This window comes from Bos javanicus, chromosome 3, assembly GCF_032452875.1.
Source record: "Bos javanicus breed banteng chromosome 3, ARS-OSU_banteng_1.0, whole genome shotgun sequence".
Classification (NCBI taxonomy): Eukaryota; Metazoa; Chordata; class Mammalia; order Artiodactyla; family Bovidae; genus Bos; species Bos javanicus.
The window spans coordinates 24288551-24430436 of NC_083870.1; the positions used below are offsets into that span (position 1 = coordinate 24288551).

General features: G+C 41.1%; 1 protein-coding gene across 4 annotated transcripts; it reads left to right on the top strand.

Annotated features, from left to right (window-relative positions):
- The first annotated feature begins 18438 nt into the window (after nt 1-18438).
- On the top strand, nt 18439-120831 carry WARS2 (tryptophanyl tRNA synthetase 2, mitochondrial). 4 transcript variants are annotated; one of them, XR_009734978.1, is made up of 8 exons: nt 18439-18561; nt 63169-63426; nt 92582-92662; nt 96497-96582; nt 110535-110653; nt 112821-119179; nt 120230-120344; nt 120502-120831. XR_009734978.1 is itself a non-coding variant. In XM_061409596.1 (6 exons), the coding sequence occupies exons 1-6, from the start codon at nt 18472-18474 to the stop codon at nt 113267-113269; spliced, it is 1083 nt and encodes a 360-aa protein (XP_061265580.1). In that variant the 5' UTR covers nt 18439-18471; the 3' UTR covers nt 113270-120831. The 4 variants fall into 4 exon arrangements, 1 of the variants encoding a protein (XP_061265580.1); XR_009734975.1 differs by having other exon boundaries at nt 112821-120344; XR_009734979.1 differs by lacking the exon at nt 18439-18561 and adding an exon at nt 18926-18948 and having other exon boundaries at nt 112821-120344.
- Nucleotides 120832-141886: the final 21055 nt, after the last annotated feature.

Here is a 141886-nt window from a genome sequence, read left to right on the forward strand (position 1 = left end):
TATGTATCCAAGAGTGTATTAGTCAGCTAGGGCTGCCATTAAAAAATACTACTGACTAGGTAGCTTAAACAACAGAAATTAATTTTTTCACAGTTGTGGGGGCTGGAAATCCAAGCTTGAGGTGTTGGTGAGTTTGATTTCTTCTGAGGCCTCTCCTTGGCTTGCAGACGGCCACCTTCTTGCCGCGTGCTCACACGGTCTTCCCTCTTTCTGTCTGTTGTCTGTGTCCTAGGATCTCCTTACATGGATACCAGTTGCACTGGATTAGGGTCTACCTTGTTGTTGTTCAGTTGCTAAGTTGTGTCCAGCTCTCTGTGATCCCAGGGACTGTAGCCCACCAGGCTCCTCTCTCCATGGGATTCTCCAGGCAAGAATGCTGGAGTGGGTTGCCATTTCCTTCTCCAGGGGATCTTCCCAACCCAGGGATCAAACCCATGTCTCCTGCGTCTCCTGCATTGCAAGCGGATTCTTTACCACTGAACCACCTGGGAAGCCCAGGTAGCACCTATATAACCTAACCTCATTTGCCTTAATTATTTCTTTAAAGATCTTATTTGCAAACACAGTCAAATTCTGAAGTACTGGGGGTAAGAATTCAAATATATGAATCCAGAAAGGGACAGTTTCTGGCCCCAAATCAATGCTCAGTCAGTTCAGTTCAGTCACTCAGTCATGTCTGACTCTTTGCGACCCCATGAATCGCAGCATGCCAGGCCTCCCTGTCCATCACCAACTCCCGGAGTTCACTGAGACTCACATCCATCGAGTCAGTGATGCCATCCAGCCATCTCATCCTCTGTCATCCCCTTCTCCTCCTGCCCCCAATCCCTCCCAGCATCAGAGTTTTTTCCAATGAGTCAACATGGAGTCACATGAGGTGGCCAAAGTACTGGAGTTTCAGCTTTAGTATCATTCCTTCCAAAGAAATCCCAGGGCTGATCTCCTGCAGAATGGACTGGTTGGATCTCCTTGCAGTCCAAGGGACTCTAAAGAGTCTTCTCCAACACCACAGTTCAAAAGCATCAATTCTTCGGCGCTCAGCCTTCTTCACAGTCCAACTCTCACACCCATACATGACCACTGGAAAAACCATAGCCTTGACTAGACAGACCTTTGTTGGCAAAGTAATGTCTCTGCTTTTGAATATGCTATCTAGGTTGGTCATAACTTTCCTTCCAAGGAGTAAGCGTCTTTTAATTTCATGGCTGCAGTCACCATCTGCAGTGATTTTGGAGCCAAAAAAAATAGTCTGACACTGTTTCCCTATCTATTTCACATGAAGTGATAGGACGGGATGCCATGATCACTTTCTGAATGTTGATCTTTAAGCCAACTTTGTCACTCTCCTCTTTTACCTTCATCAAGAGGCTTTTTAGTTCCTCTTCACTTTCTGCCATAAGTGGTGTTATCTACATATCTGAGGTTATTGATATTTCTTCCAGCAATCTTGATTCCAGCTTGTGCTTCTTCCAGTCCAGCGTTTCTCGTGATGTACTCTGCATAGAAGTTAAATAAGCAGGGTGACAATATACAGCCTTGACGTACTCCTTTTCCTATTTGGAACCAGTCTGTTGTTCCATGTCCAGTTCTGACTGTTGCTTCCTGACTTGCATATAGGTTTCTCAAGAGGCAGGTCAGGTGGTCTGGTATTCCCATCTCTTTAAGAATTTTCCACAGTTTAGCAAGAAGAGATAAGAAAGCCTTCCTCAGTGATCAATGCAAAGAAATAGAGGAAACAACAGAATGGGAAAGACTAGAGATCTCTTCAAGAAAATTAGAGATAGCAAGGGAACATTTCATGCAAAGATGGGCTCGATAAAGGACAGAAATGGTATGGACCTAACAGAAGCAGAAAATGTTAAGAGGAGGTGGCAAAAATACACAGAAGAACTGTACAAAAAAGAGCTTCACGACCAAGATAATCACGATGGTATGATCACTCACCTAGAGCCAGACATCCTGGAATGTGAAGTCAAGTGGGCCTTAGAAAGCATCACTACGAACAAAGCTAGTAGAGGTGATGGAATTCCAGTTGAGCTATTTCAAATCCTGAAAGATGATGCTGTGCAAGTGCTGCACTCAGTATGCCAGCAAATTTGGAAATCTCAGCAGTGGCCACAGGACTGGAAAAGGTCATTTTTCATTCCAATCCCAAAGAAAGGCAATGCCAAAGAATGCTCAAACTACTGCACAATTGCACTCATCTCACATGCTAGTAAAGTAATGCTCAAAATTCTCCAAGATAGGCTTTAGCAATACGTGAACTATGAACTTCCAGATGTTCAAGCTGGTTTTAGAAAAGGCAGAGGAACCAGAGACCAAATTGCCAACATCTGCTGGGTCATGGAAAAAGCAAGAGAGTTCCAGAAAAACATCTATTTCTGCTTTATTGACTATGCCAAAGCCTTTGACTGTGTGGATCACAATAAACTGTGGAAATCAATGCTAGGTACTGTTAAATTCCACTTCATCAGTTTATACAATTTGCGCTACCACCAGCAATCAAGCACTTATTTTTAAATTTCTTAAAGTACAGCTGAAAGAACTATTGCTTAGCCGTAGCCACACTAAAGTGTTTTCCTTTCATACTGAAGGTTACAATTTTCTTCCAGCTACTCTAGCTCTCCTTATCTAGGAAAGTCAAGTTTCAGTTCCACTAATCCCAAGTTATTTTCTTATTTACCAATTGCATATGAGATACCTGACATTGTAGAAACATCTTTTGTAGCAGACCAGATTGGACTTTAAACTGTTACGACACAGACGTTTTATCCTGAATTTGGATATTGTTTTACAAAGAATTCTTGCCCTGAAAAAAAAACCTCTTCTACTACAGTAGTGATTCTAAGAGTAGGACATGTGGGTTTTCTCAACTAAAGAAAATGTATAAAGCTGGGGATAGATCCAAGTTTTCCAGCCTATGTGAGGGAAAAGGAACTGAGCAGACTTTATTCCCAAAGAACTTAAAATAAGAAACATAGATTGTACTGTCCTTAAGCTTGTCCTTTGCATTTTACTTGTAGCTTATAAAAATTTTTACAGTAAGCCCTATTCTATGGATAACGACCTCATGGGAAAAGAGCAACACTGCAAGAGATTTACAACTATCTCTGGGCTCCTGCATCTGGGTACCACAGGTTATCTCCTCCAGTTCTCACAGGTGAGTAGCCTATAAGGTGTATTCCTTTCCCCCCCTTCAGCCTAAATGTATTAGACAAAATTCTGCCTCCAACTTCTCCCTCCCAAAAGTCTTCTTTTGAGAATGGTCTCATACTCTGGGCTTTACAAGTGAAATCTTATCCCTAAACGGTTACATACAAGTATTTGGAAACTTTAATCTTTTTTAATTACAAAATAAAACATTGTCGCTGTATCAAATATAGTACAGACATGTATGAAAGCAGAAGGTGTAACCCATGAGAGTGTTTATATGTTGTCATTTATAAAAACAAATTTTTAGTGATGAGAGCAGGCAGGAAACATACTTTCATGCCCTGTTGCTGGATGTACACCTAGGTTACCATCTTTGGAGACAAATGAGATAGTCTTCAAGATGCAAATACACATAACTTCAGAATTAGTCATTTCAGTTTTTGAAATTCACCTTGTAGATATTAGATTTATTTTTTTTATGTACAAACATGTATTTATAAAGGTGTTCACTGAATCACTGTTTGCAATAGTAACAATCTAAAAGCAATCCAAATGTCTACCAAAAAGAGATTGTATAAACAAATAAAGATAACTCTCATTCAAATGAAAACTATGAAGCATGTCGTTTTCATTAAAACTGAGTTATAAGTGTTTACTGATATGTTAAGATGCTTGTGACACAATAAGGGAAAAGATGAAGTTGTGGAGCTTGTAGGGAAAGAAAACACGTGGGTGTTGTGACATCTCTATCCTTTGCATAGAATATTTTCAGAAGGATGCATGACAAATGGCTAATACTTCTTTGGGCAGCAGGATTCAGGATCTCAGACAGGATATTGGAAAAGAGAACTTTTTGCTCTTGTTTTATATTTTTCTTACAATTTGAATTATTCAAGAAGCCATTTCCATCTTCTTGGGCATGCCTCTTACTCACAGTCCCAAGTTAAGTAAATCATAATGCATTTGTTTCTCATTTTTCCCTGAAAGCTTTTTTTTTTTCCTACAACCTTCCTTTTCAGTAGCCATTCTACATAATGTTAGAAAATGGTTGAGTTTTGTCTAAGATATAGTAGGAGTGGAAGGGGAAAGAAAAGCAAGTTGGGTTTCGTCTTACATAATTCTTTTCTGTGTTATAACACGTCTAAACTCCCAGGCAACACACCAAGATACGCTTAAATAAAGAGAGCAAGAAATTTGAGGTGGAGAGCTTGGGATGGAGATACACAGAACATCTGCTTCCCCAACCATAATTCTAAGATTCCTAATTATTTGTTAAATGTTTACTAACTAGATCTTGGAGACCAGGAAATAGTTTTCTCATACTAAAATTACATTACAGCTGTAAAATGTGGATGCTTAGTTATTTTGTTATTGGAAAATATCTGACCAGTATTTATTTGAGAAAGATTAAGAACTGCTAGAACTCATTAGAATAAGACTTTATGAAATAGATCTGACCATCTTGAAACTACAAAATTTTTTTACAGCCCCACAGAAAGATAAATATTGGCTAAACCTCACAGCTGGCCAAGGTGAAAATCAACGCTGTACCAGAGGACTATCAGCATCTTATTCTGAGGACTCATAGCTGTATGTCAGAATTGAAACATACACTGGCTGGCCATGTCATTCCACAGTACTGACATCTTCTAAAAGTACTGGATGGCATATGTAAATTAAAATAAAATGAATATTTAATTTCACTTCTAGAATATTTAAAAGTATTTTGCAATTCCCCTGGAGAACTGCAGTCTCTCTGGACTGTTGCAAAGCCAGGGCTAGCGATCCCTGCCAGGGAAGACAACTGGTGCCAACTGCTTCTGAGAAGTCAGGGATGGTATGAAATGGCACCAAGACATGTCACCGTCACTTGTTTGATTGGAATTAAAAAAAAAAATGAATCGAGCAGTTGACCTTTCCAAGTAGTTACCTGAACAGTGTTATTGTTCAAAGATTTCTTAAAAGCCTGCATTGCCAATTCAGTGAAAGCACAGCCTAAGAGCTTCCCCCACCAATTCCAGCAATGGAAAACCATCTGCATTCTGGCTAAGCCCAGAACAATTGAATTCTCTGTGCAGAAAGTATCCATTCCTCCCACCATTCCTGTATCCCATCCAAACACTGATGTCTGCTTCAGTCTGCAAGGGAATGAGCGCACAGAGGCAGTTTGTTTCAATTGTGTGAAACAGAAACCAAAGTCTGCAGCCCACTTGAGAGTTCTCAAAGCATTTTCCCCTCATATATCCTGTGTTCCTTCTTTACATACAACCACAAATTAGAGGGAAATTAAAATATAATTTTCTATCACGTGTGCAACCGACCTTTCCTCCTCAGTCTCTCAAATCAGGCTGAAAATGTCATCAATCCATATTAACTTGAGAGTTAGGTGAACATTTTTATGTTTCCTTAGAAATAATAAGGGCTTCCCAAATAGCATGGTGGTAAAGAATCCACCTGCCCATGCAGGAGGTGCAAGACACACAGGTTCGATCCCTGGGTGAGAAAGATCCCCTGGAGAAGGAAATGGCAATCTACTCTAGTATTCTTGCCTGGAGAGTTCCATGGACAGAGGAGCCTGGTAGGCTAACAGTCCATGAGGTCTTGAAGAGTTGGACATAACTGAGCACACAAAAATAATAAATTAAAATTGAAAGTGATTTGTCAGCCATCCAAAATGAGAATTTGACTTCAGATGTTTCAAAATTAGCATCTACGTTGTTTTATAGTATTTAATGCAACTAAGCAATCATTTACTGAGCACTGCCTGCATGCAAGGCCTGTGCTGTACAACCTCAGGAAAACCGGTGGCTGCTCTAGAAAGATCTTGGGAGTCCACGGAGAACACAGACAGTCATTGTGTTGAGACAGAGTGTGAGTGGCCCTCTAAGATATGGGAGCATAGGGCACTGAAGGGAGCACCAGCTGGCATGCTAACCCCACCTTTGGGAGGAAAACATGTCTCATGGGGCTTTAAAATAGATGGTCACCACATCTTCACGGTATGTTAAGGAGAAACATACTGCTTGGATTATGGGAAATGGTATGAAAGCATCCTGTTTGGCGAAAGCAAATGAAAACATGCATATTTCCCCCTTGACTTTGTCCATGTTCCTCATGTCTTTTTCCCAAATCCCTCCCATATCTCATCATGAGCTGTAGTTCCTTTTGAGCCGCACAGGGTGCTGGCTGTAAATAAATTCCCGGGAATAGGGCCTGAAAATGTCTGTGTCGTGCCAGGGAATGGGAGGCAGGGAGTGGAGGGACCGAGGAGGGACAGTCAGACAGCGGGGAGAAGGCACCCACAAAACAGCTGACTCTGGTTAGCAAAACACCCGAGGCCAGGGACAGGCAAACTTGATAAGGATCACACCGCTGAATTGAGATATTACTTTTGGGATTCTCCAATAGCTACCCCTCCATTCCAGTGCTTTCCTCCAGGCAGGGTTAGATTTCCCTCTCTGAGCCTCCACCAAAAGTCTGCTTTCCTCCCTGGTGACACTTGCTCAAGGAGGGACAATCTGATTTTCTGTTCATTTGTTACCCCTAGAAAGCTCTAAGTGTATGTAGTTCAAGAATTTTATTTTATCTCTAGGATCTACCATAGTATGTGGCTCAGAGTACCTCTCGGAAAATTAATTATTTTTATGGGCTTCCCTGGTAGCTCAGTGGTAAAGAATCTGCCTGTCAGTGCAGGAGACGTGGGTTCAATTACTGGATCAGGAAGATTCCCTGGAGAAGGAAATGGCAACCCACTCCAGTATTCTTGCCCGGCAGTCTCATGAACAGAGGAGCCTGGTGGCTACAGTCCATGGGGGGGTCGCAAAAGAGTTGGATATGACTAAACAACAAAAACAATAATCTTTTAAGTTAAAAAACACTAGGAATCCACAAATTGAAGCAGAACAAACACACATACTTAATCCCACAGCTCAAAAAAAAAAAATTACATAGAGATCTAAAAATTCCCTTTTCATATCTTTCTTTATTCTTTTGCTAAAATAGATTTATCTATCTATCTATCTATCTATATATATAGTAAATGTTGGTTGAGTGAATAAATAAATCTAATAGAGTGGAAGAACCTGAGGGAAGGAATGTCAGAAGTTAAGCCAACAATCCAAAGGATCATCTCCCCATCTCAAGATCCTTAATTTCATCACATCTGTAAAGGCCCTTTTGCCACATTTCTTGGCTTTAGGGTGTAGACGTCTCTGGCATCTATTATTCTGTCTACCATAGAGCCTAGGGGGCAGACAGACAGAAGATTTAAGTCTTACTGTGTCCAGCCTCTCCTTCTAAGGAGCACTCTGACCTCATATACTTTCCTTCTTTTGATCTTAATTTCTTAATCCATAAATAGAGAAATTCATCTAATAAGTGTGTTGCTAGCCACACACTTTCTAAATTTTAGATATAGAATAAAACAGACAAAAGTCCCAGCTCTTATGATGCTTGCATTCTAAAGAATGAGAAAGTAAACTAAAATATGTTAGATGGTGATACACACTGAGGCCTGTTGAGGAGACCAGCGTGTCCAGGGTAGAGCCAGGTGAAAGGAAAGCAATGGGCCCAGAGGCCAGAAAGGGAGGCTGGGAGGGAGAAAGTGGACCATGGGGGCCTTATAGGTCTTGGCAGGGCCTTGGGTTCTTTCCAAATGACATGAGAAGCTACTGGAGGGTTTTGAACAAGTGGCCATGATCAAACACAATTTTAAAGGCTTACTCTGGCTGCTGGTTGAGAATAAACTGAAGAGGACAAGAATGGATGCAGGGAGACATGTTAGTACCTTATTCTCCTATCTTCACTCCTCTGTTCATCTTTACATGAAGGACACCTTCCCTGTCCTTCATTTGCATATCCATGCTTCCATCATGTGGTTATCCCTCCTAAAGGCATCCAGCTCCTCTTTCCAATTTGAAATTCCACTTAGCTCTCCTTCATGAGCCAGCTCAGCACTCAGAGCTATAAGGGCACTCAGGAACTCATTATTTTTGGGTGAAGAGAGTGGGATAAATACCCTGAGGCTGCCTGTCCAAGGTTATAACAAATAGTAGGTAGTGGACCCAGGACTGTCTCTAAAGAAAATTTAAAGATCTTCTTGATGCGAAGATATTTTCCCTGAAGTTGTTTGTGTTTGCAGTTTCCCTCACTAAACTATGAACTGGAAGAGCATCGACACTATCTTTTTCATTTTTGTGTACTTACTGCTTAGCATGGTGGCTGGCATAGGCTAGACACCCAGTAAGTTTTTGCTAGATGAATAAGTAACAGAATGTCAAACCCTGAAGAATGTGTTTTAGCATCATGTTGTCAAATTTCACCCTGCCGTCTCCTGGCATTAACTGTCAGACAAATTTAAAGGTCTAAAAATCTCTGAGACCTAGGTTGAGTGTTCTAGGAAAAGGGGCCTTATTATTTAACAAGTGGAGCTGCAACAGGATTGGGGCAGGATCTTCCTGACACAGTAAAAATCAGATTTCTTTACCTTCCCTCCTTGATTCCCAAGTGGTTCTAAGACAACAGGAATAAAATAAGCAGTAATAAAATAAGCTCTAATGGAGTGTTAGTCTTTGAGGAGAACCCACAGATCTTCTGTGCCTTAGGCATGTGGATTTTGTTTTTATTTAGATGTTTGTAGTTGTCAGTCTACTACAACTACACTTCTCAGTCGTGTCTGACTCTTTACCACTCCATGAACTGCAGCACCCTAGCCTTCCCTGTCCTTCACCATCTCCTGACTACAGTGATAGAATTGTATATTCTATCTACTATAATAGAATTGATCAGTGTAGCTGGGGCTGGCATAAGGGCTGTGCGTGTCGACCAGGAGAGATGTCCCAAGAAGTGCATCCTTGTTCTGTCAAGGGCTTTGGGGACTCATATTTAGAGATCTGGTTGCTAATATTTTAGAGATTGGGATATCTGAGAATGGTGCCTATGCTATTGTATTTTAACAAGTTTATAAGTTGTCTTCCCTGTAATACTCAGCTTCTCCATGGTGGAATCCATGTCCTGATACTCTGCAGATCCCCAGCGCTTCAGACAGTCTCAGGTTAACAGTAGGTGGTCAACAAGTATGACAAGGAAGTAGGAAGGAAGGATGGGAGAGAGGCAAGAAAGAATGCTGGCTTTCCAATTCCTTTTGTTTCTGAGGTTTCAGAGGGGGAACCAGAAAACTAGAGCCAAACAAAGGAGGTGATACATATGATAAAATCAAAGAAGTATCACATGGTACTTGTAGGGACAGAAAGATTATGTTCTTAGTACTTTAGTTTTATGGAGTATGTATGCAGTAAGCACATATTAAATGATTTTTGAAGGCGTGAATAGTATGAATCAATAAAAGTAATAATGCATTTGTCAAACAACTTTACAGCTAAATGGTTCTCCTATCTCCTCCAGTTCTTACTCTGCCTCCAGGCTCTCTCCCTGGCACCAGCTCCCAAACACCACCTCCCCCTAACCCAGTGCATGTGATAATATTAGAAGACTGGTTTGTTAGAAGATATTAGGCAAAAATATTAGAAAATATTTGTTAGAAAATATTAGAAGACTTTGTTTTTAATTTATTATCTAATGATGTTCTCACTGCCAACACTCTCCCCAAGTTAGTCACAACTTGGTTCAATGCCTCCAACACAGTACTCAAAACACAGTTCCTAGATCTTTCATAGACTTACAATGAAATGATTATAGAGTCACTGACGTCCCAGTGGGACTATCTGTCAAAATGGGAAGACAGTTCAGCCTACTGGCCTGTAGATGTATTTGCAAAGCACTAGGAGACCTCTGAGGAGAAGGCAATGGCAGCCCACTCCAGTACTCTTGCCTGGAAAATCCCATGGACAGAGGAGCCTGGTAGGCAGCAGTCCATGGGGTCACGAAGAGTCGGACACGACTGAGCGACTTCACATTCACTTTTCACTTTCATGCATTGGAGAAGGAAATGGCAACCCACTCCAGTGTTCTTTCCTGGAGAATCCCAGGGACGAGGAAGCCTGGTGGGCTGCCGTCTATGGGGTCGCACAGAGTCGGACACGACTGGAGTGACTTAGCAGGAGACCTCTGGGTTGAACACGTAACACCTGCATGAGTATAAGCTTATATAGTTAAGGGCTGGGAGGAGTTTTGAACACGATCTGATTCAACCACTCCCATTTTTTTCAAATAAAAAGCAAGCTGAGAGGTTAAGGACTTTCTAATGTCACTATGCTAGTTATGGCAGAGTTGGGACTGGTAATAAAATCCATTCAGTACTCTCATCACTTCCTGGAACAGTCTCTTCTCATACAGTCTCTCCTCTCTTGCTTCCCATTGCTTCAACCCTTCTGATGGAAGTTTATCCTCTAAGATGCAAAACTGATATGAACAAATCCTTAAAAAGAGATGCTGGCAAACAGAGAACTTGATGATAAATAGGGAGATGATGCAAGCACAAGAGCTGAATCCAGAAATAAATCATATCTTCACATAGTGTTTACTGAAATTGCATTCTGAATAATTTCCATAGAAATTATTTTACCCACCGCAGGAATGTTACTCCATCCCACAGGGATCTGACCAAACAGAAAGAGAAGCAGAATGGAGGAAAAGAAGTAATTGAGATTTATATATAAAACATTAGTTGGAACCTGAGTAATAAGCCTCAACTAATCAGAATATTTTATGCATTCTGCCTTTTAGTGGAAAAAGCGAACCACAAGAAAGAAAGTATATATTAGAGATTTAAAAAATGTTTCCAGGACTTATTTTAGGCTTTACATTTTTTCCCCCAATTCCCTGCACTGTCTCTTTAAACTATCCCACTGGACACTCCCCCTCCTCCTTCTCACAAGTGTTCATTTATTCATTTAATTAATCTTCCAATATTTATGGAACCCTTCTCTGATGTCCCAGGTATTAGAGATGAAAACATGGCTTTCCCTCAAGTTTAATGCCCAATTAAATGTTATCTTAAGAAGACTGGGATTTTTTTTTTCACTTTTTAAAGTTATATTTCCAGTTGTATAAATGGATTGTTCTGTATCGAGCATTTCATTTGGCCTTCCAGATCTATATTGTACCATTCTGCAACATGTTCTGTGCTTCTTGGGGAGTAGGGACCTTCGTGTCCTTTTGCCTTGGAGTTCGGAGAATGACAGAAACCAACAGATGAGAAGATAAGAATGTGGGAGGAGAGACAGGCAAGGCTATTCTCATTCCCCACACCTGCTAAGCTGTGGGTGTACAGTGGCTACATCCCTCTCCTAAAGATCACAGCACTTGCTAGGTAACCCTTTCCTAAAACTCTTGGATTAGCAGGTATCCTATAAATCACTGACTGTTGGGGGCCAGAGTGAGGTACTCCGCCCGTGACAAAGGTCATGAGGAAGGAGGCTCGACATATGCAAAGGTGGGATCGAGCCTCAGGAGTCCCCCTGGAACTCCTCGAGCATCTACCCCCATAACCAGAGCCTGCCTACTTTACTACTTTGTGCTCTCTCCTACATCTCTGACTTTACGGGGGGCTGTCCCCCACCACCTTTTTCGGAGAAGGAGTTAACCTAGAGCTCCAGTTAATAATAATTCCTGGGCGTGATAAGAGTGTTTTAACCTACAAACTCCTCTGAAGGTTCTCTAGCCTGCCTGACAGGCTTGTCCGGCCACATGTGATTGCTCACAGCCTCCCAACCGTGAGAGGCACGAGATGCTTTAAACCCTCTAAAAACAGGTTCTTTAGAGAAGTTAGAAAACTATAAGTATAAGTATAGTGGGCTGATTAGAAATTGTATTGGTGAAGGGTTTTTCATTTGTTGAGCCAATGTTTGTTGCTAAGTCTCCATATCCCCTGCCCTTACACACATTAATGAATATATAGAATTAACCTTTGATATTAATCACGTTAGACCTTAGGCTAAGTAAATTCTTTCCTTAACTAAAACCCATTACACCCTCACCCTATAGGAATGTAACTTTATTTGGGTGGCGTCTGTTTTGAGAATAATCAGCCCTGGAGAAATAAGTGTCCTGATTGACTGACCGCTGTCACAAGGAGAGGGTCGTAAATTGTCAGCAGGCCCCCTGGCCAGAAGATGATGTAACACCCCTAAGACCTCTGTATATATTTGTATGAAGCACCTGACTTTGATAAAAGTCAGGACTGCTGACCCCACGTGACTTTTGCATAACATCTCAGTGTATAAAAGTAGACCATGGAAAATAAAGAATTGGGATCAGTTTCTCGAAATACTGGTCTCCCCATGTCGCTCTCTCTCTCACTCTGGCTGAGTCTCCATCTGGAGCGCGGAACCCACCATGCTTACTAATTATGCCTGGGCTTCTAAGATCCGATCGGGGAGGCCTCAGTGTCTCCTCTCCTTCGGGAGAACGGAAGGACGCCTGTGGCCTACGTAAGTGGTGCAAACTTCTTGTCTTGAAGTTTTATTGGTCTCCCGCGTAAACCAAGCTACTCAGCCTCTTTTCTCCACTGAATTTCCTCACTGAGCTATCCTCATTCTATTACTCTTTATATCCTTAATTAACGTTTAATTAAGCAATTGTTTCCTGATCTTCGCCTACACCGTCTCTCCTTCGAGTACCCTGGATCAGCGAGGGCTGGTCCTCGGCAACTGACATAAATATAGTTCTGAGCAATATCAAAAAGCGATGTAGTTGGGAGCTAAGTGAACTGCTACCTAAAGTCACAGATCAAGATATTCTGCCCGCCTACCCTCTGAAAAGAGATCTTTGCAAAGCCACTTCATGTTCACAGTTGGGTGTGAAAAGTTTCATATTCTCTGTTTTTCATAAAGATAACCCTCCCAAACCAGGACGACAAGTAGGCCCAATTTTATTTGGGTGAGAGTAACTGCCTGGGGCACAGTCCTGAAAAAGTTTTGAGGCCTGTTCTCAATATCTGTATCTCAGTATCATCCATGGATATGGGTCAGGGCATATGCTCTGAAATGCAGATCCTGACTGTATCTGATCTGGGACAATTAGATTCTCTGACAGAAACCAGTTCCTAGAATTCCAAGAGTTACAATGTGAGTCATTTAGCCCTCCTATTTTTTTTTTTTTACTCATTTTACTTAAGGAAAAAGAGGGACATGATGATTAAATGGTTCACTGAGATCAGTAATGGAACTGCCATGCAAATTTTCTCCAAATTCATGCTCAGTTCTACTTATTAAGGACAAAAAGTGAAAAAAAATAGCTGATTTTTAGAGAAATTTGGGTATCTTTTGAGGTTGTTTTTAGAAAGATCAAAACCTAAGAGTTATGTCTAACTTTCTGTGCTCACAGCTAGGATCCTGGAATCACACCAGATAGGTACAGTGTGGGAAAGAATATGATGTAGTTTGATTACACAGACAAAATAGAAAAGAACCTATCTAAAGACACTCCAGGAAGCTTTTTGGAGGCCTTGCTATGGTTCTTTTTGTAAAACATAAATTTAGAAGAAGGAAGCCTGTTCACCCCAGTGATGAAGTAGCTAAGAGCAAAGAGTGGCAATTTAAAGAAAGAATGACTGTACATATTACATATAGAGCTTGTCTTTAGGGCCACACCACTTGGAAAAGACATGACATGCAAAAACAGACAGCAAAGTAAGATGTTCCTTCAAAACTTTAATTTGCTCATTTCTAAGCTCCATTTCCTGCAAGGAACGTATGTCCTACAATTGTGGGTAAACAGTAGGGGTGGGAAACATTGAAAAAAATCTTACATTTCTCCAAAATTATTCTCACCATTCTCAACCCACTTAATTAAGGAAATTAAGGAAGCAATTCTCTATCTTCTCTGAAAATCTGTATTCTAATATTGAAAAGGCAGTTTGAAAGAGAATATGGAGAGAAAATATAGAAAACAAACAGGAATCCCAGGGCCTGTAACACCCTCATATAAAGAGTCTTCCAATATTGCACACAAAGAATTCTACAGGTAATGCAGTCAGTTGCCCAAAGATCAATAAATCAATCACTTATGTCTACTCTGGCTTTCCCATCCTTACCACCTTCTCCCAACCCTGCTCAAAATGTCTTCACTGTTGTACACTAAGAAAGAGTCCTTAAGGTAAGAAGTTGAATCTGAAAAAGACTATGACCTTGATCCTTAAACTTAAGAAAAAGATACTTTGAGAAAAATTCTACTTTCCAATCCACATTACCTAGCCTCTCCCTTGATTTTTACTAGATGACATCTTTCAGGAAAAAAGTGATAGTACTGCACCCTTAAAACCCTAGCTTTCCTAAAGACCAGATAAGCCTCCTAATTACTACCTTCACTCAAAGATGCTACAACCTGCACTTTCCCCAGAAAACTACTAGGGAAAAACAGCATCTTTGAATGTTAGGGAAGGAAAGATGAGCCCATCAACCCTCTAAGATTCAGCCATTTATTTACTCTGAGTTTGAAGTATGACAAGGATGTGCCCTTAGGTAAAACTGTCCCCTGCTTGGACCAGCATCAGTCTTAGCTCCTTTAGCTTCACAGTGGTGTCACTTAAACTAGAGCACTCAACTGGAGAACAAATTCTTCCTATTTCTGCTCTTATCTGTTGTGTGATTTTCAGCAAGGTACTGAGTATCTCCGGACCAGTTTCATTAGATATAAAATGAGGTACAGAACTACAATTAAACCAAAAGTATAAAAGAACATTGTCCAAATCACTGTTATTATTTCCCACGTATTTTAGTGACTCTTGGAAGCTATCTCACTCTAAGGCAGACTCTGCCTCAATTCGATTTAGATCATAATAAAATGAGTCCAGCAAAAGATGGTATGGCCAGAGAACTGTGGTTGTCTCTCCAGATTACGAAGAAAAAGGTTTGCCTTCATTGTGCAATCTCTTCCTTTGTATTTGAAAAACATATTCCATATAAATGAAAGGTCAGAGGTGAATGGACTGTGCTTCAAGTAAGTTTTGAACATAGATGCCATCTAGTCTTTGCATTCTGCAAAATTCTTCTTTAAGTGAATAAATGTGTAGGGTAACTCTCCATTACCTTGATCAGCATCTAATACCAACCTGACACTTAGAATTAAATTAGAGAAAACAAAATTGGATACTTTGAGACTTGAGGGCTTATTACACTACAAGAGCTAAGACTGGACTTAAACTCTTTCCTTATCCCATTTAAATCTAACAAGATATAAACTCTCCATTACTGAGGAATAGAGGTGTGTCTACAGAGGTGGAGGTTTCCCCTTGATGTTCTTGGACAAGGAAACCTAATCCTTTCTTCTGACACACATGGTTGCAATAGAAAGCCTTCCCCAACTGCCAGTCTGGTTTTAATCTATTGTTTCAAGCAAGATGGGATTTGCGGGGAATGTTAAGGAAAGAGCAAAATTACCAGAACTTACTATAAAAGTGTTGATGAGAAATCAAATTTTAAACAAGCATTCAAAAGTGTAAGCATGAACATATGTAGACATACAGTGCACGCTACAAGTGTTAGACAATAAAAGGTTTTAATTGTAAGTATATCTAAAGTCTGCTTTTAATACATTTATATCTCATTTTACTAAAGCTCTTTGGCTTACCAAATGATAACCATGGTAAAATAATGCCAATAAATATAGTGGCACCTCATTTAAAAAACACTGTTGCACAATGAAATACTCTGTAAGAGAACTTCCCATGTAATCAAACTAACCCTGCCTTATACAAACCTTTAAAATGTTAACCATTTTACAGAGAAACTTGTCCAAAAGTTACAAATTTTTCTTTAAAAGAGACACTGAATAACAAATCTTTCCCTGAAGATTCAGGATTAAGGTTTAAAATACTTATTAAAATATGCTGAATACACTGCACTTCTTAGAAGAGCAGAAGATGGTGAGCTTTCTGGTGACACTTTCACCAACACCAAAAGGTTTCAGAATGTCATTGTGAAAAAGTGTAAAAGCAGACAAAATTAGCTTGCTTTCAATAGTGTCTTTTCTGCTGTCAGTTGTCCCTTCTGTATAAAAGTATATCAACCTATCAATTATTTGCTTGCCTCCTTTGTCAAACTAAAATTTATATTTAAAATGTGTGCCTACTCTGTGCAAGGTATTACATACTAGATGCTAAGGAAATTTAAGAAATACAAAAGGAATCACCATGCTGGTTGAGTGACCTGAGTTACCAGATCACCACTCTGGTGGGAAACACAATTTATTCTATGTTTGAAAAGAACTTTTATTTTTTGAGGTATAGCTGATTTATGTTAATTTCAGGAGTACAGCAAAATGGTTGGGATATATATATGTGTGTATATATTCTATGCACATGCATATATGATATATATATATATATATATGTATATGTATACTAGTTGCTCAGTTGTGTCTGACTCATTGCAACCCCATGGACTGTAGTCTGCTAGGCTTCTCTGTCCATGGAATTCTCCAGGCAAGAATAACTGGAGTGGGTTGCCATTCCCTTCTCCAAGGGATCTTCCCAACTCAGGGATTGAAGCCAGGTCTCCTGCATTGCAGGCAGATTCTTTACCATCTGAGCTACCTGGGAAGCCCCTATACACACACACACACACACATTTTTTAGAAGATTTTTTCCCCCTTGTAGTTATTACAAAAGATTCAGCACCCTGTGCTATACAGTAGGTCCTTAAGAAAAGAACTTACTTTTAAAAAATATATACTGAAGTGATTACACTGCTGCTGTCCTGACAGACCTTCTTCAATGGAAGCATGTCTTGGAAATATGTCCCATGAAAATATCATCAGTCATGTTGAGTCTCCAGAGATAAAAGACTAAACTTAACTCTTGGAGGAAGTAGAGTGGGCAGATCCTGTGACAGCTTTCTGCCAAAACCCTGCTCTTCAACTGTTAGGCTTTATCTTATAATCCAGATGGCTGAGGATGTTAGAAGTTCAATTTTACTAATTCCTAGGGTCATTAAATCTAATTAATAATATACCAGTAAAAAAAAAAAAACATGTTTTATAATGTTAATGCTTTACTGTACACATGAGTATAAAACCAAGGCATTTATAAAACTGCATGTTTATAAGTTCACATCTTTATAAAGATCAATCATCACTTCTGCTGGCAAGGTCTCTTTCCTGGGTTTCAGTAATATCACATTTGGGGGATTTTTAAACATATTTTGGCAACCCCCTTCAATTTCTATCATCTGACTACTTTTATTCCACAAACTCTACCTCCTAGTCTCAAAGGTTTTCTTGGATTCAATTACCATCTGTTTTGTAGCTCAGACCTCTTTCCTGAGGTCCAGACCTATCTATCTAATTGGTGCCATATTTTCAAGTAGTACAAGCACCTCATATTTAACAGAGACAACCAAACAGATTAGTTCTGTCGAAGAATGAGACTTGATTTCCTTAGTGCTTTTGTTTGTTCTTTTTGCCCTCATTCCTATGATTCCTTCTCTGCTTACTTCTGAATTACATCAATTATGCTTGAACTTCACCAGTACTCTGTACCTCTCTTACGAAATTTTTACTGAAGGGTTTTAGTTGAATAGTTTTGTCTTTGTTAATTTCAGTTCCATTAAGTGTATCGGTATCTTTTTATGTCCTGCATTTATCTCCTACCTCTCCCTAATGAATAAATACAATAAAACACATAAATGAATTCTAACGAATCTTTCCCAATATTTTTACTGACAGATTTTTGGGTACATTAACAGAGGTAGGAGTACCCTGTTAACTCTTCTCATAATTTAAGCTAAAACTCAAAACCCTTTATTGATATATCAAGTATCTCCTTCCTTCTGAAGTCTTCTTTAGGGGAGGCTGAAGCACCACAGTCTTTACCATCCCACTTTCCCAATGTTGGCATTTACTTCTTTAACACCTAAAACAGTGCATCATTTATCTGCTACCCCATACACTACTTGAAGGCAAGATGTGTCTGTGCACTTTCAATACCTAGCAGACGGCCGGGTTCAGCAAACGTTTGCAGATCACCTGCATTAACGAGGCCACATAGCTCTCAAAAAACCACCTGCTGCCCTCTAAGAGGATTAGGGAGGTCCCACTGCAAGAGAAACTTCTTAAATGCTTGCCTCAGGACGGTTAGGATCCGAAAGGCTTTTTGACTTTCTTCCAGTTTAAAACTGTTACTAATATCCCGTCCTTCAAGAAACCCGCGCAAATACTAGGTCTCCATGGCATAAACTAAAGTCAAGACACATCCGGATCCTAATCCACAGCTGCTCTGCGAATGCCGGACTCCCACCACACACCAGCTCAGAGGACCGCCCCGAGAGCAAGGGCGCATGCGCAGCAAGCAATAGCGCTGAGACTCCGGGATTTCCTCTGACCAGATGTCACTCAAGACAAGACGGCTCCGCCCTTTTCAAGATGGCGCTGCACTCAATGCGGAAAGCGCGTGAGTGCTGGAACTTCATCCGGGCACTTCATCAAGGACCCGACGCTGCTCCCGTTCCCCAGGTAACCAATGCTCGCCCTTCTTCCGCCGGTTTCCCATCTCGCTAGGTCCTTCTCGCCCCTTTCCTCCCTCCTTTTGCTTCACCCTCCCCGTTTTCTCTGGAGAGTACCGAGCTCGTTCCTAAGGTTGATTCACCTAAGAGTGCCTTCCTACTCGGAGCGTGAGGACGTTGCAAGGATACGCGTGACGTAACGCGCCCCTGGTGGGAGGTGCGCGCCGCCGCTTGCCCACTTGGCCTTAGTACCTTAGTCTCTGGGTGCCGTAGCTCCACTGTTGCCGGGCAACCCGGGAAGCTCTTCCCTGTGTGAAGTTGTCAGACACCAGAGAGCGAGTCCATCCGGCACTGCCCTCGTCCTGATGTTGCTGTTTTTACTTTCCTTTCCCTAACAGTAAGCCAAGGGACCTGGCGGAGAAATTGGAGAAGACACCTCATTAGTAATTAGAATGTTTAAGGAGGTGCACCCTCATGGCATCCTCTCTCTGGCAGTGCGATACTTGAACAATGTCAGTGTACCTTCCACTCTATTTCTCCCCATTGTCCGGAAGCAGACCTGTATCTAGCAGGTTCTATGAAGGAATTTAAGCAAGCTTTCCAAAGGTGTGGTCCTGTCTGGTAGCACTGCTGTTACCAGGCTCCTCTGTCCATGGAATTCTCTAGGCAAGAATATTGGAGTGGGTTGCCATGCCCTCCTCCAGGGTATCTTCACAACCTAGGAACTGAACCCAAGGCTCCCGCATTGCAGGCGGATTCTTTACCATCTGAGCCACCAAGGAAATGTGACATGACAAATCATTTTCTCTCTCTGGACTTCCTTTCTTCAGCAAAATGGGTGGAAGAAGTGTTAGACAGATGACAGTGTTACTTCACGCTTTGAAAAATGAGTGGCTCCACGATAACGAAGCCAAAGCAAAGCAGTGATATTAATTATCAAAACCCAGATATAAGTTCAACTTGGTTTTCTAATCATCCCATAATTACTTAACTTTCTTTTTTTTTTTTTTTTATTCTTCCAATTTTATTTTATTTTTAAACTTTACATAATTGTATTAGTTTTGCCAAATATCAAAATGAATCCGCCACAGGTATACATGTGTTCCCCATCCCGAACCCTCCTCCCTCCTCCCTCCTCCCTCCCCATACCATCCCTCTGGGCCGTCCCAGTGCACCAGCCCCAAGCATCCAGCATCATGCATCGAACCTGGACTGGCAACTCGTTTCCTACATGATATTTTCCATGTTTCATTGCCATTCTCCCACATCTTCCCACCCTCTCCCTCTCCCACAGAGTCCATAAGACTGTTCTATACATCAGTGTCTCTTTTGCTGTCTCGTACACCGGGTTATTGTTACCATCTTTCTAAATTCCATATATATGCGTTAGTATACTGTATTTATGTTTTTCCTTCTGGCTTACTTCACTCTGTATAATAGGCTCCAGTTTCATCCACCTCATTTGAACTGATTCAAATGTATTCTTTTTAATGGCTGAGTAATACTCCATTGTGTATATGTACCACAGCTAATTACTTAACTTTCTGTGCTTAAGTGTTCTTCATAGATATTGGCCTAACCAGATTCTTCTAAGAACAGAGGATATTACACTGGAAAGTTATTTATCAAAACAGTTATTTAAATGTTGTTTTAAATTTCAGGTGGCATAGTTAAGTAAGAATTGATTGCTACTTAGATAAATACAGCAAATATCCCTCTCTTTGAAGTTTGGAGATTTGATTCTGTAGTACCAGAATTGGTTGATTTCTGGGAATTCTTGGCGGTCCAGTGGTTAGGACTCTGAGGTTTCACTGCTGAGGGTGTGGGTTCAATCCCTGGTGGGAGAACTAAGATCCCACAAGCTGAGTGGGCGGGGAGATTTGGTTGATTACTATAGTTATATACTATATTTCTAGGTAATAGCATAATAAAACCTGTGAATCCAAAGTTACTAAATCTTAGACCCAAATTCCCTCTCATAAGAAACTCAAGAGTTGTGAATGTCATGAGAAACAGAATCAAAGAGAAAAGGAAATCAAACTACAGTCTGCTAATGCTTGTCCCAGGAAGTTTAGGGCATTAAATCATTATAAACGCTAAAGAATAGAATTTGAAATCTCTACTATTGTTTCAGTGGCATTTATGAATACAGTTACCTTAATCAACTGTTAATCTAGATTGTTTCAAGATGTAGATTCTCCAAAATAGTGTTCTCAAACCTTTAATTTAGCTTTTGGTAGAATACAAATTAAATATATGAAAGAGCACTTCTTAAAGCATAATTCTACATGTAAATTTTAAAATTCTTTTTCAGATTCTTTTCCATTATGGCTTATTGCTGCATATGGGATGTAGTTCCCTGTGCTATACAGTAGGACCGTGTTGTTTATGTGTTTTATATATAGTAGTCTGTATTTGCTAATTCCAAATTCCTAATTTAGTCCTCCACTGCCTCCTGTAATTTTCAGTCATTAAAAATGATGGTTTGAAGGACTAGTGCAGTCTTTTGAAAGACCAATTGAGAAAAGGTACAAAATTACATTCACAGTGTCATAATATTATATTTGCAAATAAATATGTAAGTATCTATGTACAGGAAAAAGGACTAGAAGGAAACAACTGTTCTTAACTTTTTTTGCTTTCTCTTTGGTCTTCCTAAGTAATGGATTAAAAGTGATTTAAGTGTTCTTCTTTAAGCTTTCTGTAGTTTTCACATGTTCTAAATTGAAGAGATACCACTCTCAGACCCAGAAAAAAGTCTTAAAACATAAATCTTCAGATGAATGCATAGCCATTATATCATCTGTGCTATTGTAGATCTCTGAGGAAGAGTTTGTGGGACAGTACTTGTCCCACAGTGCTGTTATTTAAAATGGCCTTAGAAAAGTTATTAAAATGGCTTTAGAAAATGAAAAATTTATGGCTATTTTTCCCGTATGTATCTTCTTTTTCACTTGAAAAGCTTCCTTTGAAGTCAAAGAGATTTTGTGAACAGATGCAGAAATATGTGAAGGAAGAATTGGATTCTTAAACCAGATGCATTAGACACTTTTATGATATCTCATAACCTTTGTAGAAAACAAAAATTATTTTGCAGGGCTATAATATAATGGAAAGAAACATGTATTTATCACATGAATGATTCTATCAACAAGTAAGAAATAGCAATTTGCTTCTTATTAGTTTTGGCTGTACAGTTACTTCCTGCGGTGAGAAGCAAAAGTGGATGAACCATGGCAGTACTTTGCCAGAGTATTGAGATTCGTAGGTTGTTTTAATGATTTCCTATGAAAGCAAAATCTTGGTTAATAACCATGGCATTGGGGACCTTCAGTTATCTCAAGAGGAGGCTTTTGCCCTTCAAGGCTAAATGTAGAATCAAGTTTAAAATGAAAGCTAGAGAGAAAACAGAAATAATAGTGTATCAAGCCTTACTCATTATGAATGTCTACAATTTATATGAAAGCGGTTTATTTTGCCAGGTGTTACCTGACGGGAAACCATTGAAGTCTGACAAGATGAGAGTAGTCACAGAGTCAGAGGAATGAAGATCTGACATTTTATGTTTAAACACTGATGGCATTAGGTAAATTTAAGCCTGTCATCTTTGACCAAACCAAGAATCCACACTTACTTAAGCACTAACTTATGATTGTATTGTGCAAAGAGTGAAATATTGATGGTTAGTAGACTTTTGCAAGAATATTTGTGATCATTCAGGTGAAGTATAAAATGTCCACATTTTATCACTGTTGAACAACACACTTCTTATTAGCTGTCCCATCCTGGATTTGGCCCAGTATTAAAATACTGTTTCTACTGTTTATGGTCACTATATGTGACCTATGGTTATTCAATGAAAGAATCATGCCTGCCAAAAAATAGGCAATGTATTAGATTTTTGATCTTGTGTTTAGTTCTTACAACAAGTCTTTTTTTAAAATCGCTCTTTTTTAAAAAGCATTAAAAAAATCATTTGGGATAAAGAGTCACAAAATGAGTACAGAGCATTCCTGTATATGCTTCACCAAGCAGCTTCATCTTGCATTATACTTACCAAAGCCAAGAAATTAACATGGGACAATTTCAGATTTCACCGATTTTTCCACTAGTCTCCTGGCTTAGGATCAAATCCGGGATCCCATATTGCATTTAGTTGTCATGCCTCCCCCAGTCAGTGGCACTTCCTCAGTCTTTCATGACCTTGGCCTTTTTGAAGAGAATTGGTTAATTATTTTGTAGAATGTCTCTCAGTTTGAGTTTGTCTGATATTTTTCTCATTAGACTGAGGTTAGACAAGAATCCTCTAGAATACTTCATAACAAGGCTTTAAGATAGGTATTAACACCTTATTTTAAGCATCCAGAAGTAGACTTTAGTTAAGTAACTTACCTAATGTCACAAAGCTAATTACTTATGGAATTAGGATGGTAAAATTGACTGTTAGCATTTCATTCCATATTTTGCAATTAGTATTTGTTGTTAGAGATTTCTGTGATCTTAATGGCATTAAATTGGGATAGTGTTCCCAGTGACTCTTCCCTTTAGCTTTTCTCTGCCTTGTCCATTGTCCAACCGGCAACATGAACTAATCAGCCTGGAAAGCTGTCAGGACTGCTACGACCCTCTGGAAATTGTGCTGGCTGCTCACTGTGCCAGTTTGATTTAGCTACCTCCTCTCTGTGCTTTTCTTAAATAAGGATGTTGTGTGGATGCACTCTAAAGTTCCTTTTAAGCTCAGTCTATGAGTCCATTTGGTTTTTTTTTTTTTTTTTGGCTGTGGTGGGTCTTCATTAACTACACGTGGGCTTTTCTCTAGCTGCGGTGAGCAGAGGCTCCTCTTCTCTGTGCTGCCCGTGGCTTCTCTTGATGCAGAGGACGAGGCTCTGGATGCATGGGTTTAGTTACCCTGCACCATGTGGAATCCTCCTGGACCAAGGATCAAACCTGTATCCCCTGCATTGGCAGGCAGATTCTTAACCACTGGACTGCCAGGGAAGTTCCGAGTCCATTTGTTTAAAATGCTATCTAGGTTAATTTTCCACGTGAACTGACTTAGCTTATTCAAAACAATAGTATTTAAAAATCTTTAAAAATCTCTTTGTGTAGCTGATGAAAACTGAGGGTAACTGCTGAAAATACAGAGAGAAGGTATGAATCAATGCTGAGCATTTATGCTAGCAGCCACAGTCAGGAAATGCTGAAGAGGGTGAGGCTGCTGACTGCCAGAATCTTTCTCAGTATACCTATTGCATGTCTACAGGTTACAGAACTGTCTGTGGAGGCTTATACAAATGTGTGTGTGTGTGTGAGAACACGTGCATGCTAAGTTGCTTCAGTGGTGTCCAACTCTTTGCAACCCTATGGATCATAGCCCATGAGGCTCCTCTGTCCATTGGATTCTCCAGGCAAGAGTACTGGAATGGGTTGCCATGCCCTCCTCCAGGGGATCTTCTCAACCCAGGGATCAAACCTGCATCTCTTACATCTCCTGCATTGGCAGGCAGGTTCTTTACCACTAACGCCAACTGGGAAGTCTCTTTCTTTATATATCTATACACACACACACACACACACACATATAATATATCTATTTGTATATTTAAGCATGTATGTATGCATATCCTTCTATCTTTCAGAGAGGGAACTAACATTTAGCTAAGGCTTGTTATGTGCTAAGCCTTCTTGCTATGTACTATACAGCTTTATCTTATTTACTTCTCACAAAAATCCTGTAAATATTATTCTATCCATTTTGTAAAACTGGAAACTAAGGTTTAAAGAGGTTAGGAAATATTCCCATCAGACAGCTGGTAAATGGCAGTGCCAGGATTCCCACTCAGCATTTCCTGAGCTCTTCCCACTTGACCAGTGATCTCTTATCAAATAAAATCCTATATGAATCCCTCTTAGATAAAGCAGATAAAAGTAGAGCATTTTTCTCAGAATGGGTGAAAATAATTGCAAATGAAGCAATTGACAAAGGACTAATCTCCAAAATATATTACTACAAGCAGCTCATGCAGCTCAATATCAGAAAAACAACGCAATCAAAAATGGGAGAAGACCTAAACAGACATTTCTCCAAAGAAGACATTCAGATGGCCAATAAACACAAACAATGCTCAACATTGCTCATTATTAGAGAAATGCAAATCAAAACTACAATGAGGTATCACCTCCTACCAGTCAGAACAGACATCATCAAAAAATGTACAAGCAATAAATGCTGAAGAGGATGTGGAGAAGAGGGAACCGTCTTGCACAGTTGGTGGAAATGTAAACTGATAAAACCACAGTGGAGAATAGTATGGAGATTTCTTTAAAAAATATAGGAATAAAACTACCATATGACCCAGCAGTCCCACAACTTGGCATATACCCAGAGAAAGCCATAATTCAAAAAGACACACGTACCACAGTGTTCATTGCAGCACTACTTACTATTTGCAGCAGCTAGGACATGGAAGCAATCTAGGTACCCATCGACAAATGAATGGATAAAGAAATTGGGGTACATATGTACAATGGAATATTACTCGGACATAAAAAGGGATGAATTAGAGTCAGTTCCAGTGAGGTGGATGAACCTAGAGCCTGTTATACAGAGTGACGTGAATCAGAAAGAGAAAAATACTGTCTTAGTGAATATATACGGAATCTAGGGAAAATGGTAATGATGAACCTGTCTAAAGGGCAGAAATAGAGACAGAGAGAGAGGACACGGAGGGTTGGACAAATTGAGATAGTAGCTTTGGAACATATACATTACCATGTGTGAAATAGATAGCCAGTGGGAAGTTGCTCTTAAAACACAGGGAACTCAACCCAGTGCTCTGTGACAACCTAGGAGAGTAGGAAGAAGATTCAAGAGGGAGGGTACATATGTATACTTATGACTGAGTCATGTTGTCATATGGCAAAAACTAGCAAAACATTGTAAAGCAATTATGCTCCAATTAAAAATGAAAAGAACTTTTCTGACTTAAGAAATACTAAAGTAGCTATGGCCCCACTTGCTTGGCCCCTCCTTCCCTCCACACACAACCAGGGACTGCTAAGACGGTGCCACGGTGTCTTGGATTTCTTAAGATAAAGTTTGAAAAATACTTCATCTTCCTTAAATATCCAAGTGGGTTTGTTGGCTTAGGACCACATATGATGGATGGATTTTTAAGGGGCTGCTCTATAAATGAGTTTATATGTATGTATTTTATTAATAAAATGCAACCTTTTTCCATTTATCTTAAGCTAGAGTATTTGAGATAATAGCAGTCAGTTTTCTTTCCTTTCTTCTTTCTTTTCTAGCTTCTTTCATCCAAACACAGTTTGCTTCTGCATAATATGCAGGTGCTTATGCACAGCCTAGCCTCTGTGCATGCGTGCTACGTTGCTTCAGCTGTGTCTGACTCTTTGTGAGCCTATGGATTGTAGCCCGCCAGGCTCCTCTGTCCATGGGATTCTCCAGGCAAGAATACTGGAGTGGGTTGCCATGCCTTCCTCCAGGGGATCTTCCCCACCCAGGAATCGAGCCCAGATCTCTTATGTCTCCTGCACTGGCAGGCAAGTTGTTCACCACTCACCTGGCCTCTAGCCACCTCCCAAAGAGTACTTTCTTCAGCTCTACTCTTGATCCTGTTTTACCACCACCTATCAGGGGTTCAGGAATCTCTCTTCTATCAGCATGAGGCCTAAGCCTTCCTCCTGAATTTCCACAGGATAAATGTATAGGCTTACGATAGAAGCTGCTCTGCCCATGTGAGGCACTAGATGCAGAAAGATAATTTATAGGCACAGAGGTGATACACTGACTCCAGCATGACTGACTTTAACCCTGCTCAGGCATTAACAGTTTTCTGTCTGTATCATTTCTTAGCAGTGAAAGTGAAGTGTCCGACTCTTTGCAACCCCATGAACTGTAGCCTACCAGGCTCCTCTGTCCACAGAATTTTCTAGGCAAGAGTACTGGAGTGGGTTGCCATTTCCTTCTCCAGGGGATCTTCCCAATCCAGGGATCAAACCCAGGTCTCCCACATTATAGGCAGATGCTTTACCGTCTCAGCCACTAGGGAAGTCATACCCTACCTCTTATTCCCAGTCAGAAGCTTACACTTTTTCTTAACTACCCTGTTTACTGAGCAAAGCAGGGTCATATCTAGGTTCATCCCACCCCATCATCTGACTGTTTATGGTCTTGTAATCATTTACCAAAATTCATCTACAGCTCTGTTTTTTCTTTGGCACAGTCTTCCTCGCATTGAGCCTACTTCTGGTTGGCTAAGAACTGCATTGTCGACTTTGCTTTTGTCTCTTCAAAAGCACAGTTGACCACCCTGATTTCTAACCCACAGAGGTTCTCTCAATTTCCACTTTTACATTCCCTGCCCTCTAGGCTGGGACACCAACCAGTGGACAGACAGAGATGTCAGTTTCTCCTTTGCATTCCTGTCCTGGTGTTCTAGTGAAATTCTTCAGTCCCAGGTAACTCCACTGTGGATGGAGCCCCTAATGACCTTGGTTACACTGCTTCTCGTTTAAGGTTCTTGGGATAATGATTGTAGATTTTTCATCAGTGCTTTCAGAAACATAATATAACATAGCATATCACAAATAACAATTTTCAAATGGAATCTGTTGTTTTCATTAATAATATTCTGCTCTAATATAACACTTTGTAGTTTTCAGAATGCTTCCCATATTCTTCTTTAATCTTGAGGACAACATGCAATGTTTTGTTATTTAGTTATCTAAAATTTTTACTTATTGATTAAATTTTCATTGTATCTTCCTATTTTTTTTATTATCATCATCATTTATTGTTAGAAGAATCCACTGTATATTTATTTGCCTTTCTCTAAAAAATAAGACAAAAAATTAGCTTCTATGGAACAACACATGGCCTTTTTAAACAGTCAGTTCTACATGTATTTCAGCAGGTAGGAAAACTTTTTAAAACAAAAGTATCCATGTTCTTTCAGTTATCCAAAATCTTGGAATTGTGGAGGCAAGCTTCAAGTGTGTTTCCTTGTAATATATATCCAAAGGAGGGTATGACTTTACAAATGCGTTCTTTAGTAACTAATAGTACATATATTAGTATGTACTAATATATTGAGCATAATAAATTGAGCATCAGTGCATGCTTAATTTAGGATGATAAAAATAACTGGAACCAAATCAGCACAATATGAAGCTGTCCTGAGGTTGAATGTAACAATTCCCAGAAAAGAAGCCTGGTGATATTGACAGTTTCAATGATGAAATTTTCACTTCCCAGCAGCGGGGGTTTCTTGGAACTGTTTACATATTCAGTATTAGGACATTGCTAAAAAAGATAAACTGAGACACAGGATGGAGTCACCTTTGACCTGAGGCTCAGGCTGAGGACACAGAGGGGACCTGGCCATTCTCTGGAGCTCTCAACCAGCCGGGCCCGACTTTGAGCTGAAGCACAGGGAACTCCTGAGCAGTAGGCTATTAAAAGCCACACAGCTCTTCTATGCTTGTCCTTTGTTTCTTCTTGGAAAGACTTTGTTCACTCTAGATATACATGTTTCTAGAGCAAAGAATGTTCAGAATTGTGCTTGGCCCTCGAAGAATTTTATTTATTTTTTACCAGTTCTGTAACTATGATGAATTAAATAAGTAAATGTCAGTATCCTTTAAAGTTTTAGTTCAAGAGGTATTATTTTCTTATTTGTACTAAAATTAATTCAATGTTTAATTCATTTTGGGACCCTGGTCTGATGGGACTGTGACCATTTCAGTTATTATGGAATATGATGAGAAGGGAAATGATACCAGCACACTTTTATTGAGTGTTTACCATGTACCATGCATTGTTTGAAGCACTTGACACGCATTAGCTTGTTTAATCCTAACAATGCAATGAGGTCATTGTTAATATTAGCCCCATTTTACAGATGAAGCTACTGAGAGGTTAAGTAGCTCACCCAAGGTCACATAGCAAGTATCAGACCCAAGATGGCAACCCTAGGCAGTACTGATTCCAAATTCTGTGTACTAAATGTATTAAACGACATTAAATTCTGAAGCAAATTACCCGTGTTAATACGCTGATAACTGCCATGCAAACTTTTAAATCTGTTCTGTGAAAGTCACTTATATATCTTGCCATGATAACATGCAGAGTAGAAATTATAAATCATCCTCTGTTGTTGCTGAACTTACAGTCTTGTTTGGCTCAATGAGTTATGAGAAAGGAGCAAAGCTGTCTTATAAATTTATCTCCGTGTCTCTCTTTGGCTACTGCCACTAGGATTACCCTGTGTAAAATAAGGGCTTTTAACACATAAGTCCCTAGGTGCATGTAGGAAGTTGTGTTTATACACAGTCTATAGCTGCAAGGTCAACCTGTGCACAGCCCTGCAGGCAGAGGGGAGGTGGTGAGTGCTGAAGCTTATGGATGGCCAGGGGACCACTATCTAGGGTCTAGTTGTGATTTATGGCTAGAATACTTTCTTCAAAAATAACAGAGGTGCAAAATGAGAAGATGGGAAAGATTAAAGTAATTAGTGTTGTGGGGCATTTCTACAAGGAATGAGTAAGAATTTGATTCTAAAAGATTCTCATTCCAAAAAGTTCTTAGAGTCTATTATAAGTTGAAGTGTTATTACTAATTAGTATATTAGTTGGGATGCTGTTGAGGCTTCACAATTAGCAACATTGAATAGAATTTATTTTACACACCAGACAAAGGGCTTCTCATAAACCTTTCCTTATAACTCCCACAAACAGAGACTTTGCATGGACCATTCTATTTTATATTCATTCAGCCTCACTCTTTACTCTAATAGTTTGAGCCCCTTTTGGGGAGCAGGAGAATGTAATTGTGAAGGGAAATGGAGCTGTTTACTTAAATCCCTGATTTGGATTCCTGTCCTCCCAGGGGGAGAATGGTCTGAGCAGCCAGTTCATAAATTTACTGGAAGAGAAAAGAGCCTCTTGGGTTGGGGGTAAGTGTGCAGCGTGAAGGTGGAGTCCCAAGGGAGATGTTAAGGGCCAGATGATGTGGAGCCCTTGCCAATTCTGGGGAGAGAGCCAGGTTGGCCCTCCGTGGATACTGGTTACCTGGCCATCTTGGTTGGGAAGGAAATTCCTTCTGTGCAGGCAATATTGGCTTCTCCCATGGCTGGCAAGTTTCCAGGCACCCCCATGCTGCCAAGCTGTGAAACTCAGTAACCCAGAGAAGCCAGTGTCTAGAGACTCAACAGCCATACAAACATTACACTTGTCATCTTAAACTTGACTGACCTCTCACGAAGAGGAAGTGTGGTAAAGCAGAAGGGACACGACTTTCAGGATCAGTCAGATTACATGCTAACTGTGTGATGTCAGGCAAGTTATGCAACCTCACTATACCTCAGTTTCCTCATCTGCAAAGTATTAATAGTAATACTCACATGGTAAAACTTTTATGTGGATTCAAAATTCTATCATATGTGTAAAGTCCCTTGGCCAATGCACAACACCTGGTGGGTCCTCTGTGCTTTATGATGGTTATGTCTTCAATAATATATAATTCTTCTCACCTACTTTGCTCTCCTTTACCTCTTACCAATCTTAAGAACCTTGTGATTCTTCTCATTTCCACACTATCCTTCCCCTTCAGTTCAGTTCAGTTCAGTCACTCAGTCGTGTCCAACTCTTTGCGACCCCATGAATCGCGGCACGCCAGGCCTCCCTGTCCATCACCAACTCGCGGAGTTCACCCAGACTCACGTCCATCGAGTCGGTGATGCCATCCAGCCATCTCATCCTCTGTCATCCCCTTCTCCTCCTGCCCCCAATCCCTCCCAGCATCAGAGTCTTTTCCAATGAGTCAACTCTTCGCATGAGGTGGCCAAAGTATTGGAGTTTCAGCTTTAGCATCATTCCTTCCAAAGAACATCCAGGGCTGATCTCCTTTAGAATGGACTGGTTGGATCTGCTTGCAGTCCAAGGGACTCTCAAGAGTCTTCTCCAACACCACAGTTCAAAAGCATCAATTCTTCGGCGCTCAGCCTTCTTCACAGTCCAACTCTCACATCCATACATGACCACTGGAAAAACCATAGCCTTGACTAGACAGACCTTTGTTGGCAAAGTAATGTCTCTGCTTTTGAATGTGCTATCTAGGTTGGTCATAACTTTCCTTCCAAGGAGTAAGCGTCTTTTAATTTCATGGCTGCAATCACCATCTGCAGTGATTTTGGAGCCCCAGAAAATAAAGTCTGACACTGTTTCCACTGTTTCCCCATCTATTTCCCATGAAGTGATGGGACCAGATGCCATGATCTTCGTTTTCTGAATGTTGAGCTTTAAGCCAACTTTTTCACTCTCCTCTTTCACCTTCATCAAGAGTCTTTTTAGTTCCTCTTCACTTTCTGCCATAAGGGTCAATCTGACTAGATTAACCTCCCCAAAGCAGTGTGCTAATGATGTTGTTCCCTTGTTCAGAAATCTTTGAGGGCTTCTCATAAAGTTTAGACTCCTTATAACCCCTCATTCCGACCTTCCTTTCACAGTCCAGATCCAAAACACTTCTCTAGGTCATTGCTGTCCTACCTACATGGATCCTCTGCCCTGGAGTTAATAGAATTTCCAAGTTTGCTCAGAGCTATTTCCTTTGACTTCTTTGTTAATGTTACTATCTCTCCTTGTAAAAACTTTTCTTCCCATTTAAATTTGTATGTACCATCAATCTTTAAAGAGTGGTGATTCTTTAAAATAAAAAACAAGCAAACAACAAAAACATAACTCATGTATGGAAAACTGTCCTTTAGCTGGAAATGATTGCTCCCATTTTGAAATTTTATAGGACTTTGTACCTTTCTTATAGAAATTAACAAATCCTTCCTTATATACTCTCTCTTCTTATGGACATTTGCTTTAAGACAGATGGAAAGCTTGATTTGGAGAAGGGGTTGTTTTTTATTCAGACTTTTTTGTGAACACTCCACCAGGAAACAGTTTATGATATATACATTGTTTCACAGGTGCAGCTTCCGTTTTTCATAAGTGTATCTAATTATACTGGGGTTTGCTACCTCTGTAAATTATACTAAAGTTTGTTACCTTTGTATATAGAAAAGCATAGACAAACTGAGAATTAAGATGAGAAGGTTTAAAAAAAAAAAAAAGATGAGAAGGTTTTATTTTGAGTGTAGTTTTGCCTCAAGAGACCGTCTAGTTCAATAAACATGCATATTATCTATACAACAAATGACATCATGCTTTGTAGTATTAAAAGTATGCTTTCAACTCCTGAAGGAAGTATAATGTTCATTTATTATGTCAGCATTGATACAATACAATTTTTCTTAATCGTTCATTGTAAGTTCCTTTAAAGCAACCTGTGAAGGCATGCCTTAGGACCTTTGCTCTACAGATCTTGGTACGCTCTGCAGAGATATAGAAAACAGCCCTAAGTCTCATTGTACTGTTACACTGTGTAGACAATAAGGCCATTTGTAAGTGTCCCACCTGGAGGAGGAAATGGCAGCCCACACCAGGAATCTTGCTGGGAAATCCCATGGATAGAGGAGTGCAGGTTACAGTCCATGGGGTTGCAAAAAGCAGGCATGACTTAAGTGACTAAACAACAGTAACAAGCTTCCCATCCAGTGCTACTCCATTTTCCTTTGGACCATGATAGAGTACAGTGGGGCTTCCCAGGTGGCTCAGTGGTAAAGAATCTGCCTGCCAATGCAGGAAACTTGGGTTTGATCCCTGGGTTGGGAAGATCCCCTGGAGAAGTGAATGGTAATCCACTCTAGTATTCTTGCCTGGGGAATCCCATGGACAGAGGAAACTGGTGGACTATAGACCATGGGGTCACAAAGAGTCAGACACAACTGAGTGAGCACGCACACACACACACACACACACACACACACACACACGAGTACAATAGTATGATTCAAGAAGAATTTATATCTACATTACAAAGAACTTACATTTTCTTCTTTTAAAATGGCCTATTGACATTTTAGTAGTTGTTAAGGAAAGTTTATTGTTATACTTCCTTACCAATTTATCATTTACATGTTTAATAAAACCCCAAATCAACCTAGCATAATCACAGAACTGTTTTATGATAGGATGTCTTGTCTGTTAGATGGGGTTTAGTTGCAGCATCTTCCTGATAAGTTCGTGACTACAGTGGCCAAACATCTTGTTAAACCCAGGATGAGTTGTACCCATCAATCTTTAAAATGTCTTGGAAATTCCAATGTTTCAGCATCCACATGACATCTCCCACATTGTTTTTCACATTCTAAAATAGAACAGAAATTCTTTAGCAGACCATGTGTCCTTAATTTTGATTGGGAATATATTAACATATCTATGACTCAAACAGAGACACAGCTTTCCCCTCATCTTATTTTTCTGTTTAAATAGCAGACTTTTGGTCAGTGTTCCGTGACTCCTGTCTTCCTGAAAGTCAAATGCCTGCCTTCACACTGACTGTGGAGAGAGGGTCATCCAGCTTCCATGTGGACCACATGTAAGAAGGAAGGGGGAGAGAAAGAAGGGACTCTTCCAAAAAAAAAAAAAATAACAAAGCCAAGATCCCTGACAAGATAGCTGTCAGCTGAGTAGCACTTTAAATTATGTGTTTAGAGAGATCATCAAGAAAAGCACATAAAGTAGGAAAAATAATTTTCAAAAATTAGCAGTTTTTAACCCTTCATAGTGTTAAACTGAGAGAGAGAGACCAGAGTTGAAAAATCCAACAGAGAGATGAGAGAAGAATCATTAAATTGTGGGTCAAAGGATTCCAAGAGTGTAGAGAATTTCAAAGGAAAAATGAAGAGCAAAATAGTGCTATAGTATGATACAAACTAAAAATTACCTCCCAGGGTTTATAACTGGTGTATCACTAATGATATTAGCAACAACAACAGCTTTAGAAGTCATTGGTGCAAATTAATGAGATGAGAGGTGAGGAAGTTGGGACTGCTCTTGTGAGGAGCCTAAATGAGAATGACGTGCCAGAGAGGGAGAACGGAGCTTTAAAGAATGATCTGACCAAGAGGATTGTTTGGAGGTAAGGTCTTTGGGGATGGTGGAGACTTGAGCATAATTGCAGGAGCCAGTAAAGATGGAGAGATTGCAGATACAGGAAAGAGATGGAAAGAAATGCACTCCAGAGCAAATGATTGAACATCAGGAGAAACAGATAAACTCTGAGGCTGGGAGAAAGGGGGTAGAGATGACTGTGGGTCTAGATGAGTTTGGGGTGGGAAATTCAGGAACCCTAAAACCTGAGGGGTATAAATTCACTCAGGGAGCTTCAGTCCTGAGATAATGGAATCAGGTAGTGGTTTAGCGGATAAGCACTGAAAGTCAGACTGCCTGGGTTCAAAGTCAAGTTCTATTCGGTAATTGGAAGTCCTTGGGCAAGTTACTGACATCTATTCCTCATTTTCCTCATCTGCAAGATGAGTTAAAAGCTTGAACTCCATAGGCAGACTGCCAGAGTTTGGAAATAGTAAGCTCTCCTTCCAGCTAGCAATACGTACTTGGCAAATTGTTTAACTTTTCTATACCTCAACTTCTTCATCTGTAAAATGGAGACAATAAAAATGTCTACCTCCCAGAATTACTGTGAGGATTAAGTGAGTTAATGTTTATGTGTCTGGAGCAGTACCAGGCACATCGTTAATACTACGTACGTTTTTAAAAATGGTTCATTAAGCAGTGTTGAGAATCTAGGGCCTAAGAAATATAACTTAAATTTATGGGTAGATTCTACATTGTTTTAAGGTTTCTCACCAAAAGTGCTCAGCTACCAAAATATGTAAGTGAAGAATGAGCTTTTTAGCCTTGACCCAGGATTGGAATTTCTGCATGGCTGTCAGGACATAATGGAGATATGAAATCAGATGGCTAACAGGAAGGTGGACGTGGGGAAGACAATTGTATCTTAGAAGCAATTATAAAGACTTTGTCTTTTATTAGGATTGAGTTGCAAAGCCATTGGAAGGCTTTGTTTGGAGGAAGGAAGGCTGACACAGGTTTTTAAACTTACCCTGGCTGTTATGTTAAAAATAGAAGAGCAAGATGAAAGTAAGACCAATCAGAGGCCAGTACAAGATCTGCATAAGGGATGACAGTGGCTTGGACAAGGATGTAATAGAAATGTGCTTGTGTGTTTAGTCACTTAGTCGTGTCCAACTCTTTGCAACCCCATGGATTGTAACCCACCAGGCTCCTCTGTCCATGGGATTTCCCAGGCAAAAATACTGGAGTGGATAGCCATTCCCTTCTCTAGTGATCTTCCTGACCCAGAGATCAAACCTGGGTCTCCTGCATTGCAGGTGGCTTCTTTACCATCTGAGCCACCAGAGAAGCTCAGTAAGATTTCATCAAAGATGAGAAGTGGTCAGATTCTTGATATTTATTTTAAAGAACGTACAGTCAACAAGGTTTTTTTGTTTGTTTGTTTTTTACTGATTATCTGATCAGTACAAGGGGAAGAAGGAATCAAAATTGATTCCAAGGTTTTTGGCTAGAGCAACTATAGGAACGAGTTTGCCACTTGCTAAGATGGTAAAGACAGCAAGAGGAATAAGACTTTGGGGATTGGGTTGAAGATCAGGAGTTGAGTTTTAGACATCAGGAGTTTAGATGAATAGTTTAGATCAGGAGTTTAGATGACTAGTTAACATTTGAATGGAGATGTCAGGTAGACAGTTGAATATATGAGACCCAACCTCAAGAGAGACATCTAAATGCAGACATTAATTTGTAAGTCTTCAGCATATACTGTGCTTAAAGCTATGAGATTGGGTGTGATCATTTAGGCAGTGTTTTTAGAAAGAGAAGAGGTCTAAGTACTGAAGCTGTGTGAGCATTTCAACTTTAAGAGATTGGAATGATGAGAAGAACTAGCCAAGATAATAGTAGCCAGGTAGGTAGGAGTCCAGTTCACGTGCATCTGTGCATTTGCGCAGTACACACACACAGGCACACACACAAGTTTTTGCACATGCATACGTGCACACAACATATCCTATATGAAGACAGAATGATCAGGGGTACCAGCTACTTTTCTTTATGGATTACTTGCAGGAAAATTTAATTTTTCTACTTGTAGGAAAAATTAATTGGGAAACCAGGTGATTAAATAAGGTAGCTTGATGGGTGTGGAATCAGAACAAGGTGTGAGTGTGTGGTGGGGGGTGGTCTTTGGGTTACCTCACTGGTGACTGTAATTAAGCTGTGATAACCCAAAACGCCGCCCTCACTTTGGAGCATACATGCTTCTTGGACAACATATTCCTGACTGGTGTCATAGCACTATTTCCCTTGGACGTGGCTTTAAAACAGATGGCCAGAGTTTTCCCAAAGGAGCTGCTTTTTCTAAGCTTCCACCCCTCCAGGAGGCATATTCTTTCCTTAGATATGTTAATGTACCTCATCTTGTTTCCATTAAGTCTTGTCCTCAGAGTTATACTTTGGGGGGTGGGGGGTGTGTCACTATTTCCTAAAATATGGACCTTCTACCTAGAAAAATATGTACATAAACTCTCAAAATTTTGTGTACAGTTTTACAAGTCCATGAATCCAGCTTAAGAACTACTTGAAGTTTACCTTTCTGTTTTGTTGGCTCGTGGAAGGTAAACTTATTCCTTTCTTTGAAAGCCCCCTTTATTGTTGTCTCCTGTACCACTTACTACTTACAAAGCTGGTCTTATGAGCTACACCATAGGATTTTTATGTGAAATTATTTAATAATGAAGTAGTCCTGGCACTTCAATGAGTGAAATCTTTTGTCCGAAGAAGGAGGTAGACTGTCATACCATATGCCTTCAAAAGGACTCAGTGAAGTTCTAGTGTGTGCGTATACAATAACACAAATGTGCAAGGCTCATGCTCACCAATTCTGAAATTCAGCCTTTAGTAAGTGGTGTGTGAATCTTACTATAAAATGCTGCTGCCTAAACATTTAAGAATATATATATATATATATTATTAAAGTTTGGAGGAAACAGAGGAAGATTGAAAATATTTGCTTAAAAGGTGAAAAAAAAAAGCTATCCAGAATATTAAGAGCAACACCCATCTGAACTTCACAGAAAGTGTCATGAGAGTGCCAGTGATTAGAACTGATCAGATATTTGGCTGTCCTTTTCAACCAGAAGATGGATTTGAACCATATTACTACATCCATCGTTTAGTTTTGAAGAGAGAGGGGGGAAAATAAAGTCAATTATTTGTCTCTTTGTTCAAAGGCCTTTTTTGTATTGTAGATCCCTGAAAAGCTGGTGGAGAAGCCAGCCTTTCACATCCATTAAGGTTAGCTCTGAAACTGTTGAATTTGATCTCTTCCATTTGCCATCTGGATACAGTAGAGAAAAAGCTATTCTGCATTGGGTTGCTGGACACCATCCAGAAAATAATATGTCAGGGGCATCAAAGGCTTGAGGCACTTGGTCCAGTCTGTCTAATGATCACAGGCAGGGTCTGCTCTCCAGTTTTGTAGTATGTTTTATTTTTGCAGTGACAATATATATCCCAGTAAAATAGATCACAAGGATTACTGCCAACTTGTCAAAGCTAGGATTCTTCCATCATACACTTCAAAAAAAGCGGCCAGATTTTAATTGGGCAAAGCTTGACTCCCAAAACTGAGGAAGCTTCATCTCATCACAACCTGTACCCTTTCTTAAGGAGAGCACTTAATACAAGAAGGATTTTAATTCCTAAGATTGTTTCATCTCACATCCAAATGCCATATTTTTAAAGTCTCCTTAAAACTGACCTCATTTAAAGTTGTATTCCTTACTCTCTTTATAAGTGGGCCCAGTATCTGGACAGCTAATGACCAAGCTGGCAGCTTTCCAGGATTCTGACAACCACATCTCATTATTCACACCAACTGGAGCCAATTGTGGCTGGATTTTTTTTTTTTTTTTTTTTTCCGTTCTATTCTGTTATTTAAAAATGTGGATAGGAAGTAACAGCAAGCAATGGCATGTCATTTGGTATCCTCTGGGATTGGGAGGAGCCTTGCATAATAGGTCCTGTAATATCAGGGGCATATGGCTGTGTTTTAAGGTAGCTGGAGGCCATCTAACTCTAAGCTCTGATAAAGCAAGTTTAGTTTGGGTCTTTGCAGATTGTATTTAGGGATTAATTTATAGCTTCTGCAATAGGTATAATCATAGGGCAGTTGCTGTTCTGTCTCTTATGCTGGTAGGGGGTAGCAGGAAGAGTTGCCAAGCCCTAATCATGGACATTACTTTTCTTTGTGGACAAGAATGGTTGCCAAGGAACTCGCAAGTCTCCCATGCTGACCTCGGAAGCTGGAGAAACCCTGGCTGGGTTCTGGCCAGCTTACTGAAAGGGGTGTCGTGGACAGTAGTACTCTGGTTGTGTGCCTTGTTCAGGTTATCCAGTAGATGGTGGTGGTGGTTTAGTCGCTAAGTCATGTCTGTACTTGGGACCCCATGGACTGTAGCCTGTGAGGCTCCTCTGTCCATGGGATCCACCAGGCAAGAATATCGGAGTGGGTTGCCCTTTCCTTCTCCAGGGGATCTTCCCAACCCAGGAATCGAATCTGGGTCTCCTGCAGTGCAGGCAGATTCTTTACTGAGCTATTATTCTGCTCCAAAATGGTACCATCCACACTCTCATTGTTTAGGACTTTATTCTCAGAATCTTCCTTTTCTTTTCCATTTAGATACTGCATTGAAAACAACAAATACTTCTCCTCCATGAAGAAACACAAGTGAAATCTCCAAACCATACATCAAGTAAAGCAGCATTATCCTCACTAAGCTCTGTGCACATGCTCACAGCTTCTGTTTGGTTATTACCAGGATAGACTGGGGGCTTCCCTGGTGGTTCGGTGGGTAAAGAATCTGCATACAGTGGAGGAGACACAGGAGACTCGGGTTCAATCCCTGTGTCGGGAAGATTCCCCAAAGAATGAATATGGCAACCCACTCCAGTATACTTGCCTGGAGAATGGACAGAGGAGCCTGGCAGGCTACAATCCAAAGGATCGCAAGAGTCAGATATGACTAAGCACGCACACACTCATGCAGGCTGGACTAACCCTTTCTGTAGTTGGCGCGTTGTTTTTTCTATAGTTTCTACCTGCTCTCAGATCCCCTCCCTGGCTTAAAAATAAAGGGAAGATGGTGATGTCAAGTCATTATTAGAGCCAGACTTCCTGGCCCAGCCACCTCCTTCCCAAGGGACTTACCCTGTCTGTGCCTTAGTCACCTTACCTGGGACATGGGACTAGTTGTAGCACCTACTGTTTTGTTCTAGGTTTGTTCCAACAGTTGAGCAGCAATGTGAAGAAAGAGCCTGGCATACCACAGTGCTCAATATATATTTGCTACTGTTGTTATTATTTGATGTACTTTAATACGAATGGATTTCATTATTTTCACTTCAACCAAATATTTAGCATTTTGAACCCTTTATTATTCATTGAACATGAAAAAGATTTTGAATTCTGCTGAAAGAATTTCAGGGATGCACAAGCAGGAAAGATTGAGCAAGGGCGGTCCTTCAGATCACACTATTGCCCTGCTGGCTCTGAAGCTGCAGCAGAACACAGTGAGTTGGAGGAGCTGAGTGGCCCCATCCCTTATATGAAGTCCCTATAGCTATAGCTGGGGGCTTGTCCTGGGGCTCAGCGGGAAAGAATCTGCCTGCAATGCAGGAGTCACAGGTTCAGGCCCTTTGCTGGGAAGGTCCCCTGGAGGACGAAATGGCAACCCACTCCAGTCTTCTTGCCTGGAAGATTCCATGGACAAAGGGGCCTGGCGGGCTATAGTCCATAGGGTTGCAAAGAGCCAGACACAGCTGAAGCAGCTTAGCATGCATGCTCAGCTCACTGGAAGATAAGCTCCAGGAATGCAGGGATTACATCTTTTCCTTCACCTTTGCTTTACCAGTGTCTAGAACTGAGCCTGATCTCAGCTCAGCCCCTCACAGACTCCTGTGATGATTTTTTTTTAATATACTTATTTATTTGGCAGTGTTGGGTCCCAGCTGCAGCACTCAGGATCTTCCACTGCATGTGGGATCTTAGTTCCCTGAGTAGGGATCAAACCCAAGTCCCCTGCATTGCAAGGGGATTCTTAACCACTGGACCACCAGGGAGTCTGTTTTTAAAAGATATTTATTTACTTTTGTCCTTTAAAGAAAATTTTATTTAGTGCCATTATCTGTCTGGACCCCTTCTTAGTTTTAAAGAATCCCCTCTGAGCTTTGCTGGGTACGGTGGCCTATGAGAATTAAAATACTGTTTTATCATCAACTTAGCATGGGCCTGATACCCTAAATGTGTAGCTCTGATAAACTTGATTAGGCCAGAGACTCTTTACCTAAACCCAGACCCAAATGTTGGGATGTGAATTACCAGCAGCCTGAGATAGAGGGTGCAAGAGATCAACTTGACCTCTTAATAGGGGAAGAGGGGAGTCTAGGGAGCCTGGCTCCAGGCAGGGTCATAGGGATGGCAGAAAGGGCAGGATTCACCTGGTAACAAACAAGACCCATGCGTGGTCCTTGAAACTGATCAATTCAATAAGTCATTCTTTGACCCAAGTGGGGAGCAAGAGAAGGCGAAGAAGGGAGTTCTTCCTTCAGTGAGCTTTATCTGTCATAGAAGAACAAAGGTAAAAACAGCTGCTGTGGCGTAGGACCCCATTTAGCAAGTAAGAATGGAAAATCGGGAACCAACAGAGACAAAATTGAAGATACCAGGTAGACAGAAATACAAGCAACACAGTGTAGTTTTGTGGAAATCAAGGAGAGGGTTTTGAAGTATGATAATAAAGAGTGTCAGTTGTTAGATTCAAAGAGGTCTTTGAAGAACAACAAGGCAGATGAGGCTGTTGGAGTGAAGGATTAAGGAACCATTATTAATTTAGAAAAGCTGTAGTAACTTGGTGGTTGAGAAACCAGTTTACGGGGAGTTAAGAGTGGTGGTGGCAAGTACAGGGTTCTTCTCATGGTAATTTTGGGGAAGAGTAGAAAAGGAAGAAATAACTCCATATAGGGCTAGACCTCTTTCTGTACTTCTACACAATGGGAAAGAATGTAGAAAGAGGTAAGATTTAAGATGGAAAAAAGCAAAAGAAAACTTGATGGAGAAATATTCTTAAGAACACAAGAAGGTATAAAATTGGTAGCACCGTGGGAAAAGATTAATCTTAGAGGGATTTTCCTCTCTAAAACAGAAGAGGAAAGAAGATGGTTATCTACATGGAAATATTTGGCAGTACAGAGTAGGGAAGCTGATGCTACATATTGAACTCAGTAAAAATGGACTAGGGTCATCTAATAAGAGGGGAGCTCCTGGGTCTTAAGTAGACTAGAGATTTTAAATTAGCTATAAATAAAATGGACCAGTGAATTGCTAGGCATGGCACAATAGTCATTGAGCTACAGAATTCTCAAGGGCAGGGATCATGTATTGCTCTTGTATCCCCACTGATACAAGAACACAGTGTTTGTACCATGGTTAGTCCTCAATAAGTATTGGAATGGATGGGTGGAAGGATGGGTGGATGGATGGATAAATGGATGGGAGAAAGGAAAGAAGAAAGGAAGGGAGGAAGGAAGGAAGGAAAGCAGGATTGGTGGATGGTTGGATGGTCTGTTACCTACATGTGTGTATTGAAAGTTTATTTTAATTGAATTAAACTATTCTTGACCCTAAATGAGGGCCTAGGTGAAATCAAGTATAGTCATTAGACTAAGCCCTTAACAGTTTGCAGTTTGGAAACAGGACTTAATATATGACACCTTTTGTCTAAACCCTCAGTTTTTGTTCACTTTCCTTAGGATGCGGAACGGCAGTGGTATTTTGTCAGTGCTGGCTGATTGCGTCGTTAGATCTGGCACACATTATTCTGCTGCTTATAGCTTCTGGCCCAGGTTCAGAAATGTCATTGGGCCCCTATTTGCAATTTCAGGGTCCCCCAAAGAACCTGTACCTTCCTGCTTTTGCCTCGTCATCTGAGTTACTAAATTCTGGTAACTTAGATAATTCAGATGTCCTTACTTAAAGCTGAATGACTGGCTTGTGTGTTAGACTTGGAACCCATGTTAGGAATTCTGTATCAGATGTAATAAGTGAAGATCCAGATTTCAGATTTAATGGTTTGTTTTACAAGTAAAAAGTAAAAGATGGAAGGGAAAGGAAGGTAAGGACAGACAGTGCTTGAAAAAGAAAAGGAAAAAGACTTCTAGTCTTTCATTTTTCTAAGAGAAGAAACTGGTGATGACACTCTCCTTTAGTCAGTAATTATAGTTAGAGTACCTGTGGTATACAGAAGCATGAGACTAGTAAAGTGTAACTTTTTCACTGGGAAGACTGTTTTATTGTCCTTTATTTAAAAAATAGCATGGGCTTGTTTTTATTTTAAATCAGTGAACTGATATTCCAAATCAGTTATTTCCTAGTGAGGGGAAGTTGAAATAATTCTGATACTAAAACATACATTCTGCTCAACTTGCCAGTTAATGTCAGGAGTTTGCTGTTTCATTACCACCAGGGACACTAGTAGGACCAAAGCATTTTTCTCCAGGTTGCTTTTGGTTGTTTGGAAATGTCACAGTGGAAGCCCTGGCCCCTTGAACCAGAGCAACAGCAGGTGAGCAAAGGAGGAACTGGATTTCAAAATATTTTGTTTTAAGAGGTTATTTGTTATGTTGAAGTCATCACACAACATCTGATGTTGATTTTGAGATTGTTAATGTATCCTTTTTAAGCATTCAGATTAAAAAACATAAACACATTTCCACTCAGTTTTCCCATAAATCCCATCCCCTCACTCAACTCAAAACATCCTGACCTGCAGTGTTCTGTTGTGCTTCTGCCCTTGCTGGCTTAGGCTGCTCCCGGGTTCCTTGGGGGCGGGGCAGGGGCGGGGGCAGGGGGTTGGGGGTGGGAGCAGTGCACGCTGCGTCTTCCAGAAAAAGGAAATAGTGCTGTATTGTACAGTAGACACACTCTACCTAAGGGCAGAACTAGTCAAAAGTCAAATTGAGTTTACACTACAAGCTCCTTGTATGCTTGCAAATTGCCTTCTAACTGTACCTAGTTAAAATAAAATCAGGAAATTATCACATAAAATCCATCCTGAACCTTAAAGTAAAATTGCTTACATTCTGAGCAGAGTTGAACAACTTTATCAAGGGTTCGTAAAAATAGTGTTTTCAGCACATTTTATTCTAATAGTGTGTTGTTATAGATTCAGCTAAGATTGCAATACAGGGACTTCCTTGGCAGTCCAGAGGCTAAGACTTTGCCTTCCAGTGCAGGGGGTACAGGTTCGATTCCTGGTCAAGGAGTGAAGATCCCATATGCCCTGGGGCCAGAAAACAGAAACAAGAATGTAACAAATTAAAGAATCAAAAAAATCTTAAAAAGATTGCCATACATTAAGAATTTGGAAAGGTGTTCTGATAGTTGTAGGTGTTGTTGATAAAAGATGCGAAGGTAACCCAGCAAAGAATAATTTGAAAATGTCCTTCTAGTCTTGTGAATATCCTTCCCTCATTCTCTTCCCTGGGGATGCTGAGTAAGATAAGACCAGACTTCCAGCTCCTGCACTGTGGAAGTGTCATACGGTTAGTATGCATTCCTACCTCACTTATGTACATATATTAAACCTCCACTCTGTTGATGTTAAGAATGTTAAGAAACATGTATCTTGCCCGTGAGAATTTCACTGGCTGGTGAGGGTAGCAGACTTGCTGGAAAAGTAAATTACAGCCCAATCAAATGCTGTACTAGAGGGAGAACAAAGCATTGTGGGTACTTAAAGGAGCAAGTAACTCAACTTAAACCTAGGGAAGCTGGGGAAGACTTCATAAATGTGGTGACAACTGAACTGAGTCTTAAAAGATAAATTGAAATCTGGCAGGTGAAAGGCACACCAGGCAGAGAGAAGTGAATGTGCAAAGGGTTCAATTTTGGAAAGAATATGGCTTCTTCAGGTAACTAAAAGAAGTAGACAATTCATGGAGTAAAGCAGTGAGAAAAAAAAGGCTGAAAAAAATACACTTAACTTCTTAAGTCTTCTTGGGTCTTCTTAACTGATATCAGTGCTGGTGGGATAGAAACCAGCAAAATTGCTAGAAACACAAGAGAACTTGCAAAATACTTTGTTACGTAATTCTTCTAATAGGTCATTGGACTATTTATTCTCCAACAGTGCTTTTTTAAAAAAAAATTGTCACCAAGATGGAAAATTAAAAAAGAAAATCATCTATATATTATACTTTGGTATAACTCAACTGATGACATTTCAATAGCATCATTTTTACACAGCTGGGGTTCTGCCTGTCCTCACAAAACAGCTTTGTTTTACTTTGTACATACATTTCTCGCTCTTCATTATTTGATGGTTATGACACAAACATCTGCAGTTACTTTCTCAATAACTATGATTATTTAATAGTAATATACAAAATAAGTTAGTGTTATTTTTCACAAAAATGTCCAAGAACTGAGGTAAGCACCAGTGTCATTTGTGGTACCAAGTATTTCATCATTAATCATTATTCAGTATATAGTAATTTGTCATCTAAGTAGTTGAAAAATAAGACTACTTTCAAGATGTACTTTCAAGCCATCTGATTGAAACTGTTGAAGATGGGAATATTCTGTTACTTACACTAATTATTTTACTTACTAATATTTAGTCATAAAACAGAATTATGTGCAACAAAAAAAAATTTCCAATTGAAGAGGAAAGGGTCTCAAAAATGCCAAGGGAAATTGTATTTAAAATCATTACAATTTGAATGTGAGTGCTGCTGTATGGTGAAGTTGTTGAAAATTTTTCATTTTTGACTCAAAGTATGTTTATAAAAATAGAATATGCTCATACAGATACATAAACTATGTAAAAATAGTCAGATTTGGAAATTTATTAGAAAACAGGGTTACTTCAAAAGGGACATGATAAATATTCATTGATGAATAAAGGTAGGTTTTTGGAATTGAAAGTCAAACTAAAATGTAAAGGAGAAAAATTATTTTGGTTTCTATTTTACAACTTGATCAGCACCAAAATGCACAAATTCCAAATAAAATAATTGGAATCAGAGAAATGAAACTATGATACTGCATTACTTTATAAATGAGATAAATGTTTCTTCAGCTTAGTCAATGATAAATGATGAGACAATTTAAAGCAGAATGAAAAAATGTCATCAATTTGTATAAACAATCAGAAAAAACAAGTCTCCCTTAATTAAAGAAATATTCTTGAATTTCATTAGGCACAATGAGACAACTGACTAAGGAATGCAGAGTTATTTTGCACATGTACACACACAGTGAGTGCAAATCAGAACTATGACATTTCCATTAAACATAAATAGAAAATTGAATGTGGGGTGGTGAAGTTTTAGAGGAAGGGCTAAAAACTCAACTGTGAAAAATTCTAAGGTTTATTAACAAGAGTGGGGCTTCTCTGATGGCTCAGTGGTAAAGAATCTGCCTGCAATACAGGAGATGTGAGTTCGATTTCTGGGTCAGGAAGATTCTTCTGGAGAAGGAAACAGCTACTCACTCCAGTATTCTTACCTGGGAAATCCCATGGACAGAGGAACCTGGCGGGCTATGGTCCATGCAGTTGCAGAAAAGTCAGACATGCATTAATAAGTATAAAGAATTGGAAACTCTGAAATGACCTCTATGCTGACACTTCTTTGACAACAGAGCCTCTAGATCTGCATAAGTTGCCAGATTTTTCAGAACTTTTATATAAGAGGCTCAACAATGTGACAAGCAGGAAACTCTGTGGCATGCTGAAAATATGTTGGATTATTTGTTCTTCAACATTATGGGCTATCATTGATAACTTCCTGAGATCTTTCAAATATAAAGAGGGATGGTGAATTAATGATCAGCTGACACTGGTTTCCAAATGTGAATTTTACCCTTTCCCCCCCCAAGTTTATTTCATACAAAGCTTTATAAGAATTCTTTCTAGGAAATTCCCTAGTGGTTCTATGGTTAGGGCTCCACATATTCACTGCTGAAGCCCAGGTTCAATTCCTGGTTGGGGAACTAAGATCCCACAAGCCACATGGCACAGCCAAAAAAAAAAATCTTTCTGAAGAGCTTCAAAGAAAGATTATAGATGTGTTTTCTTAGTTTTTAAGAGAAATAGTTCACTGTTTATTATCTAAGAAAACCTGTATCTCAAAATGATTTGGGCTGGGGTCATTATGCCAAAAAATAATCTCTAAGGTTTCAAAGAAAAAAAAAAACCCTTTCAGGGGAGAACAGCAGTGTTTGTTATTGTTGTTCAGTCTCCAAGTCATGTCTGATTCTTTGCAACCCCATGAACTGTAGCACACCAGGCTTCCCTGTCCTTCACTGTCTCCCTGAGTTTCCTCAAACTCATGTCCATTGAGTCAGTGATGCCATCTATCCATCTCATCCTCTTTTTCCTTTCTCCTCTTGCCCTCAATCTTTCCAGCATCAGGGTCTTTTCCAAAGAGTTGGCTGTTTGTATCAGGTGGCCAAAGTATTGGAGCTTCAGCTTCAGCATCAGTCCTTCCAATGAATATTCAGGGTTGATTTCCTTTAGGATTGATTAGTTTGATCTCCTTGTTGTCCAAGGGACTCTCAAAAGTCTTCTCCAGCACCACAGTTCTAAAGTACCAAATCTTCAGCCCTCAGCCTTCTTTATAGTCCAACTCTCACATCCATACATGACTACTGGGAGAATCATAGCTTTGACTATATGGACCTTTGTTTGCAACATGACGTCTCTGCTTTTTTTACATGCTGTCTAGGTTTGTCATAGCTTTTCTTCAAATAGTACATATCATACTGCTTCATCAGAAGAGGTGCACAATCAATATTTTTTGGACCAAAGGAAACAGTATTTGCTAAGAGTAAGTTTTCATTTTCTGAGTTATTATAGTGTGAGGAAATTTCAGATCTGCTGTTTAAATGGACAGAATAAATGGAGCAAAGCTAACTATATACAGTAATTTTGTAGAAGTAATGCAAATATGATCCTAGACCTTTGATTTTTCCCAAAACAAAGTAACAGCAACTCATTACATCCCTGTCATTGATTTTAGCTATTTGTTTATTTGATGTAGGCTGGATGGGATCACCAACTCGATGGACATGGGTTTGGGTAGACTGTGGGAGTTCGTGATGGACAGGGAGGCCTGGCGTGCTGTGATTCATGGGATCACAAAGAGTCGGACACGACTGAGCGACTGAACTGAACTGAACTGAACCTAATAAAAATGCTTCCTGACCTCAGCACCACTACCTGCGTATGTGTGGTTGTGGTCTGGCCAGTCACGATAGCTAATGCAGAATGCTCGTGTTCTAGTCTGCCTGGCCCCATCATGGGCTTGGGCAGCTCTGGAGAAGAAGCTCAGTGTCCTAACAGACTGGCCCTGAAAGACTCATCGTATTAGTTTACCACATTATCCAAGCGTATTATTCTTTAAGGCTGCGTTAACTGTGTCGCAAACCAGATGGCTTAAAACAACAGAAATGTATCGTGTCACATGCCTGGTGGCTCAGAGTCTGAAATCAAGGTGTCAGCAGGGCCATGCTGTTCTGCAGGGGCTTTAGGGAAGAATCCTTCCTGGACTCTTTTCTAGATTCTGGTGACTTGTTGCAAACACGGGCGTTTGACTAGCAGCTACATCACTGCCATCTCTGTCTCCTTTGGTGCATGACCTTTCCCCTCTGTATCTTTATGTGTTGTCTCCTCTCCTTATAAAGACAGTAGTCATTGGATTTAGGTCCCACTCTGATCTGGTATGACCTCGTCTTAGTTAATTACATCTGCAAAGACCCTACTTCCCTGTAAGGTCACATTCTGAAGTTCTAGATAGAATGAATTTGGTGGAGGGGCATACTCAGCAATGGAAATGCTCTAAATTTAATCTGACCTAGAATAATATCAGCTGGCATATAAATATTTTGTACATTTGGGTTTTAAATTATAGATCCTGAAGATTGCTCTTGTGGTTTTAATTGAATACAATATTGGCTCTGATGCTAAGGATGATAAATGAAAAATAGCATGTTATAAAATATTAACTATAAATCATTAACCTGGAGTTTCTAATGAGACTTCTCAGTTGCTTAATTAGGGTTCATTCAGGGAGCTACTTGCCCCTGCCAGGTCTGTTATCTGTATGTGTGTGAAGTCAGATTATGAAGGATTTTATACACTAACTTGAGGGGTTTGGACTTGACTCTGTAGAAAAGGACAAACCAGTGGAGAGTCACTCTTTTAAAAAGATAGTTCAGATAGTGATATGGTGGATATAGATGCTAGACAGAAGCCACTGAAACAGCACAGGTGAAGTGATTGGAGATTAGACTGTTGATGGAGAGGGAGTAGTGAAATTGTGTTGGAAACTGTCCCTGAAGATTTAGCAATTGGTTAGGTAATGTTAATAATAACAGCTGATTTTTTCCAGCTTAAGACATATTTGACATATTGTATGTTTAAGGTGAACAACAAGATGGTTTGTTACCCATATTATTGTGAAGTGGTTACTGCAGTGAAGTTAGTTAACACATCCATCACCTCATGTAATTTTATGTATATAAATGCAGTGAGCACATTTAAGATCAATCATTGCTAATATTTATTGAGTACGTTCTTTGTGCCAGGCACTATTCTAAGCACTTTTTATGTACTAATATATTTAATTCTTATAATAACCCTATGAAGTAGTATTAATACCATTAAAATGTTGGTTCAGAGGAAGAAACTGAGTCACAAATATTGGGTTGGTTGGCCAAAAAAGTTCATTAGGGTTTTTCTATACACTGTTTCAGAAAAACACAAGTGAATTTTTTGGTCAACCCAGTACTTGCCAAAGATCACATATCTAGCGATTGAAGGAGTCAGGATTTTAACCCACAGAATCTGATGAAGGAAACGAAAGAATCTGGTTGGCTGCTACCTTTGGGAGACTGAGTGGATGGTTCTGTCATTAGCCACGAATGAAAATACAGAAGAGCAGGTTTGTGGGCAGTTTACTGGAAGGTTATGAGCCAGTAGATTTAATTTTGGATATCATATTAAGTTTGAAGAGCTGTTGGTGGGAAATCCTAATGAATATACCTTGTAAATAGTTGATACTAAGTACTAGAAATAATATTTGGTATTCAAATTCATCTTTTCTCAAAAAGAGAGTACTGTGTTTTAATACATACATTATGTAGCTGTGGTAAAACACGACAAATTGATGATACCATCTCTCAGCTCTAAAAAACTAAATGAGTGCCTTCATTGGGGCAAAAAGTCTTTGTGGGTATATTCCTATGTCCTCTTTACATGGTTAGGTAAGTAAATATCTTACCCAGACTTTATGACATTTTTCAGCTAAACAGACAGAGGAAAGGAATTCATTCATTATGATTTGTACCCAGTGATCACAAATGAATTTAATTCATTACAAACTCCCCTTATACCCTCACCCTTTGCTCCACACATTCCACCAAATACACCCCTGCCTTGCTGTAACCGCGGGGTATTCCAGTTCAAACCCAGCTGTTTATGGGAACTGCTTTTGTTGAAATCATTAAAGAAAGAAAGGCCTGTGAATTCTCCTTCCGAAGCACCGCCTGTTTTCTGTGTCATTTCAGTCTCATTAATCAGCGTGGCCACAAGGTAGACGTTGCGCTGTGTATTTTACTGTCCCCAGCACAGCAGCTCCTGCATCTCTGCCCCCAGGCCGACGCACTGGGGAGAAAGAGAGAGGGAAACCATCAATCTTGCCAGTTGCACATGTCAGCAGTGATTCCTTCCCCCTTCCTGTTGGCTGTCTCTCTCACCACCTGTGTTTAGAATTAGCACCGAAGCTGCTGCCCAGATGAATAAGAACCACTGTCCCTGTCACCTGCCCTGTACTGGCCACCACTTCTAAAGGAAAACAAAAAGTACACAGGGCAATTATCTTTACTGTGTGCAGTGCAAGAGAGAGAATCACACATCCCCACAGAAGTTCATTATGTGAACATAAAATTACAGCAGATTTGAGGTTGTACAGTCTAGGAGGTAGCATCATTTATTGAAGCAGAGGGATAAAAGCAAATAATTTATTGAGTGCTTTGTTGTATTCTCATACACTCCTTCTGAAGTATCTACAGAGAGTCTAGTCTCACAGGGAGGCTTGCTGGTGGTTCCAGGAGTCCACTCTGTCCTGCAGTGGGTCCCTCCCCTTCATGTGTATGCACCAAGTCTCTGGACTAAGTGAAGCATGTATAGCTGAATTTGATCTGCTTCTGTTCAGGCCCTGACTCCACTATTTATTAGACATTCATTGCTTACTGAACCCCTCTGTGCCTCAGTTTCCTCACCTATAAAACAGAGTTGATAATACTACCTACCTCATAAGGCTTTTTGTAAGGATTAAATGAGATAATGCATTCATAGCTCTTGCTAGAGTATTTGTACATAGTAAGCACTCAACAAATATTAGCCATTATTATTATTAACCTCATTGTTCAGATTATCAAACTGAAGTTCAGAGAGATTAAAGAATTTGTACAAAGTGCTGGGATATGCAGAAGCAATTGAACCTGCTACAGGACTGTCTGATCCCCCAAATCTGTTTTCTATTACATTATGTTGTTCTGTTCTAGTTCCATCTTACAAATAACTTCATGTGTGAGCTTAATCAATCACTTCACTTTATTCATGTCTTTATTTCCCATTATGTAAAATGAAAATGATAATACCTGACATTCCTGTTGGTATGAGACTCTTGTAATTATATGTAAATTAATCATCATCGGGCCATATGCAGTAAAACCAGGCATTTATTTTTTTTAATTTGGCTACAAAAAATGTTCATGCCCTTAAAAAGAGTTAAATAAATACAAGAGTGTCAAAAAAGTAATCATTGCTTATTCCCAGTCTTTGAGATAACCACTGTTAAGTTAAATGTGTATTCACCTTCCTTGTCAAAGGCAATGGCACCCCACTCCAGTACCCTTGCTTGGAAAATCCCATGGACGGAGGAGCCTGTTAGGCTGCAATCCATGGGGTCGCTAAGAGTTGGACATGACTGAGCAACTTCACTTTCACTTTTCACTTTCATGCACTGGAGAAGGAAATGGCAGCCCACTCCAGTGTTCTTGCCTGGAGAATCCCAGGGACGGGGGAGCCTGGTGGGCTGCCGTCTCTGGGGTTGCACAGAGTCGGACACGACTGAAGTGACTTAGCATAGCATATAGAACTTCTGTGGGCTATGCATTGTTCTCAGGCCTTGAGGAGGGTGCTATTATTACACCCATTTTACAGATGAGAAAGTTCGGTGACTTGCACAAGGAAACACAGCTAGTGTGTACAGAGCTAGTATTGGATTTGGCCCTTTGACTCCAGAGTTGGGCCTCTTCACCTCCACTCTGTGCTCTTAGTACTTATGTTCTTCTTATCTGTTGCATGCTACTCCATCATTTAAAAATAAAACTACTGTTTATTTAGTATGTTCCCTAATGGACATTTAGTTGCTTGTAGTCCTTTTGTCATTACTCATATAGGGAATGCCAGGTAGACTTACATTCTAATATGAGTATTTCTGTAGGACACATTTCTGTATGTTGGACACGTATGTGCATGCTAAATCACTTCAGTCGTGTCCAACTCTTAGTGACCCTATGGACTGAAGCCCGCCAGGCTCCTCTGCCCATGGGATTCTCCAGGCAGGAATACTGGAGTGGGTTGCTGTGCCCTCCTCCAGGGGATCTTCCCGACCCAGGGATAGAACCTGTTGCTCTTGTGTCTCCTGCATTAGCAGATGTGTTCTTTACCACTAGCACCACCTGGGAAGCCCTACTGTTGGATGGTTGGGTGAAAATCTTTAAACACTTAAAAATTTGACCTCCATCAATGATCAGATATTTTCTGGAGAGCTTACTCCATGCCAGGCACTAAGCACTTTACACTAAAAAACTCATCACTAATAAAGTCATCTACCCTGTGAGTCTGGTATATTATTATCCCATTTTGTAGGTGTTTAAGACCATATAAGTCATAGAGCCAGGACTCAGCCCAGGCAGTGTGGTGCTAAAGCCTACTGCTTAACCACGATAAATAACCAGACAAGTTATCACAGTCATCATATTTTACTGCTTGAGTTTGCCATTTTTCTAACTTATTCTAAAGTTAACAGAATGAGCTGACAGAAGGGTCTGAACTGAAACAAATACTATTCAAACAACCCTGGGAATTGTATCAGTCTACAGGTTGGATGGGAGAAGACAATGGCACCCCGATCCAGTACTCTTGCCTGGAAAATCCCATGGACGGAGGAGCCTGGTAGGCTGCAGTCCATGGGGTCGCTGAGGGTCGGACACGACTGAGTGACTTCACTTTCATTTTTCACTTTCATGCCTTGGAGAAGGCAATGGCAACCCATTCCAGTGTTCTTTCCTGGAGAATCCCAGGGACGGGGGAGCCTGGTGGGCTGCCGTCTATGGGGTCGCACAGAGTCGGACACGACTGAAGTGACTTAGCAGCAGGAGCACAGGTTGGATGATGAGAAAGGGGGCCATGGGTCCTGCAAAATAACTTTTTTCACCCAGTAGTATTTAGGATAGTCGAAGAGTTTTTTTGGTGAAATATTTTTATACCGAGAAAATAACTTTAGAATTTTTTTTTTCTCTGTTTGTAGTATTGTGTGTATGTGTGTGCTCAGCTGCTCAGTCGTGTCCGCCTCTTTGCGATCCCATGGACTGAAGTCTGCCAGGCTCCTCTGTCCATGGAATTCTCCAGGCAAAAATACTGGAGTGGGCAGCCATTTCCTTCTCCAGGGGATCTTCCTGACCCTGGGATCAAACTTGGGTCTCCTGAATTGCAGACAGATTTTTTACTGTTTGAATCACTAGGGAACCCTGCAAGATATTCATGCTGTCTCTCAAAGTTTCAGAACACCGAGGTCATGGAGTTCCTTCATTTGTTGGATATAAGAATTTCTGGCATCTTGGTTTCACTTATCCAAGGCCACCAGTGGTTAGTTCAGGTTTTCCTCAACTGACTGAGCTGACCATGAAACCCAGCTACAACTGCCTGAGTTTTGAATTCAGACTCTGTAGGGGTTAGAGGAAGTTAGAGAATTTTTCACACAGGGAAATAGGTAGAAAAAAGCATTCTATACAGTGATAATTTTGTATTCTATCCATTACGATTCTGATATCAAAATCTTAGTGGGATTATTTTCTTGTCAATGTCTGGGCTCTACGTGCTTCTTGAATCCCTGCTTGCTAAGTCACTTGAGTCGTGTCTGACTCTTTATGACCCTATGGACTGTAGCCCGCCAGGCTCCTCTGTCCATGGGATGCTCCAGACAAGAATACTGGAGTGGGTTGTCGTGCCCTCCTCCAGGGGATCCGACCCAGGGATTGAACCCGCATCTCATGTCTCCTGCATTGGCAGGTGGGTTCTTTACCACAAGTGCCAGCTGGGAAGCTTCTTGAATCCCTGAGCCATAAGGATTTATGAGACTGGGCATTGTCAAGTAAGTTTACCTAATGGTGGAAGGTAGTGTGCTTACTTGATCTTTTCTCACCAATGTAGGGACTCTAGCCACACCTTCATAATCTGTTGACCATAATTTGCTGAACTTCTGCCTAAAGCCAAAGGGATCCTTGACTGTGGATTAATGCATAAATGCTCAGGGATTTTATTACCTTGAAATGTAAATTATAAGCAAGTGAACTTTTCGCATTTTTGTAGTCCATTTGTATGCTCATGTGTGTGTATGCGTTTGTTTGTGTGCGTGTATTTCTATGTTTCCAATCAGGTCGGCAGTTTTAGAGAGTAATTATGTAGTAGTTGGTAGGAATAGTGGTTTTTCAATCTTGGACACACATTAGAATCACACAGGGAACTTTTAAAAATTCCCTATGCTCATGCCAAATCTCACACTGATTAAACCAAAATCTCTGAGGATGGGACCCAGGCACTGGTATTTTTCAAAGCTCCCAGGTGATCACTGTGTAGACAAGATTGAGAACTGGTAGCTTAAAAATGTATCTTCTGTCTTTTATTCAAATGTTTTCATTTGTACCTCATTTTATGTAGTTGAAGTGAATTTTAAGACTACATATGAGTGCCCCCAAAGCCCCTCTCAAATGAGGGCATCAGAGTCACCTGGAAGGCTTGTCAAGGCACAGCTTGCATAACTCTTTAAGTTTTCTTCTGGAATAAGCCCAGGTATCTGAGCTTATTGGTAGGTCTGGATTGGAGCCCAGGTATCTGCATTCCTAAAAGGTCCCTATTCAGGTGATATTGCAGGTACAGAGACATAGGGTGGGAACCTCTGCTCCAGCACCTGCCTTCCACCTTCTGAACTTTCTTCTCAGCAGTGGCAGCCAGGGCAGCCACCTCCAGGACAGACCATATAGGCACAATATCAGTGTTAGGTAAGCTGATAATGCTGAAGGAAGCTCCCACATGTTGCTCCACCTCCAGTTCAGTTCAGTTCAGTCGCTCAGTTGTGTCCGACTCTGTCACCCCATGGGCTGCAGCATGCCAGGCCTCCCTGTCCATTGCCAACTCCCGGAGTTTACTCAAACTTATGTCCATTGAGTCAGTGATGCCATCCAACCATTTCATCCTCTGTCGTCCCCTTCTCCTCCAAATAATCGTAAATCTAATCTCAAAAGTCCGTATGCAAATACAGCCTGCTCTTCCTACCAGATTGTTCCTCTTAAGTGCTTTCTGCTCTGAAGTCAGAGCCACCACTGGGTAGGTAGTTCTCGTGTGTCCCAAAATAGAACTTGGATTTCACTTTCCCACAGAAACAATTTTATGAATGGTGTTTAGGTGCAGCTGAAATACTGTTGTTAAAACCATCCTTTAGGAGTACTGTGGGTTCAATGAGGCTTCCATGGGCTGCCTTCCAGGAGTTTAACTGCCTTTTAAAGAATTGAGTTTCTGAGTTTCAGAAAACCAGTTTTCAAACATGAACGTAATTTGTTTAGGAACTACCTATAACTGGAACATTCGGTTCATTCTGTGTGTAGTTATTTTGCCCTTTACATGGAGCCAGAGTCAGGGGTAGGAGTGGGAGATTTGTCATTTATTCCACTAACACTTAGTAGATGCTCACAATGTGCCTGGCACTGCTATGTACTAGGGATATAAGATGAAAAAGACAGCCCCAGCCCTGGAGAGCTCATATTCTAGGTGGGAAAATATTTACTAAGCAAATAAGAAAATATTTACCAAGTTACCAGGCTGATATGTGCAATAATGAAGAGCTGATGAAAGAAGGATCTGTTCTTCTTGGAGAGAGTGACTGCGTGTGTGTGTGTTTGGTAGGGAGAAGGTATATTTAGCAAGTTTAAAATCAGGGAAAGATTGTTTGGCCTTGAAGACTATGGAGGGGTTCTCCAGGCAGAGACGAGGACGAAGGATATCCAGGCTGAGGGAAGAGTCTGAGGGCAGAGGGGAACGAGCAATACAAGAGTGGCAAGTAACTAGGTCAGCTGCTCATGGAAGATAATGGAGGACGACTGGGAAAGGGATTAGTGGTCACATAATGTCCGAGCCTTATCCCAGAGGAAGAAAGGAAAAGATGTATACATACAGCTAAGTCTGTGTATGTGGTATTTACATTTTTGTCCCAGCCTTTTTTGTGTGAAAACTCTCTTTTCTGTATATTTCCTGTTACCCTAAGGAGGAATATTTTTTCCAACAACATATTAATATTTCGAAAATATACTGAATCAAGTTGTTTGCAAACCTGTGCTCTAGGAAGCTCCTCATGAGGCTGGCTGGAGTGAAGGCAGAAGAGCCCACCGGGGCTCCTTCACTGACTCTACTGTTGTCTATACACCAAGCTTTTCTTTGGACTTTTCTACATGTTGGGCATATCTAGTAAGAATATTACATTTGAAGATGAGACTCGGGTTCTATCCCTGGGTCAGGAAGATCCCCTTAAGGAGGAAATGGCAACCCACTTCAGTATTCTTGCCTGGAAAATCCCATGGATGGAAGAGCTTGGTGGGCTACAGTCCATAGGGTCACAAAGAATTGAACATGGCCAAGCATACACGCATAAGCCTGTATTTTACCAAAAAAGGCAATGATAAAAAAAAACCTCTTGTATCTTTCTAGGCAATGATTTCTCTAACACTTTGAGATCAATGTTCAAATTTTCTTATGGGGAAAAACTAATATTTTCTTAAGCATTTCAGATCATTCTTTATACTTAAAAATTTTTAGTATTCTTGATCTCTTGCCTGTATTTACTGTTCCATTCAATGTAAAAATAAATTATGTAGTGGTGGTTAAGATGTTTATGTCAAGAATTTGACCCTGGCTTATTTGGTTTAGGAAGCAGTATTATTGTTAGAAATTAAAAGTGTTTCTCACTACATATCATGTTATAATTATTTATGTTGTGTTTAGATAATATATTTGAGTCACTCTTCCAATAAAAACTAAAAGGACTTGCCAGATTATTCCATACCTACATATAAGCTTTGCATTTCAACATAGCTTAGCTTCCCTTGGGTGACAGTGCATTCTCTCCTAGGAGCCAGAGTCCCTAGATTTTATATTTCATCATCTGATGGGGAGACATTGACTGAGGTACTATTCACTGATGTGTAAGAAAGAAAACAGAAAAGAAAGGCGTGAGGAAAATAAGCCCAAAGATATGCTGAGCTACAAAAGAAATAGCTGCAGGAGAAAAGAATGTGATAAATATGAATACAAAAGCATCAGGTGGTCTGGTGAGCCTAGCTCCGGAGGTCTGGATTCTGGGCCCAGCTGTGCCACCAGCTGTTACCTGGGCCTCTCAGGAAACATCTCCTTCCCTTTCTGAGAAGCACACCTTCCCTTTTGGAGAAGCATGTGTGTGGAGAGGGGAGTTGTGGGTGGGAGTGAAGGTAGTTAAAGTTCAGGCCAACCTTGAAGTCAAGAAATTCTAACCTGACGCAGACCAGTGAGAAGGTGGGCGAGTCCAGTTCTGAGAGCTGAGATTCAGATCTGACCACCTGCCTGTGATCTTGTGCAGGTTACTTAGCCTTCCAGTGTCCTTCCTGGAAAGTAAGGCCAGTAATTCCTGCCTCTGTCACATGCAGTGAAGCCCATGCAAGTGCCAGGGAATCTTTCTGATTGCTTGAGTCCAGCACAAGAATGAAAAATACATCTGTGAAAGCATTCTGCTGTGTGATGGAAGGACAGCACAGTGCGTGGGGTGGGAGACAGATGCACAGCTCTTAAAATTTGGAGGTGGCTTAAAAAAGTTTATAGAAAACTGTTTTAAAAACTCAAGTTTATTCCTTTCAAACTGCTTCCCTGGCCTAACAATATGTGGTCAGTGCGTCTCGTCTGTGCCCTTATGGAACTCGCAGTCTAATGGATTAGTCACTCCTCTTTTTATCTTTTTGATAATGATTTTTTCCTACAGGTTTAATTGCTGGCCTACATATTCCTTCTGGTTCGAGGGTGACATAAGACCTGCTTTCTCTTATATTGAATTAATATTTACTATATTGATTCCCAGGTCTGAGCATCTGGTTTCATTTCTAAGCAGAAACGAACCCTTTCTTTTTTTTTTTTTTCCGCTTGGTGCTGAGTCAGCATTTTCTCACCAGACTCCTGGCTCTCTGTGCTTCTGAAAGAAAGCGCTGACTGTGGCAGAACAATGCTGAGCTGTGGCCAAAGAAAGCTTCAGAGAAGCACCTGGATCCTCCCAGCCAGGATGGAAGTGCTATTTTTCTATGCTGGGTCTCCTATGTTTCAGCTCTTAAATCACTAGTTGATGGTAGAGACATTTTCAAGGAAGTGTTGAAAATTATATGCAAGGGGCCTAGATATATGTGATAGGGTGATATACATGATAGAATTGAGAATCCCTAACAGAGAGCTGCTTAAGCTGTATTTTTTATTTAGCAAAATAAAGACTTACAAAAAGAGATTTGAAACCTAATTAGTTGATAATGCTGATTCCTTTCTAATCACAGTCTGTGATAATATGCTTTTCATGGAACCAGGTAGACACGATGGTTGTTCCGCCAAGTTTTTGGCCTACCATCGACTATAGTTAAAACAGGTATGATGCATACACAATTGATGCCCCAGCTGGACACAAGCAGGAGTTTGTAATAAGAATCTTGAAATCTTTAGTTGAAGTCTTTGGTTGCCACCTCCATACCAAAGTTGAAAGTGTTTTTAAGCTTGTAGGCAGGCTTTTTTGGATGTATATTATGCACTTGGGAATAAAATCAGAAGCTCTCTTTAGTTGATTAGAAAAATTATCTTTTGCTATAATTAGCAGCTTGGGATTTTTCAACTGCTTTTGGATGCAATCACTGAAGTTATGATAATTACGAATTTGGAATGTGCTCAGTCCCTTATAACAGGAATGATTTGAGCTACGTCTGTCAGATTGATAAATTTGTTCTCCCTCTGATTCAAATTCAAACTCCCATCCTCTCTTCTGGAATATATCAAATCTCAGCGTTGAAGCTACCCATTGGTGATACTAATTCTGTTACAAAATGAGCCAAGGCCTGCATTGACTGGAAGTGGCCTTTGTTAAAGAAATACATCTGAAATAAAAATGAAGACCTATTTTGTAAAATGGACCTTCTTTTTAGTCTCTGTGCACAGCAAAGGGATCGAAGGTTGATGCTCCAGCCTGCCTGAGGAGTAAATGCCTGTGGGCTGGTCTTGAAGCTGTTTTCTTTGTGGTTTGCCTCCCATCCACTGGGAAGCCCATGCTCCTTTCATTTTCATTCTTTTCCAGCTCTCCTGCTTTTGAACACAGAACCCCCATCCTCCCACCACCCAAACGCCACATTCCAGCCCCATGATTTCATGGTACCAGGCGTATCTCCCCTGCCATGCCGTCAGGCTGCCTGCTGACTCTTGCAGGGGGAACAGACGGGAACATAAACTCACCACCGAAGAGCAAGACACTCTCTGTATATTTTTAAGGCCAGGAATCCAGTTCTCATTTAGAGCCTGTATTTTCTTAATAGCTCCTTGAAAATTGAACAAACCATTTCTTGTTGCTCTTACTTCTTGATAACATCATTCCCTCTGCCTGGATGTATAGAAGCACAGAAACTAGAGAATGAAAAAGATGTATTAGATCATGTCTAGTTCATTCCCACTGGTCACAATTCTTTTTTTCCCACAGTCTGTCCTCTAGTGCTTTTCTCTTCTAGTTTTCTCAAGAATTAGTGTCTCCATTTGTCCTGCGGGATAATTCCTGAACATGGAGGAATTTGTATGGAAATATTCTTTTTTTTCCCCCAGCTTGATAGTCCTGGTCCTTACAATCTTTTACATGACCATAAACAGTCCCCTTTCATCCTAGTTCAAGCGTTTCTGGATGGTATTTTTTTTTTTCCTTTCCATTTATTAAGTTCAGAGCTTGTTTTTCTGCTTTGCTTTGTCTCTTCATCAATCAGTCCCTAAAGCCCATTAATCATTTTTAACCTCACTGAAAGCTCCTTTACTTATTCCCATATCAGGAACTCAGGGCTTACTATGGTCTAAGGTACTAGAGAAAGCCTCACTGATAGGTACTTATTCTATGCTAACTCTCTCTCTCCCTTTCTTTTCTTTCTCCCCTTCTTCCTCTCCAGCCCCCACCTCTGTCCCTCAGCCTCAGTTCTCATCTACCAACTATTTTTAAAATAATATCTCTAAATTATGATTTCAGGAGTTAGTCATTGAGGGCGTTGTGTATGTGTGTGTGTGTGTGTACATGTGTATGATTCTAAGTGCAAATCATATTTGTTCTCGGTTACTTAAAAGGTATTTTTCATATTCTCAGAGCCACAAATCTTTTAGGTCTCCTGAGTGCTTGGATCAAGCACAATTCTGGATCATGGAACTATGATGTAACATTCTATTTTATAGCTGTCATCTGAAGAATAAAGAGGAAAATAAGCAGATATGGGGAAAATAGACTGTATTTGTAGGATTTTAAATTTTAGGGAATAGGAAAAGGCAAAATTTAAGTAGTCTTAGCACTCACATATCTGAAGTAGATTAGCTCTTAGGAGCTAATATTATATATAAAGTCTGTGGTAAATGTTACATTCTTTTTTAAAAAATTTCAGCTTTGTTGATACATATCAACAAATAAATTGTAAGATACTTAAAGTGCACATATACCTTGGTAATCTGATATATATTGTGCACAGATCCCCCTTTCTGGCTTTGTGATAATCTGGAGGAGTGGGATGGGGTGGGAGATGGGAAGGAGGCTCATGAGGGAGGGGACATATGTATAGCCATGGCTGATCCATGTTGATATATGGCAGAAACCAACACAATATTATAATTATTCAAGTAAAAGTAAATAAATTAAGGAAAAAAAGATCCCCCATCAAGCTCATTATTACCACAACCAACACCTTACATATTTGTGTGTGTGAGAGGGAGAACATTTAAGTTCTACTCGGTTAGAAAATTTCAATTATACAACACAGTGTTATCAACTATAGTCATCATGTTCTGCATTAATTCTCTTTTGCTGTATGGTTTTCAAGATTGGAGGACCCAGTATTATAAAGATGTTGGTTCTCCCCAAAGCAATCTATGGCCTCAATGTAATCCTAATCAAAAATCCCAACAGGTTTTTTTTCTCTTGGAACTTGACAAGATGACTCTAAAATGCATTGAGAAGTGTAAAAGACCAAGGGTGAGTTAGATACTATTGAAGAATAAGGCAGAAAGCCTTGCTCCACCAGGTCCCAAGACTTATTAAAAAGACAACTGTAATACTGGTGCAGAAATAGACAAAAGGACCAGTGAACCAATGAGACAGAATAGAAAGACCAGATACAGACTCAGACATATAGAGATATTTGATTTATGCTGAAGTGGAATTCTACAGCAGTGGGAAAGACAATCTTTGCAATAAATGGTGCTAGAACAATTAGGTATCCACATAGGGAAAAATTAAAAGGAGAGAAAATAAAGCAGATGCTTGCCTCACACCATATGTAGAAATCTCCAAATTGATACAGGCTTAAATGTGAAAGATAAAACCTTAAAGCATGCACATACATATATGTTTTATATATGTATACACATATCTTCATAAACTTGGAATTTTGGAAGATTTGTTCTATGACATAAAAATCTGTAATCAAGATTACATATTTGGTAAAATTAGGACCATCTCTTTATCAAAAGATAACAAAAAAAGCAAATAGCCACACAAGGAGAGAATATATTGGCCACACATGTAACTAACAAAATAGTAGGATCCAGAATATACAAAAAGTCCTAAATCAATAAAAACATTTTCCAACTTCAGAAAAATAGGCAAAATAACCTGAATAGGCTCTCCACAGGGGAGAGCAATATGGTTATTAAAATAGCAATAACCATAAGAGTTCTCAGCTTCTCTAATAAATAATCAAAGAAATGCAATTAAACTGTAATGAGATTCTACCTTATATCACCAGTTAGCTAAAATTAAAACTACTGGCAAAGTGTTGGTGAGGATGTGGACCAACAGAAATTGGTGGTAGAAGCTGCATACTTAGAAACAGTTCAGCACACTGTAGTACAATTGAAAATACATATGCATACCTTGAAGAACTGACTCACTAGAAAAGACCCTTGATGCTGGGAAAGATTGAAGGCGGGAGGAGAAGGGGACGACAGAGGATGAGATGGTTGGATGGCATCACTGACTCGATGGACATGAGTTTGAATAAGCTCCAGGAGTTGGTGATGGACAGGGAAGCCTGGCGTGCTGCAGTCCATGGGGTCGCAAAAAGAGTCCAACACAACTGAGCGACTGAACTGAACTGAATGCATACCTTGAATTGAAGTGAAGTGAAAGTCGCTCAGTCGTGTCTGACTCTTTGCGACCCCGTGGACTATACAGTCCATGGAATTCTCCAGGCCAGGATACTGGAGTTGGGTAGCCTTTCCCTTCTCCAGGGGATCTTCCCAATCCAGGGATCGAACCCAGGTCTCCTGCACTGCAGACAGATTCTTTACTGGCTGAGCCATATGACCCAGCAATTCACCTCCTAACTATGTACACTAGAGAAACTTGTACACAAGTAAACATAAGAATATTCTTTTTCACCCATAACTTTTTTTTTTTGGCGACAGAGAAGTTGCAAAATAATACAACGAATGTAAAAAGTTTGAATACTTGGTGGCTAAGCAAAACATGATAGCCAGTGGAAGGAGCATCCATGAGCTCTGAAGTCAGTGATACTTGGCTTGAAATTGCAGTCTCATGTATGAGTTGTGTGACCATGGTCAATATCTTAATATCTCTGAACCTCAGTTTTCTCGTCTGCAAATTGGAGGTAATCATATGCCTACCATATTGTGTATTATAAGGGATAAATGCATTAATGCATATAAAGCATTGAGCATAAATATCAGCAACATAGTAGTTGTCCAGTAAATTGCGGCTATTATTAGTAATATTTTTACTATTGTTAAAAATGATAAGGATGCATTTTATTTTTTCAAAGCCTTTTAGTTATAGCACATTTATTGATATACATTCATTTTTGGTTTTTCACTATACAATGCAAAATTATTAAAAGGAAACATGACATTTTTTCACCCTGTATTAGGGACAGAAAATATATTTTGAAAAAAATTTGCAGGGGAATTCCCTGGCAGTCCAGTGGTTAGGATTCCATGCTTCCACCACAGGAGGCACAGGTTCAATCCCTGGTTGGGGAACTAAGTTCCCACAAGCCACATGGTATGGCAAAAAAATTTTTTTGGCATTCAAAATCTTTCAAATACAGAGGCACATTTTTTTCCCCACTTCCTTTTATGACTTCAATAACAGCAAATTAGGTCAGTAGGAAAGCATGTCAAAAATGATTTTATAATTTAAAAATTATGCAAAATTAAAAACTTCTTTTGAAGAAATAAAAAAAAACAAGTATGATTTTATCAAAAGTCAAAGGAAACTAAAACGTGAAAATGTTAAATAACTTTATCAAGAAGTAATATCAGAAATGAAGTATAGGTTTCCTAAATTTTAACCCATGATTCTGCACATTGAATTATATCAGCAATTATTTTTAAAGAAAACTGAATTAAGTAGTAGTAACCTTTAGCCCTAATGCTGTGGCCTTCATTGCCTTACCTGCACAATGAGTGAATCATGTCATAACAAACCCTTGGAGCCCCTTTAACTTGCAGTGAAATTTCACTTCTATGTCTGAAGTCTTTGTAATGACCACCAGAACCACAGTCATCTTTTGCTCTTGGGCATTCCTGCCTGTACCCCACTATTTATCTTTCCAAACGGGTTATGACTGTGTTGTCATGTTGTATTGTTCCTTTTATTTCCATAAGCGTATCTTCTATCTCCAATTAGATTGGAGATGCAGACCTTTCCTTACATGTCTTTGCATTTGTAAGGTTTTGGGTGCAAAAAGAAAAAAATATATATTATCATCTTCTGTCCCCTAATAGCACCTAACATAGCGTTTGCACCAAGTAGGAACAAAATAAATGCATAAGGATGATGAGTGTCAGATTTCATTAAAAAAGAAAAATAGGAGTAGCCATCATAGCTGTGGTACCATGGGCATCAGATTCATGGATTCTGCTTCAAAAACAATTTTGTTTGTTGTCCTTTGTTCCAGAAAGATGCCGTGAAGCGAATATTCTCGGGCATTCAGCCTACAGGAATCCCCCACCTCGGCAACTATCTGGGAGCCATTGAGAGCTGGGTGAGGTTACAGGACGAGCATGACTCCGTGCTGTACAGTATTGTTGACCTGCATTCCATCACTGTCCCCCAGGACCCAACCATCCTCCGGCAGAGCATCTTGGACATGACTGCTGCTCTTCTTGCTTGTGGCATCAACCCAGAGAAGAGCATCCTTTTCCAGCAATCTCAGGTCAGCTTCTCAGATTAGAACTGAGAAAACTTTTATTTTCAGATTATTTGAGGAAAAAATTCAGTGGTTTATATAGCTCCTGTTTGTGATTTTTTTTTTTGACCTTTCAAAAGTGACTTCATCAAATGTAACTGTCTCATTTTCATTTTTCCCTGTATTCATATCATTGAGTATTATTATAATGCAATAATATTTTTAGCTATTTCCTGAACTGTACTTGGTAAGTTTATAATGCTTCATATACCAAAAAATTTTATCCTATTATTACTTCTAACTCAAGAATTGTTTTTCTATATTGGGTTGCATTCAAACTGATGAATTCATGCTGTTGACTAGTTTCCTGGTGATGAGGGATAGAATTTAGCAACTGATGGTTTTACGTAACTCCAATGTTGCTTTGCTGGGTATTGCATTTGGAAGGTCTGTTGGATAATTCCTATTGTTCATTCTTTGTATAATAACTTTTGAGAAGATTTGAAAGAGCTAGCTAGGAAATTGGAAGACGATGTCCAGTGTATTGAGTCCAAGCCAAGAAAGGCCTCAGAACAAAGCCAGAATATTTGACTCATATCTTTACTATGGATGAGTCAGTTTGCTCTTGGACAGGCAGATAACCTGGCCTAGAGACAGAGCACTTAAGAAACTCCCTAGCAAAGAAGATGAGAGTTTTATCTGAATCATGCTTTACATTACATGTTGTCTTTAACCTGATGATGAGCCCCAGCCAAGAATAGTATGTTATACATGTTTTGGCAAAATTTAACATGTATGCAAGTGTGGTACGTGTCATACATGTGTACACCTCCTTTCTTGATCATAAACTTCTGACACTCATTATTTTTATGCATACTTAATCACCCACAGAACTTAATGTAAGGATTCACACACAGTAACCATTTAAAAATATGTAATGAATGAGAAGACTATCTTCAAAAAAATAAATGCAGTTATCAACTTAAACTTGTTGCCAGCTTAGAGATAATCTGAAAGAATAATAGAATCTAATCATTAACGTGACTTTTAAAGGCAGTTTACCTCAATTTCCTTTTTCACTAAGGAAAGTCAGGAAGGCTTTCTTTACATATGACTTTACAGATTGAATCTTGAACAGATATAATTGTTATCAAGAACTTGCTTATGTTGAACAAACATCTGCCTTCCTGTAATTTTCAGCCACTCATTTAACTTCTCTCTGAAAATACGTAATAAATAAACTCTGTCTTCCACATGACTGCTATTTCAATACTTGGAGGTATTGCTTGTGCATCATCCTTACCCTCCAGGTCCTTGTTCCATAGGACTTACCTTCTTCATACTAGCTGTCCTTAGATGTCTCACCCTCCTGGTTGTCCTACCTCAGAAGCATTCCTACCTTTTCTCTGAAAAGATGGTGCCTCTCATATTTCATGAAACAATGTCTATCCGAACTCTTCACACCCTCTCTCACGTTATAATAATCAGATCAGATCAGATCAGTTGCTCAGTTGTGTCCGACTCTTTGCTACCCCATGAATCGCAACACACCAGGCCTCGCTGTCCCTCACCAACTCCCGGAGTTCACTCAGACTCACGTCCATCGAGTCAGTGATGCCATCCAGCCATCTCATCCTCTGTCGTCCCCTTCTCCTCCTGCCCCCAATCCCTCCCAGCATCTGAGTCTTTTCCAGTGAGTCAACTCTTTGCATGAGGTGGCCAAAGTACTGGAGTTTCAGCTTTAGCATCATTCCTTCCAAAGAACACCCAGGGCTGATCTCCTTCAGAATGGACTGGTAGGATGTCCTTGCAGTCCAAGGGACTCTCAAGAGTCTTCTCCAACACCACAGTTCAAAAGCATCAATTCTTCGGCGCTCAGTCTCCTTCACAGTCCAACTCTCACATCCATACATGACCACTGGAAAAACCATAGCCTTGACTAGATGGACCTTTGTTGGCAAAGTAATGTCTCTGCTTTTGAATATGCTATCTAGGTTGGTCATAACTTTCCTTCCAAGGAGTAAGCATCTTTTAATTTCATGGCTGCAGTCACCATCTGCAGTGATTTTGGAGCCCCAGAAAATAATGTCTGACACTGTTTCCACTGTTTCCCTATCTATTTGCCATGAAGTGATGGGACCAGATGCCATGATCTTAGTTTTCTGAATGTTGAGCTTTAAGCCAACTTTTTCACTCTCCTCTTTCACTTTCATCAAGAGGCTCTTTAGCTCCTCTTCACTTTCTGCCATAAGGGTGGTGTCATCTGCATATCTGAGGTTATTGATATTTCTCCCAGCAATCTTGATTCCAGCTTGTGCTTCTTCCAGCCCAGCGTTTCTCATGATGTACTCTGCATAGAAGTTAAATAAGCAGGGTGATAGTATACAGCCTTGACGTACTCCTTTTCCTATTTGGAACCAGTCTGTTGTTCCATGTTCAGTTCTAACTGTTGCTTCCTGACCTGCATACAGGTTTCTCAAGAGGCAGGTCAGGTGGTCTGGTATTCCCATCTCTTTCAGAATTTTCCACAGTTTGTTGTGATCCATACAATCAAAGGCTTTGGGATAGTCTGTAAAGCAGAAATAGATGTTTTTCTGGAACTCTCTTGCTTTTTTCATGATCCAAAGATGTTGGCAATTTGATCTCTGGTTCCTCTGCCTTTTCTAAAACCAGCTTGAACATCTGAAAGTTCGCAGTTCACATACTGTTGAAGCCTGGCTTGGAGAATTTTGAGCGTGACTTTTCTAGCGTGTGAGATGAGTGCAATTGTGTGGTAGTTTGAGCATTCTTTGGCATTGCCTTTCTTTGGGATTGGAATGAAAACTGAACTTTTCCAGTTCTGTGGCCATGGCTGAGTTTTCCAAATTTGCTGGCATATTGATTGCAGCACTTTCACAGCGTCATCTTTCAGGATTTGAAATAGCTCTACTGGAATTCCATCACCTCCACTAGTTTTGTTTGTAGTGATGCTTCATAAGGCCCACTTGACTTCACATTCTAGGATGTCTGACTCTAGGTGAGTGATCACACCATTGTGATTATCTGGGTCATGAAACATCTTTTTTGTACAGTTCTTCTGTGTATTCTTGCCACCTCTTCTTAATATCTTCTGCTTCTGTTAGGTCCATACCATTTCTGTCCTTTATTGTGCCCATCTTTGCATGAAATGTTCCTTTGATATCTCTGATTTTCTTGAAGAGATCCCTAGTCTTTCCCATTCTGTTGTTTTCCTCTATTTCTTTGCATTGATCACTGAGGAAGACTTTCTTATCTCTCCTTGCTTTTCTTTGGAACTCTGCATTCAGATGCTTATATCTTTCCTTTTCTCCTTTGCTTTTTGCTTCTCTTCTTTTCACAGCTATTTGTAAGGCCTCCTAAGACAGCCATTTTGCTATTTTGCATTTCTTTTCCTTGGGGCTGGTCTTGATCCCTGTCTCCTGTACAATGTCACGAATCTCCATCCATAGTTCATCAGGCACTCTGTCTATCAGATCTAGTCCCTTAATTCTAAATTTCACTTCCACTGTATAATCGTTAGGGATTTGATTTAGGTCATACCTGAATGGTCTAGTGGTTTTCCCTACTTTCTTCAATTTAAGTCTGAATTTGGCCATAAGGAGTTCATGATCTGAGCCACAGTCAGCTCCCAGTCTTGTTTTTGCTGACTGTATAGAGCTTCTCCATCTTTGGCTGCAAAGAATATAATCAGTCTGATTTTGGTGTTGACTATCTGGTGATGTCCATGTATAGAGTCTTCTCTTGTGTTGTTGGAAGTTGGTGTTTGCTATCACCAGTGCGTTTTCTTTTTGACACTCTGTTAGCCTTTGCCCAGCTTCATTCTGTACTCCGAGGCCAAATTTGCCTGTTACTCCAGGTGTTTCTTGACTTCCTACTTTTGCATTCCAATCCCCGGTAATGAAAAGGACACCTTTTTGGGGTGTTAGTTCTAGAAGGTCTTGTAGGTCTTCATAGAACCATTCAACTTCAGCTTCTTCAGCATTAGTGGTCAGGGCATAGACTTGGATCACCGTGATATTGAATGGTTTGCCTTGGAAACGAACACAGATCATATATACATGTTAATATATGTATATATAGATTCCATATATACATGTTAATATATGACATTCATTTTTTTTCTTTCTTATTTACTTCACTCTGTATAATGACTCTAGTTTAATCCACCTTATTAGACCTGATTTAAATATGCTCTTTTTTATAGCTGAGTAATATTCCACTGTGTATATGTACTACAACTTCTTTATCCATTCATCTGTCAATGGACATCGAGGTTGCTTCCATGTCCTAGCTATTGTAAACAGTGCTGCAGTGAGCATGGGAGTACATGTGTACTTTTCAATTATGGTTTCCTCAGGGTATATGCCCAGTAGTAGGATTGTTGGATCATATGGTAGTCTTATTCCTAGTTTTTTGAAAGAAATCTCCATACAGGTCTCCATAGTGGGTTGTATCAATTTTAAAAATTATATTCTATTTCCATAATTATTCTAGGTGAAAATGTCTAATCTCCACAAAGTAGCCACTTGTCAGACTGCTTTTAAAGCAACTTTTAAAATTAAAGGCTTATGTACAACTGCATCCATTACTTGCACTTTGAGCTCATAGCCCCAGAAGGAACTACTCTATTTTAAATATGTTCTCTATTGTAAAGGGTTTTTGGCAGTGACCTCCATAAATATATAAAAATTTGCAATTATTGACGTATCTTCTTCCACATGGTATATTATTGTTCAAAATAGCAATTGAAAGAGTAATCCACAATATGGCGAGCTTTGTAAGAACTCTAAGTGAGGGATAATAAAATTCACCTTCCCTTTGGCTTTTTATGTTACACAGTGAGCTCTCTGTTTCCCCAACTATTGTAGGTCTAGGTCAGAGAGTGGAGGCAGCTGGGGCTGCCTGTTTCCCCGGTAGCCTCTGAACTGTCTCACAGGTCCCCTCTTACCATCCCTGACTTCGGCTCCCTTGGGGGAATTTGGATAGTTTGTCAGGTAAAATTTGAGAAGAGTGCTCATCAGCCCATATTCCACAATTTGTCACACAAAGACAGTATAAAAGACTTCCTCAGGTATCTTTCTGTCCTCAAGACATGCTTGGTCTGGGCCATTTCCTTCTTTAACTCAGGCAACCAATATTATTACAGCTTAGTGGGTAGACTAGTTATTGTATCAGATTTTCTTTCCTGTTTAAAATATTTAGTGAAGAAAACTTGAAATATATGTAGAAGAGTAGGAGAATAGTATACTTTACCCCCATCATTTATTAACATTTTGTGATTTGTCTCTCCAATTTTGTTTTCTTTTTTTTTAAAATATACTTGTTCGTGGTTATCTTTGCCAATTTTATTTATTTATTTATTTATTTGGCTATGCTGGATCTTCACTGTGGCCTACAGAGGCTTCTAGTTGCTGCATGCAGGCTTAGTTGCCCTGAGGCATGTGGGATCTTAGTTTCTGGACCAGGGATTGAACCCACATCCCCTGTATTGGAAGGCAGATTCCTAATCAGTGGACTACCATGGAAGATCCCATGTTGTTCTCTTTGTTGAAGTATTTTATAGCAGATATCACACATCATGGCATTTCATGCCCTAAATATTTCAGCATGCCTTTCCAAAAAGTCAGGAAGATTTCTTACATAACCACAATAATATCATCAGACTTAACAAAGTTAATGATAATCCCATATTATCATCTAATACCCAGTCCATGTTCAAACTATGCTGGTTCTCCCAAAATGTGTTTTGTAGTTGGCATATTGAAATGATGATCCAACCAAGGTCTACAAATAACATTTGATTATGGATCTTAAGTCTCTTATTTTTCATGCCTTTTGATTTGTTGATCGTTTTATTTCTGTAAAGTTAATCTTTCCTCATTTAAAACTTTGGTTTTTGTGCTACCACTTTTTTTATCCCTTTAATATGTTAATCAGCTTTTCTTTTACTCACTAGAAAATTAGCCTTTCTGGGAATAAACATGAACCTTAATTTTCTTCTTAAGGCACTACTTTTGCAAGTTATATAGACAGTTTCTGACTTATAGTGGTTAAACTTATGATGCTTTGAAAGCTATATACATTCAGTAGAAACTGTACTTTGAATTTTAGATTTTGATCTTTTCCCAGGCTGATAATATGTAGAAAGATACTCTCTTATGATACTGGGCAGCTCCAAGTCAGCCACAAGATCACCAGGGTAAATGATCAAGACATAATCAATCTGTTTTCCACTTTGAGTACAGTGCTCAATAAATTACATGAGATATTCAACACTTTATTATAGTATAGGCTTTGTGTTAGAGCCCCTGGAGAAGGAAATGGCAATTCACTGCAGTATTCTTGCTTGGTAAATTGCATGGACAGAGGAGGCTGATAGGCTACAGTCCATGGGGTCACAAGAGTCGGACACGACTTAGTGGCTGAACCACCACCACCACCACCAGGGCTGATGTAAGTGTTCTGAACATAGTTAAGCTATGGTGTTGGGAAGGTTAGGTATATTGTATGTATTTTCGACTTGGGATATTTTCAACTTAATGGTGTGTTTATCAAGACATGACTCCATTGTAAGTTGAGTACTCTTGGAGAGAGAACTTTATTCTGTCTCCCACCATGCCTTTGCCTCAGGAGCTGATGGCAGAGAGGCAGTACAGAGCCAGAGCTGGCCTCCAGGCCCTGGACTACTAAATTACCCTTTCACTCCTGCCTCAGTCTTACCAATCGATGGTCCGTTCCCCACATTGTAGCCATGTGCTCTTTCTACTTAAAATAAACCTACCCTCAAGGCAAAAATCTAAACTCAGTTTCTAGAAAACCCTTCAATCATAAAGTCCCTGAGAACATCAGGTCAGTGTTTCTTCCACTCCACCACTTTTTATCACAAGTTATTTTGTGTTCAAATGATCTGATTAACTTTTATCAAGAATTCTTTAAAGCGGAAGTTAAAATATTTTCTTGTTTTATTTTGAGAAAACTTGATAAATCAATTCTTAACTTATAAACAGATAAATTAGAGATCAGTTATGTAATTATAACAAGGTTTTTTTTTATTTTTTTCTTCTTTTTTTAAAATTTTATTTTATTTAACTTTACAATATTGTATTGGTTTTGCCATGTATCAAAATGAATTGTCCACAGGTATACATGTGTTCCCCATCCTGAACCCTCCCCCTCCTCCCTCCCCATACCATCCCTCTGGGTCGTCCCAGTGCACCAGCCCCAAGCATCCAGTATTGTGCATCGAACCTGGACTGGCGACTCGTTTCATATATGATATTATACATATTTCAATGCCATTCTCCACAGTGTTTTTAAGCATTTAGTTGATCATAGAATATGATAGGAATTTAGAAAACAAAATATTGGGAGCCGATGCTAGTTAAAATTGGTTATTCTTGCATTTGCACACACACAATTATTTGCAAATAAAATGAAGAATTTTTGAAATTGTGAGTTAGAAAAAATTTTTTTTTACATTATGTAAGTGTTCTTTTCATGTTCATCCACTGTGTTAAGCAAAGTACTTCACGGATAAATATAGAGGCCAGTTCCCCGGGCTATTGTTGTCTACCAGAGTAAGTTCTAGTAATTGTTTGAAATAGCGAAAGAATTTACCTATGTTGGGATGCTGATTTTATCAATTATTTTTATCTCCAGTCCTTTGCATTCTTTCTCAGCAGTCTGACTGGAACGATTGAGACTTATTGAAGATTTTTCTCATTATTTTCTTTTTCTTTCTTTCCCACTGGCCTCTAGTCATGGTGCTTCCCCTAAAATATGTTTGCCATATGTGGGGAATTTTTCGGAGCCTCTCCTCTAAAAGGTGTGCCTATGTGCATGCATTTGTGTGTGTGTGTGAGTGAGAGAGGGAGAGAGAAGACGCCTGCCTGTGTGTGTGCTTGGCAGAGCTTTCCATCCAAATGCCAAAGTCAGTGGTCTTTTATTTCTAGCAGGCTTGAGTGCAGATCCAATCTGATTCCCACAGCTGTCTCTGAGGTGCATGTCTCCACGTCTTTAGTTGTTACTTTGCTTGGGATTGAGTCACCCTGCAGATGGAAGATAAAAGCTGGAGTTCATAGCTTTAGGCATTGGCTTTCTGCCAAGGCTAAGAGAAAAGGACAACTTTGACCATCAGACCTCCTGTTACAGAGGGTCCAAAACAGTCCAGGGAAGAGTCCAGGGCAAAGAATGAAATCTGCAACTTCAGAATGTGACCTCATTCTCTAATTAGAGCGAGGTTTGGTTTCCCAGGAAACAAAAATCAATAATAGTAATACAGGAAGGGGGACTATGAAGGAACCCATTTCCGAATGAGGGCCAATGGAACTGACTACATGAATCTTGGCTCAGTAAATACAAACAAAAGTACCTGACCCATGGTGCTTGTCTTAAAGATACAAAGCCAAATACTAAACTAGGACCGAGAATCTCTTGTGTTTTCATTTATCCTCATAATTTTGGAATCGTGTTTAAGTATGTATTTATATTTGTTAAACTCTCAAGTTGTTAGGCTACTGACAACAGGTATACGTTCAACTCATAAAGGAAGCAAACAAACCTCTATATAACTTAATGGTCTTGAGGAATCTATTTGTAAAATTGGCATCACTTCCAGAGTTTCCAGGGAGAGGCAGAGGTTCTAAATGTCCCGTGGAATAAATAATAAAGAGAAGTTAGGAAAATTATTAAAATACCCAAACTCCTCATGTTATTTCCTTCTCTAAAAGTTTCTGCTAGTACCACTTCCTTGCCTAGATCTATACTCATATGTGATTCGATGAGAAGCTATTGTATTTGTGTTGCTTCCATCCTGGAGCACAGAGTTAGGTCATATCTTAATTACACCTCCAAGAAGAGCTTTTTTACTATCAGGGCAATGAGTATGGGCTCTGAAGCCAGATACAGTTTGAATCTCACTGTGATCTCTTCTCGTTGTGACATACTAGGCAAGTTACTGAAGCTCTTTGAACCCCCTTTATAATGTCTACAATAAGGATATTTAAATAACATGATGTATACATATGATTCCTGACAGATGTTAACTTTCTCTCTCACCTTACCTCACCACACACACACTGTCCCCAATCCAGGCTTCTTGATTTAAGGATGGAGTGCATTTGTAAGATGAAGATCAAATATAGTGACTGTGCCTCTCTTCATTCCCAATGACAAAATATTTTCACAAGAGTTTGTTATCGAGAAATATTTCAAACATTGAGAAGAGTATAAGTATGGATGGCTGCTCTTTGAAATGCTAACCTTTTGGCATACTTGCATGCAGTTTTTGTTTTTTAAGAAGTAAAACATTACAAGTATAGTCAAAACTTTTTAGCTCTCTCTAGTCTCATTCTGCTTTCTGCCTCCCCAGAAAATGTGTGTGAAAGTGTTAGTCACTCGATCATGTCCAACTCTTTGTGACACCATGGACTGTAGCCCACCAGGCTCTTCTGTCCATGGAATTCTCCAAGCAAGAATACTGGAGTGGGTTGCCATTTTCTTCTCCAGGGGATCTTCCCGACCCAGGAATTGAACCTGGGTCTCCCTCGTTGCAGGCAGGAAATTTAATCATTTTGACTGCTGTATGATATTCCATTGTCTGGCTCTATCACAATTTATTTATCTATTGTTGCTTGCCTGGCTAAAGATATTTAGATTTTTTCCAACTTTTTGTTACTGTGAATATTATTACAATGGGCACACTTACATATGCTTTTTGTGCACCTCTGAAAGCCTCTCCAGAGGGAACCACTATGCTGAATTTAATATTCATCATTCCCATGTACCTGTTTACATTTTTATTGCATATGATTTGGCCATAACAATCCATATTATTTATTTTGTATGTTTTAGAACTTTACATAAATAGCCTTATGCTGCACATATCTTCCTGAATCTATATTTTTGTATGCAGCATTAATTATGTGTTTGAGATTTAATCATTTTGATGGCTGGATGATATTCCATTGTCTGGCTGTATCACAATTTGTTTAATCTACTGTTATTTTCCTGGCAAAAGATATTAAGATTTCTTCTAACTTTTTGTTACTGTGAATAATACTACAGTGGACATACTTACATATGCTTTTTGTTCACCTCTGAAAGGCTTTTCTAGGTGTACATACCCAAGAGTGGAATCATGAGGATATATGACATCAATGTTAGTGAATTATTGCCAGCTCAGTTCAGTTCAGTCACTCAGTAGTGACCGACTCTTTGCAGGCCCATGGACTGCAGCACGCCATGCTTCCTTATCCATCAGATTCTCAAACTCATGTCCATCAAGTCGGTGATGCCATCCAATCATCTCATCCTCTGTCGTCCCCTTCTCCTTCTGTCTTCAATCTTTTCCAGCATCAGGGTCTTTTCCAATGAGTCAGTTCTTAGCATCAGGTGGCCAAAGTATTGGAGTTTCAGCTTCAGCATCAGTCCTTCCAATGAATATTCAGGACTGTTTCCCTTTAGGATTGACTGGTTTGATCTCCTTGCAATCCAAGGAACTCTCAAGAGTCTTCTTCAATACCACAGTTCAAAAGCATCAATTCTTTGGCACTCAGCTTTCTTTGTTGCCCAACTCTCATATCTGTATGTGACTACTGGAAAAAATATTCCAAGGAGTATTGCCAGATTGCTCTCCAAACTGGCATTCCAACTTATGTTCCACCAAAAGAAGAGTTCCCTTTGGTCTATGGCAATATTTGGACTTCCCTGGTGGCTCAGATGGTAAAGCGTCTGCCTACAGTGTGGGAGACCCGGGTTCAATCCCTGGGTTGGGAAGATCTGGAAAAGGAAATGGCAACCCATTCCAGTATTCTTGCTTGGAAAATCCCATGGACGGAGAAGCCTGGTAGGCTACAGTCCATGGGGTCACAAAGAGTTGGACACGACTGAGCAACTTCACTTTCTTTCTTTCTTTCTATGGCAATATTTGGTATCAGTTCAGTTCAGTTCAATTCAGTTGCTCAGTCATGTCTGACTCTTTGCGACCCCATGAATTGCAGCACACCAGGCCTCTCTGTCCATCACCAACTCCAAGAGTTCACTCAAACTCACGTCCATCGAGTCCGTGATGCCATCCAGCCATCTCATCCTCTATCGTCCCCTTCTCCTCTTGCCCCTAATCCCTCCCAGCATCAGTCTTTTCCAATGAGTCAACTCTTTGCATGAGGTGGCCAAAGTACTGGAGTTTCAGCTTTAGCATCATTCCTTCCAAAGAAATCCCAGGGCTGATCTCCTTCAGAATGGACTGGTTGGATCTCCTTGCAGTCCAAGGGACTCTCAAGAGTCTTCTCCAACACCACAGTTCAAAAGCATCAATTCTTCGGCACTCAGCTTTCTTCACAGTCCAACTCTTACATCCATACATGACCACTGGAAAAACCATAGCCTTGACTAGACGGACCTTTGTTGGCAAAGTAATGTCTCTGCTTTTGAATATGCTATCTAGGTTGGTCATAACTTTCCTTCCAAGGAGTAAGCATCTTTTAATTTCATGGCTGCAGTCACCATCTGCAGTGATTTTGGAGCCCAAAAAACATAAAATCTGACACTGTTTCCACTGTTTCCCTATCTATTTGCCATGAAGTGATGGGACCAGATGCCATGATCTTCGTTTTCTGAATGTTGAGCTTTAAGCCAACTTTTTCACTCTCCTCTTTCACTTTCATCAAGAGGCTCTTTAGCTCCTCTTCACTTTCTGCCATAAGGGTGGTGTCATCTGCATATCTGAGGTTATTGATATATCTCCTGGCATCTTGACTCCAGCTTGTGCTTCTTCCAGCCCAGCATTTCTCATGATGTACTCTGCATAGAAGTTAAATAAGCAGGGTGATAGTATACAGCCTTGACGTACTCCTTTTCCTATTTGGAACCAGTCTGTTGTTCCATGTTCAGTTCTAACTGTTGCTTCCTGACCTGCATACAGGTTTCTCAAGAGGCAGGTCAGGTGGTCTGGTATTCCCATCTCTTTCAGAATTGTCCACAGTTGATTGTGATCCACACAGTCAAAGGCTTTGGCATAGTCAATAAAGCAGAAATAGATGTTTTTCTGGAACTCTCTTGCTTTTTTGATGATCCAGCAGTATAATTAGACATTATTTTTGCCATTATAAAAGATGGAATATCTTATCTCATTGTTGTTTTAATTTGCATTTTCCTGATTACTGGTAAGGTTAAGGATTTTTTCATGTTTAAAACCTTTTGTTTTCTTCTGTGAATTACTTATTCACCCCTTTTTCCCACTTAAAGAAATTGTATTTTTTTATTGTTTGTAGAAGTTATTTCTTTACATATCCTAAATATTAATCCTTTGTCTGTTTTACATTGCCTTTTTTCAGTCTGTGGCTTGTCTTTTTAAATTTGTAAATGCTGTCTTTTATTATACGGAAGTGTTCATTTTAATGCAGTCAATTCAGCCTTTGCCTATGTGGTTTTGTGCTTCTGTTTGTCTTTTCAAGTAATTGTTCTCTGGCCTAATGTCATACAGCTATTCTTTATGATTATTTTCTAAATGTTTTAAAGTTTTGCTTTTCGCATTTAAGTATTATCTACAAATAAATCTTACCATCTTTGGATCGTACACATTTTGACAGATTTTATTTGCATTATTTTTTAAAAACCACATTTGAATTATCAGCACAGATCATATCAGGAGTGCCTTTAAGTACTGAGAAGATGTCTAGCACATGTAATGAATGCATATTTTCCAAAATTCTAATTTTTGCTTGAAATCTGACGTTTTATCATTAGCAACACTTTTGTGAATTGTTTTCCTTGAAATTCCCATCTTCCCTTTTTTCCCTTGATGACTTTTGCTAGAGGCTACTCTGTTAATCTTTCTGGAGCACAGATTTGGTTTTGTGAGACTATCATATCTTGGGCTTTCCAGGTGGACTAATGGTAAAGAACCTACCTCCCATTGCAGGAGATATAAGAGACACGGGTTTGATCCCTGGGTCAGGAAGATCCCCAGGAGGAGGGCACGGCAGTCCACTCCAGTATTCTTGTCTGGAGAATCTCAGAGACAAAGGAGTCTGGAGGGCTACCCTCTATAGGATTGCAAAGAGTCGGACATGACCGAAGCAACTTAGCATGCATGCATGCGCTGTTATATCTTTCTTTTCTATTTCCTTTGTTTTGTTGTTTCCTCTCTTGCTTCCATTGTCTTTGATATTACTTTATTGTTGTTTTTATTAAATGGACCTCATTAATTTTAGCCATTCTTATTTTCTAATATAAATTTAAATATTCATTTCCTTATAAGTACTGCTTTATCAGCATCCACAAAGTTGTGATATGTAGTATTTTCACCATAACTCATTTGTGAATGATTTCTAGCTCGTTATTTATTTGACCTGTGATTTATTTATAACTAGGTGTTTTAATTTCCAAATACATGACTCTTTTTTAAAAACCATTTTACCCATTTGAATGACTAAAATTAAAAAATACTGATATGGCTAAGTTTTGATAAGGATGTAGAGCAATGTGAGCTCATACATTGCTATTAAGAGTATAAAAAGTCAGTTTCTTATAAAATTAAACATATAGTTATCATGTGAAGTTGCTCAGTCGTGTCTGACTCTTTGTGACCCCGTGGACTGTAGCCCACCAAGCTCCTCTGTCCATGGGATTCTCCAGGCAAGAATACTGGAGTGGGTTGCCATTTCCTTCTCCAGGGGATCTTCCCAACCCAGGGATGGAACCCAGGTCTTCTGCATTGCAGGCAGATGCTTTAACGTCTGAGCCACCAGGGAAACCCACAGTTCCCTAGGCATTTACCCAAGAGAAATGAAAACATTGTCTACAAAATGACTTGTGCTTCCTATGTAGCTCAGTTGGTAAAGAATCTGCCTGCAATACAGAAGACCCAGGTTCAATTCCTGGGTTGGAAAGATCCCCTAGAGAAGGGAATGGCAACTCAGTCCAGTATTCTTGCCTAGAGAATCCCATGGACAGAGGAGCCTGGCAAGCTACAGTCCATGGGGTCACAAGAGTCGGACTTGACTTAGTGACTAAACCACCACATAAATGTTCGTAATGTTTTTGCTCGCAGAAGGCAATGGCACCCCACTCCAGTACTCTTGCCTGGAAAATCCCATGGACAGAGGAGCCTGGTAGGCTGCAGTCCATGGGGTTGCTAGGAGTCGGACACGACTGAGAGACTTCACTTTCACTTTTCACTTTCATGCACTGGAGAAGGAAATGTCAAACCACTCCAGTGTTCTTGCCTAGAGAATCCCAGGGACGGGGGAGGCTGGTGGGCTGCCGTCTATGGGGTCACACAGAGTCGTACACGACTGAAGCGACTTAGCAGCAGCAGTAGCAGCAGCAGCAGTCCCAAAGTAAAAACAATACAAATGTCCATCAACAAATAAATGATTGTAGAATATTCAGTCAATGGACTGCTATTCAAAGTGAAAAGGAGTATGTAACAATATAAAGGAATAGCAGAAACATATGCCAAGAGAAGCCTGTGAGAGAATAATTCATATTATATAGTAACATTTATTTGATATTGTAGAACAGGCAGAACTAATCCATAATAACAAAAAGCAGATCAGTGGTTTCCAGGAGCAAGGGTGAGAAAGGGATAAAGAATTAACTGCAAAGTGGTATGAAGAAACTTTTGGGTGGCATTGAACTGCTCTGTATCTTGATTGGTATGGTGGTTGCACATGTGTATGGATTTATTAAAATTCCTAAGACTGAGCAGCTAAAATGGGTCCGTCTTACTCTTTGTACATTGTGCCTCACTGAGTTCAGTTCAGTTCAGTCACTCAGTCGTGTCCAACTCTATTAATATTAAAATGTTTTTATAATCAGTAGGCACTTAGAATGTTGTATAAGTGAAAAGAAAAAAAAGAGAAAAACCCATGGAACTGTGTGAGAACTTTATAGATAGTTCAATGTAGTTGTCTTTCAGACATGTAAAATGATAAAGGCAAAGTAAATATGGCATGAAAATGTCATGTGAGCTTCGAGTCACCCACTCACAATGTAACCAAAAAACAACCTGCTCACAAATGTAGCCAGTAAACTAATAATTTGATATGTTGATGTAACATGCTCCCTAAACTTGTAAAACCAGCAAGAAGCACTGTGAAACCAAGTGTTGCAACTGTTGAGTCCACTCCAAGCAAAGTATTAAAGAAAGAAGCTTTGCCTGAGATAGTGCTTTGAATTAGACTGACGAGATCTTTTCTGCCAAGAATTTTAGGGAATTTTAGTCAAGAGATAAAAGAGTTTGAAAGAAGAATATGAAAATCATCTTATGATTTAAGACTTCCATCATTTTTGTTTGTTTTAAAATTATTTTTAATTCATGTTTTTCCTTGTTTAAATATTATTTATCCTAATCAAAACAGCAACAAATATATGTAGGGAGAGATATCTTTTACGAACATATCTTGTACTTACTTGTTGTATATTACAAAATAAAGAACACAACTCAGTGTTTGTTTGTTGATTTTTAATGAAGCACCTTGTGCTCCAATTTCCCTGTCCTTAGTCTTTTCTTCTTATATTTCTTTACTGCTCTGATTCATTGATATATTGATTCCCTCATTCCTTTTAGGATTTTCTCTTGATCCCAATGTTAAGGCAGTAACTTCATTTTTCTTCTACTCTAATAGTTCATTTATTTCCTTTACTGATTCATCTTTAACCTCCAGAATTCTGTCCTGAAGTAGGTAGATAGGTAGACAGATAGATCTATTATATATATTCTGTCCTTGTGAAGTTTCATCTGCTTCTATAACTTTCAGCTATTTTCTCTCAAATTTTGCTTCTATCCTTGACCTTTCTTCCTAACTTCAGACATTTTTTGTGTGTGTTTCTAGCTGTCTTCTAGGGGAGAAGAAAATGGCAACCCCCTCCACTACTTTTGCTTGGGAAATCCCATGGACGGAGGAGCCTGGTAGGCTACAGTCCATGGGGTCGCAAAGAGTCAGACACGACTGAGTGACTTCACTTTCACATTTCACTTTCATGCACTGGAGAAGGAAATGGCAACCCACTCCAGTATTCTTGCCTGGAGAATCCCAGGGACAGGAGCCTGGTGGGCTGCCGTCTATGGGGTCGCACAGAGTTGGACATAACTGACGTGACTTAGCAGCAGCAGCAGCAGCTATCTTCTAGACATCTCTCTTTGAGATCTGTCAGAAAATCTCAATGTGAACATATCTAAAACCACAGATTTGGCCTATGAGCAGCAGTTTGCTAACCCCTACTGTCTGAGGATTATATGTCCTCGTTCACTGCCATGTGACCAGCAGGCAGTGCATCAGTAGGAGAAACATCTGGTCATACTCCAGTGATGTTGGGCTTGTCCACATGACTTGTTTTAGCCAATGGAAAATGAGTGAGCATGATACACACCATGCCCAGGCAGAATCTTTACAAGCCACTCCATGTTTGTTCTAACTCTCTTGCTCTTTTTCCTTCCTCCTAACTCAATTTAGGTCCTAAATTGAGAAGGTAAATAAAGCAGAGTAAACTTCCCAGGTGGGTTCCCAGGTGGCACCAGTGGTAAAGAATCCACCTGCCAAAGCTGGAGACACAAGAGATGCGAGTTTGTTCCCTGGGTTGGGAAGATCCCTTGGAGGAGAAGATGGCAACCCACTCCAGTATTCTTGCCTGGAAAATCATATAGGCAGAGCCTGGTGGGCTACAGTCTGTAGGGTCACAAAGAGTCAGACATGACTGAGCACGCACGCACACACACACACACGCACACGCCAGCCTACAGCTACTAATATGTGAAGTCAATGAAAAAGAAACCATTGCTGTGAGCCGCTTATTTAGGGCTGTTACCCAACATAAGCTAGAAAAAGCAGACTAATTCACTGCTATAGATAAAAAAACAAAACAAAACAAAACATATGTTTACACATACACATGTATAAATTAAGCAATAGAACTTAGAGGGAGGTGACTTTTCAGTCTGGAGTAGACTTAAATAGCTACTTATTTAGCTTTGGAAGTATTGGACTAAGAAAAAAGTATAGAAAAATCCAAATGCGTACAGATAGATATTCATTGGCAAACATAAGTACCAACAGGAGGCAGACCAGTTGAAGAGAGTGAATGAAAGTTTATTGATAAAATTTCTTTTAATTAAAATCAGAGTTCTTTTAATTAAAATCAGATCCCCAAACAAGGCCCCTGTTAAGGGGATTTGTGATGGGGATGATAAGAGTCTAATAAAGATAACTCAGCATGAAATTGCTAGTTTTTGAGAGAAAATGATAAATGGGAATTTGTGTCTGAACAGTCTTACAAGTGCCTAAACCAAAACTTAAAAGTACCTGATTCCTGGGAAGATAACATTTATATGGGAAATAGTAAAATCCCAAGGGACACTTAGACATTTGATCTAAGATTTATTGAATTAGCTAATTGCTTGAATGGATTTGATCAATACCTAGAAACTGTATTTTTTTTTTTTTGTATCATGCTATGCTGTACTTGTTAAGTAAATGTTTTTGAAAAAATTTAAATTCAGCAAAACAAAGGAAATAGTATAACAGAACTCATGTTCCCAACACCAAGGGTGAATATTGTTGACATTTTGTCATATTTGCTTGATCTCCTGTATTAAATCTCCTGTATTAAAGTTGAAGGACCTTTTCATTCTTTCCTTGCCCACTCCTCTCACCCCTCCTCCCTGCATCCCTTTTCTCTATCCCAGGCAATGAAATCTTGGACTTGACCTGTATCAATCTAGCCAATTTGTCACACCTGTTTTCATGTGCAATCCCATGAGCAATATACAATAGTTTTAATTGTGTGGTTTAAAAGAAAAAGATACAAGTGGTGCTGTATTGTAGAATCTGTTTACAATTTTCCTTTCCCACATAGCAGTATGTTTTTGTGATCTCATGTTAATTTTTTATATTTGGCTAGAGTGCCATTATACAAATATGCCACCTTTTATTTAGATATCACCCTGTTGACAAACCTTTAATGTTTTCATTTCATGTATTCATTTAACAAATATTTATTGAATACTTACCGTGTCCCAGATCCTGTGTCAGATACTCATATCAATGAAGAAAAGAGACAAAAATCTTTGCCACCATGGTAGTTATATTGTATTGGGATGACACAACATAAATAATGACTATAGTAAATAAACCAAACAAAGTGTATTAGAAGGTGATAGGTTATACAGAAAAAGGCTAAGGGGGATTGGGAGTGATGTTGAGGGAAACACAGGTTGTTATTTTAGACAGCATGGCTGGGTAAGCCCCCTTGATAAGATAATATTACAGCAAAGACTTAATGTGAAGGGTTAGTGAGGTGAGTATGTGGGGAAAAAGAATTGCTATCAGGGAAGAGTCAGTGCAAAGCCCCTAAGTGGGGAGTGTGTCTGGTATATTCAGGAAACACAAGGAGGTCAGCAAGGCTGGAGAAGGGGGAGCAAAGAGGGTACGGAGGAGGATTGGAATCTAGACATTATAGGGTTAAGTACGAAGAGATGATCATGATAGACCATGGTAAGGACCATACAATTCACTCATTTAAAGTGTACAGTGAAATGACTTTTAGTGTTCACAGAGTTGTGCATCCATCACCACAGTCAAATTTAGAACATTTTCATCACTCCATAATGAAACCCAGTACCCATGAGCAATCACTTCCTTTGCTCCTCTCCCCTCTCCATAGCAATCTCTAATTCCCTTTGTTTTCTATGAGTTTGCCTGTTTTGAACATTTCATACAAGTGCATTTTGTGATTGGCTTCTTTCATTTAGCATCGTGTTTAAGGTTTGTCTATTTGGTAATATTTATCAGTACTTCATTTGTTTTTATTGTTGAGTAATATTCCATTGTATGGATATACCACATTTTGTTTATTCATTCATTAGTCAGTGAATTCATTACTCATATTTGGGTTGTTTCCACTTTTCCAGGGAGTGTCCTGGTGGCTCAGAGGTAAAAATCCACCTGCCAATGCAGGAGATATGGGTTTGATCCCCGGGTTGGGAAGATCCCCTGGAGAAGGAAATGGCAACCCGGTGTTCCTGCCTGGAAAATCCTAGGCAGAGGAGCCTGGGAGGCTACAGTCTTGGGGTTTCAAAAGAGTAGGTAGCAGAAGAACATGCATGCACTTTTCCAGATATTTCCCACGTGAAAAATGCTACTCAGAAAATTTCTGTAAAGTTTTTTATAGTTGTATGTTTTAGTTATCTTGGTATAGATCTAGGAATGAGATTGCTGGGTGATACGGTAACTCTATATTTAACATTTTGGGGAACTGTTAAAAGTGTTTGGAAAGTGGCTACACTACTTGGTATGAGAGTTCTACCAGCAATGTACAAAGGGTTCCTGACTTAGGATTGTTCAACTTACAGTTTTTCAACTTTACAATGGTACAAAAGCAATAAGTACTGTAGCAGAAATGGTACTTTGAATTTTGAGTTTTGATTTTTTTCCCCCCCAGGCTAGCAACTCTCATGATGCTGGGTGTCAGCAGCAAGCTACAGCTTCCAGGCAGCCCCATCATCACGGGGGTAGACAACTGACACACTTAGGATTCTGTACCTATACAACCATTCTGTTCTTCACTTTCAGTACAGTATTCAATAAATTACATAAAACATTCAACATGGTATTATAAAATAGATTTTGTCCTAGATAATTTTGCCCAAATATAGCTAATGGAAATGTTCTGAGCATGTTTGAGGTAGGCTAGACTAAGCTATGATGTTCTATCTGTTAGCTGTATTAAATACATTTTCAACTTAGGATATTTTCAACTCGATGGATTTATCAGGAAGTAACCCCACTGTAAGTTGAAGAAGATCTGTAAAGGAGTCCAAATTCTTCATTTCTTCAAACATTTTTGTTGTCAGTCTTTTTTTTTTTAACTATCCTAATGAGTGTAGAGTGATAGCTCAATGTGTTATTTTTTTCTCAGCGTGGTTTTGATTTGCATTTTCCTAAAACGAAGTTCATGGCATCTGGTCCCATCACTTCATGGGAAATAGATGGGGAAACAGTGGAAACAGTGTCAGACTTTATTTTGGGGAGCTCCAAAATCACTGCAGATGGTGACTGCAACCATGAAATTAAAAGACGCTTACTCTGTGGAAGGAAAGCTATGACCAACCTAGATAGCATATTCAAAAGCAGAGACATTACTTTGCCAACAAAGGTCCGTCTAGTCAAGGCTATGGTTTTTCCAGTGGTCATGTATGGATGTGAGAGTTGGACTGTGAAGAAAGCTGAGTGCTGGAGAATTGATGCTTTTGAACTGTGGTGTTGGAGAAGACTCTTGAGAATCCCTTGGACTGCAAGGAGACCCAACCAGTCCATTCTGAAGGAGATCAGCCCTGGGTGTTCTTTGGAAGGAATGATGCTAAAGCTGAAACTCCAGTACTTTGGCCACCTCATGCGAAGAGTTGACTCATTGGAAAAGACTGATGCTGGGAGGGATTGGGGGCAGGAGGAGAAGGGGACGACAGAGGATGAGATGGCTGGATGGCATCACCGACTTGATGGACATAAGTTTGAGTGAACTCTTGGAGTTGGTGATGGACAGGGAGGCCTGGCGAGCTGCAATTCATGGGGTCGCAAAGAGTCGAACATGACTGAGCGACTGAATTGAACTGAATAGACTAATGATGTTGAAGAGTTTTTCATGTGCCTATTAGTCATTTGTGTATCTTCTTTGAAGAAGTGTCTTTTCAAATCCTTTGCCCATTTTACATTGGATTATCTGTCTTTTCATTGTTAAAGGATGAGTTTTTTATGTAGTCTGGATACAACTTTCTTATCAGACATGATTTGGAGGTAACTTCTTCTGTTTGTAAATTGTCTTTTACTTTCTTGATGTTTCCTTTGAGACAGAACGTTTTAAAATGTTGATGAAGACCAGTTTATCTTGGTTTTTTTCTTTTGGTATTTGTGCTGTTGGAGTCATGGACTAGCAAATCACTGATTAACACAAGGTCAAATAGGAAAATTTACTCCTATTTTTTTTTCCAAGCAGTTTATACTTTTGGCTGTTACACTGAGGTCCCTGATCCGTCTTGAGTTAATTTTTATGTATGGTGAGAAGTAGGGGCCCAGCATCGTTCTTTTGCATGTAGATATGTGTCTATACATATTCAGTTGTCCTAGCATTATTTGTTGAAGAGACTATTCTTTCTGAACTCTCACTTCTTTTCCATTGATCTATCAGTTCAGTTCAGTTCAGTCGCTCAGTCATGTCCGACTGTTTGCAACTTCATGGACTGCAGCATGCCAGGCCTCCGTGTCCATCACCAATTCCTGGAGTCCACTCTAACTCGTGTCCATCGAGTCGGTGACGCCATCCAACCATCTCATCCTCTGTCATCCCCTTCTCCTCCTGCCCCCAGTCTTTCCCAGCATCAGGATCTTTTCCAATGAGTCAGTTCTTCGCATCAGGTGGCTGAAGTATTAGAGTTTCAGCTTCAGCATCAGTCCTTCCAATGAATGCTCAGGACTGGTTTCCTTTAGGATGGACTGGTTGGATCTCCTTGCTGTCCAAGGGACTCTCGAGTCTTCTCCAACACCATAGTTCAAAAGCATCAATTCTTCAGCGCTCAGCTTTCCTTATAGTCCAACTCTCACATCCATACATGACTACTGGAAAAACTACAGCTTTGACTAGACGGACCTTTGTTGGCAAAGTAATGTCTCTGCTGTTCAATATGCTGCCTAGGTTGGTCATAGTTTTTCTTACAAGGAGCAAGCGTCTTTTAATTTCATGGCTGCAGTCACCATCTGCACTGATATTCTATCTTTATACCAGTACTACATTTTCTAAATTTGTATAGTACTACATTGATTGATTTTGGGGTGTTAAAGCAAGCTTGCATTTCTGGAATAAATCCCACTTAATTATGTTGTGTAATGCTTTATGTATGTTGCTGGATTTAATTTGCTAGTGTTTTGTTGAGGGCTTTTGCATCTGTATTCATGTCATTGGTCTATAGTTTATTTTGTTATGATGCCTTTGCCTGGTTTTGGTTTGAATGTAATACAGGCCTCCTAGAATGAGTAAGGAAGTGTGCCCTCTTCTTTTATTTTTTTGGAAGAGATTGTGAAGAATTGGTATTAATTTTTTAAATGTTTGTAGGAATTCACTAGTGAAATCTGCTCTCTACCCACCACCGAGGGTTCATTTTGTTGTTGCTGTGTCTGCTTATTGACTTTTCTGCAGCAAATCTATAAAGTCCATCTTCACAGTCCTGTGTGGTCACTACAGCCTCTGCTGGGTTAGCTTCATGTTCAGGTAAAGATTGAGCTTGTTGTTTTTTAGTCATGTCCAACTTGTTGTGACCCCATGGACTGTAGCCTGCCAGGTTCCTCTGTCCATGGGACTTACCAGGATGGAGTGGGTTGCCATTTCCTTTTCCAGGGGATCTTCCCAACCCAGGGAATAAACCTGTGTCTCCTTCATTGACAGGCAGATTCTTTACCACTGAGCCCACCAATGATTGAGCAGAAATGTCTAAATGTTTTGATCCTATATTTCAACCCTTTGCTGAGGGGCCTCAAGATGAGCCAGAGGTAAGAGATTGGGGTTTTCTCACGTTTTTCCTGGGCATGTGCACAGCCTTGCCAGAGGCCCAGGAACATGTCAGATCTTTTCAAAGCCTTCCATAAGCGTATCATTTTCCAGCTTTTCTCCATAAGATTTTTTAGCCAGCATTTTGTTTTTCTCCTCCTGGTATCAGCCCCTCAGGCAGCAGTAATATTAAGTCATTGCTGGTGATTATTTCTGAAACATGTCCTAAGGAGAGGACTTCTCTGACTGAGTGAACTCTAAATCAGGTCTAATAATCACCAACCCTGCAAATGAGGGGCTTTTCCCCATTTTCCAAGATGGCAGCTGTCAGGTTGAGTAGTGACAGTTCTCTAGGGTTGAGTCTTTATGAGGAGCTCCAGACCTCAACTTTCCCTACCACTGGCTGCTAGGCTGCTGTTTTCATGGCCACACAGACACGGGGAGAGACTGATGGGGATCAGGCAAGTTAAAATGCCACCAGGCTCTCTGTTCTTACTGAGACTGTGAAGTTTTTCTTAATTATTCTTCAGATGATTGCAAGCCTTTGGTTAATTTTCTAGAGTTTTATAAAAGTTGACTTTGACAGTTTTTGCTTGTGTTCTCATTGTTTTTATGGAGGAGCAGATTTTCAGAGGTTGTTACTCTGTTGTTTCAGCAGTCCCTCTACCTTTTCTAAGCACCAGAAAAGTTTTCATTTTATTTTATTCAAGACCAAGTGTAGTTAGATTTACAAGCCTTTTGCCTATTTTCACAAGCTGAACATACCCATGTGCAGGTTACATGGGTAATTTGTATTGATCTTTATTCCCCTTTCCATTTACTAACCATCCCTTTCCCAAGATAACCTGTTTTTAAATTGAATATAATTTAGTACATACTGTTTTACATCTGGCTTCTTTCATTCAACATTATGTTTATGAGATTCATTCATGTTGTTAAATGTAATTTAGTCTTCCCCATTGCTGTAGTAGTCCCTTGAGTGAGTATACCACAATATATGCATTCTGTGTAAGTGGACATTTGGATTACTTACAATATAGGGCTATTACAGTACATTCTTGCACGTATATTTTTGTGAACATATGTAAACATTTCTGTTAAGGTATAGAAATGGAATACCTGGGTCATATGTTATATGAATGCTGAGTATTAGTGGATACAGTCAGAATTCAAAGGCGGTGGGACAATGTTTACATTCCCACAGCACGGTATAAAGGGCTTCCTTGGTGACTCAGATGGTAAAGCATATGCCTGCAATGGAGGAGACCAGGCTTCAATCCCTGGGTCTGAAAGATTCCTTGAAGAAGGGAATGGCAACCCACTCCAGTATTCTGCCTGGAGAATCCCATGGACTGAGGAGCCTGGCAGGCTACAATCCATGGGGTTGCAAAGAGTCGAACACAACTGAGCGACTTTCACTTCAAGTCAGCACAGTATAATAGTTCTGTTTACTCAATATCCTGACCGTACTTGGTAGTATTTTGGGGTTTTCAGCTTAATCATTCTGGTGAGTGTGTAGTGGTATCACTAATTTGCACTTAGAACATTTGGTCGGTTTCATAAGGTTATACTTCTTTTTTCTTATCAATTTGTAAGCGTCCTTTACATATTCTGTATACCAATGTATTCTGTTTGCAAACATCTCTTCCCACTCTGTGACTTGCCTTTTTTCCCTCTTTTTGAAAAATAATTTTTATTTACTTATTTATTATTTTTATTTATTTATCTTATTTTTGGCTGTGCTGGGTCTTCACTGCTGCATGTGGGCTTTCTCTAGTTGCAGCGAGTGGGCACTGCTCTTCCTTGCAGTGTGCTGGTTTCTCACTGCAGTGGCTTCTCTTGTTGCATGTCCCCTGCATTGACAGGTTGATTCCTAACCACTGGACCACCAGGGAAGTCCCTTTTTTCCTCTTTAATGGTTCAGCAGACTTCGGCATCAGGTGAAGAAGGACAGGGAGTGATCCCTGAGAGATGGGAGACAATGGCTCCAATTTACTGCCTGAAGAGAATTCCCAAGCAAAGCACACAGTGTGAAAGTATTAGTTGCTCAGTTGTGTCTGACTCTTTGCAACCCCATGGACTGAAGCCCGCCAGGCTCCTCTGTCCATGGAATTCTCCAGGCAAGAATACTGGACTGGGTTGCCATTTTCTTCTCCAGGGGATCTTCCTAACCCAGTGATCAAACCTGAGTCTCCTGCGTTGTAAAGGCAGAATCTTTACTATCTGAGCCACCAGGGAAGTCCCTTTTTATAGTGGTGTTTGATAAAAATATGTTATTAGTTTTAATGTAGTTTCAATTATCAAGATTTTTGCTGTTTAGTGCTTTTCAGATCCTATTAAAAAATTCTTACTGATCAAAGGAAATTAAAGATGCAATCAACTGGGTTTTTTTCCTACAAATTTTTTTAAATGTTTAGGCAAAAAATTTTAGCCAACCCTGAAGAATACCAGTGTTTCCTCATGAGTGTATTTTAAAGATGATTGTCCTCTTTCATTCACAAAAGCACCAGCAGAGAATCAAGTCTTATACAGCTCTATTCCAGAATAGTTTTTTTTCCTTCCTATCAAGCCCAGCAATTCCATTGAGTATATTTCTTAGCCCATTTGTTTGTAATCCCCCTGTCTTCTGTTTTCAGAGATAAAGGAGCCCATTAGAGTTGAAGTTCTCTCACTTTCTGCTCTCTACTGTTATCCCACAAAATAGATCCTCATCTGTATTTATTTCTCTTCCTCATGTTTCAGTGGAAGATGTAGGTTTATCCCACCTTAAAAAAAAAAAACAAAATTTTTGTTCTCAGTCCCTACCACTTACCTTTGTTTCTATCCTCCTTAAACAAGAAATGTCTTACACACGAGATAAAATTGCGTGGAACTAAATACACCCGCACAATGAGTGCATGTAGTACTGGTGAAATCTCAATAGGGTGGACAGATTGTATCAAATTCTGTTTCCTGGTTATGAGGTTGTACTGTATTTATGCAAGGTGTTGCCTTTGGGGGAAACTGAGTGAAGGGTATACTGGATCTCTCAGTAGTATTATTTCTTACAACTATAAGTAAATCTATAATTATCTCAGCTTAAAAAGTTAAAAGATTCTTTCTGAAATTTCTATAATTGTAATGACTGAATCGCAAGCTGAAATCAAGATTGCTGGGAGAAATAACAACCTCAGATATGCAGATAACACCACCCTAATGACAGAAAATGAAGAGGAACTAAAGAGCCTCTTGATGAGGTGAAAGAGGAGACTAAAAAAACTGGTTTGAAACTCAACATTCAAAAAACTAAGATCATGGCATATGGTGCCATCATTTCATGGCAAATAGAAGGAGAAAAAGTAAAAGCAGTGACAGATTTTATTTTCTTGGGCTCCAAAATCACTGTTGATGGTGACTGCAGCCATTAAGTTAAAAGATGCCAGCTTCTTGAAAGAAAAGCTATGACAAACCTAGACAGTGTATTAAAAAGCAGACATCACTTTGCTAACAAAGGTCTGTATAGTCAAAGCTGTGGTTTTTCCAGCAGTCGTGTAAGGACATGGGAGTTGGACCATAAAGAAGGCTGAGCGCCAAAGAATTGATGCTTTAGAATTGTGGTGCTAGAGAAGACTCTTGAGAGTCACTTGGACTGCAAGGAGATCAAACAAGTCAATCCTGAAGGAATTCAACTCTGAATATTCATTGGAAGGACTGATGCTGAAACTGAAGCTCCAATACTTTGGCCACCTGATGCAAAAAGCTGACTCATTGGAAAAGACCCTGATGCTGGGAAAGATTGAGGGCAGGAGGAGAAGAGGGTGACAGAGGATGAGGTGGTTAGATAGCATCACTGAACCAATGGACATGAATTTGAGCAAACTTCTGGAGATGGTAAACGACAGGAAAGCCTGGTGTGCTGCAGTCCATGGGGTCACAAAGAGTCAGAGACCACTTAGTGACTGAACAAGAACAGCAATCATTTATTGAGTGCTTACTGTATGCTAGGCACTCTACCAAGCACCGTCAGGTGGACACTGTTGTTAATCTCATTGTATACATGATAAAACTGAGGCACAGAGAGGTTAAGTCATTTATACAGGGCTACCCATCTCATGAATGGCAGAATTAGCATTCAGAAACCATGGCCTAACCTCAGAGACAGAACTCTTACGAACTCTGCTCTATTTCCTTTTTTTTCTTCTTCCATACTTAATGGATACTACTTTGACATTTCATATTTTCACAGGTGTTTGCCATACATTTTGTTTAGTTACTCTTTTTTAAATTAATTTTTACTGGCATATAGTTGCCTTACATATACACTATTGATACTATATACAAAATCAATAACAAACTGTGTAGCATACTGTGCAGCACAAGGAACTCTACTTAATGCTTTACTTGTACATCTGTCTTTATATGCTGCCTCCTAGTCACATTTCAACCACCGCTTTATAGTTCAGCATTCATCCCAGTCACTCCCCTGAAATTGCTTTTGGCCGGATTACCAAGGGATTCTTTTTGGTCCCAACCATTCTTTCTGCAGCCTTTGTTACTGTTCAACAGATACATTCAACAGATATTTACTGAGCACCTATAGTGTGCCAGACTCTTGTTTTACAGCAGTGGACAGGGTAGGCAAAATGACTGTAACTGCAGAATACATGTCTTTACTTGTTAAGATTAAGAGGTCAGAAATCTTAAATCACTGCTGACTTGTTTGTGGATGGTCAACAGACCACTTTATTGTTCCGTGTTTTTGCTTTTCTGTGGCTGAAACAGGTTATATTTTTATTTTGTTTGTGATTTCACAACATAAGTCAGAATGTACTATATTTAATACCATTTTCATTTTCTCCAGATAGAAATCTGATCACTTCCAAGCAGTAGCCATGAATATGAATAAATTAAGAGAGCCAAATCCTGAAGTATAGTACCCTTCTGATGTACTTATTAATGATAAATTATGAAAATTATTTGCCTTTGACCAAAAAGTGTTACTGTTTTTCTATATAAGAATAATTGAATTTTATGCCACATTATTTGGAAACACCAGGAAGATCTCTGCAGAATATTCAATAGGTCTCATTCCATATATCCAAATATAAAGCTACTCCAAGGAAAATACTTGACTTTATAGAGACTTCACGGTAGCTGTTTGCATATCAAAAGCTGAGCTCTTGAGCCCTAGTTGAAGGAAAGGGATCATCTTGTCTCTTTCCACATGTTCATGGTTATTTTCTGTGTTTTTATTCCTTTCCTAATTCAGTAAAGAAAAAAAAAATCTCTCCTAGTTTTTCATGTCAAAAAACAGCTCATTTTATTAGTTCAAGTGGGAATGTTTTTTGCTGGTGACTGGAAGCGACTATAATCCTCTTGCTTCCAGCCAGGGTTCCTGTTTCTGTCTGATAGCTGTTTGTTTACAGCAGCAGTTAGCAATTTGCATGGACAGTGCTGTCAAAGTCACTGCCCTCAATGAACCCCAAATGCCTCTTGGAAGAAAGATGACAGATTCAGCCCAGCAACTTGCAAAACTTTAAAAGTGATTCCTTGTCAAACATGTGAAAAATAACTCTTCCCTCTCCATGACTTGAGGGAAAAAAAAAAGAGAAACTATCTTATGCCAGATGGCGATTCCTTGCTAGTAAAATAGGCCTGGGCTGATTCAGCTTCATTCCTTTATGTTCCATTTGCAAAACCCACAAAGAACACATTTGGGGCCACTTTCCAGAGCTGGCAACCGTCTCTGCTTTTTAAGGAAATCAGATGGGCACACACACACAAAGCCACAATGGATGAAGGGCTCAGAATCCCCAGGGTCCTGAAACGGGATGCATAGGCCTTAAATTCTCGGTGACCAGTTAGAACCTGGCCCAGACCCAAGAATCATCCCAATTGTTGCCAGATTTGGTGACTTGATTTAATTTGGTTAAAACAGAAACAAATTGGGAGAAGGTTATGTTTTCTTGTTGATTAAACCTCTTCTTAAAAAAAAAAAAAAAAGGAAAAAATAGAAACTATAAAAACACGCTTTCAGATGATAAATTGACTCTTAAATTTCAAACTACTCTGGGTCTAAAGGACTCAGTCTTTAATTTTCAGTCTAGTACCTTTTTTTGCCATGAAAGATATTACAGCTGCTTTCATAAATTTAGAGGATTGGATCAGTGTGTATGCGTGTTTGTGTGTGTGCATGGGTGTATCTTCTCTTTGGCTTTTATTTTTTTTACATATAATTGACTTATTATATTAGTTTCAGGTATATAGCATAGTGGTTCCATATTTTTATAGATTACACCCCGTACAAAGTTATTATAAAATCCTGACTAGATCCCCTGTGCTGAAATAGATGGCTCAGGACATAATGAAGTCCCCTCAATGAAGATGCTGAAGCAATGTCTGGTCAGCTGCTGGCTAGGGATGTTGTGAAGAAGATTGAAATACTATACTAGTAATGGTATTGGGTAGTTTTTAAGATGTCTTCTGCATCTAAAATTCTATGCATTATGAATTAACTCCCTTGATTTTTTAAATTACCATGATCTGGGATATTTTAGTCAAGGTAATACCTATTGTCCATTTCATTTTGCCTTATATGCAAGATGATATTGACCACCTTTGTTAATGTTCTATTTTATTTCTTCAGGTGTCTGAGCACACACAATTAAGTTGGATCCTTACCTGCATGGTCAGATTACCTCGATTACAACATTTACACCAGTGGAAGGTAAATGCCATTGATCTGATTAATAAACAGAAAGAAGTTCAGTCCCCACTGCAGCTGTTTTTCCCCTCTCTGTTTATTTTTGTGTTAGGCTCTGGGAATCCTGAGTTTTCTGGCTTGCTATGCACTAGTGGCTAGCAAGACCAGTATCTTTAACCTCATCGCCTCAGGGTATGAAAGAGAAAATAGAAGGATTCTCCAAGATTCTTTCGAACTAAAAAACTAGTTACAAATATCCAGCTTATTCATTATTTGATTTTATCTATGCATGGTCAGTCCTTAGTGACTGTTAGTTAGACTTGGTAAGACTTTGAATGTGCCACATTCTAACTAACAATCAATCACCATTTCTGGATTACTAGATCCTGAGGTTGCCTCCACCAGAATTAACTGGCTGTTAAGGCCTGAAAGTTATCATTGTGGGGAGAAGAGACTACATATTTTATTCCATATTTAAACAAATTGAGTCTAAGCAACAATTCAAACTCACAGAAAAATTAAGTCTGTTCTTTTTCTAAGAAGTTCAACTGAGAAATATAAATTGGGTAATTCATAGTATTCCCATGTAATTTTGCAATTGGATCACACCTGAAGGTATGTAGCCCTCCAGGACATCAACACTAATTTTAGTTTCAAGCTTCTTTGTAGCATATTTTCAGGGCCACTGATTTCCTTAAAAGCTTGTTCAGAAGGCTGCACATACACTACAGAGAGAAACAGAGCTTTAAACTGGCAATACCTGAATAAGGCATACTGGTGGTGCTGTAGAATCATTACCTGCCAGGAGTTAGAAAGAAAATTGATAATGTTCTCTATCATATGTTGGTTTGTGGCAAGACTTTCCCATTTTATCATAATATGGTAATGCTAAACTGAACACTGAAATACTTTTCAGTTTGGTTCAGTTTAGTCGCTTACTCATGTCCGACTGTGACCCCATAAATCCCAGCACACCAGGCCTCCCTGTCCATCACCAACTCCTGGAGTTCACTCAGACTCACATCCATCGAGTCAGTGATGCCATCCAGCCATCTCATCCTCTGTCGTCCCCTTCTCCTCCTGTCCCCAATCCCTCCCAGCATCAGAGTCTTTTCCAATGAGTCAACTTTTCACATGAGGTGGCCAAAGTACTGGAGTTTCAGCTATAGCATCATTCCTTTCAAAGAAATCCCAGGGCTGATCTCCTTCAGAATGGACTGGTTGGATCTCCTTGCTGTCCAAGGGACTCTCAAGAGTCTTCTCCAAAAGAACTGATTTAATGGGAAATGCTCCCACTTTAAAATAGTGTCTAAGGATCTCCTGGTAACACGTTGCCAGTGTTACCAGGCAACATGAATAAGCCTTCCACTAGTCTGTAATTTCTTATTTGTGGGGAAAATATGAATTTCAAAGCTAGTCTTATCCTGGAGCTTGGAAACTGCCTTTGAGGGTCATTCTTTGATTAACAAATACTGATGATGCCTTCTGCTAATCTCATAGCACGCTAAGTACTGGAGATATCATAGTCGCCAAGATGGATGGATGCAGCACCTTTCATGAGGTTTGTAGTCTATTTTGGAACAGATTCCCAGGTGGCACTAGTGACAAAGAACCTGCCTGTCAGTGCAGGAGCCTTAAGAGATGTGGATTCGATCCCTGTGTCAGGAAGATCCCCAGGAGGAGAACATGACGATCCACTCTGGTCTTCTTGCCTGGAGAATCCCATGGAGAGAAAAGCCTGGCAGGCTGCAGTCCATAGTGTTATACAAAGTTGGACATGACTGATGTGACTTAGCATGCATGCACAGTTAAACAAAAAATCAGAGAATGCAAAGTTTTAAGAGGACAAGGTTCCAATTCTGTGGGAAGATCTAAGAACCCCTAGCTTGGTTTTGACTGGGGCAGTGAGGGGCAAAACAGTGGGGTAGAAGTATAGGATCAGGGCTGCTGAGGTCAAGGTTATTTGGAGGATTGATGAGATAACACAGGTGTGAGGCATCTGGGGCCCATAATAGGCACCCAATAAATATTAGAACTTCCCACATCTCCCCACTTCCTTTGTAGTTTCAAGATCTAGTATCCTAATATAAAAAGACTATAAATCTAATGCAGTAGCAATTTTTAAAAGTTGGGTTCTTTTCTCATTTGTTTCCAAATTAAATTTTTGTTAGAATTACCTGATAATCAGTGCAAACTGGCCTTTATCATGGACATTATAATAAGGAGATGTACTGAAGGAATTGTATGGTCAACTTTCAAATTTCCTATGAACGCCCTATAGCAGTAATAGTGCTGTAAGCCAGAAACTGGGCTTCCCTGGTGGTTCAGTGGTAAAGAATCCTCCTGCCAATGCAGGAGACGTAGATTTGATCCCTGGGTTGGGAAGGTCCCCTGGAGAAGGAAATGGCAACCCCTCCAATATTCTTGCCATGGAAATCCCATAGACAAAGGAGCCTGGCCGGCTACAGTCCATAGGGTCGCAGAAGAGTTGGACATGACCTAAAGACTAAGCAACAAAAACAAGCCAAAAATTGCTGGAAGTAACCAGAAAAGCCTGTAACTAAATTATGGAACATTAAGACGACTAAAGGGAGAAACTATTGTCTTCAGATCCAGCCTCAAAAGGTACGTCTGCATTTTGGCTTAGGAAGCCCGAATTGTGAGGGCATGTGTGAGCCTGATTCTCGGAATCATGCAAGTTTATAAATTGAGTTATTCATTTCATTCAGGAATCACTGGATTTCAGAGAAGTAATTCATATTAGATAAACAAAACTTATTTACACACCAAAATATCAATTTAACGTGCATGCTTAGTTGTGTCCAACTCTTTGCGACCCCATGGACTGTAGCCCACCAGGATCCTCTGTCCGTGGGATTCTCCAGGCAAGAATACTGGAGTGGGTTTCCATTTCCTCCTCCAGGGAATCTTCCTGACCCAGGAATTGAACCCATGTCTCTCGTCTCCTGCATTGGCCAGCAGATTCTTTACTACTGTGCCTCATGGGAAGCCCCATTTATCAGTTTACACGTATGATATACCTAGACCTTGGAAGCAGTTACCAGTGAACTGCACACAATAGTCCCTGCTAATAAGCAACTCTACCCAGAAAGCCAAATTTCCTGTAGCAAGGGGGTTAGTACCACTAGGGCTGATGTTCGGGGTGTGCATACCAGTAGTTTATTATAGTCAGCACCCAGGACTCACCAGTTGTTAAATATTTCTAATATCACCTCCGGTGTTTCCATTAGCTTCCCTGTTAAGGAAATATTTTGGTTTTTACAACCTGTACTGTTCATTGGAATCACTTTACTCTCACTGCGTTCCCACCTAAAGATCATGACAGATCATTAGAATTGGTAAGATGAAAATTTCTCTTAGTTTCATTGTTTTTTAACACCATGATTTTCAGGGTTTTGTTTTAATGTGATGTTAAGGGGGCATTACAGTTTTGTCTATAGCACAGTATGAGACTTCTGGAAAGTTTCCACAAACAGTTTGATGTTAACTAATATAATGTCATGATATTTTCTGACCTTTCCCATGAAATCTGGAATTTATCTGATTTGGAGCCTAGAAAATCTTAGACTTTTATATTAATAAAATGGAAAAGAAACAGTGGCAGTGCAGGATTGTTTCAAGGGACAGTGGGGAAGCGGATTCACCTTATTCCTGCCTAAGCCGGGACTGTGGAGGCAAGCCAGCCAGAAGACGGCCAGATTTGCTAAAAGGGACTGAGTCAGGATGTTGTTACAGGTGGCTTCAGATCACCCTTTGCTTGCTTTTAAGATTTCTTAATTTAGCATTATAATTAGGTTCATGTCAGATTTGTTTCTCTCCTCTCTTTTCACCCTACAGGCAAAGACTGCCAAGGAGAAGCATAATGGAACCGTGGGGCTGCTCACATACCCAGTGCTCCAGGCAGCTGACATTCTGCTGTACAAGTAAGGAGCAGAGTTCACCCCAGCCCTAAATGTAGTCATGCTGACAAGAGAGTGTCACCTGACTCTAGAAAATTTGGCCCACGGGGAAGGATGGTTACAGCAAGGGGCAGGCACATGAATCCATTTGCATCTATTCCCCAGTAATAATGCTAAATCAAACCAGTCAGTCCTAAATGAAATCAACCCTGAATAGTCTTTGGAAGGACTGATGCTGAAACTGAAGCTCCAATACTTTGGCCACCTCATTGGAAAAGATCCTGATGCTGGGAAAGATTGAGGGCAGGAGGAGAAGGGGACGACAGAGGATGAGACAGTCGGTTGGCATCACCAACTCACCAACTCAATGGACATAAGTTTGAGCAAATTCTGGGAAATAGTGAAGGACAGAGAAGCCTGGCATTTTGCAGTCCATGGGGTCATAAAGAGTCAGAGACGACTGAGCAACTGAACAACAACAAATAGAAGTATGTTTAAATGTGAAACCAATAATTTTAAGAAGTAGCATTTAAATAGCACTTACTATGGATTGCAAGCAGTCATAAGTAATTTACATACATTAACCCATTTAATCCTCACAACAGCCTTAAGAATCTGTACTGTCAGCATCCTCATTTTACAGATGTGCAAACCAGAGCACAGAGTGGTTAGTAACTTGCCTGGGGTCAGGTGACAGCAAGGCCTGGACCTAGGATTTGCGCCTATAAAGTTTACATACAGAGTCTGTGTTCTTAACAGTATGGGATATAGTGTTCACTTCAAGAGTTTTGAATATTGATTTCTCAGATAATCTAGCCTCCCAAGAAATGCTATTCCATAGCACTTGCTGCAGCTATGCAGATGCTCTCTATCTGCTCTAAGACCAGAGCCACTAGTCACGTGTGGCTGTTAACACTTGAAATGTTGACAGGAACTGAATTTCAACTTTAATTTTAGTTGATTAAAGAGCTGCCTGTGGCTAGTGGCTACTGTATTGGACCGGAGAGCAAGTTTTTCAACATGCTATAAGGTGCCCTCACTTTTCTTGAACCCACAATCTATAAATCAGCTACTCCTGCCACTTACAGGTCTCAAGACTATACAACCAGAGGATGCCAATGCCTTGCACTCTCTGTAGGACTGGCCAGGGCTTCTGACCCCATTCCTCTTCCCGTTCTTCCCTGCTATCCCCACATCACCTCCCTTGACGCCTATTTGGCCATTTAGAGATAAAGCCTCCCAGTCAGCAGGTGCTCATAGCCAAGCATTGTTATAGTGAAAGCTTCTGAGGAAAAAGATAAATTCGATGAGTGTTTTTTACTCCTTTCCCCTAAAGCCCTGACCCCCATAGAAGTGCCTCTTCTGTGGGAAAACTGGAATTCTTTGCATATAAATGTGATAATAGCATGGAGATGATAGGGTATGTTCCTTGTGACATGACCCCAGAGCCTTTGTGCAATGATGGTGGAAACAGCCAGAAAAATAGTTGCTCAGCTTTACGTATAAGGAATGTCCATTAGTACATATAAGCTGTCTTCATTTCATTAAATTTAAGTTTGATTCACGTTATGATTATGTCTCTGTTTGCTATTTTAACTTGGATGCTGGGCCCCTAATAGCATTTATTATTTATAATAAGTAACTTTGGACTTATCCTGGAAAATCTAGAACATTTTTCTCCAGAAGCTGCAAATGAAAGTCTAAGAAGGATCTAATAATATAGTTTCCCACTGAAGTAGCATATTTACTTAGAAAGGTTCTACAAAGAACCTTGATTTTGTCACCTGTAAAGAACAGAAAAATCCTTCCTAAAGGATTATAATGAAATACGTCCCTTGTCTATGCTTGATGGTGATATCTCTGACTATCACAGCCTTATGTCTAGTTCCATTTTCAAGGGCTACTTCTACATAGAACCAGAGGCTGATTTTTCAGCACCAGGATTTGGAAGCACACAAGCACAGCAGATTTCTTTAGTAGTTCAAGAGCTCTCATGGGAGAGTCCTCTGAACTCAGGGCTATGAAAAAAAAGCAAACTTGAACAAGAATGATTGACCTTTTTGTAATACCATGGAACAGAGAGTAGGAGGGAGCTCTAAAGGGCCTCTTCTCCAAATCCCTTGCTCTACCAATGTGGCCCAGGCAGGCTAAGCAATCTGTCCAAAGCTGTGGAGCCAGACAATGGACAGAGGAGGCTCGGGGTGTGATCATGGTCTCCTGAGGCCAGTGCTCACCCTCCTTAAGGAGCCAGTCGTAAGTTATGTTAGGAGGCAAGATCATCACATGAATAACCAGAGCAGTATGAGATCACCTATACCAAAGTGATGATGAATTTGTTTTCATCAGTTGCCCAAAAATATAATTGGCAGAATGATAAAAATCCTATAGTTTCTTGGTTAATGGTACATAGCTCAGGGGCTTATTAAATTCTGTGTAAATTGAAATCACCTAGTATATACTCAAAACAGAGATTTTAAGAGTACAAACAACAATTTAGAAGACTGACATTGGCAAAATTAGCTCCTTAACATCCTCAAATTTATCACATCATCTACCTTTCTTTCAACCCAAGTGTGAGATTGAAAATGTCCTCTTTTCTTACATAAAACAATAGTTATTTCAGATGCGGCAGGTAAACACCAAGAGCTTTCTGGTAGCTTCCTGTCTGTCTCACTCTGCCCAACGTCAGCAGGTTCTCACAGTTGGTTAAGACTTAAAAATTAGTAGTTCTTTTCCACCCTCAATTATTCCCCTGTAGCCAAAAAAAAAAAAAATCCCATACTATAAATATTCCTTAACTCTTCCTGATCTATTTAGTGGTTAGAATATACACTAAGAATGCCATCAGATTCCTTCATTTTTCCTGTTTTCTGAGAGGAAAATTATGGTGGCAGATTTTTGCCTATTCCTATCAGGATTCTGCTGTATTAATTTGTTAAACGAAAGTATTTTTCCATAAAACTAGGAACTGGAACTTCCCGGGTGGCCCAGTGGTTAAGACTCTGTGCTCCCCATTGAGGGGGGCCTGGGTTCAATCCCTGGTCAAGGAACTGGTACTCACATGCCGCAACCAAGAGTTTGCATGCCACAACTGAAAGACCTCGTGTGTCACAATGAAGATCGAAGATCTTGCCTGACACAGCTAAGACCCAGGGTAGCTAAAATAAAGAAATAAATTTATTTTTTAATCCAAGGTAATTGTCTATATTCAAGATGATTGTCTCCTACCTTAGCCTACAAACTATCTACCTATAACGCCACAATCAGATCAAAGATGTGGAGCTGCATGCTCCTTTTCTTACGAGAAACAACCCTATGTTTCTGTCCTGTGTGGTCTCAGGCCAGACATCCTGCTACCAGCCACGCATACTCCAGCTCACAGACTCTGTTCCTTTGGATTTTTTTCTCCTGCCATCTTCTTTCAGACTATTCCCAGGAGTACTGTTGCTGCACTATGCACATCCCCCATTCCTGGGCATGTGTGTCCTTTGGGCCCCTGCAAAGTGTGCAGACAAGTACAGTAAACTCAGCTCTGTTTACTACAGCATTTACTCTGCTGACATACATTTCTCATCTGTCTTACTGTGCTTCCTTCCAAAGTTTGCTGCTGCTGCTGCCAAGTCGCTTCATTCGTGTCCGACTCTGTGCGACCCCATAGACGGCAGCCCACCAGGCTCCCCTGTCCCTGGGATTCTCCAGGCAAGAACACTGGAGTGGGTTGCCATTTCCTTCTTCAATGCATAAAAGTGAAAAGTGAAAGTGAAGTCGCTCAGTCGTGTCCGATTCTTAGCGACCCCATGGACTGCAACCTACCAGGCTCCTCCATCTATGGGATTTTCCAAGCAAGAGTACTGGAGTAGTGTTCCAAAGTTTAGAAACTCCTAATTGCTTGATAATAAGTAGCAGAGGCAGAACTCATCCAGGTCTGATTTTCAGCCTGTACCATTGTTTTCCCTACAATGCAGCTCAAGCACTTGGGGTATTTTTTGAGAAATTTCTTAATTTTGAAAAATATGGTAACTAGAATGTTTATGAATATATACATTATAAATATAAATAAATACAAAAATATATTTATATACCAAAAAATTTATATTTTTTCTCACAAGCAAATCTATATGTGGCCCCTCATAATATGTTGATGTGCAGAGCTATTATAGATTTCATGTTTCTTTTGTCAAAATCAGCATTAGGATGAGTGGCCCATGATGGGCTAGAGAACAAACATGAGGGAAGGCAGTGGAAAAGAGGTTTTCCAGATAACTGTATGAAAGATTTATGTAAGTGTTTTGGGAGAACTTGGTAAGGAACCCAAGAATGGAGGTTTTGAGACCATCTTAAGCTTGAGAATGTGAAGTGAAAGTATTAGTTGCTCAGTCATGTTCAACTCTTTGTGACCTCATGGGCTGTAGCCTTCCAGGCTCCTCTGTCCGTGAGATTTCCCAGGCAAGAATACTGGAGTAGGTTGCCATTTCCTTCTCCATGGGATCTTCCCGACCCAGGAATCAAACCCTCATCCCGTGCATTGGCAGGCAGATTCTTTACCATTGAGCCACCTGGGAAGCCCCAGACAATTCAGTATACTCTCCTAAAAGCAGGGGGAAGGTATTTGTGCACTTTTAAGAACAGGGTGAAATGATCCGATTTATACTTTTAAAAGAGAATTGATTGATATGCAAAGGATGAGTCGTAGGGGCTCAGCCAAGGTCGGGCTCAGCCAAGGTCGGTAGGCTACTAAGAGCCTCTTTCATTAGTCTGTTTAGACCACAAAGGTGGCAGTGAAGATGAAGAGAAGAGACAAATTTAAAAGATTCTAGGATGTAAGATGGCTAAGACTTCATAATGGATTGGATGTGTATGAGAAAAAGCCATCAGGGATGTCCCCAGGTTTCTGACTTACACAGCAGGATTGATGATGGTGTTGCCATTCATTGAGATAGGGAATACTGTAGAAGGACTAGCCAGAAGAATTTATAAGTTCATGTGGTGTTTTCTCTTCTCTTGGAAGCTTTAACTCCCTAGAAGTTAAAACCTTTATGTCTCTCATAGTCCTGACACCAGGCCTTGCACATCATCGATCTTCAATAAATAATTGCTAAATTAAGGAGTCATTACCAGAGGTGGTGATTTCATCCCTTATAAAAGGACAAGCAGCACCAAACCCCTATTCCAGCCAGGTTGGTTAAAGGCAGCAGCGCTGAAAATGCACAAATACAGCCAAAGAAGTAGGGGGAAAAAAAAAAGGAACAAATTTCTGTGAGCAATGATTATTCATCTGGACACTAATTCTGCCTTAGGGGTGGGGTGGGTCCCAAGTGAATGTAGATGCAACAAGGAACTAAGCGAAAGAAACATGGTTTAGTCACCAAAGAAGATCAGACGCATTGTTGTGTGACAGAAGTTATAACAATCAAAATTATGAAAGACTTTTGTTTTATGTTGTGTCTAAGAAAGTACAGTCAGGGTAAGAAAAAAAGAAAATGGAGAAAAAGAGAAGACATTAATATGGAGATCATTATGTAGGGTATAAATTTTAAAAGAACAGCAGTAAATTATTTGAAGTGAAAGGAAGACTGTGAGGAGAGAGGTTGAAAATGTGAAGAGAATAAGCCCCATAAGTGGGCAGAATCAAAGACAGGCTGAATTAATGTAAAGTGTAAACTCAATGGATGCGAAGGAAGGGCCAAGATAAATTATAGGAGGTGAAAGGAGCAGCAGGAGCAGAGGGAGGAAAGACTAGAAACAAACAAACCAAAGTCAGATGAAAAAGCCAAGTGGAGCAATCAGTCCAGGTGAAAAAAATTAAAAAAATTTTTAATCCCTTTTTGTAAAAGCTAAACCTCTCAGGATTGTTAGCAAAGAGGCAAGGATCCGACAGAAGGCAAAGACTTATGCAGAGTCATTATGAAAACTAAATGTGTTTTCTGTTTAGTTTGGTTGCTTTGTGAATCTGGAACCATTTTGACATGTGGAAATATTCATTTTGATGTGCTTAAAGTGTATTGATTATGGTAATTGTTTTTTCTGTGTTAGTTGCAGTCCATTGTGATTTCCTATGGGCTACTGTAATTGCTTTTTAACCTACCCTGTGGGCTAATTTGGTTTGGGGCAGTCAAGATGACCTCTGCATGTCAGCCTTACTGTAATTACAAGGCGGGAGTGCAAAGTCCATTCACAGAAGAGAAATTTAGGAAGGTGTGGTGAGTACACGTACACCTCAGAGAGGAGCATGTTCAGGGTTGTGGATACTGCGGGAAACATAAAAAAGAAGATTTTTGTTTTCATTTCTCATTAAGTCAGTAACTTTCTGCTCCAGGCTTTGTGAAAGAAGATCATGGGACATGATTTTGTAGAATTTCCTAAATAAATCTACTGACCTTCGAAGAAGAGAAATGACTTCCTGACCCTTTGTCATGGTCCCTGGATTTTCCCTTTCCCTTCATTATCCTGCCCCTATTTTCCTTAAATTAAAAGACTCCTCAGAAGTCCTATATCATACCATTTATATTTGGGGATTACCTAATCAGATATATGAACTGCCAGTTTGTAATATGTCTTCTACCCAAATCAGGATTGCTGCCCAGGTCTGTGGCTGTCTCAGGGATTCTATGTTGATATGTATGTTTGTGGTATGAGTCTGCTATCAAAAAGGAAAACGATCCTGGTTTGAAAAAAGTCAAAACGTACCACACATCAAAGTCCCAATATTGTCATTCTTGTATGATTTTGTCCTTCATGCTGTCAGATATTAATGAGTTTACATTATACTAATCGCCCGTGTATATTGAGCTCTTACTATCAAGGACTATGCTTGATTAGCTTATCTCATCTTTGAAACAACAGTAAGAGGTCAGCACCATTATGATCCTCATTTTATAGAGGAAATGGAGGCTTTAGAACGGTGAGAAACTAGGCTATGATAACTCAATAGTAGCTAACGGAGCTATGATTTTAACTCATTCTGATCGTTCAGTTCAGTTCAGTTCAGTTCAGTTGCTCAGGCGTGTCCGACTCTTTGCAACCCCATGAATTGCAGCACACCAGGCCTCCCTGTCCATCACCAACTCCTGGAGTTCACTCAGACTCATGTCCATCGAGTCGGTGATGCCATCCAGCCATCTCATCCTCTGTCGTCCCCTTCTCCTCCTGCCCCCAATCCCTCCCAGCATCAGGGTCTTTTCCAATGAGTCAACTCTTCGCATGAGGTGGCCAAAGTACTGGAGTTTCAGTTTTAACATCATTCCTTCCAAAGAACACCCAGGACTGATCTTCAGAATGGACTGGTTGGATCTGCTTGCAGTGCAAGGGACTCTCAAGGGTCTTCTCCAACACCACAGTTCAAAAGCATCAATTCTTCGGCGCTCAGCTTTCTTCACAGTCCAACTCTCACATCCATACATGACCACTGGAAAAACCATAGCCTTGACTAAACGGACCTTTGTTTGCAAAGTAATGTCTCTACTTTTCAATATGCTATCTAGGTTGATCATAATTTTTCTTCCAAGGAGTAAGCGTCTTTTAATTTCATGGCTGCAGTCACCATCTGCAGTGATTTTGGAGCCCAAAAAGATAAAGTCTGACACTGTTGGAAATAGATTGAAAAGCAAGACAAGGTCTCAAAAAGCTTATTTGCTAGCAGGAGAGAAAGCAAGATACAATTAAATAAGCAAACAAATGAAGTAAAATTATTAGACTAGGATTAACACTATAAAGAAAATAAATAAGATATTGTGAAAAAGAATAACAGGGAAGCTAACTTTGGAGAGTAGAGTTAGGGAAGGTTTCTCCAAAGAGGTGATATTTAAGCTTAGACCTGAAATCAAGGCACCGGTAAGAGTTAAGGGAGGAACATTCTAGTAGAATACAAGAGCAATACATTCAATAGATACAGCGCCCTGCCTTAAATATTTGAATTATAAACTTCCCAGGATTCATCATCTTGTTTTCTGTCTTTATAGAGGTCAGTAGCAGGAGAGTCAGGTCTCTCACAAATTCATTTCAATGTTCTGATATAATTTAAACATTCTATATTCAACCAGAAAAAAGTGAGAAATCACTTCTACTATTTCTATTCTTTTTAACATATTGGTACATTTCCCACAGGTGGTGTTAGTAAAGAATCCACCTGCCAATGCAGGAGACACAAGAGATGCAGGTTCAATCTCTGGTTCAGGAAGATCCCCTGGAGTAGGAAATGGTGACCTGCTCCAGTATTCTTGCCTGGAAAAATTCCATGGACAAGAGGAGTCTGGCGGGCTACAGTCCATGAGGTCGCAAAGAGTTGGACATGACTGAGCACATGCACACAGACACACACGCAAACACACACACACACACATACACATGCCATTTCCTCCAAACCATATTTTGCAGCTGACATTCCTTGTTTGCACACTACATACCAGGCACCAACTATGAGCTTTGCATGCATTATTTTACTCATTTCTCAAGCAACTCTTTGAGTAGGAACTATTATTAGTCAGCTTTAAAAATTTTTTTAAAGGGATTTAGTTTAAACAACTCACCCAGGAACACCCAGCTGCTGAGTGGCAGAGCAAGAACCTGATCTCAGCCTAACACCAGAGCACCCACTCTAACCACTATGGCCTCTTCTTTATCTGAATGCACATTATATATATTTTCCAAAAAGTTTGCATCCTGAGTGGGTTTTTTGGTCTTATGTTTTTCCACATCATTAAATATTTTATGTTTTTAATGATTTTAATGTTTTCTTTGTTTTGGGCCTTTTGCTCTATAGAGAGATTGTGTTTTCTTTGCTTTTATCTATTCCAGTGCTTTGGAAGGTGTTCTTTCTGGTTTTAGTTCTAGTAGTGGTTATCTCTCAACAAAAACCACCCAAATAAGAACAAATAGGCTTTCAGAGCTTGCCACAGCAAGACTCAGCCACCATCACTTGTGTTCTGCAGCCAGGTGGGGGAGTAGAGAGGCTTTATAGGAAAGGAAGTCTTCAGGGATGCTCTGTTTAGACATTGTTGCCATGGGGAAGCTGGAGGCTAACTAGAAATGGGGCATCTTATGTGATTGGTTTGGGAAACATATTTGACTTTCTCTGGTTGGTCCTAAGTTGGACGAAGAATTGGGATGTTGGCAGTTATTAACCAAGTCTTGACCATGCTGGGTCCATTCCTGCAGAGACTGGTTTGTCTTCCTTGGTTGGTTGCTCCAGAGGTTTTGGGTCAGAGATTTTTGGTTATAGAATGTCTGACCATTGTCCATTTGTATACCAGTTTGTATCTTTTTGAAAATATATTTTTGACTCTTTCATTGATCTTTTCAAGTAAAAAATGTGATATTGTGTGGTTAAGATGGCTTATTCATTACACTTGCAGATCCTGAATCTATACTCATACTTGCTTTTGATTTGTAAACTAACCTGGGATTTTCAATTGACTGTTGTTACATAAATGACTTGATTTCAGGTTACATCATTTTCTATTTCAAATTGTAACCAAAATTTAGACTTTATGTTCTTAGTCTTTTTTAGCCAGTCCTTATACCTCAGCATCTCCATTTCTGAGTTCTTTAGTCCATAGATTTACTTCAACTTTTTTTCCAGTCCTTTACAATTTTTCTTCCAGCCTGAGCATTTCTTTCTGTTCAGCTACCTCATCTGTAAAATTGATTTATGTACAATAAGAATGTATTAAAAGTGCTTAGCAAAGTGTGCAGCATATAGGAAGTGTTCAATAGCTATCAGTTACTTTATCATCATCATCATCATCATTATTATTATTATGAAAGTGTTAGTTGCTGAGCTGTGTCCAACTGTTTGTAACACCATGGACTGTAGCCCACCAGGCTCCTCTGCCCATGGGATTTTCTAGGCAAGAATACTGGAGTGGGTAGCCATTCCCTTCTCCAGGGGATCTTCTCAAACCAGGGATTGAACCTGGGTCTCTTGCATTGAGGCAGATTCTTTACCATCTGAGCCACCAGGAAAGCCCAATTATTAGTGTGAAAGTGAAGTCGCTCAGTCATGTGAAGTCGCTCAGTCATGTCCAGCTCTTTGCGACCCCATGGACTGTAGCCTACCAGGTTCCTCCATCCATGGGATTTTCCAGGCAAGAGTACTGGAGTGGGTTGCCATTTCCTTCTCCAGGGGATCTTCCTGACCCAGGGCTCAAACCCAGGTCTCCCACATTGTAGGCAGATGCTTTACCATCTGAGCCACCAGGGAAGTCCTCAATTATTATTAGTATAGTTCACATATAAAACACAGCTTGGCTAGGTTTTTTAATACTTTTTTCTCACAACCCTATAAACATGGTTTCAATGTTGTATTATCAATCTTATGTCTGTCTTTATTTCTAACTATTGGCTTATAGGATTTTTCTTTAAGTTTATAATTTAAAATTTTTTCTGGATTGTGTTTTGGTGTGATTCTCTAGGATTTTTTTTCCTTTTTTTTTTTTTTGCTGCACCAGGCATGCGGGATCTTCTGTGATCAGGGATCAAACCCATGCTGATGCACTGGGAATGTGGAGTCTTAACCACTGGACCACCAGGGAAGTCCCAGGTTTTTTTTTTAATATAATTGAAACTTGCTGTGTTCCTTCAGTAAGTATACTCATTTTTGTTTGCTTACTTCTTTGTTCTTAATTCATTAACCTCTCCTTCTGTTTTAGGTTATTTCTTCTGTTCACGTGGTCCTGATGTCCTCCTGAGGAGGACCATATTCTAGGTCAGAGGATGGCCCTCCAGCCTGTCATTTGCGTGTCATGCTTCTCTCTTTCTCCTCTTGCTCTGAGTTCTTGGAGAGCTTCAGGTTTCTTTGCCAGATCACTGATACATCCTGTCCTTAGGATTCTGCTCCTACTGCTCCCAATTCTTCTGTTATCTGTTTGGTTTCCTTCATCATTTTACTTTCTCTTCATTGAATTGTTTTCTGTCACCACCTATGTTTGTTTTTCTTCTATTGTGATTTCTTGCTCATGTGTAATAACAGCTGAATCCTATTGAGGTTACACAGCAGTTTTCTTTAAAAAACAACAACAACAACACACAGTTGTTTCTTGTAAAAGTTCATTTTCAAATGTTTGACCTTGCTCAGGCTCTGAAGGGTAAAGTTCCCTTTCCTTCGTTCCATGATATTTTTCATAGGCCTTGTATTGGGGTCTTTCACTTGTTTGTTTGATTGCCTGATTTCTTTCTCTTTTGGGGGGTGCTGAACTGGGTCTTTGTTGCTGCACAGGCTTTTCTCTAGTTGTGGGGAGCAGAGTCTAGTTCTCTAGTTGTGGTGTGCGGGCTTAGTTGCCCCTCAGCATGTGGGATCTGCCCCGATCAGGGATCGAACCCATGTCCCCTGCATTGGCAGGCAGATTCTTAACCACTGGGCCACCAGGGAAGCCCTCATAGATTCATTTTTATGTGTTGGGTTTTTTAAATCCATATCAGAACAAGAAAACTATATTCAAATAGTGTTTTGCCAGCAGACAAAAATCTGTGAAGGCCCCTGTGTCCGCCATCTGTCTACTAGGATGCTAGTTGAATTCCCTGCTCAGAATTCAGCAGGAGGGCAGAATCGTGTGCTGCACCCCAGCCCAGTTGCTTGTGTTGCTCAACTAGGTTAGTAGTGATGCCTTAGATAGATTTTCTCCTATTGCCTGCCTGGCTCCTTCATTCTCTGAGCAGATGTATTACACGAAAAAGAACAGTCACCAGGATGCCTGCTCCCAGGTTTCATTCTGCTTCTGTCTCTCACCTTCAGCACTTTACTTTTAATTCATTCACACAGAAGCCTGTTAGTTCGGTGCCATCTCATTTCTTTATTTTTGCTCTTGCTGCCCTTCCCTGTGGAGTCAGATCCAAAATAAATTTCCCTAAGACCAATGTCAAGGAGATCACCACCTATGTTTTCTTCTGGGAATTTTATGGTTCCAGGTCATACATTCAAGGTTTTAATCCATCTTGAGTTAATTTTTGAATATGATATAAGATACCAGTCCAGTTTGGTTCTTTTACATGTAGTTGTCCATTTTCCCCAACACCATTTACTGAAGAGAGTGTTTTTTCTTGATTGTGTATTCTTGCCTCCTTTGTCATAGATTAGTTGACTGTACATGCACTTGCTTATTTCTGGACTCTGCTCTGCGTTGATCTGTGTGTCTGTTTTTGTGCCAGTACAATACTGTTTTGATTGCTGTAGCTTTGTAATATAGCTTTACATCAGGGATAAAGTACCTAGTCTTTATGCTAGTTAAAACTACCTTCACTTCCTCATACTCTAGACAGTTTTTTCAAATAAACCAGTAGCCTATGGAGAGTAATGCGCAAAAAAATTTTCCAGTTTTTCAGGGACCACTAATTAACCACGAGGCTAGTAGATTCTCTCTGTAACAAAGTACCATAGTTTTCTAGCAGTTTTTCTCTTCTGTGGCTGTTTTGAAAAGTTGTTATTTTTCCACTCATATGTACAATTGTCATTTAAATATTCAAGTGTACTCTAAGGCTGATGCTTCCACAGGCAGAATATTAAACGTCCTTGATCAAGAAACTACAACACTTTATTAGCTGTAAATGTCAACTCCTAGCCCAACACTACATACTTAAAATCACCTGTCTCCTTCCTTAGTAATATTTCAGTATGTTTTCCCCGTCAGGACTTCTCTATAATGGTTCATCTTTCTTTGTTTGATATACCTCCTTATGTTCCAACACAGCAAACTTTATATATGGGATTAAAATAATTATAAACAATGTCTTTATATGTTGATAATTTTCATCTTACCTCTTCTTTTTTTTTTTTTTTTGGCTACACCATGAAACATGTAGGATCTTAGTTCCACCACCAGGTATCAAACCTGCACCTCCTGCATTGGAAGGGCAGAATTTTAACCACTGGACTTCCAGGGAAAGTCCCATCTTCATTTTTTAATAAAACAAAATATTACAGGGACTTCCCTGGTGGTCCAATGGTTGGGAATCTGTCCTCTCAATGCAGGGGGCCCGGGTTCGATCCCTGGTCAGCGAACTAGATCTCCCATGCCACACACAACCTAGAGTTCACATGTCACACTAAAAAAAAAAAAAAAGATCCTGCATGCTGCAGCAAAGATCAAAGATCCCACATGCTGTAACTAAAACATGGTGCAATCAAATAAATTATTTCTTAAAAATAAATAAAAATAAAATATTGCAGATAAAATCAAGATCTCCTTTGTTCCTTTCCCCAGACCCTTTCTCTTTCCTTCTTTAGAAGCAGCTATGATCATGAATCTTTGGAGAAGCTTCTAGTATGTTTTTATATTTATATATGCATCTATAACCAATACGTAATATTGTCATATGTACTTTTAAGATAAATGTCAGTGTACTGTACATGTCTCCTGCGACTTGCTTTTTTCATTCAACATTGTTTTTGAGATCCGTCTACATTGTACTAATAGATTTTATTCAAGTTCCCTTAGCATGTTGATTGTTCTATGGTTGCAATTTACATAAAAACAGACAATATTCCAAAAAAAGACTTTGATTCACTCCCTGTGTGACAGGGAGGAAAACTCTTGCCTGAAGAACTTTCTGCCATCTTTGATTTGAAGAGTGGAGTGGAGTGTCTTTCTAGTGTGAGTGCAAGCCCTGAAGTAAAAAGCATCTGGTCAAAGCTAGGATAATATGTGCTGACTGGGTGAGGGAAAGAGGAGTGGTTTAAAATACAATTATGCTTGGAGCACATGCTCTTTAGGATACCATTCCTCCCTCCCAGCAAGATCCTGTCACGCTGGTGTTGAAGCCTGTATTCTTCAGATATGGAAGACATACAACTAGAGTAGACAAACATCTCCTTGGCATCTGTCTGATACACAGATAAAGACTTGGGTCTCAACATTCCCTCTGTAGCTGGTGAACATTTGTTGAACACCAACAGTGACATAGGCACAGGAAATGCAGCTGCTTGCAATATCATTTCATTATAAGCAGGAGCCTTGCTGAGTTCTTCTGTCTGTCTTTTATTAAAGGTCCACACATGTTCCTGTTGGGGAGGATCAAGTCCAGCACATGGAGCTAGTTCAGGATCTAGCACAAAGTTTTAACAAGAAGTATGGGGAGTTCTTCCCAGTACCCAAGTCTATTCTGAGTAAGTAGCAAATATGAGATTGTCAAATCAGGTTGCATTTTGAAGAGAGAGGATTGGATGATGGAATAAGAGATTTGGAACTTTCTTGGGACTATATTTGGCTTTGTCATGAACAGACTTCAAGATTTGTAATAAGAATCCCATCTTTTTCTGTAATGTAGGACTAGTAGGCCTCATTGGATTATTGAATAAAATAACCAAGAAAGTTTGAAAAGCATAAGAGAAACTAGAAACTACAAATAATCATTTTCATTATAAAATAGCATACACATGTACACATGGGTATATGTGTGTGTGTGTCTGTGTGTGTGTGTGTGTACTCAGTCGTGTCTGATTATTTTGCAACCCCATGGATTACAGCCCACCAGGCTCTTCTGTCCATAGGATTTTCCAGGCAAGAATACTGCAGTGGGTTGTCATTTCCTTCTCCGGGGGATCTTCCCAACCCAGGGATTGAACCTGTGTCTCTTGCATCTCCTACATTGGCGGGTAGATTCTTTACCGCTGGTACCACTTGGGAAGCCATATATATATATATATATATATATGTATACATACACACACACACACACACACACCACACACACACATACATATACATGTATTTCTAAACACATCTTATTTGGTAGAGAGGTATCTTTCCCTATCTTGTGGATGAGGAAACTGAGGTTTGGCAAGGCTGGCTTTGTGCCCAAGTCATGTTTCTAGCTGGTTGGGAAGCTGGACCCTACACCAAGCTCTTCTTGTTCCAAAGCCAGCTGACCTTGCCTTCTCTGTTCACAGTAGAACAAAAGTACTAAGAGTGAGAACCACTGGATCATAATCTAGATAAACCAAGAAGGTGCTGATAATCCTCGTACTTTGCCTTCTTATGCACAATGCACAACTGAGATGGAGTATACAGTTTTGCCTACTGAGTCCAAAACCTCACCTGTGGCTTGCAAGGCTATACTAGTCTGGAATCTTATCGAGGTATCAATATTTTGGTAGCAGTGTTAACTTATGGCAGGATCAGAGATGACTGAACCTAAACTCTGCCCCTCTTTATTAAGCTGACCGCATTTTAAAGAATATAACATGTGCCTAGTATCAATTTAGAAGCAGAAGGTGGATATAAATTCCTAAGGTATTCCAACAGTTCACACAAATATATTTAGGGCCCCCCATGCATTGAAATCAACCTTCTTTTAGCAATAAGGACTATTTTCATGCTTTGGTCAATTTTACTTTATCTATATAAACTTTATATGTTTCTGTAATAGCCATAAATTAGGCAATTATTAATAATACTGGTTTATAAAGCACAGCATAACATTTTTATTCTATCAGAGCAATAACGTCACTTCTCTCACTCTCATGTGTGTGCGCGTGCATGTGTGTTTGTGTGTGTGTTGGTAATTACTTACCTAATTAATGGTAAAGAAATGGAAAGATGCCATAGGTTGTGAAAACTGGCATGGGGGTAGGAAGGGCAGGAGTTGTAGGCAGGGGGTGATTAGCCAATAGGGAAGAGCAGAGAGGAAAGAAACAGGATACTTTTTAAACTGTGCATGGCACAACGGTATAGCTGATACAAATTCACTTGTATAAAATTATATGTTTTTATGTGTATATATACATTAAAAGACGCATGAAAATATGATCAAAATATTAACATTTTATTACATGCTGCTAAGTCACTTCAGTCATGTCCGACTCTGTGCGACCCCATAGACCGCAGCCCTCCAGGCTCTGCCGTCCCTGGGATTCTCCAGGCAAGAACACTGGAGTGGGGTGCCATTTCCTTCTCCAATGGATGAAAGTGAAAAGTGAAAGTGAAGTTGCTCAGTCGTGTCTGACTTCAGATACGATAAGCCGTATCATAGTGACCCCATGGACTACAGCCTACCAGGCTCCTCCATCCATGGGATTTTCCAGGCAGGAGTACTGGAGTGGGGTGCCATTGCCTTCTCTGATTATAGTACACCTTTACTTTCATGCTTGCTCAAATTGCTTGAATTTTTTACAATGAATGTTTGTTATTTATTTAATCAGATAAAAATAATGAAGCTATTTGATGTTCTCACTGCTTTTTAAGATGTAGACACTGACATTCCTATTGGTGTTTTGTTATTTTGTTTACATCTTTTTTTTTTCCCCTGGGATGTGTGTTGGTGTTTCTACCTAGCATCAATGAAGAAGGTGAAGTCCCTGCGTGATCCCTCTGCCAAAATGTCGAAATCAGACCCGGATAAACTGGCCACTGTCAGAATAACCGACAGCCCAGAGGAGATAGTGCAGAAGTTCCGCAAGGCTATGACAGACTTCACCTCGGAGGTCACCTACGAGCCCGCCAGCCGAGGAGGCGTGTCCAACCTGGTGGCCATTCACGCAGCGGTGGCCGGGCTCCCCGTGGAGGAGGTGGTCCGCCGCAGCGCTGGGATGGACACTGCTCGCTACAAGCTGGTGGTGGCAGATGCTGTGATTGAGAAATTTGCTCCAATTAAGAGTGAGATTGAAAAACTGAAGATGAACAAGGACCACTTAGAGAAAGTTTTGCAAGTTGGGTCGGCAAGAGCCAAAGAATTAGCATATCCCGTGTGCCAGGAGGTGAAGAAATTGGTGGGCTTTCTATAAGAAGTTTCAGTGAGTCACAAAAAGACTTTTCTATCTTGTGGTCTGTGCACTCCGATAAAGGCAGCTTTTCTCATAAGCAAACAATTAGAGTTTAGCAACACATAATTTGGTACATCTGATCATTGGTTTCATTTGATGAATAATGATTTGTAGGTTTCAAATAAAGCAGTGTTCCGAAACCCAAATTCTCTAGCAAAAAAAAAATGAAATAAAATAACACCCAGAAGGCATAACTATCTGAATCCTCAATTATTTGATGCATGCTCATTGGCCTTAATTTATTGACACAAATATGATTGAGGTAAGTAGTAGTTAATTTGGCCAATGGGTGTTTCATTTTTTGTCTCTCTGGAGTCCTTACCAACACAGGTGCTCCCTATATCTATCCCAACTTTTTTAAAAAGTAATATGTAGAAGTCTTAGACTTATAATCCTTGGGATGCCATTTGGACCAATTTGTGTTCAGGTCTCATATCAGAGCTCATAAAAATAAGTCATTTGTCACTGAGATGATCCCTGCTTTATTGTATTTAATCTGCTTATTTCCCAAGAGACCACACTGATTTTTCTAGAAAGTATTATTATTATATTTTTTATTCAGAGATACATGATATAACCTTCTGAGAAGGTTGAATTATTTCAACTTGATTTATTTATTGTACTAAAGCCCAGGTCCATGGATTATGTTCTTGATATGTATTTCCTTGCATTTGTCCCTCAATTTAATGTCATCAACCCATCATGAAATCTATAGGAGAGGAATTGCCATTTTATATCTGAGGAACATGAGGCTCAGAGAGTACTGTTAGCTTGTACAGTATCTCTCCATAAGTAAGAAGCAAATCCAAGATCAAAACCTTTACTCCTTATTCCTAAGTAGTGCTTTTTTCATCAACACATAGAGAGCATGTTTGAGACCCCAAGCATGTTTGAAACCCCAGCATGTTTGAGACCCCAAGCATTCTTATTTTGAAGATGAGTACAGATTGAACTGAACTGAACTGAACTAGAAATATAGGACTTCCCAGGTGGCTCAGTGGTAAAGAACCCTCTTGTCTAGGAAATCCCATGGAAAAAGGAACATAGTGGGCTATAGTCCTTGGGGTCAAAGAAGAGCTGGACACAACTTAGTGAATAAACAACAACTGGAAATACAGACCTGAACTACTGATACTGTTTATATCAGCAAATCAACTAATAGCTGCCAGATTTAAATCTGGATTCAGCCAAACTTGATCACATTTGCTGCTCAGAATCCCCAACGCAGGTCCCAAGTTTTGTCTCCTTATGCTTACCTCAGAAATACCTCAAAGTATATTCTGCCTGACTACAAGAGCAGTTGGCCTGAGAATTCCCTGGCAGTCCAGTGATTGACTCCAAGCTTTCACTGCAGGGGTCACAGTTTCGATCCCTGGTTGGGGAACTAAGATCCCACGTGCTATGTGGCACAACCGAAAAAAAAGTAGTTGGCCCGATGAGTTGGATTTTCCCATTAAGTGGAAGCTTCTCATCTCACATCTGCTTCAGTCTAAGTAGTAGCAAGTCTCTCTAAAACCTAGCTTCTCTGCACTTCCCTTTCCCACATCTGAAAATGGAAATGATAATTGTGATTCACCACACCAGGGCCTGATTGATTTTGTAACAGAAATTGATTGTAAGTTTTTTGTCAGTGAGTACCATGATCACCATTTACACATGAGAAATGAGCATGCTGGGCAAAGAATCTTTACTCGCGTTTCTTAAAGAGAAGGAAATAGAGTGGTCTTTTTATCAGAGTAGATATTAATACACCTAACACTGCCTCCCAGAATCCGAATTAAAAGATCCTTTTTGCATCTTTACTTGAAAAGGGGTGTCTAGAGTCTTACAGCCTCCTGGCATATTTATCCAAGGCTCTTTTTTTTTTTTTTTTGCCTTTAAAAGAAATCCTAGTATGAATCCTGAAAAATGACTAAATTAAAGGTGGATCTTTCAAACTGTGTTTTTTTTGTTTTTTTTTTTTTAACCATCTTAACACATCTTTTATCCAAAGAACTAAAGGCACCATGGAAAGAATCTCAGAGGAGAAAAACTAGAAGACTTGTGATAACTTCTAAGGAGCAAATCCCTGGGCAGATGAGGTTGGGCTCGGGAGAATCCTGTTGTTATTCTTTGAAAGTGACCTGAGGACTCATCACATCTAATAGCCAAGTCCATAATGATTGAGAGAGGTGACCCCTTGATTTCAGTAAGTTGATAAAGGAGCCAAGGCTAGAACCTGGATTTATTTTCACATCCCTTCCACTTAGCATTTATAGACCTCCACATAATCTTTTTATCAAGATGAAAAATTAGAGCGAAATCCAACTTGTGGCTTCTCTCAGAAGATGATTTTAATTGTTTTCCTGTATGTTTTGTGGAGAGTTGAAATGATGAAAAATATTTAGATGATGGTGATAATGTTCAGGTAACTTAGTGCTCTGTAGCTCTGCCCCCTGCCAAGCCCTACTTCCAATCCATGTTGAGGGACTGTCATTCAGAATACAGTGGATGTATCTTGCCTTTTGTAGGTGCCTGGTAAACATCTATCCAAATAATGTCAGAACATGGGCTAGAGAGTCTTAATGAAGTATGGATGTTTTTTTCAGAAACCTTCTTGATGCAGACCATAAAAGTGCTAATCATAAAACAAGAACTAATACTTGAGTCCTCACTCTGTATCAGGCACTCAACATCTTAGAACAGTATGTTTCCAAATGTGGTCCCTGACTCAGCAACATGAGCATCACCTGGGAACCCATTGATTCTCTGGCTCTACCCCAGATCTACTGAAGCAAAACTTTGAAGATGACCCCAGCAATCCCTTTTAATAGCCTTCTAGGGAATTCTGATGTATGCTAGAATTAACTACTTTTATATGAATTCTCTCATTTAGCTCTCATAAACCAATAAAATGAAACTATTGTCAGTCTCATATTATTAAGGATGCAACCGAGGCATAGGAGGTTGAGTAATTTGCCTAAGAGAGTCCAGCTTCCAAGGGTTGAGTCAGGTCATCTGATCCAGGGTGCTGCTAGGCCACAGTGGATCCTGCACAATGTCTTCTGGTGTGTTTGGGGTCATGTTCTGAGGCTGAACTGTCCAATATGATATATATGTCCATCTAAATTTAATTAAAACTAATAAATAAAAAATTCATTTCCTCTGCAGCATTTTCGAGGGCCCAACAGCCTCAGTGACTAGTGACTAGCATCTTGGACAGTACAGATGAGAGTATCTCAGTCATCACAGGAATGTCTCTTGGACACTGCTGCTTTAAGGCTTCAGCTTACTGATTTTGTTTGTAATAGTTGACGTCAAGCACCTACAGTTGAGGACTCTCCCTGGAGAATTCTTCAACTGGAGAATTCATGCAGATAGCAAAGCGATTAGGTGAGAATGACAGACCTGATAAGTTTCCCAAACTTCAGTTCAGTCACTCAGTCGTGTCTGGCTCTGGGACCCCATGGACTGCAGCATGCTAGGCTTCCCTCTCCATCACCAACTCCTGGACCTAGTTCAAACTCATGTCCATCGAGTCGGTGATGCCATCCAACCATTGTCTTGTCATTCCTTTCTCTTCCTGACTTCAGTCTTTCCCAGAAGATACAGATACAACTTAGTATTTATAGTTTCTTAGATAGTAAGAATACATACGTACTTGCTATCTGCTGGGTACTTTGTGTGTTTATATGAAATAGCTCATTTACTGTTTATGTCATAAGACAGAAACTATTAGTGTTACTTTTTCAAATAAGTAAAGGAAGATTCAGTAACTTGGCTAGACTTGTACATTTGCCATTAGTCTGTAGTTTCTTCTAGTTGGGAACCCAGTGGAACCTCTTAACTCTAAATGTGCCCAAGGAAGTGGCATGCCCCTTCTTGACTACTCTGGATTCTGTTTGTCTCCTGCATGTCCCATTATCTTAGTCTTCACATCTCCTTCCCTGCTTCCTTTCTTCCTTAAGTGCTCTTATAATAATTCCCTTAAAGGTCTTAGTTTGTGCACGCAGGGTGTTCCTTAGGCTGATTTCTCCCCACCTTCATTTCCTGCAGTCCACTCTGTCCAGCACCGTGTGCCTATGTTACTAGGTAAAGGGATTGTACTGTGGGGCAGCACTTGGTCTCTTTAACATGATGACTCTGTGTCTGTTCTCATCGACTATGTGTTCTCCCTGTGTGACGAATGTTCTCTTTTCACTCTGTCAACTGGAGGGGACTTTGGAAATTTTTTTGGCTGGGAAGAGTCAACTTTTCCCTGTAATTGAGCTGAAAACAGATTGCCTATTGCTAGCATGTAACAAACACCCCCATAGACAGTCAACCTGGAGGCTTTATTGTTAATCATTTAAGCCCTCATATGTTAACTTTCAACAGTTCTGCTATATTGGCCAGGCTGGGATTATCTTATTTCTCCAGGAAGGAAACTGGCTCAGAGCATTAGTGACTTATCCTCGGATATGAGATTCAACATTATGACAAAAGTTTATGTAGGGTCTGCTTTGTGAAAGGCACAGGGGAAATGCAATGTGCCTATAATGTAGAGGAAGACACACAGATACCGGGCTCAGTCTCAGTCGTGTCTGACTCTTTGCCACCCTATGACTGTAGCCCACCAAACTCCTCTGTCCATGGGATTTTCCAGGCAAGAATACTGGAGTGGGTTGCCATTTCCTCCTCCAGGGGATCTTCCCAACCCAGGGATTGAACCTGCATCTCCTGCATTGCAGGAAGATTTTTTTTTTTTTTACCACTGAGCCCACACACAGAGATACTAACTAGCAAATATTGGATGAGCATAGAAATGAACAATTACCAAGATGTTTAGGGAAGAAATGAGACAGATATAGGATAAGAGAAAGGACTTTCATATCTCAACTAGGAAATGACCCAGAAAGATGAAATTTGCATTTAGGGAAAAGCAACGCTATACAGTATATAAACAAAATGAGAATGCAAATATGAGATTGAACCATGGGAAACTGTCACTATTGGATTACTTTTACCAACAAAACTGGCAGTAAGTTGCATGTGGATCCGCCCACTGTGTCCAATGAACAAGCACTTTGTGGAGTGCCTGTTTTTCAGGCCCTATCTGCTTAGAATAGGCCAAGAATTAGAAATGAGACACAATCCCTACCCTCAGAGTCCCCGTTTCCTCTGTGGAGATGAGCATGGAAAGCCAGTGAGAGGCAGACAAGCAACTAGAACCAAAGTCTTCTGAGTCTTGTATATCTTCAGGGTATATCAACTAAGGCATTATTTGAAATATGGCTTCTAAGTGTTGTACTCAGTGGCTCTCAGACAGAATATTTAGTATTTGATATTTAACCATGTTGGCTCTATGGAATGCAAAGTAGTTCTTTGAAATATTCCCTTTCCAGTCCTGCCCACATACACTGTAAAACAGGCTGATGGTCATCATTTTCTAGAAGTGTTTCCAAAAAGCAGATGATGTGACTTTATAGGACTCTATTTAGAATAAAGTGATCTGATTTTACATAGTCACTGTCTTACTCATCATATCCAACTTAATCCCTTTTTCCAATAAGATTTTGAAGTACAGACTCCTCCTGGGAAGAAAGCCATGTCCCCGGTCCTATCTGTGAATACAGGATGAAGATGCGCGTGGGCCTGGCATTTACAACCACATCCCACACTAGCCTGGCCCCCGAGGAAGCTCACTGAGAGCAACTGTCAGTTCAAATAGTTTGTCCAGAGAGTTTCCTGAGTTTGCAGCAGCCTCTACCCCAAAAGGAGGTCTGGTGATTTTTTTTTTTTTTTTTTTTAACTCTGTGGCTTGTCCAGATGTGACATGGGAGCCAGACCTGGGGATAGAAGTGTTCCCACCATGAACCAGGCAGAAGGGTTATTCTTACATTGGAAGGGGAGGTGAGTACTGATGGGAATTCAAAGCCACAAACTGCTTTCTGATGGATTTCTCTCCTGGGATTAATTAATAGTGGGATTGCTGAGGTTGGTGGTTGCTCAGTCAACAACTATTATATTACTTTGTTCTTAGGCCTGCCTTTTTTACTCACTACTTTCTAATCATCTTTAAAACTCCTGCAAGCTAAGTACGAAGAATTCCGTGGTAACTTGTTTGCACCACATCATGCAGAAGGGGCATGTGCTTTCACTCTTGGGCATCTCCTCCCCACTGCTCGTATCTAAATGGATGCCCAGTCTAGCTACTGCTGTCATTTCTCTTATCTATTGCATCTACTATTCTCTAGAGAAACAAATAAGCAAAACACACCTCCTCCTGAGACCTTTCAACTTTGGCAGTCTTCTAGCTCTCCCATCCCTGCTGTTGCAAGATCTTCCCTGATGCCTGTGTATGTTTCATCTCTCTTCAAGTCGCCCTTGATGTCTCACATTATGATAGCCAATGTAAGCGTCTTCTGCCAGTTCCTGGGCAACTGTGTATTCCTCCTTATTTCCTTCCCACTGTTCTACAATAACTACCATTGTGTACATCACTCCTACCCATTCTCTGCCCCACTGTCCTTTCTGCACCAGCCACTATCGTGACTTCAATGCCATTATCACACCTTCTACAACTTCATATTCATCAATCCACCTCTTCTTCCATATTCTTCCTTTTGTTTTTTTCTTCTTTTTTAATTTTTTAAATTAATTTAACTGGAGAATGATTACTTTACAATATTGTGATGGTTTTGCCATACATCAACATGAATCAGCCACAGAGGAATTGGGGAAAGAACCTTTCAATGTCCTTTTGATGTACTGGCATATTGACTCGTCAAGGTAAATGAAAGAGTTGTTACCTTTCAATCCATCTTAATTCCAAAGTAAAAACCTCTGTATTAAGCATAAATGTTTCTCCACCCCACCCTATCCCTCCTCTCCTCCCAGAAAATATGTGCAGATACATAAAAAGTCTCATTGTATTTTAGATTTTTGTCCCTTTATACATAGGTTTGCCGTAAAGTTGTGGCAGAGACTGCTAACTATGCCCCAGTATCCAGCCTGTCGTTCTTCCCTTTTGGAATGGAACTTTCACCCTTCATTTTAGCAGAGCACATAGTCACAGGTAGGAACTACATTTCCCAGCCCCTGCAGCAAGGTATAAATTTATTCCAGCCAATGGGATAGAGCAAAGGTGTTATGTGCAATTTCCATTTTTTCAAAAGTCTTTATTGGCTTTGTTACAATATTGCTTCTGTTTTATGTTCTGATTTTTTGACTAGGAGAAGTATGTGATCGTAACTCCCTAAACAGGTTTCAAACCTGCACCCCCTGCATTGGAAGGTGAAGTCTCAACCACTGGACCACCAGGGAAGTCCCATGTGAAATTTCCAATTCACATCTTTTTAAACAGAAATTACTTCCTCCTCCCACTTCCTGGAACTGCATGTTGGACCCATTGATGAAAGCCGCAAGAGAAAGATGGGGAGGGTCAACCCCCATCTTGGGTCCCTGGACTTGGCAAGAAGCACTGCCTTTCTATCCTGGATTGCCCATGTACCTTGGGACTGTTATATGAGAAATAAACTTTTATCATATTTAAGCCACTTTAACTTGAGGTCTCTCTGTAACAGTACCTTAGCTATTACCCCAATACCTTACTGGCCTCTTTGTCCAATGTCTTCCTGCAATTGGATTATTACAATTCAACCAACATTTTACGTGAGCCTTCTATGTGGTAAGGTGGTGGTTTTCAAAGTATGGCTCCCAGACCAGCAGCATCATCCTCACCTAGGAACTTGTTAGATGTGCAAACCCACAGACTGCTTTCCAGACTTGCTGAATGAGAAACTCTGGGGGTGGGACTCAGCAATTGGTCTTAACAAGCCCTCCAGCTGATCTGGATGCACATTAATGTTTGAGAATCACATACTGGGCAGATAAAAAAGGAATAAAACCCAGCCTCAGTTGAGGAGTTTACAATGAAGTAAAAGGCGTGCAAATAGATAACCAATCACAAAAATGTAATTATTGTCTTGACTTTCTATTTCCTGTCTACTCACCTTTTTCATCAGATTAACTCAAAATAATTTAATTTAGACTATTTTTATTTATATATATGATTATTTATAGACAGCCTAAAGATTTAGGTCATTTGGGTCTATGCTAAAAAGGGAAAATAAATGAAGTTACTTTTGTAGGTCAGCACAAATTTGGTTATCAACAATAGAACCAATGAAAGTCTCCTGAAACCAAGAGAGACAAATAAGAAAAGGGAGTTATTTTATACTGTGGGTAGTAAAATTACAGTACTTATTACCCTATAAAGGGTTATATGGCCTAGAAATAAAAACAGTTGAGTGTGGATTAAATTTATGAGTGAGAAAGTCATAAAATTACATTAAGCACAAGTTAGGAATGTTTAAATTATTTCTGAAAGTATCTGACGTCAAGATCATAAACGGAAACTACAGTCTTTGCTGTCACCACGCCTATCATCATATCATCAGTGTCCCAAACTCTATGCTAGATCAGACTAGGCCAGTGTGGGATTGGTGGTGGGATGGAAAGGCAGATGACTGAGAGTAAGGACTCCTGTGCTTAGTGTCTTTTGTATAAAACCCATACACTCTTCAGATCTGATGGATGATAAAAGTAGAAGAAATAAGGGAGACAATGGATGCAGTTCATGAAAGCATGTGTTATGATTTCAGATTAAAGCCACTTTATTATTCATATTAACAGGGGACAATGCAGATAACTGAAACCTGTAGATAATCCAAAAGCTAAATAAAATAATATTACCACTATACACAGCAAGCTGATTTTACGTTTTTAGTGCCGGAGCTAAACACTCTGGATAATGCCATAATATGGGAGAAGCATTAGCATGCCCTCGAACTGGCCAATCTTGAGACTCAGGAACTTTAGACTTTTTACGATAATGAAGAGGTGGCAGTTAGTGTTGCCCAGCTTCCCCAAAGTCATGTGAATCTTTAGAAGAAAGGGTTTGATTCCACCACCTTGTATTAGGAACACAACATCATTTGCTACTAGAGATTATTTTAGCCCTGGCTTATACACTTCCAAAATCTTGCAGGGTCTTTGAACTACCATCCAGTTTGGTAAAATACAACCACTTTATTTCCTTCATTTCCTGCTTTTTTGCTTTAAGGATATTTCATCCATCTTCTTCTCCCAAATCCTGTCAGTCAGGATTTCTATTCCAAATAATCTGGAGTCACAAGCATTCAACAGTCTGAAGGCAAGTGAGCCTTTTATTGCATTTTTATTGAGAGTAAATTGAACTATGTGGGCAGGCTAGAGAGGGGCTCCTCTGTGAGGCTCCAATATGCCCCACCGGTGCACCCCAGCAAGGAATCATGTTACAAGAATGACATCACAGCCATCTGCTTATATTGGCTGACCAGACCCATCAGACCCCTGTGCACTGCCAGGCAGGTTAACTCCTTCTTCATCCACAAGAGAGTTTATGTGAGCCCAGAAGTCTCTTAATTCTTGTGGATTTCTAATATTTTCCTAATTTAACATATGAAGAAGTGTTTGGTAAACTATAACCATAGTTCATCTTCACAAACCTGTATCAAGCATAAGGATTGTTATCCTCATTTTATAGATAAGTTTTCCCTGTGTCCTTCAGCACCAACTAATCTATTTATTGCACTTAAAGTTTGTGCCATAAATTACTATTATTTTTCCTCTTATATATACTTGTTTGTAACTGTTTTGAGCACATACCATTGCAAATATATATATTTTTTTTTATTATTGATCTTGTAAACTACTCATAGTCTGGGGCACAATACTGGGTACAGAGTAAGTGCTAAATAAATGCTTATTGCCTGAAAACAGCCCTGAGAAGACAGAGAGTGTTTAGGAGCTGCCAAGTTCAATGACTCCAAACTATGTAAACTCATTAACTAATTAAAAAATTTTTTCACTACTTACTATGTGCCAGGCAGTGCTAGACACTGAGGGTACAGTGGTGAACAAAATTGACAAAAATCCCTGCCCTCTTTGAACTGAAATTGTAGCAGAGACAGACAATGAACCAACAAGGAAAGAAAATGATGAGTCATAATGTGGTGAGTGCTATGTAGAGATATAAAGAAAATGGGGGTGGAATGTGTTATGGATTGAATTGTGTCTATTCCTCAACCCCCTAAAATTCATAGGTTGAGGCCCTAGCCCCCAGAACCTTAGAAGTGATCTTATTGGGAGACAGGGCCTTTAAAGAAGAAATTAAGGTAAAATGAGGTCATTAGAGTCCTAATCCAATCTAACTGATATCTTTATAGGAAAAGGAGATTAGGACATTAGAAAGATATCAGGAATGCTCATGCACAGAGAAAAGACCACATGGGGACTGTATAGAGGAAGGTGGCCATCTGCAGGACACGGAGAAGTCAAACCTTCTTCAGAAGAAATCAAACCTGAACCTGCCAACACCTTGATCTTAGACTTTCAGCCTCCACACTATGAGAAAACAAATTTCCATTGTTTAGCAGTCTGTGGTATTTTGTTAGGGCTGCTGCTGCTAAGTCGCTTCAGTCGTGTCCGACTCTGTGCGACCCCATAGACGGCAGCCCACCAGGCTCCACAGTCCCTGGGATTCTCCAGGCAAGAACACTGGAATGGGTTGCCATTTCCTTCTCCAATGCATGAAAGTGAAAAGGGAAAGTGAAGTTGCTCAGTCGTGTCCGACTCTTAGCGACCCCATGGACTGCAGCCCACCAGGCTCCTCCATCCATGGGATTTTCCAGGCAAGAGTACTGGAGTAGGGTGCCACTGCCTTCTCCGTGTTAGGGCAGCCTTAGCAAACTAATACAGAGCACTTCTTTTAAATAGGGTTATAAAGGATGATTTTGCTGGAGTTAAATTTAGTCAGAACACTGAATGAGGTGAAGAAGACAGTGATGTAACATATGGGGAAGACCAGTGCAGAAAGAGGGACCATCAAACTCAAAAGCCTTGATGCAGGAGGCTGCTTGACTTGTTAAAGGATACCAAGGGGACCAGCGTGGCCAGAGTCAAGTTAATGAGAGGGAGAGGGGTTGATGAGACGGTAACTGGAGCACGGTCAAGGCCTCATAGGACATTTAAGGATCATGGCTTTTACCTTAGGGTAATAGCATTGGGACGGAGAAGGCAATGGCACCCCACTTAGTACTCTTGCCTGGAAAATCTCATGGACGGAGGAGCCTGGTAGGCTGCAGTCCATGGAGTCCCAAAGAGTTGGACACGACTGAGCGACTTCACTTTCACTTTTCACTTTTGTGGGTTGGAGAAGGCAATGGCAACCCACTCCGGTGTTCTTGCCTGGAGAATCCCAGGGACGGTGGAGCCTGGTGGGCTGCCGTCTATGGGGTCGCACAGAGTTGGACACGACTGAAGCGACTTAGCAGCAATAGAATTGGGAAGCCACTGCAGGTTTAACTTACAAAGGTTTCACTCAGGCTATTATGTTAGAAAATAGACTATAGGGGTCAGAGATGGAAGTGGGGAGACCAGTTAGGAAAGTATTTTAATCATCCCTATAAGAAGGAAGGCTTGGAGAACGGTAATAGTGATGGAAGTTGTAAGACATGGTCAAATTGGTGATATTTGTGAAAGCAGAGGTAACAGAATTTGCTGACAGTTTAGTTGTGATATTTGAGAGAGGAAAAAGTCAAGGATAACTTTAAGAGTTTTGACCTAAGAAGTTAGAAGGATGGAGTCCTTGGTTACTGAGATGGGACAGACTGTAGAAGGAGCAAATTTAGAAAGATCAGGAATTTCATTTTGGACATGTGGAGATGTTTAGTGAGCAGTTAGATATTTAAAACTGGAGGTCAGAGAGAGGTGCAGGCAAGGGATATTATTTGGGAGTCATCAATATAGAGATAGCATTTAAAGCCAAGAGTCTTGATGAAGTCTCTAAATGAGTAATCATGGACAGAGAAAAGAGGAGGACTAAGGATTGACCTTGTTTCAAGGTACAAGGAAATAAGAAAATAAGCAGCAACAGGACTGATAAAGACAAGTATGATAGAAGGAAAATCAGGAGGGAGTGTTGCCTTGGAAGACACGTGAAAAAGATGTTTTCTGGAAAAGGACTAATCTGTGTCAAGTAAGGTGTTGTTTTTCAGTCGCTAAGTAGTATCCAACTCTTTTTGACCCCGTGGAGTGCAGCACACCAGGTTTCCCTGTCCTTCAGTATCTCTTGGAGTTTCCTCAAGTAAGGTAAGGACTGAAAAAAAGACCACTGGGGGCTTTAACAATTTGGGACTCCTTGATGACCTTGATCAAAGCAGTTTGTGTGGATGGTGAGGTCAGTTTAATAGATTTAAGAAGAAATGGCAAAAGAGACATGAGAGATGATCATCTTGACAGACTTGCGAACAATGATGCTGTAATGGGACAGTATGACACTGATATGGATGGATTCAGGAGAGTTGTGTTTACCTTCTAAGTTGGGAACGGGGAATAATTGTGTGTATGTATGTTGATGAGAATGATCCAGTAAAGAAGGAAATTTTATGAAGCAGGAGTGAGAGAGAACAATTACTGAAGCAATGTCTTTGAGTGAGAAAGGATGGGATCTAGGACACCTGTGAACAGGTTGGAAATAGACAGGAGAAGAGACAGGAAAAGGAAGAATATCTGGATGCAGAATGCAGGTGGACTTTTGTGTGTCATAGGAAAGCAAGTAGGTCTGTTCGCTGCTTCAGTTTTCTTAGTGAAAAAGGAATCAAGGTCTGAAGCAGAAAATTAGGATGAGGGAGGGCACGATGGAAGTTTGAGGAGAGAGACGGGGGAGGTGTAAAGTAGTCCCATAGGGAAAAGGAAAGGGAAAGGAGCAGAGACATGTAATAGAATTTCCAGGCAGCATTTAAGGGCTCTCAAGAAACTAGAGAACATGAATTTACGAGAGCAGCCAATAAAGTTGATTGTTTTGCTCCAGCCACATTCTGCTTTGTGGGTGTAGGCAGTATGTAGGGAAACTGGAAATTAACCTAGAACTGGGCTTTGCTAGGTAACTGCAACAAAAGAGCAAAATTGCTAAGGACCAAAGTGTGTATAATAATTAGCTATGGCACCCAAATGGAGCCAAGGGGAAAGTGAAGGTGTGAGGGATGTGGAGACAGTGAAAAGAGGGCGAGATCAATTGACTGAAGGCCCCAGTGATGTCAAAGAATTGAGAGGGTAAGCTGGAGAGACAGGAGATGTTGATCTTACTTTGAATTCAAGATTGTGGGCAAGCAGTTCTTGATACTGACAAAGTCTGAGGGAATGACCTGAGGAATGATTGTTGAAATAGGGAGGAAAACATTATCTCTGGAGAAGGTCAAAGAAGCTGCAATATTGCAAACATCATTTATTTCACTGTGCAAGCACAAAGACCATGCCCAGAGTAGAATGGATATAAGTGAGTGTAAGCCAGGAATTAAATCTTTAAGAAATGCAGGAGAATGGTCTTAGGAAGCTATAGGCTAATGACTAATTTCAAAATCAGAGTTTTAGGGAATAGAGAGAGAGAATGATCTGGCAGTATCAATGAGAAGCAAAGGGAACACTTCCTTGACCTCTAGTTGCTAATATTGTACATAGGCTGTAGAACAAGATTTCCTGTATCTCTACATCTCCTAGGGTAAGGGGCCTGATGGGTGGTGAGCATTGAGTTTTTCCTTGGCCTGCACTTTGGAAGATTATATTGGGCGCATTCAGAAACACGTGGTTGGTCACTGAGCAGTTATTTCTTAACCTATAGATGATCCATCATCATTTAAGCTGTCAGCAAAGTTTTGTAATTCTGTTGTTTGGCCCTACTAGTGTGACTCCTAGTCTAAATGATGTGTTTTTTGTTTCTTTATTTTTTATTTTGTTTGTTTTTGTTAGAGGGGTTGGGAAGATGAAGGGCCTGACAGTCAGTTTAGCCCATTTCCTTTGAGACCATCTAATGGTATCTCAAAATTTCCAAATAGGGATGCTTCCTGGAACAAGCTCTGTCTCAAATAAAAGGACTCTTGGAACATCTGGGGCTGTCCAGGCAGGCACCCCCATAGGAATCTGCTGGCTTCCTGGAGCTGCTTTGTTCTGGAGCTCTAGAGTCACTGGATATAGTTGGGACTGGCCCACGGTTGCTTTCTGCCACTGTTTTACTTGCTGTGTGTCTGTCATAAGGACACCATTGAAGTGACACGCTACTCTCTCTGGGGAAAGTGTTGCTTTGCACTTAACATGCCTAGCTTTTAGAGTTAGTTTCTCAGTTTGGGCAGCTTTGAATTCCAGGAGTGTACATGTCTTAGCCAGCAAGGAGGAAAATAATATTGGAGTAAGTGATGATGCCATCTTTCATGTGGCTAGTAAGCTATCCCTAAAGACATTTCCAAGAGAGGCATTCCAAAATGTCTTGAGCAATCATTTGAATAAGGTGTAGAATCCCAGGGTTACTTCTTTGAAGGACAACTCCAATTTGAATAAATTTTGTTACTTAAAAAAAATATCAGCCTCGTTGCTTTCTAGTCAGCTTTCAATCCTTTAGAAAAATTGTAACGGATCAAAGGAAAGTGCCCTGCCTTAGTGACAGTTGTTACTCACCATTATGAGATGTGTGGATGAGACAGAAAATACTTCTGACTTGCTATATTCAGGAGCAGACTCAACACTGGCCTCCAATTTAGCCAACATTCGAATCAAGTATTTGGGACTTTTGAACATGCTAAGCAGAAACACAGTGAGGAATCAAAGGATGAACTATTCATGGTTTGGAGAGCCAGCATTTTAAATGTTGGCGTATCATGCTTTATGCCTAGGTGCAGGGTGATAATGAGATGGCTCCTTAAGAAGCAGAAAGTCTTTCTGTGTGGAAAGCCACAAGGAATGATGAACAACTTGATTCTGATTACCTATGCTTGCCATGGGGAAATTTTAAATGAAAAATATAAAAAGTGGTGAAAAACAGAAAGCTCCTTGAAAGTACATTTTATGTCTCTTTTATTTTTTTATTAGACAGTGTTACACAGGCGTATAAACCTCTGTGATGACTTGGCTCCTATGGCAAAATCCAGTTGATTGGCAAATATTTTCCAAAAACAAAATCTCCTGTAAGAATATATTAAGGCGCTTTGGTGCTTTCCAAATTCCCTTTGGCCAAATAACTTGAATTTATAGGAAAGATTATCATGATGTGCTTGAAATAGGCCAAACTAGTGCCCCAGTGGATGGAAAGTTTGTGATGATCTGGTTAGTGCTCACACAAACCTGCTGAGCTTAAACTAACTAGAGAATCTAAAAAAGCTATGGGTGGTAGGAGTGAGGCAGGCTGTAACATGGAAGAGTCATCCTCTGGTCAACACATCCTGTTCTCTATGCTTTCATAGCCTATGGGGGAAGGTATCCGAGGAGAAGATACTGGTTCTGGGAGGAATCTGGGCAGGAGACTATATGGCCTGATTAAAGGAGGAGTCTGAACAGAAATTTCCCTACCCCTTGACTTGTCGTGCCTCTACCAGGATACCTGGCACTGCCCAAAGGGATGCCTTAACACTACATTTCTCTTAACATTTTCTATCTTAAGTTGAAGCTTCCCTTTCCCCATACTTTAAGATGATTGATAAGGTGCCCAGAAATATGAAAGACATTGTATATAACAAAAGCGTTAACACTGAGTTCCTGATCTCAATACATGACACTTTAGTTAGGAAGATAAAACTTAAACCCATTTAACATGGTCAATCCCTCACCATCAGCAAAAATAGTTTTGCTTTGCATGACACATTCACTCAAGAGATATGTCATGGAGGGGGTTTTAAGTGAATGAAGTTACCTATCCAATCCCTTTTGTACTCCTTTGCTTTATATTTCATTTTGTCCTTTCATTCAACGTATATTCATTGATACTTGCAATGAGGAAGGCACTATGCTAGGCACAGGGAAAGCCTAGATAAACATGATAACATCATAAGGATATTAATACCTATCAGTGACACCCCCTGAAAAAAAAACATGATTCATTGTGATGCATTCTAAACAAATGATTTTTAAAATTTGGTTATTATCTTCACTGTTCCTTCCTGAGGTGACTTTTCAATCCTGCTATAAAAGTACTGAAAGTATTTTGATGGAGTGAAGTATATAAAAATCCCAAGTTTGTGGTGTAAAAGAATAAATGAAATTGGCATTCTCTTCTGAAGCATGAGGACTCTCTCTGTTCCGGGGGTTCCTGTTCTATTGGAAGCCCTCAGCTGCTCTTTAGCAGCAATGATGACATAAAGGAAAATTACATTCTGATGCAGAATTCAGCCCCTTCATCTTTCTCCTGTCTCTACAGCATGAAGCTAGGGCCCCATAGAGGATCTAATATCAAAAGGAAGAGGGTAATACCACTACATGGAGAAAAAAAAATAATTACCAAATTTCCTGAATAGTAAACAGCTTTAAAAAAAAGAAGAAGAAGCTGAACCCTTTGATAGCTTGGCCCTTGGTCTGCCCGTGAATGCCTTAAGGATTATATCATCAGACTGACTCCAGCAGCCCGTGCTATTGTTTCAGAAGGAGGAAATGGTGAAGGGGTGGGGGAAAGAAGGGTGGGGAGGGGAGAGTTAGATTTTGAAAATGCAGTTATCAAATGTTAATGGTAGTGAGGCTAGAAAGACAAATTGAACAATTTCACAGCATCTATGGGAAAGAGGTTTCTCGGGAACGTTTCTCCTTTTCTTGCGGGATTAACGTAAACGTTTGGATTCAATAACTTCTACCACAGATGACATTAGCTCAGTACAGATACAGAGCGACCTGAAGTCGCGCAGAAATGCTGTTGCTGAAAACTATCACCTGGGGGCAGTCTTGTGACTTGAATTTCCTCCACCTCACTCTAGTACGCATTTTACTACTTTTTCCCTTCGAAGTGCTCAAATTCTTTACCCGAGGTTGAGGGGTGAGAAAAAAGGGCAAGGGAGGAGACAACTTAGGAACTGATTACTACACTCTCTTCGGCCGGAGGTGATTCCACGAGAATGTGCAGGAGATGTGTCACAACAGTTCTCCTTTAGTTCTTTGAAATGGAAAAAGTTCAGAAGCTGAGAAGGCGGCGGGGCGGCGGCCGCAGACAGCGCGTCCTGGGGTGCTAACGACCTCAGGGCGAGGGCGAGAGGCCAGGGATTCCTGGGATTCGGGGCCTTTCCCGAGACCTCACGCCCCGGAGCCTGAACACGCGTCCCTGCCCTGCCGCGCTAGCCCCTCTGGTTCCAAGACCCCCGGCTCCCGCCCACAACCTTGCGGGGACTCGATAGCAAAGGGAGGAGAGGGGCGTGGACCCTGCCAGGCGCTCGCCGATTCCAACCGTGGAAATGCCGGCTCCGGCCCCCACGTCTGCCCTGAAGTCTAGCTGCTGCCACAGAAGTCAGAAGTTCTCGTTCACAAGCGGGTGCACTCATCGGTTCGCTCCGGGGCTTTTCTCGGCTGGAATCCGGGCATCGCCAGCGGGCCACCGGGACGCAAAGCCGGCCCAGGCCGCCCGCCTCCAGCCAGGGCCCGGTCGGGGGCCGCGGGCGGCGGGGCGGGATCCAAGATCATCGGCCGCACCCTTCGCAGTCGAACAAGAGACGGCAACTTTTGTGCTCTGTGCGACGCCCGGGGGTTAGTGTCTTAGCATCAAGAACCCCTAAGACCTTCCTGTGCTAGAGGATAAAGCGGGTGAACGGAAAGCGGAGCGCTTGGCCTCCCGCGGGCCGTGGGCGGGCGCCTGGGCCTGGGGTGGGGGCTTGTCCTTCCAGGCACAGGGGCTGGGGCGGCCGGCGAGCCGGCTGAGCAACAGCGCAGTCGGCCATGCGAGCCGCCGAGTGTAAAGTAAAAGCCCTGAGCACCGAGGCCGAAACAAAGCCAGACCCCGCTCCACAAAACCACGGCGGGGATTCGAGGTTTATGAGCGAGGACTTCCTCGAGGTTTTACCTCCTTCCCTCTCTGGCCCACCGCGCTGAAAAAGGGGGCACCCTCCGCCGGCAGGAGGAGGGGACGTTCCTGAGGAGGGGAAATATCAGGCCGGGAACTCGGAGCAAATGGGCTCCACGAACGCTGGGCCTCAGCTTTCACCACAAGTCCGCTCCGAGTCTGGCTGCCGCGCAGCGCCAACTGGTCGATCGGGGCCTGGCCCGCCGACTCTACAGAATTCACCGCGTGGGCCCATTTCTCCGGAAGTTGTGCCCTGCGGAACAGGCCCTTGTTGGGAAAGGAGGCAGCCGCTTTTCAAAATCTGGTGGGGGTGGGGGGGTGGGGGAAGGCGGGCAAGATATTAAAGCTCCAAAGGGTTTTTCTTTCTTTTTTTTCCCCTGCTTAAGACGGAGAAGAGGGCAATGACGGGCTAGGGTAGATATTGAGCTTCAACCCTCCTCTACCTCTAGACCCTAGAAATAAGGTGTGTGTGTCGGGGGAGGGGGGGGCGGTGCCGTACACGCCTTCGCAGCCCGCTCGTGTTGGCGAGGTAGGTGGGGGGAGGCGCTCGGAAACTTCGCGAGGGGTCACAGGGCTCCAAGGCGCCCGGATCCAAGACTTCTCCAGGTCATGTGCGTGTGAAGGCCCGAGGAACGTCAGTTACAAGTAGGCCTCGGGACCGAAAGGCGCAGTGGGACGCAGAGCGGGCTTCCTAGAGGGTTCTGGTCGGGAGCTCGGCCCCGCCGCCTCCCCTGGCTTTTTCCTTTTTTCCGCAGCCCCACCCGAACTCCGCGCTGCGGCTTCCCGCCTGGAACAAAGGCAGGCTCCCCACCCTGGTCTGCGTCTGAATATCGCAGGCACGCAGGAATTGAGGAAGCCTCCACTCTCTCCCGTGACCGAGAGAAAGGGCAGAGCCACGAAGGCTGCGTTTAGCACTGCCCCGCTTCCTGCGCGGAGCGGCCAGGGCCGGGCTCTTTCAGCCCGGCTCCTGCGCCTGAGGGTGCGGCCGTGCCTCTCCCACCGGCCCGCACCGCTGCCGCTGAACCCAGGCCCGGGAGGGAAGCTCGCCGCCAAAACTCCCTTCTGGGCGGAAGCCGCCCAGCTCGGTCATTTAGGGATCCGACGTCGCAGGGGGTGAGAGCGTGACTCACCTGTACAGGTGTAGTGGAAATGATTGTGTGCGTTTAATTTCGAGGCTGTATTTCCAAAATCTAGATGGCAAAATAAGAGCGATGTTCAGAAAAGGAAAAGCCGTTTATCTCATTTGTTTAGGGTAAAAGTGAAAATGTTTTCAGCTTGATGGGGCTGGATGTTTTTCTCCGTTGTCTCTTTCACTAGACAAAGCTAAGGCGAATGGACATTTAGGGAGGTCTTGTGCAGTTTACGCTGACCTGTGAATCCGTAAAAGGAAAAGCTCCGGTTCCCAGTACCCTCTCCTCCCTACCTTCGCGTTGGGGGATATTGTACCCGTCTCGGCCGTTGGTGCGGTATTTGCTTGAACGCAACAGCATCTGGACGAGTTCCGGTGGCGTTCAGTTCCCACCCTCTCCTCTGCCTCCAGTCTCTCCAGCAGCGTTTTCTTCTATTGCGGCTTTTAGCCAGCTTTCCTATTTTGGGTTCATCTTACCTTCCTCTCTAGTCCTGTGTCACACTCTCCCCCAGGTGGAAATCCCCCCAAAGGTACTTCTAGACAGAATCCTTATACCGTTATCTCTCTGCTTGGCTTGGAACTTAAAATTCAAAGTCACAGCCCAAGAATATGCTTGTATATGCAAATACCTACACCAAAGCTGCGGAATCTCATCACCAGTTCCGTTAGATCTCAGAGGTTCTGAGCACTGCTACCAGGGAGTATAAATCTGATTTTCACCGACTATGCTGAGAAGCCACAGGCCACTGGCTCATTTGTTGCTACCCTTTTAGGGTAGTGTTTTCTGGGCTGGTAATCCACCGATAAAGCAAATAAGGTGATAGGGACATATGAAAAAGACTGCTAAAAAACTCAGTGATATTTTGAGCCTACTGGAAGAGTTTCTGAATTTGCCTAGTAGGGAAAACTGAAGGCACCCTTCTCCCATTCTGCTTTTTCTGTAAATATGATTTCATGCTATGTAAATGAATTTGTATAGTAATGTGTGTATTTGTGTGTGTGTATATATATATATGTGTGTGTGTGTGTGTGTGTTTATGTATATATATATATATATATGTTTGGGTGTGTGAGCATTCTATTGAAGTGTGCACCTGTGGGAATTACCCTAAATCAGTCTCTCCTTTCTGGCATATGCTTTGGAAAGATTTTCTTTGGTTGCAGAGTTTGTGATTCCCAAGCTCCTTAGACCGCTCCTGGAAGGAAAACAGGCTTTAGAAACGAAAAGCATTGTGTAAAGAGGATTTAGCATACTCTGTTTCTAAGCATTTCCCACCCCATGGTAGCCAGACTGGAGCTTCCACAAATGCAGTGGAGGAGAAGCGCGAACTCACAGGGTGCCAGCAGACTCTTTATCACCTCTGGCATTGACCCAAAGTGTGTGCATCCTGAAGTCTGAGCCCCCGTCATTCTGATTGTTGAGAGCTGAAACTCTCATGAACCTTCCATGAAGCCGGAGCAGAGTTTCCAGGATGAACTTGTACACAGACACACCTGCATTTCTACAAAGGAGAGCATAGTAAAATGCCCTGCACACCATAGACATTCAGTGATATTTTTGTTGAGTGAATGAATGAACTTGTGAATGTTTATTTTCTTTCAGGTTAAGGTTCTTTAGCTAAATGAATTTGTATATGTGTATGTGCTATATATATGTGACAAGGAATTGTGTCACATATCCCAGAATGTAGGAGAATTTTTTGGTGTCTGCCTCTTTTTTTCCCTTCCAGTTCTTCTGAGGAGCTCCCTCACCCATGTCCCTGCCTGAGGCACTGGTCTCTGCAACCAGTTGGTAAACTTATCCAACCTGCACCAAAGCCTGTCAGTCAACCAGTAAAGGCAAATGCATTACTTTGGTCACCTCCTTCCTTCCCTCACAGACACTCATGTTTTCATAAAGGTTCTTCGACTGATTTCACCCCACACACCCCCAAGTTCCTTTGTACATCTCTAGGTATACTGCTGGGTTTCACAGGCCTACAGAAGGACTGGTCCTCCCTATTAACCTGCCTGGCCTCAGTCAGCATTTTCACAGACTGGCTGAAGTTTTCAGGAATGCTTGGGGTCTTCATCTTGGAAAGGTAGAAAAAAGCCACCGTTTCCAATCTGGTTGAGACAAGTCTAATGTTCTAGGTTTGTTTTATAAAAATGTATATTTAATCACAGTGCAGTGTGACTTCAGACACTACAAACCTGGTACCTCAGAAAAGAGAGTCCAGTGGATCAAACTCTTGCCCTCCAGTAGACTGCGGATGCTCACCCTTCTGTGGGAGTCGGACGTTCCTCTTCTGTGCTCCAGACAACCGGCTACCACCTAGAGGATGCTGATACCCTCTTTTTCCCACCACCTTCTGCCCCCAGACCCCTTCAGAGGCATAGCAGGCTGGAAGGAGCAGCCTACCAGTGCCCTAGTCACCATAGGGGAGGTAAGGAGCAAATTTCTGCCCCCTCTGAGCAGAAACAGTCTGCCCCAGTCTGAAAGACCCAGGAAAACAAGGACAAAGATTCTTCATCGTTCCGTTTCTCCTTCCTCATCTCCCACCTCTCCCCTCATACTCTTCCTAGCATTTGAAAGTCCAGGAGGTCCTTGAAGGGAGCTGCCTCTAAAGGCTTTGCTTTGCTTTTTCAGGAAGGAGAGGGGGACAGGGGCAGGAAAGGAGTATTTTTAAAGCTCCTCTAAAGCCAAACTGCCAAAGAAATTGTGACAGCTTTTTGGGACAACCTGTAATGTTCCAGACCCCACCCCCAGCCCCTCAGGAGGGACAGTAACTCCTCTTTAAACGAGATGACAGCAGTCAGGACTGAGGAGGTGGGGGGCAGTCTAACTTGTTTCTAACCTGAGCGGCTAGAAAAATGTCAAACTGAGGCTGCATCTGGAGTAGCCTCTGTTGCTGCTCTGTGGTGAATAGGTTAGAGGAACAGGCCTGACCCACAGCAAAGTGAGGCCTTGGATTTAGGAGCAGGACACTTCTGATCTTCCGTTTCCTCACCTGTCTGCCCCACCTACATCAGAGACTAAGGCCCCAGGGAGTCTGCGACTTGCTAGCTAGCGCTTTACAGTTTATAAAGAATGAGAGTGGTGACAACCCAAAGGCTAGTCAGGGACCTCCGCAGCCTGCCGCCTGCCGCCTTCTTGAAGTTCTCCAGGGGCCGCTTTTTGAACCGCCTTTAAAAATCGAAACCAAACCCCAACTCAACAGTGTTGAATCAGCTGCTCACTCTACCTGACCCGCCCCCCCTCCATGTGATCTACAGCCGCGATCGCTAACGATCACCTAGGGACAAATTAAGGAATTGAAAATGCTGAGCTTGAGAAGCCAAATTCCTTACACTATCTGGGGTCGTTAATCACCCAGCAGAAACCAGCCCGGCAAGCAGGAAAAGTAGCTAGAGGGACAGAAAGACAGTGTGGGTCTGTGCGCTGGTGTTCAAAGGGCTCAGGTGGTGGGATTCAAACGTAGACGTGCACACGTGTCGGATGTGCTCCGAATGGGCGCCACAGTTGACGCGCCTCGGGAACCATAAAGCTCTTTTAGGCTGCCCCAATTATTCTAATTTTACAAACGGGAAATGTGGACTTGGTAATCAAGAGACTCGTGCAAGGTTAGCTGACGACTTGTTGGCCCAGTGAGTCGGGTTTGCGCCCACCCGCGGCTCTTGCCTGAGAGAAGGCTGACTGTTTTTTACCCAGTGTGGTGAGAATAGAAGATTTGCGTTCGGAGAGTGTCTAAACCTCTTAGGAACTCACCTCCAAGCGCGGGGTGGGGTTAAGGGCACTGCACGCTGCAGGAAGGCGAGTGCGGGGGGCCAAGTGGGACGCGCGAGATTTGCCGAGATAGGAAAGCGTGTACCTGGAGGGGGCAAGTGTAACTTCTCCGCGAGAAAGGAAGGGAAGTTTCATCGCCCACCACCGTCTAGGGTGGGGGTCATTACAAATTCAATATCTGGGAAGCCTGGCACTTGGGATCGGCTCTCCGGCACCGTGTCTTGCAAGCAACAAGCGCTCGGGCTCTCCCAGAAGTCCGTAGCTGCGGGACTCTGGCCCCTTGCCCATCCAAAACCTGAGAGGCCAGGCCCGGACGCCCCCCTCCTCCCCGGTGCTCAGCTCCCAGACTGCTGCTTGGGGAAGCACTGAGGTGTTTCGGGGCTTCCCTCCTTTCGGGGCCCGGGGCGGTGGAGAGTTCCCCTCACACATCCCAGCAGACAGGCTCCGGGCACTGGGCTCCTCCAGGGCCGGGCCAGGCCCACTTTTCTCCTTAACCCCCTCAGTTATCCTCTCTTCTGTGTGGCCCCGTAATTATGGGGACAATGTGTTTAGTGAAGCTCCTCAGACAATGAAAAGTTCCGAGATTTCCTGGACATTGTGTTTGGGAGGCGGGGCTGGGACCCGCTGACCCCCCTCCCTCCCCCCCACCCCGCTTCTCTGCCCCCTCAGCCACCGGGCAGCAGAAAGAGGCGGCCAGCCGACTCCTGCCCTTCGGCCGAATGACCCACCGCTGCCGCGCCGCCACCTCTGCACCTGCCTGGCTGAGGTGAGATGCCCGGCGCGCGTGGTCAGGGCGGTGCGCACAAGCTGCTGGGGCGATGACCTCGAGTGAAGGGCGGGAGAAGGGAGTGTTAGAGGGGTGGAATCATCTCCAAGGGAGCGGGAAGAACAAGAATTTTTAGGTGATCTGGGTAACGGGTCCTAACTTTGCCACTCAGAAACATAGGAAAAGTCAACGAAGTTTTAGGAATCTTGGTTTTCTCGGCTAGAAATGATATTAACATCATGTTGCCCATCCTGGGGGATGATAGTTCTCTTTTCTGAGATGCAGTTCCGCGGGAGGCTGGGGAGACACGGAATCTAGAGCAGGAGAGAGGAGGCGCGCTGTCGGCTGTTTTAACTCTTCCTGCCCTGGCAGGGAAATCTGAAATTTAAAACATCGGAAATGGCCAAGCAAGAACAACTCAAGTGCAATCGAGGTGATATTGCACTCTTGGTCTTTCCAGGAAAGGAAAAGACTTTCGGGGGTTTAGAAGAAGACAAGTCTTCCGGCTTGCCCTTGGGGCCCGCCCCAAAGAGCGAAGGAAGCCCAGTGGGTACGTGGCGGGCGCCCTATGCGTCTTGCAGGGAAAGTAGGCTGCAGACACGCGAGAGAAAAAACAAACTACACTCCGCCTCTTGGCTCCACAATAACCGTGCAGCGAAAACGGAGAGAAGGTCAGCCCCTCTCCAGGACTCAGCCCAACCTGGATTCAGCTTCTTCGGCCGCACAAACTCCCAAGCTCTGAGAACACGCGGCGCACCCCGCGCGCCTTGCGGCGAAGGCACTCGGGCCACACTGCTGAGTTCTCCGCGTGGCGAATGCGCTTCGCTTAAGGAAAGCAATTGAGAGCCGGAAGGAGTCCAACCTAATCGACCAGGCCTGCAGAGTCGCCTAGTTGGCCTGTCACATATCCAGTCAAGATCCTCGCTATTCTCTGCCCAGAGAGCCTAGGATTGACCCGGAAACCCCGAATAATTCGAATCCTATCCTAGTTCACTCCAGTCCTGGCAGCAGAAGCGACGTGCAGCCTGAGAGCAGGGGAGGCTGACAAGGAGCCTCTGGCAGCTACTTGAGTAGGGACAAGGCGATTTGGTGGTGTCTCCGAGGTTTATGTGGATATCTGATGACCCGACGTCCTGTCGGTGATTAGCCACCCTCACCCACGCGCAGGAGCCTCGGGGCTCTGATTCTAACGCCCGCGTGGAATTGGTCAAGTCGAGGTTTCTCCACGCGCCCAGGACCAGCTAGGCGCTTCCCCGCTGCGCACCCCTCAAAGTTGAAGGGGAAGATAATTTCAAATACACTGGTCAAAATTCACTGTTGAGAACACTTTGAAGTTGGCTGTGACTGCGCCACTCTCTCTTGCTTCCTCCCCCAACTCCCCACTGGACCAGATGCACCAGAGAGCCGCGCTTTGATCTTGCAAAGCAGCAATTTATATTTCTTTAAAAATTTTTTTCTGTAAAAAGATGATTGGATCTGGGAGAATATAATGTAATTCCGCGAACGCAGGGCTGAGGAGAGATTTTCTGGGCCAGCCAGGGCTGGGCCCGAGGCGCCAGGCACATCTGCTCGCTCGGGTTTGCAGCGTATTACTCTCTCCGCTGGTTTCTTCTTTCCGCCCTGGCGACCCAGTTCCTGTGATTCACCCCAGGCAAGAAGCTGGGCTTTATTTGCCTGTGGGACCTAGAGATGCTGAGAGGGAAGGTGTGGAGGAGAGGAGGCAGGTTTAGGAAAAGCTAAGGTGGACACTCCACGTTAGGTGAATTGAACTGTAAGGAAGAAGAGAAGGAGTTCAGAGAGGAAAAATACCTTCTGCCTTATAGAGGGGTCTTCCCCATGTGGCTCAGCTGGCAAAGAATCTGCCCGCAATGCGGGAGACCTAGGTTCGATCCCTGGGTTGGGAAGATCCCCTGGAGAAGGGAAAGGCTACCTACTCCAGTATTCTGGCCTGGAGAATTCCGTGGACTGTATAGTCCCTGAGGTTGCAAAGAGTCGGACAGGACAGGAGAACTCTGTGCCCTTCAGCCTCTTCCCCATCAGAAAAGGAGTAGGGGCAGCTGCAGCCTCAGCGGGCAGAGGGCCAGCACCAGGCAGTCCCCATCCAATCTTTCCTGCCTTGGGGATTTAATGAAATAAAATCGACATGCAACCTTTCCCAGCATTTTGCCTAGTAACTTCGAATTGCAAACTACAGAAAGCACCAAATATCCTGGGCTTCCCACCAACTCCTCCCACCCAGATGGACAACCCTCCCCCCTCTGACTAGGCAGACCTGGCCAAACTCCCACCACTCTAGGGTCTGCTTGGGGTCTCTCATTCCCTGGGGTCCTCAGATTCTCAGCCCTTTTCTCTCCATGATTGTGCTCTATCTACTGTACCTGAAATCTCTTCTCTGCCCTTCCTCTGCTCCCAGGAGACTATCCAGTGCTTGTGGAAGGCGAGGCAAAGCTGGGGGGAGGTGGGAAGGATGGTAAGGGGGGTGGTCGGGGTGGGGCATCATGACCAGTTCCCCACCGCCCTTCATTCTGCAGGCTCCTCCTGCTAGGCAGCCAGGTTCTCTGAAGGAGTCAGTTTAAGAACCTTTCCCTGAGGGCTTCAACACCTAGGTCACTAGGGCTCTGCTGTGCTTGGTGTACTTGCTGAAAAGATTCTTTTTCCAGGCCCCCTCCATAATTCTCTGCCCCGAGTCACCTCGAATCCTACCCTAGGAAGACAGATCAGCATTTCAGACCCTGACTTTACGGCCAGACCACTACTAAGTTTTCAGGAGTTGAAGCAGTTCTGGCCTCTTTCTCTTCACCTTCCTTTCTCTTTGCTTTCTTTTTCCTTTTCTGTCTTTTTCCCTTTTTGCTCCACTCCCCCCCGCCCCCGCACTTTTTCTTAAGTTTTATCTTTTCCTTTTGTCCTTCCTTTCCTTCTCATGTTTGTCTGGCTTTTGCTTTATCCAGCCTTTCTCAGTCTTAAAAGCCCCACTCCAGGTTTTTCAGGCTCTAAAGAGCCCACCAAAAAAATAAAAAAATAAAGAGCCCACCAAGCAGCCTTCCCTCTCCCACTGCTCAACCCAGATAGAGCTTGCAGTGGCGGCAGTGTGGGAAAGGGGCAGCTCTAGACAGAAGCTCAGGGGCCCCTGGGGCCCACGGCTCCCGAGAGAGACTTGCTGGGGCCTCCCTGCACATGCCTTTGCTCTCACTTACCTGACCCACACTCTCGCTTGCTTATGTTTCTCCCCACAGTCTTCCTCACAAGATACATGTGAGCTCAACTTCCAGTTATAATGTAAAAATTCAAGGGAAATAGAAGGAAAGGTGGCTAGTAGTTTCCCCAGGCAGGTAGGGGAGCAGTCAAGCCAGCTGGTTGGGTAGAAAACTGCTTCTGCGGCATGGAGGGAAACTGCCTGGCAGGTTGGATATGGGTAAAGATTACTGGTGAGGGGCAGGAGGGAGGTTAAAGAACAGGGGAGCTCAAGCCTTGGGCAGCCCCCACACCAAGGAAACCGTGCACAATACTCTGTTGGCTGCACAGAAGTTTTAAAGCGGCGTCTGCTTAGAGCAAGTTCACCAGTGAGACTGCATTTGCCATCAGGGAAGAGAAAAAAAAAATAGCCCAAGAAGAGAGGCTGCCAACATTCCATAGAGAAACCAAAATCTGGAAAAGGGGAAAAGGAGGAGGGAAGGTCTTCTTGCGTTTCACCCACTTCCCTCTTTCTGGATCCCACGGGAAATAGTCAGCTGGACCTTCCTAGGGACTGTTCTTCCCCACAGCTCCCTTAGCACCCACAGCCCCAGTTTGCCAGGCCAGCCTTCTGTCTGGACGGGGAGGGGTAGGGGAAAGATGCTGAAGCCTCAGGCACTGAAAAACGAGAGCCAGCTCAATATGAGCCTTCTTGGAGCCCAAAGGTTACATGGGACTCGGTGGCACCTTTGCTGAGGTGAAGACTCCAATGGGGAGTTGGTGTCTCCTGTCCAGCATGGGTAGCTCTTGTTGGGCACGGAGGACCTCTGCTTTACTCCCCTTTCTCACCAAATTAAGCCAGAAGCTCTCTCTCCCAAGCTGAGGTTTTTCTTGAAAATTCTGTGGAGTTCCGTCCCCAAGAACCTAGGAGTTTTTCCTCCCTGTTCCCACTTCCCCAGACAGATGAGATTTCCAAGTCCTCAGTTATTCTGAGGAATAAAAGACTGATAGCAATCAGGTCTCAAGCCACAGGACCTGTTCCTTATCTGCATTTCATCTGGATCTGAACTGTAGAAACATGGGCTACAATATATGAAGGGCCTTGCTGATCTTGAAGTTGAGCCTGGGGAATGTGTGTATGGCAGCTGGTGGGGATGGAGGGAAACTCGATTTGGAGACATTTGAGGGGCCACTATCTAGAGCAGCATTTCTCTAGTGACCATGGAGTTCTGGAGATGGCTCCCATGCTGAATTAACACATCCTGTGCTCAGAAGCTCCCAGTCTGAGGGCGGAGACCATCTGTATGGCACTGATTACCTCCACAATGGTGTGGACAGGTTCCACTGGAGAAGGACAGGTGCTTGGAACTGAGTTGGGGGCTCCAAGGTTTGCCCCTAATAGCTCAGTTACCAGCCCAGAAGTGTGTGAGGATGGCAGCCTGGAGATTATCTGGTTGAGGGAGGGAACACAGGCAGAAAGCCTCTAAGGAATAGGTGGTTGGGGGCAGTTGGGGGTGACAGTGGGTTGTAGCCAAGAAAACAACACTTTAGCAAAGCAACCCAACTGGTTTGGGAGCTGTGGCAAGAGCTGGCCCAGGGCTGCAAGTCCGCTGACAGAAGCCTGCTTGAAGACAGTACCATGGAGCCACCAGAGCCTAACCAGAGCTTGCCTGCTAGGGTCAATAGCCTTCAGGTTCTGCTCAGCACCCAAGCGAGCACTGAGGAAATTCCCAAAGGGAACTCCTGCCCTTTTGTCTCCTAGCTGGAAAGGATGCTGCACTCTAGCTGGGAAGGCCTCCTAATTGTAATTTAAATGAGAGTATGCTTTTTATTTTTGACCAGTAGACTGCAGTTCCATCAAAGTCCCTTTCTTGAACCCACAC

Excerpts from the sequence above, each read along its gene's own strand:
- WARS2 (XM_061409596.1), top strand. The coding sequence starts at position 18,472 with ATGGCGCTGCACTCAATGCGGAAAGCGCGTGAGTGCTGGAACTTCATC. Across the intron at positions 92,663-96,496 it reads AACATTTACACCAGTGGAAG|GCAAAGACTGCCAAGGAGAA; the intron begins GTAAATGCCATT and ends TTCACCCTACAG. Across the intron at positions 96,583-110,534 it reads GCTGACATTCTGCTGTACAA|GTCCACACATGTTCCTGTTG; the intron begins GTAAGGAGCAGA and ends CTTTTATTAAAG.